A 144,179-nucleotide genomic window follows, 5' to 3' on the forward strand; every position below is an offset into this window, starting at 1 on the left:
AAAAACCATCTAGATGAAGAAGAACCCATTCTTACAGCAGATCTGGGAAAGACGAATTAATATTATAAGAAATGGCAACTGTGCCCCAATCGAAGCAAAACAGAAATTTTCTCATTTACATCGAAATACATTAACAGACACATATTGCAGTGCCTGTGTTATTCAGAAATATGATGCAAAGTTCCTTCGGACATGCCCGTATGTACAAAGAAACAGTCACTGCAGCGACTACAGCCGTTACGATATACTTTAAATGTATTCGCAGTTGCGAATATGGACAACCATCAGCTTTACAATGGAATGACGAAATGGTTCACGACATAAGGAAGTTTGGGTCTGGCCGTCAGTCGTGCTCAGATTGCTATATCGTAGGATAACCGCTCGCGATAAGGGCAAAATCCGGGATTGGGTCCCGGTCCATTATATAGCTGATGGTTGTCCATATTAGCAGCTGGGATTACATTTAATGTACAATGCTGAGTGTTCCATTTTTCAGCAACTGTACCGGCGTCACACTTGACTATTCGGTGACATATAACGCACACTTAAAGGTAACTGAACAAAACTAAAAATATGACGTAGTAAAATAACGAAAACAAAAAAGGTTTTGACTCTTTGAGACAGAAGTTGAACGGCCCTTCCCCTAACTTCTTGCTTTGTCTGAGTTTGTACGTTCTGTTCACATTTACACATCTTAGTTTGGAATAAATCTGATTTCATTTTCCTGAGAGGTTTGTGATCTCTGGTATACCCTTCTGGCTGTTTTCGCCATTTAACATAGCCTGGTCAACTTGAGAAGTTTTCATTTTTGCAACTCCATAAAGTGGTTCATCTTATGTACGTAGCAGTCACCCATTATAAAGCGGCCGGTAGCATTATGATAATTTTTATGCACTGTTCCAATTATATTTTTCCTATACGTTTCACATGTCGATTAATTTCTTTCATTCCGTTGTTTCATATCACCACATATTCAGAGAGCGAGTTACGAAGTCCTTTATTAGTCGTCTGGTAAAGCAGTTAAATCTTCACACAGTATTACCGAACTCCTTTAATCCGCCAGTATAGATGTCAAATCATATGTAGCCTCCGGAAGCGGATAGAAGCAAACACCAAGATACACACAATACTGCTCTCATGAAAGAAGCCGCTTGAAATGTCAGCCGTATTAATCATATTTTTTTTACTATGATGAAACCCTCATTCACTGAATTATTTGTAGATAACTAGAGGTGCCGAAGAGTTATTGAATGATGTTGTTGAAATCACTGCTAATACAACAGATAAAGCACTGACCACAAAATTTTTTATTCGATACTGTCACTGAACGGACATATAGTTTAATAGTTACATTGATCAGCTTGAATGTAGCCGCATTAACGCAAGCTGCAGACGGTCAAAAGCGTAAAAATACGATACAGATACATTCCACCATCAGAATGATATTATATCTCTATAGCCTCATTTAACTGGCAGCATTTGATGAGATCAAATCTCATTACTAGGTGACATCATACAAGTTTGGGATTCCATCGAGATTTGGTACTAAATTGCCTGGTCTGTGCAGCTATGTCATCCTGTTGCTTCTTGTCACAGAGCTCGGTTAACAACTATACTTTAAATTCTGTACTACTTAATATGTCATGCAAATATTTCTCCCAGACTGCCTTTTTAAAATTCAATCGTTTTTCGTGTTTTATTACGATACTGCTCTTAGTCCACCTTAAGCAGGCTCGATCAATATGGAAACGTAAGCCACGCGGGATTAGCCGAGCGGTCTGGGGCGCTTCAGTCATGGACTGTGCGGCTGGTCCCGGAGCAGGTTCGAGTCCTCCCTTGGGCATGGGTGTGTGTGTTCGTCCTTAGGATAATTTAGGTTAAGTAGTGTGTAAGCTTAGGGACTGCTGACCTTTGCAGTTAAGTCCCATAAGATTTCACATACATTTGAATTTTTTTTTTCGAAAACAGACCAGTTCCTGTACAAAATCCACGTTTTTACAGTGGAACACGCCTTAGTTTTGGTGACGGAGAAATCGACTCTGCTAGTGACCCGCACATATTTACAATAATTTCTACGGTCGCCTTGCTGTGTTTGAAGTTAACGATCTACCTATTCGATCACCTCCTGTAACAGTTCATTTTGTTCATTGGTTTTGTCGACATTCGCCAGTACGTATCTTTCGCAGATGATTGCTATCATTAACAAGCTAATCCAGTTATTGTATGCTGATCCACCATATATTACGAGGAATTGCGTAGGTCCTTACGTCTTGGAAGTATTGCATGTCCTGGTGGTGTCATTGACCGTAATCGCAGTAAAGTTTGTTTCTGAACCGTTGGGAGATCTTCATCGCGCGCAGCTTACTATTTATCACAGTGAGTATCATAATTTTGTTTTGATGACAACTTGCATTACTTATCTCTAACGGTGAATGTTTCAGTTGACCTTGGCATGTATAAGGTTGCTCTAGGCAGACTGTCTTGGGAAGTTCCAACTGCAGCTGAACAAGTCTCATCACATTAATTTATGGGTCTTTGATATTCCAAAGTGAAGTTGGTTCTGAGTAGTGCTCTGCAGCCGGCCGGAGTGGCCGTGAGGTTCTGGGCGCTACAGTCTGGAACCGAGCGACCGCTACGGTCGCAGGTTCGAATCCTGCCTCGGGCATGGATGTGTGATGTCATTAGGTTAGTTGGGTTTAATTAGTTCTAAGTTCTAGGCGACTAATGACCTCAGAAGTTAAGTCGCATAGTGCTCAGAGCCATTTAGTGCTCTGCAGTGGTCACTTCCGAGATTTCTTGGAGATTGGCACCAATCCCCTGTGTGCACATATTTGTCTCATTAGGTATCCTAGTTCCAATGACATGTTTTTCACACGGACATACATGCATTTTATCAAATTCCTCGTAGAGACCTTGATGATATCCTCTTTGAAGTGTCAGGAGCAGCTGTGTCGTTTCTAAAGTAATAGCCTCTTCATTTTTAACCAACGTAAGGTAATATTCTATATGGCTAAAATGGTTTCCTATTGTAGAAAATTTTCTATTTGCTCTGCTGTTGTTTGACATTGGTGTTTCTGCTGTGCTGCATTTCACAGGGTCTCCCTAGCAACGCTTCTCGGTGGTTGTGTTGTGGAGGGTTACCTAACTGGTGGTGCAGTGTTAGATTTATTATCAATATTTTCAGGTTTTGCAGCTTGTGTAATTGTGATCACATCTACGCCGTTGGTTACGTTATCTTTATAACTTATAGACTCATTTCCATCCGTGATGGCGCCTCTCGATACGAATTTCAATGATGAAAACACTTCTGGCAACTTGTAGTACTCTCATTGTTATCGAACGAGGTGGCGCAGTGGTTAGTACACTGGAGTCGCAGTCTGGACGACGGCTGTTCAAACCCGCGTCCAGCCATCCTGATTTAGGTTTTCCGTAATTTCCTTAAATCACTTCAGGCAAATGCCGAAATGGTTCCTTTGAAAGGGCACAGCCGATTTCCCTTCTCAGCCTTCGTAAATCCGAGCTTGCGCCTCGCCTCTAGAGGCCTCGTTCTCCACGCGACCTTAAACACTGATCTCCTTCTCTGATTATTACAAGCTTCTCTGTTTCCGTTTCGTTCTCCATGTTGTCCACTTAACACTAACAAGGATCTAACTTTCCAGTTGCTCGACTCGTGTTAAAATCTGATTTTGGAAGGACACAAAGTGATAAAACTTAAGTTGGAGATACATCCAGATAATAAATTGCATAAACATCTATAAGTTCATATCGCTAATGGTAGCTGCCACCACTAGGTATTTGTTACCTATTAGATACTATGCAAGTAACGATGGAAAGTGTTTCGGTTAATTTTTGGTTCCGAAGTTCGGCAAGCTGTGGCCACCATGCAGCATTGCAGTTTTTTACTTTAAGTCCATTGCCCCGACGAACCGTATAATGCTATCATCAACGTCCGAAGTTGTGATACACAGCTTGCCCGTGCCATAATACTCTCTAAAATAATTTTGTAGGTTATGCACACTTCATATTTCCTGTTCCAGTTTCTGTGTAGTATCTTACAAGAGATGCATGCAATTATTTTAGTCAAGTGCATTTTCACAAATAGATATAATTTTCTCGTGATAGTTACGTCTAGTAAGATGAGTGCCAACACACATCGGCCTTTACTTGATCTGATCACTCCTCGGAGCTCTCACGTTCTGTATCCCCGACGGTATCAGATTGTTCATGTTCAAAATGGTTCAAATGGCTCTAAGCACTATGGGACTCTGATGTCATCAGCCCCATAGAACTTAGAACTACTTAAACCTAACTAACCTAAGGACGTCACACACATCCGTGCCCGAGGCAGGATTCGAACCTGCGACCATAGCAGTCGCGCGGTTCCGGACTGAAGCGCCTAGAACCTCTCGTCCACCAGGGCCGGCATTGTTCATGTTCCTGGAACTTAATTTACTACTTAGATACAACTATTACAAAGGCAGAACAAATACTCTTCTGGCCTCTAAAGAATAGATCGTGATAACAATACACAGTCTGATACTTCTACATTTCCATACATTTTGCTGTGTCAGACGAGCCCTGCAAATTCCATTCAGATCCAATATGACTTTTGTCTAAGTTGTTCGGGTAACATTGTGCGATAATTTCTGCATGCATTTTTTTAAATTTCGACCCTCACTGATAACGTTCCCTGTTTAGTTTAGAAACAAACTTTTGTTTACATTACAAACACTTACGCTAGATAATCTACTTGTTAGAACATAGAAAGATTGACGTATATTACAAAAATGAGTTCTATTAGAAACAAGTCTGCTGTCCTACAAGAGACATAAATCATAAATGGAAAAGAACATTCGTTTGCAATACTCTGAAGTAAATAGTTATAAACAGTATCAGACCCTTTAAAATGGTTCAAATGGCTCTAAGTGCTATGGGACTTAGCATGTAAGGTCATCAATCCCCTAGACTTAGAACTACTTAAACCTAACTAACCTAATGACATCACACATATCCATGCCCGAGGCAGGATTCGAACCTGCGATCGTAGCAGCAGTGCGGTTGCGGACTGCAGCGCCTAGAACCGCTCGGCCACACGTGCGCGGCGTCCTTCTTTCCTCTGCAACACATCCTAAATGTAGCGTAGACTAAAATTTCTGAAATATTATGTCCTGACAGAATACAACACTTTTAAAAACATTCTCATCCGAGCATCTTCGATATTTAATCAGAGTCTTAATATGTAGTAACAGTTTCTGAGTACACGGTGAATATTCGTACTCTGCTCAAGTGTTGCGACTAGTTATCAGTCACGATAAATGAGAGCCGGCCGAAGTGGCCGCGCGGTTCTGGCGCTGCAGTCTGGAACCGCGAGACCGCTACGGTCGCAGGTTCGAATCCTGCCTCGGGCATGGGTGTGTGTGATGTCCTTAGGTTAGTTAGGTTTAACTAGTTCTAAGTTCTAGGGGACTAATGACCTCAGCAGTTGAGTCCCATAGTGCTCAGAGCCATTTGAACCATTTTGATAAATGAGAATTAATGGATGTGGAAGTGAATGATCACGACTAGATTGCTCTATGTGTGTCTCAACAAGCCGTAACTACTGCTTCGCTACATTCTGTTCCCTCTAGCTTAGCCGCTGTAACTTAAAACCTGCCTTTTATGAAATAGTATAGTTACCTTTACATCATTTTCATTTCATAATTTTATATTAAAGTTAATTCTAGTAGTGGCAGTTTTATGTGCAATACTGATCCAAAAGGTAGAAGATTCACTAAGTGTTATACTTAGCTCTTCCTATGAGGAACCCAGCAAGTCACCATTAAACGAGAGCGGAAACCGACCTCTAGTAGCGGCTCTGGTGACCCAGTTCGTCTCTTTCAAAGGCAGTTGTCATCTGCATTTGGTATTCTGTCTGATGTCTGCCGGACGACAGGATTACTGGTGTCGAGTTCTCTCGCGCTTGTTAGAAGAAAGGAAATTTTCCTCTTGAACTTCCTCTTGAACGTATGAGTCTTGTAAATGTACCACCCGTAAATGGCTGCTATAAAACTCATTTCTATGACTGCGTTACAGCAGTCAAACAAATACTGTAGAGAGCAAAAGTTTCACCATCTCATAAGCTCTCTACATAACGGGAAGATCAGCCCCTTCTCACAGAAATCTTACGATCAATGAAAACTTTCATGTCCTTTTCGTCCTCGCTTTCCTCCAGTCAAAACAGATGTCCACAAATCTGTTGTTTTATTTTTTTATTTTTCTCGAACATCGGAAATGAGAAAATGTGTCTCCTTACAACCATTCTGAGTGTCTTATACTGAAACAGCTGAAGAATTTGGTATGTAAATCCAGAAAACGTAATACCCTCTATGCTTGAAATGGTTAGGCACGCGTTTCGATAGAGTTCAGTAACAGCGATTGGGATCATTTGAAGCTGTATCAACTTCAACACAGACCTTATGGCTCTCGTTAGCTCAGCATTTTCTATCACATTTTGATGGCTTGAAGAAGTGTAATTGTGGACTTAGTCCTCAGTTGAACGAAGATATCTGTTCATCTGGACAAAATTTTGATACGAACGCCGGTCAATATATTTTTACAACATTGACATTTCCTCACCAAATGGAACAAACGACAAAACAGGTGCTTTTATTACCTCTGAGGCACCTATTGTGTAATGAGACTTCATGACTATACACGTTTCTATTTAGTGACGTTAAATGTAGCTTACTAATATCACTAAACTGATCATATAGCTGAAACTACCTTATAAGATCGCATGCATAACTGACGCCCAAAATAAATAGAGTCCTTGTTGATAGCGGAATAATGTCAAGTACTGATAGGCAGAAAATCTGAGATGATTCATTACCTTCCGAGCAATTTCGTTCAACTTCTGCGGTTGTTTCTGCCAGATCCTCTGCTTCTTGAAACAGTCTGTAAGAGAAATGAGAGGCACTAAGTATAGAAACTGAAGAAATTTTGATTTACTTCTAATTGTGTCTTATTTCCTTACAAATAACACATGTCTTCATTACGGCTATAAAATATAAATTTGTCAGTATCAAGGTTCTCCTCAGACAACTTTTACCCTGTGATGATATCTGCTACCCCATGTACAGAAATATGGCATTAGTGTGCCGGGTGCGACTAAACTTATCAGAGCTAACCTTGGAACTATGGACCAATGAATGTAACAAACATTTCTTTTTGTCCTGATGAAACTCTAAAATGGTTCGAATGGCTCTAAGCACTATGGGACTGAGGTCATCAGTCCCCTAGACTTAGAACTACTTAAACCTAACTAAGCTAAGGACATCACACACATCCATGCCCGAGGCAGGATTCGAACCTGCGACCGTAGCAGCAGCGCAGTTCCGGACTGAATCGCCTAGAACCGCTCGGCTACAACGACCGGCGATGAAACTCTGCTCCTGTGGCTTGCAGAATGTGCATCAGAAGCATATTCCATAATTTTTCTGTGAATAACGTAGTGAAAAAGATATCTAGACCAAATACAAAGCGAATTTTGTGTGACACATATCGTTACGTGGGTGGCTAATTTCACGGTAATTTATCTAAGGCTCTTATTCTGGGTGAAAAAATACTCTTTTTTATATGTAGGTCTAAGTGAAAATCAACAAAACGGATGTTTCACGCTCTTATCCTTTCCACAGATTTAATTATCATTTCGTTAACGACGTCATTTGATTCAAGGTCCACTAAAATTTTGAAGGAAAATGAATCAGTAATAATCGGCTACCATTTTTAATGGGCGCTTTCTTTCCAATTGAATTTATGTCAGAGAGCGATAGTAAAAACGGATCAGAATTTCAGCAAGATCCGTCCCTATCTGAGTGATATATTTTTGCACATAGTATGACTTTCATATTCTAATCTTTTTAATGACGAGTCAAAGACAGTAATTCCTCAGTTAAGTTCCATAAGAAGTGTAGTTACTAGTGATTCTGTGGAAGTCAGTCACGAAAAAATCCGTAAGTGAAATTCTTGTCACAAGAAATACGTTAAATGCACATACAAGAAGAATGGGCAATGTACATGTACACGTGTGACTGATATACTGAACAGCAATAAGCTAGGAAGCAGCCGTTATAACCTGTAGTACTTCATGCCATGAGGAAGAAGATGCACTCACTCATAAAGTGATCTGTCGGCATAAGTCAGGAATTAAGGAGCACACAATATTTCAGATTTTAGAGAAATGAAAGCCAAAACAGAGAGGTGGTTGAATGAACTTAAGAGCCTCACAAGTTTCTATGTACTCAAATATCTATAGAACCATGCAACAGCAAAATTAAGTCATTCTGTGATACGGAACGTATTTGCATTTCTTATATAAAGAAGAACCTCAAATTATTGGACAACACATCTGAATACATTGTATGTTCTTTGGTGTCCTACTGTATATAGAAAAACAGCAATGCAAGGTAGATAGAAACACATTGAAGACAATACACTGAAGAGCCAAACAAACAGGTATACCTGCCTAACATTGTGTAGGGCCCCCGCGAGCACGCAGAAGTGCCGCAACACGAGGTTGCATGGGCTTTACTAATATCTGAAGTAGTGCTGGAGGTAGCTGACACTATGAATTCTGTAGGACTATCCATAAATCCGTAAGAGTACGAGGGGATAGAGATCTCTTCTGAACAGACAGAGATCTCTTCTTCCAGGATCATTTTCCGGCCGCAGCGATGTCGGAGACTTGATGTTTTACCGGATTCCTGATATTTACGGTTCACTCGTGAATGTGTACAGGAAAATCCCCACTTCATCGCTGCCTCGGAGATGCTGTGTCCCATCAGTCGTACGCCGACTATGGCACCACGTTCAGCCTCACTTAAATCCTGATAAACTGTCATTATAGCTGCAGTAACCGATATAACAACTGCGCCAGACCCTCGTTGTCTTATACAGGTGTTGCCGACCGCAGCGCCGCATTCCACCTGTTTACATATTTCTGTATTCGAATACACTTGCCTATAGCAGTTTCTTTGGCCCTTCAATGTATATATCCACCTAGAGTAACATACACCCATGTTATGTAGAAACGAGAATTCTGACCGTAATGGCACCTTGTAAAAATTGCCATTGAGGCAAACTGACAACAAACTTTTGAGCTTTGGCCAGTAGCACTACGTCTGTCATCCTGAACATATGCTGAAATCATGTTGCTTGTACAGAAACACTGTCCTTCTGCGAAATTATCGTACATTGGTGTGATACTTAATGATGTTTCCAGGACATGAAAAAATGAAAATGTTGAATATACTGTAACACTGGTAATCTGGAAGGATTTTGTTAATAATACTGCTGATCACTGATCACAACTTTTAAGTAAATGAAGTGAGAAGGAAATTTATAATTATATGATACTTTTCAAATAGTGTAGATATTAGGTGATACTTGAAGTTTTCGGAATGGCTGATTGTATACATGAACATGATTTGAAAACAGAGACCTAGGTGATGTGAATCTGTTATCTCTATGGACTAGGAGCTGTGAGACACTTGTGAAACGTCATGGAAACACAGGACAACAAGTAGGTTAAGTGTCGAATATAGAAATGAGGGAAAAGCAATGAGCGTCAGTCTTATAAAACTTCGGGGAAGCAAAAGAAATATGAATTATAATGCACATAGTGAGTACTACTGATAATAATGTCGGAGGAAGACAACAAAGATATTGCTACTACTACTTACCTACCGTATTACAAAAATATTAGATTACATTCCATGTTGTCGGTATGATATTTTGCCGTAACCATTTCAGAACCTTACATATCAAGCTATAATAATCATACCTCACAACTGACTTTTATTAGCAACACTTCAAAAAATCAAATGTACAACCTGGGATGTAATAATACACTTGTGTAATGAAAATAATCTCTCGTTGGGACTCAAACCTGGTAACTAGGATATTAAGCGGAATTATTGAGACACCTGTGTAAGCTGAAACTACAAGAAATTCCCAACTAAGGTAATCTCAGATGGGGCAGTGGGAATTCTCCGGTGCTGGGTGCGAGGCGAGTTGAATAATAATCCTTCACTAGTTCCATTGATGATTTCGGAATAAACCACCAGACATCCAGTTTCCCCTTACTCACCGAGACCTCCACCCTATTACACACACACACACACACACACACACACACACACACAGCTTATATCAGATACATCAAAGAACGCTGACAACTCATGTTGTGCGGAAAGACAAGCCTGTCATTTCTCAAGAGAAAATCGCTGTCTGGAAATGTATAATTTCACCACAATGAAACTGTGAGTTTTGAAAATGATGGTATTAAATATCTTGGGATAATGTTTGGATTTAATTATGCAACCCGTTAGCCATTACGGACACACGGAATGCACAATGAGAACACATAGTATGTTGAACAGGACGAGAAACACAGTTGATAAGATGAAACACACGTCCAGGAATCTATGATACGGGCACCATAGGGCATCGAAATTAGACAACGTTTCAGACTCACTGCTGGGACTGGGTCCTATATTTCGTTAACAAACGAAACAACAGTCCCGCCTCGTACAGTACATCCCAATAGAATTTTGAATTCCTACTTGACTGCAGAGTGTATATCAGCAGTGTAGACAGGTTCACATGGCAAAATAAATGTGGTTGTGCATTCAGTGTTTCATTTTCACTGTCGGATTGTGCGTTGGGTCATTCTCTGACGTAACAGCAGTATCGTGCACCATAATCTTCCTCATATACCACAAGAAGATAGTCAATATGTGAAAGATCTTCTTCATCATGCCACTGGGAGGGCGCGAATGCGTCATCTTCCAGGAGAACAGCTCCTTGACACCTGTACTGTGGGACGGAGACAAGCTGACGACGGCTCCATTGGGCTCTGGGGAACATTCACGTGGGCATCCATGGGTCCAGTGGAGCTCGTACACGGCACCATGATGGCCAAGGAGTATCGTACACTGGTTTCTGACGACGCACACCCCTTCATGACGATCACGTTTCCGGCAGCAGTGGCATTTTTCAGTAAGATAATGCGCCACGTCGCAAGGCCAGCAATATGATGGAGTGGTTCGAGTAACGCAATGGGGAGTTCCAATTGATGTGCTGCCCCCGCCCCCCACAACCAGGCTCGCCAAATCTGAACTCGATCGAACACATGTGGGATCCGATTGAACGTAGCGTCAGAGCTCCTAACCCCCTCCTCGCAATTTGCGGGGATTAGGTGACTTGTGTGTGCAAATATGGGGTCAACTTCTCTAGCGACCTACCAAGGCCTCATTGCTTCCATGCCACGACGCGTCTCCGCTGTTATCTGTGCCAAAAGTGGACATACCAGACATTAGGTAGGTGGTCATAATGTTCTGACTGATTAGTGTATAATCACTGGGGCATGTGGATTTGCATCTTCACACTTACGAGTTTCGTGTAAGCTCAAAATACTGTGTCGAATGAGCGTGCATTCATCGTTAAATAGCAACGAAGTCGAAAAGTCGGAAACTGTGGCTGAAACAGGCATCGCTGTAGATGTCATTGTGCAGATTATTCGTCGTACGTAGCCCTCCGCTACTATTGTCTGGACTTTCTGCAGATTGTATACATGTGGCTATTGTTTGCAGACAACTCACCACATATTAGAAGGAGCTGTGCCCAGATCCCTACGCTATTTCGGGGGTGCTGGTATACGAATCCAATCTGAAGTGTTTGAAAATTTCTTCTTCAAAGGCAGTCACTCAAAGCAAGCGCCTACAGTCAGCATCCATTTTCGACACCTTATGATGGAGAAAAGTGATAAGTAATTGCTGCAGTGCGCAGAAGAACTACCTTGTGTACAATAAACTCCTAAATACCATGCAGTGCTCGCCCGCATCTCGTGGTCGTGCGGTAGCGTTCTCGCTTCCCACGCCCGGGTTCCCGGGTTCGATTCCCGGCGGGGTCAGGGATTTTCTCTGCATCGTGATGGCTGGGTGTTGTGTGATGTCCTTAGGTTAGTTAGGTTTAAGTAGTTCTAAGTTCTAGGGGACTGATGACCATAGCTGTTAAGTCCCATAGTGCTCAGAGCCATTTGAACCATTTTTGAACCATGCAGTGCTACTGTACGAGCAGGAAATGTAACAAACACAGAATATTCACTTCGCTTTTAGTCCATAAAATAACTTTGAAGATGGAATCTGCAAGTGGAAAATTCTGTATCTAACTTTTCAGTCTCTCAGTCTCTTTATTTATTTCCTCATAATTGTTATAATACTGTTAACAAATTTACTAAATTCTTAGACAATACGACTACAAAAGTATGACGATAACAAAGGTTGGAAGATCAAGTGTATGTGTAGTTGTACTATCAGATGCAGTCCGTGAATCCACCTTACACTGGTGTCTAGTTGGTTCCATAACCAATTAGGCTACCAAACAGCATCTGAGGATAAATTCACGCCACCTGTCTCAAACCTGGATGTTCCTTATCGTTCAAACTATTCATTTCTGAACTAAGATTCACGCTTTAAAAGTAATCACTTTGCCATACCGCATGACGTACTAAGTCTTGTCATGTTTTTATATACTACCGGGAAAGTAAAAGAGAGAGAAAGAGATATTTCCTTGTCACAGGCGCTACATGGTTGCTGACATGTGTGAGAAAAATGAGGATATTTACAACCAAGTGTGCATCGTATGGGGACAATAAGGTTCAGACGTTGACAAATTAAAATGATGAATGATATTTGTTCGCATTTTAATACATGTAAAATCTGTAGAAGGCGGAAAGTGGTGGGGGTGGGATTTCACGACATAGCAGTAGATAGCACTAAACTAAATTTTCTGTTGAAACGAAGTGACAGCTCTTGACCTTACTAATGCACATTAGTGAGATGGCAATTGAACCAGAATTTCTGTGGGAGGAGAAATATTATTTATCATTATTCGGCCAAAAATTTGAAGGAAGAAGGAGGATTAGAGTTGAAAGTCCCTGGACGGCGCGGTCATTAAAAAAGGAGCACAAGCTCGGATTACGAAAGGATGAGGAAACATATAGGCTGTGCTCTGTTTGAAAGTAAATGCAACGACATTTGGCTGGAAATATTTAGGGAAATTACACAACACTTAAATCTGGATGACCGGAGGGGGATTTGAACTGCCGTCCTCCAGAATGCGAGTCCTGTGTGCTAACCAGTGCGCCACATCGGTCTGTCGAAAATATGAGGAGAGGTGATGGTTCAGACTATAGTTTCTCATTGACTGACACTGTGCGAATTCTGTAAGTTATATACCAATCGTCTCAGGAGTTTCTCTAGCACTACTAACTGATGTTAGTATGAAAACAACAAATGTTGAAAAACAGCTGAATTCGTCACATGGCAACATGGCCCTTGAGTACGACTATGCCCCAGTTGGTGTGTCGAAGAAACGTTATCGGATCTACTGGGAAAGAATGACATTCCACTGGTGCTGGAGATGTAAGCGACTGTGCAAATTTTTATTTTGACAGTTTGAAAACTGTGTGCGATGTTGTCGAAAAATAAATTATTTTCAGAAGACGTAAATATATCGAATAAATTCGCCTAATTGCACTTTACTTTACATCTGTTTATTCCTTGGGAAAAACAACATTTTGCCTATGCCGGAAAGTCATTCACATGTACCATACATTTTACTTTTTCTTGTGCCTTTGCCCCTCATTCGCACATGATCAGCAAGGTTAAGAACGGATTTGAAATACTGTATTCAATATTTAATTTAAGGAGCCGCCACCCCGTTAACCCTCCCGCCTCCCTTTTCCCTGAATACACGTGCCCTTTCTTTCTGTATGTAGCATTTCTTTTGTTTTTTTCTAAATATTTGTGAAAGCTGTAGCTGAGGTGGGGCTTTGAGTACCAGCCTGGTACTGACCTGGTATGATGTGGAAAACCGCCTAAAAACCACATCCAGGCTGGATGACATACGGACCCTCGTTGTTACTTTGCAAGGTGGCTTCGATCAGGGGCCGGTGCACCGGAATCAGCGTTTAACACGCGCGGGCAGTTATTCACATGTATGATACACTTTATTTTATTTCTCTTAGACTTAACCACAGACACATGCATTGGCGCCGGCCGGGGTGGCCGAGCGGTTCTAGGCGCTACCGTCTGGAACCGCGCGACTGCTACGGTCGCAGGTTTGAATCCTGCCTCGGGCATGGATTTGTGTGATGTCCTTAGGTTCGTTAGGTTTAAGTAGTTCTAAGCCTAGGTGACTGATGACCTCAGATGTTAAGTCCCATAGTGCTCAGAGCCATTTGAACCATTTTTTTTTTTTTTTTTTGCATTGGCTACATTCAGAATCTTCAAAGGATAAAGTACAAAGGTCTCCATGAAAATTTAAAATGTTTTTGACTGTTCTACTTACAAGTAAAGTAGCGCAAAAAACAATAATACATGCCTTTTATACCCATAAGATAAAAGAGGAATAAATCGTCCACAGAATGCGGGTACAAATGATTCTTCATCTTCATTTTTTTATCTCTCTTAATGTGCTGGTGAAAAAGAAACTAAACTTCGCGATCATGCACTGAAGACCACGCGATATCGACCGACCCCCGTATCATCCTCTGTCATGTGGCAACGTGTGAATGCGATATGGAGAGGCATGGGGTCAGCACACCGCTCTCCCGACTGTTTTCCATTTCCAGGAGTTGGAGCCGCGATTTCTTATTCAAGTCGCTCCTCAGTTAGCATCACGAGGCTAAGAATACCCCGTTCGAGTCCTCCCCACTGACTGGCAGTGCAGAGAATTGAATCTATGTCCTCCGCACGGCAATCAGACACGCTGACCACTCAGCTACGGAAGCAGATAATCTGTTGTAAACTTGGTCCATTTTTTATGCCACACAAATCTACATCTTCTTCCTCTTCCTATCTTCTCTTCTTGCAGTTTATTTTTTGTTTTTTTGACGATTCTTCGCTACAATTTATTTGTTCGTAAAACACGTCCGGGGTCAAGAAATTTTCCACACTCTTCTGATGTTCGCTAGTTTTCCTTTCTCTCCTCTTCTTAGAAATAACTCTTTATTTCCCATTGCGTCAGCCGATCTCACAACCATACTTCAAAACTACTAGATTATTTTTCGTTTTTCTTTTTTTTTCGAATATCTGGAACACAGTGTCATATAAAACTCCAGCCTAGAAAATACATTTTATAAACCTCTTTCTCAGCTCTCATTTATTTTAATACGTACCACAATCTGTTCGCTTTAAGCAGTCGCTGCCCCCTACTGTATCAGTTCCTAAAAATGTAAGGACAACTATTTAAGGAGTTTAATGAATGGGAACGCAAAATCTTTCATACTGACTTCTCAGAAGTTCTTAAAAAGATTTTGTCCCACGCAAAATCAGTCAATGGCACAAATACATAAACAGATGCTCGTTGATCTTGAACAGACTGTAACGGAACATTTTTTCTTTTTTATAAAAAGGCTATATTTTAAAATTACTTCACCTAAGAAGACCAGAACGCAGCTACTACTTTCGACGGTCGCGCAGACAGTGTGTGGCGGCCTCAGAATGAACTCAAATCACTCGACATAGGAAGTCACTGAACTGACTTGGCAGAAAATCCTAAGAAATTTTGGTCTTATGTCAAAGCGGTAGGTGGATCAAAACAAAATGTCCAGGCACTCTGTGACCAAAATGGTACTGAAACAGAGGATGACAGACTAAAGGCCGAAATACTAAATGTCTTTTTCCAAAGCTGTTTCACAGAGGAGGACTGCACTGTTGTTCCTACTGTAGATGGTCGCACAGATGACAAAACGGTAGATATCGAAATAGGCGACAGAGGGATAGATAAACAATTAAAATCGCTCAAAAGAGGAAAGGCCGCTGGACCTGATGGGATACCAGTTCGATTTTACACAGAGTACGCGAAAGAACTTGCCCCCCTTCTCGCAGCGGTGTTCCGTAGGTCTCTAGAAGAGCGTAGCGTTCCAAAGGATTGGAAAAGGTCATCCTAGTTTTCAAGAAGGGACGTCGAACAGATGTGCAGAACTATAGACCTATACCTCTAACGTCGATCAGTTGCAGAATTTTGGAACACGTATTATGTTCGAGTATAATGACTTTTCTGGAGACTAGAAATCTACTCTGTAGGAATCAGCATGCGTTCGAAAAAGACGGTTGTGTGAAACCCAGCTCGCGCTATTCGTCCACGAGACTCAGAGGGCCATAGACACGGTTTCACAGGTACAGGGTGTTTCAAAAATGACCGGTATATTTGAAACGGCAATAAAAACTAAACGAGCAGCGATAGAAATACACCGTTTGTTGCAATATGCTTGGGACAACAGTACATTTTCAGGCAAACAAACTTTCGAAATTACAGTAGTTACAATTTTCAACAACAGATGGCGCTGCGGTCTGGGAAACTCTATAGTACGATATTTTCCACATATCCACCATGCGTAGCAATAATATGGCGTAGTCTCTGAATGAAATTACCCGAAACCTTTCACAACGTGTCTGGCGGAATGGCTTCACATGCAGATGAGATGTACTGCTTCAGCTGTTCAATTGTTTCTGGATTCTGGCGGTACACCTGGTCTTTTAAGTGTCCCCACAGAAAGAAGTCACAGGGGTTCATGTCTGGCGAATAGGGAGGCCAATCCACGCCGCCTCCTGTATGTTTCGGATAGCCCAAAGCAATCACACGATCATCGAAATATTCATTCAGGAAATTAAAGACGTCGGCCGTGCGATGTGGCCGGGCACCATCTTGCATAAACCACGAGGTGTTCGCAGTGTCGTCTAAGGCAGTTTGTACCGCCACAAATTCACGAAGAATGTCCAGATAGCGTGATGCAGTAATCGTTTCGGATCTGAAAAATGGGCCAATGATTCCTTTGGAAGAAATGGCGGCCCAGACCAGTACTTTTTGAGGATGCAGGGACGATGGGACTGCAACATGGGGCTTTTCGGTTCCCTATATGCGCCAGTTCTGTTTATTGACGAAGCCGTCCAGGTAAAAATAAGCTTCGTCAGTAAACCAAATGCTGCCCACATGCATATCGCCGTCATCAATCCTGTGCACTATATCGTTAGCGAATGTCTCTCGTGCAGCAATGGTAGCGGCGCTGAGGGGTGGCCGCGTTTGAATTTTGTATGGATAGAGGTGTAAACTCTGGCGCATGAGACGATACGTGGACGTTGGCGTCATTTGGACCGCAGCTGCAACACGGCGAACGGAAACCCGAGGCCGCTGTTGGATCACCTGCTGCACTAGCTCCGCGTTGCCCTCTGTGGTTGCCGTACGCGGTCGCCCTACCTTTCCAGCACGTTCATCCGTCACGTTCCCAGTCCGTTGAAATTTTGCAAACAGATCCTTTATTGTATCGCTTTTCGGTCCTTTGGTTACATTAAACCTCCGTTGAAAACTTCGTCTTGTTGCAACAACACTGTGTTCTAGGCGGTGGAATTCCAACACCAGAAAACTCCTCTGTTCTAAGTAATAAACCATGTTGTCTACAGCACACTTGCACGTTGTGAACAGCACACGCTTACAGCAGAAAGACGACGTTCAGAATGGCGCACCCACAGACTGCGTTGTCTTCTATATCTTTCACATCACTTGCAGCGCCGTCTGTTGTTGAAAATTGTAACTACTATAATTTCGAAAGTTTGTCCGCCTGAAAATGTACTGTTGTCCCAAGCATAATGCAACAAACGGTGTATTTCTATCGCTGCTCGTTTAGATTTTATTGCCGTTTCAAATATACCGGTCATTTTTGAAACACCCTGTAGATGCCGTGTTTCTTGACTTCCGCAAGGCGTTCGATACAGTTCCCCACAGTCGTTTAATGAACAAAGTAAGAGCATATGGATTATCAGACCAATTGTGTGATTGGACTGAAGAGTTCCTAGATAACAGAACGCAGCATGTCATTCTCAATGGAGAGAAGTCTTCCGAGGTAAGAGTGATTTCAGGTGTGCCGCAGGGAAGAGTCGTAGGACCGTTGCTATTCACAATATACATAAATGACCTTGTGGATGACATCGGAAGTTCACTGAGGCTTTTTGCAGATGATGATGTGGTGTATCGAGAGGTTGTAACAATGGAAAATTGTACTGAAATGCAGGAGGATCTGCAGCGAATTGTCGCATGGTGCAAGGAATGACAATTGAATCTCAATGTAGACAAGTGTAATGTGCTGCGAATACATAGAAAGATAGATCCCTTATCATTTAGCTACAAAATAGCAGGTCAGCAACTGGAAGCAGTTAATTCCATAAATTATCTGGGAGTACGCATTAGGAGTGATTTAAAATGGAATGATCATATAAAGTTGATCGTCGGTAAAGCAGATGCCAGACTGAGATTCATTGGAAGAATCCTAAGGAAATGCAATCCGAAAACAAAGGAAGTAGGTTACAGTACGCTTGTTCGCCCACTGCTTGAATACTGCTCAGCAGTGTGGGATCCGTACCTGATAGGGTTGATAGAAGAGATAGAGAAGATCCAACGGAGAGCAGCGCGTTTCGTTACAGGATCATTTAGTAATCGCGAAAGCGTTACGGAGATGATAGATAAACTCCAGTGGAAGACTCTGCAGGAGAGACGCTCAGTAGCTCGGTACGGGCTTTTGTTAAAGTTTCGAGAACATACCTTCACCGAGGAGTCAAGCAGTATATTGCTCCCCCCTACGTATATCTCGCGAAGAGACCATGAGGATAAAATCAGAGAGATTAGAGCCCACACAGAAGCATACCGACAATCCTTCTTTCCGCGAGCAATACGAGACTGGAATACACTCCTGGAAATGGAAAAAAGAACACATTGACACCGGTGTGTCAGACCCACCATACTTGCTCCGGACACTGCGAGAGGGCTGTACAAGCAATGATCACACGCACGGCACAGCGGACACACCAGGAACCGCGGTGTTGGCCGTCGAATGGCGCTAGCTGCGCAGCATTTGTGCACCGCCGCCGTCAGTGTCAGCCAGTTTGCCGTGGCATACGGAGCTCCATCGCAGTCTTTAACACTGGTAGCATGCCGCGACATCGTGGACGTGAACCGTATGTGCAGTTGACGGACTTTGAGCGAGGGCGTATAGTGGGCATGCGGGAGGCCGGGTGGACGTACCGCCGAATTGCTCAACACGTGGGGCGTGAGGTCTCCACAGTACATCGATGTTGTCGCCAGTGGTCGGCGGAAGGTGCACGTGCCCGTCGACCTGGGACCGGACCGCAGCGACGCACGGATGCACGCCAAGACCGTAGGATCCTACGCAGTGCCGTAGGGGACCGCACCGCCACTTCCCAGCAAATTAGGGACACTGTTGCTCCTGGGGTATCGGCGAGGACCATTCGCAACCGTCTCCATGAAGCTGGGTTACGGTCCCGCACACCGTTAGGCCGTCTTCCGCTCACGCCCCAACATCGTGCAGCCCGCCTCCAGTGGTGTCGCGACAGGCGTGAATGGAGGGACGAATGGAGACGTGTCGTCTTCAGCGATGAAAGTCGCTTCTGCCTTGGTGCCAATGATGGTCGTATGCGTGTTTGGCGCCGTGCAGGTGAGCGCCACAATCAGGACTGCATACGACCGAGGCACACAGGGCCAACACCCGGCATCATGGTGTGGGGAGTGATCTCCTACACTGGCCGTACACCACTGGTGATCGTCGAGGGGACACTGAATAGTGCACGGTACATCCAAACCGTCATCGAACCCATCGTTCTACCATTCCTAGACCGGCAAGGGAACTTGCTGTTCCAACAGGACAATGCACGTCCGCATGTATCCCGTGCCACCCAACGTGCTCTAGAAGGTGTAAGTCAACTACCCTGGCCAGCAAGATCTCCGGATCTGTCCACCATTGAGCATGTTTGGGACTGGATGAAGCGTCGTCTCACGCGGTCTGCACGTCCAGCACGAACGCTGGTCCAACTGAGGCGCCAGGTGGAAATGGCATGGCAAGCCGTTCCACAGGACTACATCCAGCATCTCTACGATCGTCTCCATGGGAGAATAGCAGCCTGCATTGCTGCGAAAGGTGGATATACACTGTACTAGTGCCGACATTGTGCATGCTCTGTTGCCTGTGTCTATGTGCCTGTGGTTCTGTCAGTGTGATCATGTGATGTATCTGACCCCAGGAATGTGTCAATAAAGTTTCCCCTTCCTGGGATAATGAATTCACGGTGTTCTTATTTCAATTTCCAGGAGTGTAGAAGGGAGAACCGATAGAGATACCCAGGGTACCCTCCGCCACACACCGTCAGGTGGCTTGCGGAGTATGGATGTAGATGTAGATGTAGAACTGATGGAGTGTTCGGTAGAGTCCGTAACGAATTTAATGAATTTAAGATATTGCCCCTTTTTTAGCAAAATTGTGACTTAAGTCCGTGGAACAAAGATGTTTGTCTCTTACTGGAAAAAAAGGGGACGATTTTTCCAGAATTTACTAGTAAGAAGGGTTACTGGACTAATCTGCTGAAGTATAAACGCCAATGTGTTTTAGAAGCATTTAGTTTATTTTTTTCTCGCTTATGACGACTCTCCTCGAGACCGATCAGTTCATCTGTACGAACCAGAATGTTACGTACAAGCACCGATAGGAGGAAACTCAACTTTGTCTGCTCATTTATGGGACTCAGAAGACAGTAAGTAGCGGACCTCAATTCTTGAGTTCCAGAAAGCCACATGTTTCTCTTGACACGACATCAGTAACATTTATATATATATTATTTATGAATGATAATATCCGCTACGATTGTACACATCACAATATTACTACAAGTTCTGATAGTTTCTTTAGATTTTGACAACATGTAGTGTCATCACATTTTAGTTGTAGTTTTTCAGACGCACATTAAGATGGAAATGTTGTCCTGAAACATGTTTGTGCTCTCCTTTTATTGGAAAATAAAATTTATACCATTTCAGAGAATGTTGTCAATCACGAATAACTCCAAAAAGCAAACAGTGAAGTTTCTCATCGCCTCTTAGTAAACAAAGTGCATGCAGTCGGAATATCAGAATAGATATGCGTCTGGAATAAAGACTTCGGTGGTGATAGGACCGATACTTTCTAAGCAGAGCGAGATGGAGAAGAGGTAAGACAATGGACATGCATTCAGGAGGACGGTGGTTCAAATACCCGTGTACCACGTCAGTCAAAAAAGTTTCAGGAAAAGACTGATAAATAACATAAAAACTATGGTTGTGGTTTTAATGCTTCATTTTTTTCTACATATTCTCCCCTCATTTAACTACAATGCACAACATGTTCTTGAAAATGTGGGAAACTGTCACGAAGTTCCTTCTTTGGGATGTTGTTTACCTCTTGCGTCTCATGGGCATGATTGCCGGTTATGTAGTCAAAGCACTGATTTTTCATGAGAAATTCTGCACTTTGTCTTTTTGTGGTGGGTTAGTATTGGTAACACCGCGTCTCATCACTCGAGATGATTTTATCCGATAAAAGAACTGTCCATATTTTAAACAATTCGCAGCAGACGTTCATGAGTCGTTGTTTTTGTTCGAGAGTCAAATTGCGCGGAACAAACTTTGTACACATTGTTCTGTACTTCAAAACACGCTGGGACTCTCTTAACACTTGGCTTAGAGGTATTTCTCTATTCGAGTGTGTGACACAACAACGTTGCTATGGTTGGACGTCCACAATACCTGCTTACAACTGACTGGTCGAATCCTCATCTGTTGTTTAAAGTTGCTAGTATAAGGTGCCACAGCAGTTACTGCGCTGAGATCGCTTGTACAACAGGAATAAAATCGGTCTCGGAATTTATTGGATAAAACGTTGTATGTAAACTGTGTGCAAACCAGCAAATAGATTTCAAGCAATAGTTAATCAGATCTCATCAACTATTACCATTTAATACAAGAGCTCCCCGCCATCAAAATAATATATTAATTTTACAACTAACTATGAAAGATTTAAGCAAATGTAACCTTAGCCGCTAAAATCATGGAAAATTCCCAAAACATTGAGAGGTATCTATATGCCCTAAAGGCCAAAGACCACAAAGAAGTCGCCGTCTGGCCATCTAGATTTGAGTTTCTTGAGGTTTCTATAACTTTCTACAGGGAAGTGACAGAATTGTTTCTTTGAAAAGAAAGCATTCGACTTTCTTCCCTATCCTTCCTAAGTATGAACTTATTCTCCGTCCCCACTGACTTTGAAGTCGACGGAATGTTAAGTCCTACTTCTCCTTCCTTCATATTGTTCACTATGAGACTGTTACAATGACTGGTAGAAGAGTCTCAAACTCATCTTCACCACTATCACCTACTTCACTTTCAGGCCTGTTCTGGTCCATCAGTCCCCTCTTTCTTCGTCTTTCAAACCATCTTTTGCATATCATTCGGTATCCCATCGCTTGTTTTGGTAGCCATCAGCTGTTTGAAGAATGTAACTGAGAAAATTTTGCTAGTATGTTTCTAATTTTGTGAACATCTTCAATTCTTTTCTATCGTCACTGATTATATGATCTGTTCTCCTTTAACCTTTTCTACCTCTCAGAGGCTTTATTTTTGTACATAGAATTCGAATTCCATCATTGTCCATTGGTGTCCATACTTTGCTGCCACACAGAAGGATTTCTGTTGTAGAATTTCACCTTGCTCTCTGTGTTGCAGATTAGTAGTTGGCTTCGGTCGATTGTGCTGCATATCTGTGGCTGACTGGGTGGTTTTCTCTCAATGTCACGGTCATGTTCTGGATTAGCAATGTATAAAGGAGAGAAAGTCTACATTGAAATCGTAAATTCATTGAAAGTTTTGCTATTTTTTTTGAACTGACGTAATGCAAAAATAAGAACATATAATGTTCATAAAGATTCCAAAATGTGTCATCCACAGTGTGTAACGTCATAATCAACCACAGAACAAAAACCAGGAAATTACATACACAAATGAAATGTTGTGTCACTTTGCGACTGGCGCGAAATTTGACCGACAACATCTTTCAGATGTAGAAACACTCCTACTAACATTTCGTTTATGTCGCACATGTCCTTCTTGGTGTTGCGATTATTTTTTCTGTCAATGTACATAAAATTGGATGTACATGTATGTGTATGTCTAGCATTTCCTCCTAAATGACTGAATCGATTTCATCAAAATTTGATACACATACCGCTTGCAAACAGCACTGTTGGGCTAGAACCTCCTACCTCCCATAGGAGCGGATATACATTTAAACAGTGTTTCCTAAAACTGGCATGTAGGCTCCCCTGTATGATAGGCGTGTTATTCAGGTAGTATTGGCATGCCTTGCAGCGGTTACTCATGTGGATGTGCATGGCTGACCAGGGAGACGGGGTGTATGGGATGGATAGCGAGGGAGGGGAGAGGATGACATGGACAGAGAAAGGGGGAGGAGAAAATGGACAGACAGGCAGGGGGGAGAAGCTGAAGGACAGAGAGATGGGGATGAGGGCATTGACGGGGGGGGGGGGGGAGGAGGGGGGAAGGAGGAGGATCAGGTGGATTTAAAGTCCCTTGCAGCATTTTTATGTTTGTTTATGAAAGCTAATCTCAGGAACTATCCTAAGGATTTTAATAACTTTCTCACTAATACACTCCTGGAAATGGAAAAAAGAACACATTGACACCGATGTGTCAGACCCACCATATTTGCTCCGGACACTGCGAGAGGGCTTTACAAGCAATGATCACACGCACGGCACAGCGGACACACCAGGAACCGCGGTGTTGGCCGTCGAATGGCGCTAGCTGCGCAGCATTTGTGCACCGCCGCCGTCAGTGTCAGCCAGTTTGCCGTGGCATACGGAGCTCCATCGCAGTCTTTAACACTGGTAGCATGCCGCGACAGCGTGGACGTGAACCGTATGTGCAGTTGACGGACTTTGAGCGAGGGCGTATAGTGGGCATGCGGGAGGCCGGGTGGACGTACCGCCGAATTGCTCAACACGTGGGGCGTGAGGTCTCCACAGTACATCGATGTTGTCGCCAGTGGTCGGCGGAAGGTGCACGTGCCCGTCGACCTGGGACCGGACCGCAGCGACGCACGGATGCACGCCAAGACCGTAGGATCCTACGCAGTGCCGTAGGGGACCGCACCGCCACTTCCCAGCAAATTAGGGACACTGTTGCTCCTGGGGTATCGGCGAGGACCATTCGCAACCGTCTCCATGAAGCTGGGCTACGGTCCCGCACACCGTTAGGCCGTCTTCCGCTCACGCCCCAACATCGTGCAGCCCGCCTCCAGTGGTGTCGCGACAGGCGTGAATGGAGGGACGAATGGAGACGTGTCGTCTTCAGCGATGAGAGTCGCTTCTGCCTTGGTGCCAATGATGGTCGTATGCGTGTTTGGCGCCGTGCAGGTGAGCGCCACAATCAGGACTGCATACGACCGAGGCACACAGGGCCAACACCCGGCATCATGGTGTGGGGAGTGATCTCCTACACTGGCCGTACACCACTGGTGATCGTCTAGGGGACACTGAATAGTGCACGGTACATCCAAACCGTCATCGAACCCATCGTTCTACCATTCCTAGACCGGCAAGGGAACTTGCTGTTCCAACAGGACAATGCACGTCCGCATGTATCCCGTGCCACCCAACGTGCTCTAGAAGGTGTAAGTCAACTACCCTGGCCAGCAAGATCTCCGGATCTGTCCCCCATTGAGCATGTTTGGGACTGGATGAAGCGTCGTCTCACGCGGTCTGCACGTCCAGCACGAACGCTGGTCCAACTGAGGCGCCAGGTGGAAATGGCATGGCAAGCCGTTCCACAGGACTACATCCAGCATCTCTACGATCGTCTCCATGGGAGAATAGCAGCCTGCATTGCTGCGAAAGGTGGATATACACTGTACTAGTGCCGACATTGTGCATGCTCTGTTGCCTGTGTCTATGTGCCTGTGGTTCTGTCAGTGTGATCATGTGATGTATCTGACCCCAGGAATGTGTCAATAAAGTTTCCCCTTCCTGGGACAATGAATTCACGGTGTTCTTATTTCAATTTCCAGGAGTGTACATAGACAGATTCGCGGGGAAGATTTGTGTATATAATTTATTACTGCTACGTCAGAAAATTCGTTCTGCCTTAGATACTTAGTACTACCCATGGGAAGCCGGGGTGGCTCCCTTGTTAGTTTATATTGGTGACAACTGAGAACCGCCACTTCAGCAGATACAACTGTGAGAAATTATGTTTCAGCTACCCAACACTAATCGTGGAAAGTGAAACGTCTCATCCATAATTTCACTACTCATTCAACCCAAGACCTGTCACATAATTAACAGTTTGAAAATGAACTTTTGGTTGCAAGGCGTAGAAACACAAATTTAATGTCTATAAATAAATATTAAATCAGCCGTTTGCGTTTCTAAGGCCTGAAACTGAAAACTTCCCTCAAACGTTCACATTTGTAGTTATTCACATTGGAGTTAATTACCTTAACTTTTTATCATAACTTTTCTAATGTATGTCTTACAATGGGAAGGCCTCAGACACTGTCAACCGATTCGTCTCAGAATTTGCAGGTCGCTTGTGTACAACCTAAAACGAAGAAATCTAAGATATTTTTGGTCAACACTCCCGCGTTTTTGAGAAAATCACACCTAAAGGTTATGACGAGCAACCGACTCAAAATTGGCGGGATCAATAGGTAATTGTAAATAGAGCATTTTTCAGCGTCAGGTATGGGGTCTAAAAACGCATACTTTTCGAGAAATCGAGATAAGATACTTTTACAACTGCCGCTTCTCTACCCACATGGTAAACGCTTTTCGCCGATAGCACCGATAACGCAACGGCCAAGGTAACTGGTTGGCAATCGGAGAACCCGGGTTTAAATCTCGAAGAAACCTAGCGGATGTTCTTCTTTTCGTTTGCATTTCTCCATATCTCAACTGATAGGGATAGGAGGGTTAATAAGGTAAGTAAATCAACAAGGAATAATAATAATAATAATAAGGTAGGCAAATAAATTTCTCAAACCTCTTCGGATAGTAAATAACTAAAATGTTACTCAAGGTCACCTTACAATGGCTTTTCCAGTCACTGTTACGTGTCCTCACTTTTCTTCGAACAACTAGACGGGTGGTACTTGTCATATAAACATTTGAAACAAATATGCTCAGGGCATCAAGAATATCTAGTGAATGCAACCTTTCGACAGCCACACTGTTCCTTCTGAAGAGTCGGCGGAAAACAAACTTGGTTTCCATTTAAAAATATGTCTTTTTCGGGAATTAATTTTGATGCGTACCACGCATACGATATCATTGCCTGAAAAATCGGTGCTGGAAGTTGGGTATGAATTATGCTGTGAATTGATCATACAATGTAAACTTTCACGGCCGGTATTGACTTCACTTAAAACTTGACTTCACTTAAAACTCACCACAACCTACTCTCAATTCAATAGTGACTTTTATGAACAGATTGACGGGGTGGCTATGGGCAGTCCTCTCAGTCCTGCTGTGGCTAACTTATTTATGGAGACTTTTGAACAACGGGCGTTGCAGTCGGCCAGTAAGAGACCAGCCAGATGGTATCGCTATGTCGATGACACGTTCGTAGTATGGACACACGGAGCAGAGGATTTGGATGCCTTCCTGACACATTTAAACAGCATTAATCCGAAAATCCAGTTCACTATGGAGACAGAAAGGAATGGGCAATTGAACTTCCTGGATGTGTCTGTGATTAAACGACCGGACGGAACGTTGGCCATAAGGTGTATAGAAAGCCCACACATACTGATCGTTATCTACACAAAGATTCAAACCACCACCCTAGACAAAAAAGAGGTGTAATGAAAACTTTGGTAGACAGGGCGCACAAACTTTGTGAACCTGTTTATTTAAAAGATGAGATTGAACATCTACGGTCAGCTTTCGTGAAGAATGGCTTTTCTAGCAAGGATATAGATCGAGCACTTCGCTCTAGGCAGAGAATCAGGAGTAACGACGAACAACAGTCGTCCATGGGAAAGTTTTTCTTCCGTTCATTAGCAAGGTCACAGATCGCATTGGGAAAGTTTTAGGCAAGTATGGGGTGGAAACTATTTTCAGACCTACTAGGAAAATAAAAGAATTCTTAAGGTCGGCAAAGGATGCACGGCACCCTTTGGCTACACCGGGGGTATATAAAATTCCTTGTAGTTGTGGACAGGTTTACATCGGCACCACAAAGAGAAGTGTGAACACCCGTCTTGTCGAACATAAGAGGAATTGCCGCCTAGGTCACACGGATAAATCGGCCGTAGCGGAACATGTTTACCAGGAAGGTGATCATGAAATAAAATTCAGCGAGACGAGCGTCATATCAAAAACCTCGCATTATTATGCACGCTTGTATAGAGAGGCTATCGAGATTGATAAACATCGTAATAATTTTAACAGGAAAGACGAAGGTGTTAAACTGGATAAAATTTGGATGTCAGCGTTGCACCGCAAGCGTGACGATCGATTACTTTCAATCGAGAATGTTGGCATTACCAGAGACAATCTCATAGCCGACGCCACGTGATCGACAGTGGCGCCCTCTGTACTGCCTATATAATCAACGCCTCCTCGAGTCCTCTTCGCAGTTCGCCGCTTTACCTCCGATGATGTCTCCCGTAGTCGGAGACGAAACGTTAGGAGACAGTTTTATACTTCGACCACGGCCTATCAGCCCGGAAGTTTTAAGTGAAGTATGCTGTGAATTGTTATTGCATCCGTGCGATTGTGCAATTCCCACTGGGTTTCCAGAAGCACATTGCAATTCTGAAGCCTAGAAATAAAGTTTTTAACCTGGCGATAGAAATAAACATCACACTGCTGGTACACAGGTGTGCAGTTTGGCGGTATTACTTTTACTGTGCACGTCGGCTGACCCTCGCCATCTATAAACATGTATCATATATTGTAGTATTAATTTGTCCACTCCAGGAATCCAATATTAGTCAAAACTTGTTATCAGAAACGTAACATTCTCAAGAAGTGTTCTTTAAATCGCATTCGTCAGTTTCCCGGATTTGGAGCAGGTGTTGTAAACATTTTTCATCGAGTCGGTTAAACGATTGACCTCTTCTATAACCCGAGGACCAAATGTAACATTCGTTTCTTGTAAACACAGGAAAACCTGAGGCAACACTTTTCCAGAGGCTGTGATGGCATATTGCGCCGTGTACGAATGTGTTAGTTTCTTTTTACTACTAACTGCGACAAGGGTTCGTTTTTCTCCCTTATGCGATAACATGCGTCGAACGTTCACCCAATACTCGCATCCTGTTTGATCGGTGTTGATCACGTAATCACGATTAAAACCGGTCATAAGTGACGCCGTTTGCGTACTGAAAAGGGCCGCCACTTTCTGTATATCTTCTATATTTTGTACCTCCTTATGAGAGACGTATTTAGTGACGTGACGTTGACGTATTTTATACTCCGATTTGAAATTTCTTGTACAAGATAATGATGCAGCAAACATAAAATCCTTGTTGGCCGTATACTGAAGCGCTGCACTTGCAGCCCACTCCTGAAGTATTCTCGTTGCTACATTCTCGTTACGACAACGAGATTCGACAAATCGGTCGTATGTCCACTTATTTATCGCCTGGTATTTGTCGTATCTTGTCCCTCCTTTAACGATATGACTTCCCCACAATTTACAGTCCTTCTTCCTTTTCAGGGCTGTTGTTGCTCCATTCTTTTGCAGTGTTTGCAAGTTAAAAAAAAATGGTTCAAATGGCTCTGAGCACTATGGGACTTAACTTCTTAGGTCATCAGTCCCATAGAACTGAGAACTACTTAAACCTAACTAACCTAAGTACATCACACACATCCATGCCCAAGGCAGAATTCGAATCTGCGACCGTAGCGGTCGCGCGGTTCCAGACTGTAACACCTAGAACCGCTCGGCCACTCCGGCCGGCTGTAAGTTCCAATTTGGATGATTCCTGGCTAGCGATACCGCCTTTACTTTCACTTCAAGGGGTATAGCGCCGTAGTTCAGTCGTTTAGTAACCGGTTCGTAATACTCATCGAGTACAGATGAAGCACATATTCCCAGTGATGTGGAGATTTCCAAAGTGTCATGACCATTTTGCGATTCACTAATCGGGATATTTTCCACTGGATCACCTTCTGCTTCGTCTTCATGGTATAGTACTTCAGTATCAACAAAACTCATTTCGTTCGTCAGCTCCAAAAACCCTCGACGATAGCCGCTCCTATCAATCTGGAACGCCGCGAAACACAACTGCTTCCGGTAGTGCATTGATAATGCATCTCTCTTGCAACACTTTTACAAACCAAAACACAGCTTCGGTTAAAAAAAATGTATGTGAAATCTCTTGGGACTTAACTGCTAAGGTTACAGCGTCGGTAACTTCCCGCTTGCCATCATCTGTGTCAGGCTCCTAACTATATATTACAGCGCTAGTCGAATGGTGTATATCCTCCATTATTCAGATTATGCACCTGAAAGATATGACACAACAAACAATAATTTGTTGCTACGGCATCAACAGACGTGCTAATTACTACAAACTACATACAGTATTCGTCATATGTTACTTACGGAAGAACACTGTATTCATTCACAAAACGTATTTCATTCGGCGCATTAACGATGGAAAAACCACTACATGTATCCGCGAGGTTCGCGGCAGCCTAATGACGGAAAACAACTCTTTCTGATTGACTTCTATAAGGCTCGTGCTGGACACCTTCACTCTTCCAGGTGCACAACTATGGTATGACGAAGAGGTAATCGGGACAACATAACTCTCCCCGCGTGCATTCTGCCCGTGCCTTGTTGTAAACAAGCGTCGCACGGTCGGCTATCTGTGATCCCTCGTGAGGAATACGCAGCACTCTTACTCGGAGTTGTTTTCATGTGACAAGGCTTAAAAGTTTAATCCTTTACTAAATCACGGCGTTTGGGAAATTAGTTTGCCTACCTTATTATTATCATTCCTTGTGGATTTACTTACCTTATTACCCCTCATATCTCTATCAACTGAGATATGGAAAAATAGCAACGAAAAGAATAATATCCGCTAGGCTGCTTGGAGATTTGAACCCGGGTTTTCCGATTCCCAGCCAGTTACCTAGGCCGTTGCGCTATCGGCGTTGTCGGCAAAAAGTTTTTACCATGTGGGTAGAGAAGCGGCAGTTGTTAAAGTTTCTTTCCTCGATTTCTGGAAAAGTTTGCGTTATCGGACCCCATACCTGATGATGAAAAATGCTCTATTTACAGTTATCTATCGATCCCTCCAATTTTGAGACGATTGGTCGTCATAATCTTTAGGGGTGATTTTCTCAAAATTCCGGGGGTGTTGACCCAAAATATCTTAGATTCCTTCGTTTTAGGTTGTACACAAGTGACCTGCCAAATTTGAGCCGAATTGGTTGGCCGTGTCTGAGGCCTTCCCCCTGTTAGCTTAATATCGAAAAAGTAATGCAGAGTACTAAATTGGGCCGGCCGAAGTGGCCGTGCGGTTAAAGGCGCTGCAGTCTGGAACCGCAAGACCGCTACGGTCGCAGGTTCGAATCCTGCCTCGGGCATGGATGTTTGTGATGTCCTTAGGTTAGTTAGGTTTAACTAGTTCTAAGTTCTAGGGGACTAATGACCTCAGCAGTTGAGTCCCATAGTGCTCAGAGCCATTTTACTAAATTGGGGGGTGTACTGCCTGACTATTACCGATTTCGTCGACCAAGTGCTTTATATTTAACTGGTACGTGCTTTACATTTAACTGGTACTGCAGTCATTTCGTGGAATATATAAAGTCATAGAAATGGCCTATTCGTACTACACAAAAACGGTTGGAATTTACGGTGGAAAAAAAATGTTCAAATGTGTGTGAAATCTTATGGGACTTAATTGCTAAGGTCATCAGTCCCTTAGCTTACACACTACTTAACCTAAATTATTCTAGGGACAAACACACACATCCATGCCCGAGGGAGGACTCGAACCTCCGCCGGGATCATCCGCACAGCCCATGGCTGCAGCGCGTGAGACCGCTCGGCTAATCCCGCGCGGCTATGGTGGAAAATAGGCCAACTGTATAAAATGAAAGTAACGGAATATTCGAATACGTCCTATGTAGGAAAAATGTTGAAATACTTTCAAGACGTTACTAACAGCCTATTTGGCCTATATAAGAATTGCCGGAAAATTCAAAACAAGCCAGATTCGCTAAGTTGATATGATGCTGCAGTTACTGCGAACAGGTACTTTATTTGATAAGTATCCACATATTTTCACATGTATTGACATCACCACCAGATTTCAACAAGTCTTCCATGGTAACTTCTGGCTTCTAGCGTGTTTCTATGTCTCATATCGTCACCCTATACTCTACAGGTTTGAACTTCACACTCTTCAGAAGTTTTATTGCTGTGAGGATTATTGGTCTTCCAACGAAAGCATGATTTCTGACGCACATAGTGTTGTGACAATGAAGTATTTTTGGCCTTCAATATTTACATTGAAGAGCCAAAGAAACTGGTACACCTGCCTAATATCGTGTAGGGCCCCCGATAGCATGCAGAAGTGCCGCAATACGACGTGGCATGAACTCAACTAATGTCTGAAGTAGTGCTAGAGGGAACTGAAACCATGAATCCTGCAGGGCTGTCCATAAATCCGTAAGAGTATGAGGGGATGGAGCTCTTCTGAACAGCACATTGCAAGGTATCCCACATATGCTCAACAGTGTTCATGTCTGAGGAGTATGGTGGCCAGCGGAAGTGTCTAAACTCAGAAGAGTGTTCCTTGAGCCGCTCTGTAGCAGTTCTAGACGTGTGGGGTACCTTGTTTTTATGGTAATGCTGGAATTGCCAAAATCCGTCGGAATATACTGTGGACATGAATGAATGCAGGTGATCAGACAAGATGCTTATGTACGTGTCACATGTTAGAGTCGTATCTAGACGTTTCAGGGGTCCCATATCACCCAAACTGCACAAGCCCCACACTATTACAGAGCCTCCACCAGCTGTGACTGTCCCCTGCTGACATGCAGGGTCCGCCGGCCGGAGTGGCCGAGCGGTTCTAAGCGCTACAGTCTGGAACCGCGCGACCGCTACGGTCGCAGGTTCAAATCCTGCCTCGGGCATAGATGTGTGTGATGTCCTCAGGTCAGTTAGGTTTAAGTAGTTCTAAGTTCTAGGGGACTGATGACCTCAGAAGTTAAGTTCCAAAGTGCTCAGAGCCATTGGAAGATGCAGGGTCCATGGATTCATGAGGTTGTCTCCATACTCGTACACGTCCGTCCGCTTGATACACTTTGAAGGGTCCTCCGAGGAGAGATGAAAATCTCCATCTGCGTGTTTGGAGACGTTAGTACACACAGACAAACGGGAAGGGACCTACTGAGAGAGACAGTGACAGGAAGTGAGTGTGGAATTTCCCGATCAACGGAATGCTGCCACTTGATGATTCCCTGCTTGGGGCCGCAAGACCAAAGGAGGTCGATATCCGGTCCATGGTTAGTGGTATTTAGTATCTTGATTAGTAATCATGAAATTGGGCGCCCAGACGATTGACACACACGTGGGAGACCCCAAACGGCATTGATTTAAATTCATGTTGTGACATCCATCCTTTCCAGCACTGAGTCTTTCTGGGAGGTGTGGGAAGACCGGGGTTGATGGGTAGATGGTGGGACGTCCTGTAGTGGTGGCATTGCGCACTATCTCAGTTGACCCCAGCATGTCAAGATGAAATCACACACGACAATATTCCAACAAGACAACACCTCCAGTTTGCAGCACTGTAATTACATAATTAGGACATGCAGTTGCTGGATGTGAGCTTTTCTCACCAAATAAAGAGATTCAACCCCTGAAAACTTAAATTTATAAATAAACTGTACATCCTGTTATTTAATTGACATTGACTTTAATTTTGTATCATGAGATCCTTCCTCTCCAGAAAAGACTGAGCCCTTTTCCCACCAATTTCCAGATACATAGGGAGTATGGGATTTCTCCATGAAGGATGGGTTAATTAATTGGTCAGTTTAATTAATTAGTCAATAAATTTCATATCAAAAGTGTGTTTGTATCGGCGAATGGGATAGGAGAGGCTTTGGGAATTTCCTAGAGGGCAAAGGAGAAGGAGGGGAAGGGGGAGGGGTGGAGGGTTTCTCAAAAGTACGGTTTATCCCCAGAGTGTGATAAATCAACCCACTGGGGATCATAAACCTCTTAACCGAGCAATAGCTTAAGGAGAACGGGTCATAAATCAATCAAGTTTGTCCCTGAATGTATGCTTGCCCCTGAATGTATGCAACCCACACTGACTTTCTGTGGTAGAACATAGTTTGCCCCCCTACTGACGAAGATCTATTTCTAGTCACTAGAATAAAAATATAATTTGCAGAATACAAAAAGATACAGTTATCTACAATAAAGTAAGGTCATTGATAAACCCCCATTTGAAATATAACTCCCCTAACCTCATGCACAACAAAACAAACAAGTTAAAAATTAGACTGTAGACATAATAAAAGTTATCACAGCGGCAACATCCCACACACTGGAAGCATTGTATCATAACATTCTTGGTGTCTCGTAATGTGTTAGATCGTTCAGCAACTTGTCTTGAACGATGTAGAGATGATGTACAATATCCAGCTCCTCAGATAGATTCAACTTCTCCCCTTTCTGAGCGAGGTGTTGTATTCTCATGTTTCCTAGTGTGGGAGACTGGTGCCAGCATGACTTAAGAAGTTCAGCAAACGTAGAATTCTGTTTAACCTGACCCTTCTTTGTTAGCATGTGTTCGTAGAACCTGATCTTAAACATCCTTCTGGGTGCAGCTCATAACTTCTTGGTTTTTTTGTGTAAGCCTGGTCCTATTTTCTACTCGTATTATTATTGCGGTGTCAGCTAGTGTGTTCTAGGTAACATGCGGTAGTCGATGAATTTTTCCCGTCTCCTTTTTGTACCTCCGTGATGATATACTGGCGGTTTTCTGTTCTTTTAACTACCTCCACCTTACATTTTATGTGTTTTTGTGACGAATGGAACACATATCCAGTTACTGTTGCGTCATTTTCGTATGAATATATGACAGATGGGTTTCATATCCAGCTACTTTTATGTAAGTTTCTATTACATTCGGTTCATTTTACCTGCGTAGTAGTGCTAGATAGTCCCACTCCCCTTTCTCTATCAGTTACTAATTGATTGGTTTTTTGTTATGGACAATTTGATGATGCCCCAGACGGGTGAAATGCGCTATTGACATTAAATAATTTCGCAGTTAAGACTGTTTTTGTTTAGAAATATGTCGAAACTGGTTACTGTAGCACCATGCCACAAGGGAACGGAAGAGTTTACGTTTGATAGTATCTCTTTGGTTACTTTGTGCTCGCTGATCCTAGAATGATTTAGTTTGTTCTGAAGTTTCCTGTCACGCCAACTTTATTCTATAAAAGGTTCCTATGTAACGCTCTCAAGCAAAAAACACACCTAACGTTCATCAATTTCTTAAATATGTATTTCTGAGCGTACGAATGCTGTTTGTTTTCCATGGTTTTGTGATATTTCACGCTCACAGACATTTCTGACTGCATGTTATAGTACTCCATAGAACCGTAGCAACCAACTGAGCACCATCGGAGAAATTTGCTGCAATTTTCTGAAAATCTTTCAACGATGACGGTATCCATGAGCACCCCTTTCCTATCCTTTATTACAAAATTACCACTGTCTCTACGAAGATATGCACATGTTCTGTTGATGGTATGCAATTTTCCATGGTGTTTTTGATATTTAACATGGAACTGATGGAAAATGGAGATAGCACCTAATGAGCAGTATGTTCAAATCTGCAGAGTATAAATTGGGATAGAAGATGTGTAGTTTTCTAAAACAAACAATAAAGAAATTTTGTGAGACCTGAGTTTGTCCCGGCGTATACAAAGTGCAAATAACTTACGAGAATGCCGTTGGGTGACGTCTTCGACAACCGTCGACGAAGTCATCCAGCTCCATTCCCGTAAGTTACTTCGATAACGAAATTATTGATGCCCACAGATCGTTTTAAGCTCATTTAGTAGCCAGTTACTAACCAACTATAGCTCAGAACAGAACAACTGCAGTAATGGTAAGCTGCAAATAAGGCCATACACTAGCTTTCTTACCTGAATACATAGTTTTGATATACAAGACATCCCTGTTACAGATGAGATGCTTTATTCATAAAGACTTGTAGCTAATTTAGTTTGAGAGCCACAGGGCACAGAGAATGTTACAAAAGGTAACCTCCAACTGACAATATCAACATATTCATATTCCTAATCGACATAAAATTATGTGTGTACAACTTCTAGAAGCAATAGAAGGATAACAGCACTTATCGTGTAACATGTTTGGGGAGAGAAATAAAATTATGTTTCTCCCAAGAAGGCTGACACTCCTATTTCATTTTTAGGAAGAAAGGAAGCTGAAACATTGGCACATGGGGTGAAGAGGGCACTGGCGTACTGTGATTATAGCAGCAATAAAATTCATCTTATCGTCTTTTTTCCGTTTTCCGTTGCTTCAAAATTCATGGAGGAATGTTCCATCTTTGCAACTACATGAAAGGCAGTTTGCTTTCTGCTATATGCGTTTTGCTTCTTTGTTTATGAAGCATCTTCAGTGACTTGTAATACAAGTTTGTTTTTATATATGTAATAAATGCATTCTGTAGTGGCTACTATTGTGTTTTCATGTTTTTCAGATCAGGAAGAACTTTTGTAGCACAGTCTACATGAGGTTATATTATCCGGGCATGGATGTGTGTGATGTCCTTAGGTTAGTTAGTTTTAAGTAGTTCTAAGTTCTAGGGGACTGATGACCATAGATGTTAAGTCCCATAGTGCTCAGAGCCATTTGAACCATTTTTGTTATATTATCACTTGACGTTGCGATTTCCAGTGCTATTAGTCCATGTGTGTGCTCAGAGATGTGTTTCTTCGGTCCCCATGCACCAGCTGGCCGATTTCCTCCCATCCCCCGTCCTCTCTCTCTCTCTCTCTCTCTCTCTCTCTCTATGTCAAACACACACACAAACACACCCACACACAAAACAAACAAAAAGTATCAAACCACATACACTACACAAACAAAAGGTGGAAGATAAACACACAGCAATAATTGGAAACAAACACACTGTAAACACACACATGTTGCTCACGCAGTGAAAAGTGCAGGTGATGTGCTTTAATTTGTATGGATGAAGAAACGCTGGAAATAGAAGGGACTTATCTCCATGACTACACACATGGACCAGCAAAATTGGAAATCGTAAGTAACACCTAACGATAATTTAACCTCAGAAAATTAGCGCTACAGAATTTGTTTCTCATCTGGAAACCATGAGAAAAAGTGACATACTAACACATTTCTAACCACTACATAATGCATTTATTACATATACAAAAACAAACATGTATTACAGGTCACTGAAGATGCTTCATAAATAAAAGCAGCGGAACGTGTATGACGAAAAACAAACAGCCTTCCATTTAGTTTCAAAGACGGAACATACCTCCTTAAAAACTCATTTTAGTCTGCTGATTCTGAGCTTTTCTGATCTTTTTACATATTTCCGGAATCATTAAATTCTTGAACCATTTTTACATGTAAATTAATTAGCTTATAACGTTGTTCTGGAATTTTAACTTGACGCAATCCTCATATTTAACTTAACACTTTGCTTTTCTCTTAATTTGTATATTCGTAAGCATGGTAAGTGAGTGCTTCAGCAAAGAACTGGTGAGTTCTAGACAGTAACATTTAGCCTACCGTAACACTGACATGCGTTTTATTGCACAGTGAGTGGGAGCGTGGAGCTGTAGATGTGTTCTTGGATTATTCAGCAAAGTGATTTTCTCTGAAAAGAGAAAGGAGGTCTTTAAACTAAGTAAATGTGCGCTTAAACGCAATCAAATACTTATGTACACTCAAAAGTCAAGAAAACCAAAAATATTTAATTTATAAATGACACATAATATTTTTGACTTCCTTGTCTGAGAGGAGACGGAAGTCTGAGGACGAGTTTAGACTAAGTTCAGTGTTTCCTGAATAGTAAAATAACTACTATGAATTGATGTTCATGTGAAGACGTAGAACAGATAAGCTGTTTGTCACCTCGGTTATTTCTCTAACGGTTATCAGTATCTCCATTCTCTTGGAAGATTCTGACTTCACTTTTCCTTGCGATACTACAGCTGTAGAGACATTTCTACGCTCAGAAACAAACTGAAATTTAATTAAGAATAGATGATTTTACAGCAGTGATAATATGAAGCTACTCAAAAACTTACGGAATTGTTTTTTAGAAATAGCAAAATCAAGTGAAACGTCTGTGAAACTTGTGTTCAGTTCTCTGCATTTTAGACTTGAATGAGCTTACGTTACACGTGCAACTACCGTTATGGAGACAATGCAGACCAGAAAAACTGTTTACGGTTGATTTCTATTTTTATATGCATGAGATTCTAGAAATTTTTTCCACCTACGTTACTGCACTTTACAGTTCTCTCAGTAATGGTAGGCTCACAACTTGTGTGGTTGTCTAGGTGCTCTCCTATCAACGTACCTATGATAATAACTAACAGACAAATTTATTTATTTGTGACACAGCCGATAATGGAAACGTGTGGTAAGGTCATATGGGACCAAACTGTAGAGGCCATCGGTCCCTAAGCCTACACACTAATTAATCTAACTTGAACTAAGTTACACTATGGACAACACACACACACACACACAAACACACACACACACACACACACCCATGCCCGAGGGAGGACCCGAACCTCCGACGGGGGGAGCCGCACGGACCGTGACAAGGCTCTATAGACCGCGCGGCAGCCGATAATGCTTAAAACCATACCCGTACAGGAAACTGGAGAATTGTCAGGGATATTGATGATGAATAAGCGTAATGGTAGCCTCCAAGTCATCGTTTTGAGAATGCTGATGGTAGCGGCCGTGTTATCTAAGTTTTGGAATACGCAGCCGGCCGTGCGGTTCTAGGCGCTGCAGTCTGGAACCGAGCGACCGCTACGGTCGCAGGTTCGAATCCTGCCTCGGGCATGGATGTGTGTGATGTCCTTAGGTTAGTTAAGTTTAAGTAGTTCTAAGTTCTAGGGCACTGATGACCTCAGATGTTAAGTCCCATAGTGCTCAGAGCCATATGAACCATTTTTTGGAATACGCAACAGCACCGTTATTCGAAAAGAAGAGGTCCAGTTTGAAAACTGCAAATCTATAAAATAGTGATGAGCGCCTGCTCAAATGATTTTTATAAGACGATGTGATCCTACAGAATCAAATCCACAAGTCAACGCTGATGATGAAATCGTTCAATGATAAAATTTATCTTTTTAGCCGATCAACAACGTAAGTCACAAAATGAACCTATTTTCATCCCTGAATGTTATTAATGTGTAGTCAATTAGTTATTCATATGGCTACTAATTATTTTTTATCAACAGCGAGCAACAGGTAGAAAGCAACACCAAATTTAGAAGCACAGTTGGTGTTCTTTATTGTTCGTATCTTAAATGAAACTACCGTACAGAGACAACATTCCTTTTAGCATCATGAGAAAGCTGAACACCATGCTACATTTCTTATTTTTACTCGAAAGTGTTACAGTGTTACCTCATGTAGTATTTAGTGTTTTCCTGAAAGTTACGTGGGGAGCGACTGTGGCTGTCCGAACGTCGAAGGATTTGGAAGCGATTAGGTGGAAGGTAGCAAAACATCGATACATAGACACGCTACAGTAGAACAACTACATTTTCTTAGGTTACCTCAACAAACAGAGCGCGAGTGCAGAAAATCCTTGAAATTGTCTTGCTTTCTACTTGTACGTGACTGAATGGACAATACAGACTATTATATCGGCTTTGTGGTTATGAGTAACCACTTCAGTGCTTGCTGTGTGAAACCTGGCGCTCATCACGTTACATACCTACTGAGCCAAAGAAATAGAAAAGAAATGATATACCCGACAAATACCTATTAGCCGTAATTTCTGTGTTACAGAGCTGTTACGGCTGACAACAAGTTCCGAACAACAGCATTGAAACAGACAGGAAAACTGGGTTCCGTTCACCGTCTACAAAGAGGTTAGTAGAGATGCAACACCACTGATGTGAGTGACACTGAAGATATGAATATACACGACACTGATTGTCAAGCATTAAATTTTGCTCAAGATATATACTACACAAACTATCGTTTCCACATGAAAGTAAGAGCAAGTCCTATACCTACGCATCAGAATACACCCTGGATTCGCCAACTAGACAACAAGCTCTAAAATTTATTAGTCAATGGTACTTGCCGAGTGACGCACACTGTGAAGTAACAGATGCAACTGATGCCTTAAATTTCTATTCAATAAATGCATAAAAACAGATAAATAATTATTTATGTGAAAGTGTGTGTACGAAGAAAATTGATGCGAAAGAAATTTGTTGGCTGCTTGTTTTGATAATGAGTCACGTCTTTCGTGTTTAGATGGATAAAATGCACGAAATGAAATTCCTTGGAACTTAAACTACATCTGCGATGGTGTTAATTTCTAGCATGCTGAAGCGTGAACATCTAGGAAGCTGAAACTCAAAAATTACATTCTCTGTAAGAGTAACAAATAAACTACTTGAGCTATAAAAGATAGGTTTTATAAATACGCTATTTCGGCTATAAATGATTTGCTATACAAATCGCTGTTGCAAGCACCATCTAATTGCTTCGCTGATGTTCACTGTACTGAGCAGTTTGTTGACTAACACTCGACATTAACTTTGTAATAGTGCGCATGACGAATTGAACAGGGACCCGAAACAGGCAATTCACGCTACAATACACACACAAAAATGTATTGACTCAATTGTCGTCACACTTAGCAACTATTGTCTGAGATTTGGAGGTCACATGCATTAAAACAAACAAATACATGTTCAGTAATGAGCTGCAAACTCTTTCCTAAAACAGAAGGGATCATTTAACTACGAAAAAATACCATCACAAAGACCAATGATGTCACACTTAGCGATAATTAGTCCGACATTTGTAGGTCATAGGCGTTAAAACAAACAAATACATGTCCAGTAAAGCATCTTCCTAAAATAAAGGGGATCATTAAACTACGAAAAAATACCATCACAAAAAACAACAACTAAGAGAAGGAATTTAATCCATTATTATTATTATAATAATTATAATTATTATTATTACTGAATTCGAGTTACTGGAAAGAAGTAACAGAGGAATTACCCTTGAAGCAGAAAGAACGATCCCAGTGGAAAAATAAGGAAATAGCCATGATGGACAATGGAGTGACACAGGTCAGTTGAAGAAAGTCCAAGACCTGGAAAAATCGAGAGCTAACTAAGAACGAGAAGAACTTCGAGAATATGGCAACATAATGAATGATGTTTAATAATGAATAGGAAAATAGGAATGCGGGTAAGCTACTACAAACAGCATAGTGAACGGATTATTGTGGCCAAGATAGATACGAAGCCCACACCTACTACAGTAGCACAAGTTTATTTGCCAACTAGCTCTGCAGATGACGAAGAAATTGAAGAAATGTATGATGAAATAAAAGAAATTATTCAGATAGTGAAAAGTGACGAAAATTTAGTAGTCATGGGTGACTGGAATTCGGTAGCAGGAACAGGGAGAGAAAGAAACGTAGTAGGTGACTATGGATTGGGGCTAAGAGATGAAAGAAGAAGCCGCCTGGTAGAATTTTGCACAGAGCACAACTTAATCGCCGGCCGTGTGTGGCCGAGCGGTTCTAGGCGCTACAGTCTGGAAACGCGAGACCGCTACGGTCGCAGGTACGAATCCTGCCTCGGGTATGGATGTGTGTGATGTCCTTAGGTTAGTTAGATTTAAGTAGTTCTAAGTTCTAGGGGACTGATGACCTCAGAAGTTAAGTCCCATAGTGCTCAGAGCCATTTGAATGGCATGGAAGAAGCCTGGAGATACTGACAGGTTTCAGATAGATTATATAATGGTAAGACAGACATTTAGGAACCAGGTTTTAAATTTTAAGACGTTTCCAGGGGCATATGTGGACTCTGACCACAATCCGTAGATTAAAGAAACTGCAAAAAGGTGGGAATGTAAGGAGATGGGACCTGGATATACTGAAAGAACCAGAGGTTGTACAGAGTTTCAGGGAGAGCATAAGGGAACAATTGACAGGAATGGGGGAAAGAAATACAGTAGAAGAAGAATGGGTAGCTTTGAGGGATGAAGTAGTGAAGGCAGCAGAGGATCAAGTAGGTAAAAAGACGAGGGCTAGTAGAAATCCTTGGGTAACAGAAGAAATATTGAATTTAATTGATGAAAGGAGAAAATATAAAAATGCAGTAAATGAAGCAGGCAAAAAAGAATACAAACGTCTCAAAACTGAGATCGACAGGAAGAGCAAAATTAGTAGAAGCCGACCTCGGGGAAGATCAGTTTGGATTCCGTAGAATACTGAACCTATGACTTATCTTAGAAAACAGATTAAGGAAAGGCAAACTTACGTTTCTAGCATTTGTAGACTTTGACAATGTTGACTGGAATACCCTCTTTCAAATTTTGAAGGTGGCAGGGGTAAAATACAGGGAGCGAAAGGCTATTTACAGTTTGTACAGAAACCAGATGGCAGTTATAAGAGTCGAGGGACATGAAAGGGAAGCAGTGGTTGGGAAGGGAGTGAGACAGGGTTATAGTCTCTCCCCGATGTTATTCAATCTGTATATTGAGCAAGCAGTGAAGGAAACAAAAGAAAAATTCGGAGTAGGTATTAAAATCCATGGAGAAGAAATAAAAACTTTGAGGTTCGCCGATGGCATAGTAATTTTGTCATAGACAGCAAAGGACTTGGAAGAGCAGTTGAACGGAACGGATAGTGTCTTTAAAGGAGGATATAAGATGAACATCAACAAAAGAAAAACGAGGATAATGGAATTAAGTCGAGTGATGCTGCGGGAATTAGATTAGGAAATGAGACACTTAAAGTAGTAAATGAGTTTGCCGGCCGCGGTGGTCTAGCGGTTCTGGCGCTGCAGTCCGGAACCGCGGGACTGCTACGGTCGCAGGTTCGAACCCTGCCTCGGGCATGGGTGTGTGTGATGTCCTTAGGTTAGTTAGGTTTAAGTAGTTCTAAGTTCTAGGGGACTTATGACCTAAGATGTTGAGTCGCATAGTGCTCAGAGCCATTTGAACCATTTTTTAGTAAATGAGTTTTGCTATTTGGGGAGCAAAATAACTGATGATGGTCGAAGTAGAGAGGATATAAAATGTAGACTGGCAATGGCAAAGAAAGCGTTTCTGAAGAAGAGAAATTTGTTAACATCGAGTATTGATTTAAGTGTCAGGAAGTCATTTCTGAAAGTATTTGTATGGAGTATGGCCATGTATGGAAGTGAAACATGGACGATAAATAGTTTGGACAAGAAGAGAATAGAAGCTTTCGAAATGTGGTGCTACAGAAGAATGCTGAAGATCAGATGGGTAGATCACATAACTAATAAGGAAGTATTGAATAGGATTGGGGAGAAGAGAAGTTTGTGGCACAACTTGACTAGAAGAAGGTATCGGTTGGAAGGATATGTTCTGAGGCATCAAGGGATCACCAAATTAGTATTGGAGGGCAGCGTGGAGGGTAAAAATCGTAGAGGGAGACCAAGAGATGAACACACTAAGCAGATTCTGAAGGATGTAGGTTGCAGTTGGTACTGGAAGATGAAGAAGCTTGCACAGCATGGAGTAGCATGGAAAGCTGCATCAAACCAGTCTCAGGACTGAAGACCACAACAACAACAAATGAATGAAACAAACGAAATTATGGAAAATGCTGTCCGACCTCGGTATCTGAGAGGTTGCCGGCACGGTAGCTCAGTGTGTTCGGTCAGAGAGCTGGTTGGCCTCTGTAATAAAAAAACTGAGAAGAAGGATCAACAAAAAGAAAAAAAAGGATGTATGTGACGTCCGCAACGACCAAACACAACGATCATTGTGGAAAAAAAAGTGGTCAGCGCGACAGAATGTCAATTCTAAGGGCCCGGGTTCAATTCCCGGCTGGGTCGGAGATTTTCTCCGCTCAGGGACTGGGTGTTGTGTTGTCCTCATCATCATCATTTCATCCCCATCGACACTCAAGTCGCTGAAGTGGCGTCAAATCGAGAGACTTGCACCCGGCGAACGGTCTACCCGACGGGAGGCCCTAGTCACACGAAATTATTATTATTATTATATGGGAAATGCTAAGAGAAAGTTAAAGAAAGACCAGTTAGATTTGACTGATAAGAACTTCAAATAAAAATACAGTGATAGAAAAGTTCAATAATTACAGAATTTTTTTTTTTAACGAATGAAGTATATGGCCTAGTTATGAGCAAGAGACAACTGTAACATGTTAGCCAAATATTTTGATGTTGTTGTTGTTGTAGTCTTCAGTCCTGAGACTGGTTTGATGCAGCTCTCCATGCTACTCTATCCTGTGCAAGCTTCTTCATCTCCCAGTACCTACTGCAACCTACATCCTTCTGAATCTGCTTAGTGTATTCATCTCTTGGTCTCCCTCTACGATTTTTACCCTCCACGCTGCCCTCCAATGCTAAATTTGTGATCCCTTGATGCCTCAAAACATGTCCTACCAACCGATCCCTTCTTCTAGTCAAGTTGTGCCACAAACTTCTCTTCTCCCCAATCCTATTCAATACCTCCTCATTAGTTACGTGATCTACCCACCTTATCTTCAGCATTCTTCTGTAGCACCACATTTCGAAAGCTTCTATTCTCTTCTTGTCCAAACTGGTTATCGTCCATGTTTCACTTCCATACATGGCTACACTCCATACAAACACTTTCAGAAACGACTTCCTAACACTTAAATCTATACTCGATGTTAACAAATTTCTCTTCTTCAGAAACGATTTCCTTGCCATTGCCAGTCTACATTTTATATCCTCTCTACTTCGACCATCATCAGTTATTTTACTCCCTAAATAGCAAAACTCCTTTACTACTTTAAGTGTCTCACTTCCTAATCTAATCCCCTCAGCGTCACCCGATTTAATTAGACTACATTCCATTATCCTCGTTTTGCTTTTGTTGATGTTCATCTTATATCCTCCTTTCAAGACACTGTCCATTCCGTTCAACTGCTCTTCCAAGTCCTTTGCTGTCTCTGACAGAATTACAATGTCATCGGCGAACCTCAAAGTTTTTACTTCTTCTCCATGAATTTTAATACCTACTCCGAATTTTTCTTTTGTTTCCTTTACTGCTTGCTCAATATACAGATTGAATAACATCGGGGAGAGGCTACAACCCTGTCTCACTCCTTTCCCAACCACAGCTTCCCTTTCATGCCCCTCGACTCTTATAACTGCCATCTGGTTTCTGTACAAATTGTAAATAGCCTTTCGCTCCCTGTATTTTAGCCCTGCCACCTTCAGAATTTGAAAGAGAGTATTCCAGTTAACGTTGTCAAAAGCTTTCTCTAAGTCTACAAATGCTAGAAACGTAGGTTTGCCTTTTCTTAATCTTTCTTCTAAGATAAGTCGTAAGGTTAGTATTGCCTCACGTGTTCCAACATTTCTACGGAATCCAAACTGATCTTCCCCGAGGTCCGCTTCTACTAGTTTTTCAATTCGTCTGTAAAGAATTCGCGTTAGTATTTTGCAGCTGTGACTTATTAAACTGATAGTTCGGTAATTTTCACATCTGTCAACACCTGCTTTCTTTGGTATTGGAATTATTATATTCTTCTTGAAGTCTGTGGGTATTTCCCCTGTCTCATACATCTTGCTCACCAGATGGTAGAGTTTTGTCATGACTGGCTCTCCCAAGGCCATCAGTAGTTCTAATGGAATGTTGTCTATTCCCGGGGCCTTGTTTCGACTCAGGTCTTTCAGTGCTCTGTCAAACTCTTCACGCAGTATCTTATCTCCCATTTCATCTTCATCTACATCCTCTTCCATTTCCATAATATTGTCCTCAAGTATATCGCCCTTGTATAAACCCTCTATATACTCCTTCCACCTTTCTGCCTTCCCTTCTTTGCTTAGAACTGGGTTGCCATCTGAGCTCTTGATATTCATACAAGTGGTTCTCTTCTCTCCAAAGGTCTCTTTAATTTTCCTGTAGGCAGTATCTATCTTACCCCTAGTGAGACACGCCTCTACATCCTTACATTTGTCCTCTAGCCATCCCTGCTTAGCCATTTTGCACTTTCTGTCGATCTCATTTTTGAGACGTTTGTATTCCTTTTTGCCTGCTTCATTTACTGCATTTTTATATTTTCTCCTTTCATCAATTAAATTCAATATTTCTTCTGTTACCCAAGGATTTCTATTAGCCCTCGTCTTTTTACCTACTTGATCCTCTGCTGCCTTCACTACTTCATCCCTCAGAGCTACCCATTCTTCTTCTACTGTATTTCTTTCCCCCATTCCTGTCAATTGTTCCCTTATGCTCTCCCTGAAACTCTCTACAACCTCTGGTTCTTTCAGTTTATCCAGGTCCCATCTCCTTAAATTCCCACCTTTTTGCAGTTTCTTCAGTTTCAATCTGCAGTTCATAACCAATAGATTGTGGTCAGAATCCACATCTGCCCCTGGAAATGTCTTACAATTTAAAACCTGGTTCCTAAATCTCTGTCTTACCATTATATAATCTATCTGATACCTATTAGTATCTCCAGGATTCTTCCAGGTATACAACCTTCTTTCATGATTCTTGAACCAAGTGTTAGCTATGATTAAGTTATGCTCTGTGCAAAATTCTACAAGGCGGCTTCCTCTTTCATTTCTTCCCCCCAATCCATATTCACCTACTATGTTTCCTTCTCTCCCTTTTCCTACTGACGAATTCCAGTCACCCATGACTATTAAATTTTCGTCTCCCTTCACTACCTGAATAATTTCTTTTATCTCGTCATACATTTCATCAATTTCTTCATCATCTGCAGAGCTAGTTGGCATATAAACTTGTACTACTGTAGTAGGCATGGGCTTTGTGTCTATCTTGGCCACAATAATGCGTTCACTATGCTGTTTGTAGTAGCTAACCCGCACTCCTATTTTTTTATTCATTATTAAACCTACTCCTGCATTACCCCTATTTGATTTTGTATTTATAACCCTGTAATCACCTGACCAAAAGTCTTGTTCCTCCTGCCACCGAACTTCACTAATTCCCACTATATCTAACTTTAACCTATCCATTTCCCTTTTTAAATTTTCTAACCTACCTGCCCGATTAAGGGATCTGACATTCCACGCTCCGATCCGTAGAATGCCAGTTTTCTTTCTCCTGATAACGACGTCCTCTTGAGTAGTCCCCGCCCGGAGATCCGAATGGGGGACTATTTTACCTCCGGAATATTTTACCCAAGAGGACGCCATCATCATTTAATCATACAGTAAAGCTGCATGTCCTCGGGAAAAATTACGGCTGTAGTTTCCCCTTGCTTTCAGCCGTTCGCAGTACCAGCACAGCAAGGCCGTTTTGGTTAATGTTACAAGGCCAGATCAGTCAATCATCCAGACTGTTGCCCCTGCAACTACTGAAAAGGCTGCTGCCCCTCTTCAGGAACCACATGTTTGTCTGGCCCCTCAACAGATACCCCTCCGTTGTGGTTGCACCTACGGTACGGCCATCTGTATCGCTGAGGCACGCAAGCCTCCCCACCAACGGCAAGGTCCATGGTTCATGGGGGAAGAATATTTTGATAAGGAATTAAATTCTAAGAAACCTAAAATGAGACAGGATATTACGAATCTTAAAGAAATCCAAAAATATCCCAATCTATAAACTGGAGAACAAATAAGAAGAATTGTGAATTCAATGAATAATTTTAAGGCACCAAGAGAAAATAGAACATGTGAATTCTAAAATACAGTGGGATAAAAAGACGGCTGTAACTAGTTAAACTAATGAAAAAAACGTTTTTCGAGCAGGAAACGTATCAAACGATTGACATGTACTACTGATATATCCTCTACACAAAAAATGTGACAAAACAGACAGAGGTATATCCTTATTCCGTGCATCATGTAAAATATTTTCTGCAGCACTTCTCAAAAGAATTGAAAAACATTTGTATGCAGAATTAGGAGGATATCAGTAAGGATTTAGGGGAGGTAGGTTCTGTGCAGAATAAATCAACAATCTGGAGGTACTATTGAAAGATAGAAATAAAAGACCTAAAAGGATTATGGTCATATACAGGCTAATTTTATTCAGGACCATAGTAGAATTTGGAATAGTTACGAAAAAATATTAGCTCTTAGTAGAAACATTAATAAATTAATGTGAGGAGGCTATGCGAGAGGCGTTCAATGAATTCGAAAGTAAAGTTCTATGTACTGACTTGGCAGAACATTCTAAGAAATTTTGGTCTTATGTCAAAGCGGTAGGTGGATCAAAACAAAATGTCCAGACACTCTGTGAACAAAGTGGTACTGAAACAGAGGATGACAGACTAAAGGCCGAAATACTAAATGTCTTTTCCCAAAGCTGTTTCACAGAGAATGACTGCACTGTAGTTCCCTCTCTAGATTGTCGCACAGATGACAAAATGGTAGATATTGAAATACACGACAGACGGATAGAGAAACAATTAAAATCTCTCGAAAGAGGAAAGGCCGCTGGACCTGATGGGATACCAGTTCGATTTTACACAGAATACGCGGAGGAACTTGCCCCCCTTCTTGCAGCGGCGTTCCAAAGGATTGGAAAAGGGGCACAGGTCATCCCCATTTTTAAGAAGGGACGTGTAACAGATGTGCAGAACTATAGACCTATATCTCTAACGTCGATCAGTAGCAGAATTTTTGAACACGTATTATGTTCGAGTATAATGACTTTTCTGGAGACTAGAAATCTACTCTGTAGGAATCAGCATGGGTTTCGAAAAAGACGGTCGTGTGAAACCCAGCTCATGCTATTCGTCCACGAGACTCAGAGGGCCATAGACATGGGTTCCCAGGTAGATGCCGTGTTTCTTGACTTCCGCAAAGCATTCGATACAGTTCCCCACAATCGTTTAATGAACACGGTAAGAGCAAATGGACTATCATACCAATTGTGTGATTGGATTGAAGAGTTCCTAGACAACAGAACGCAGCATGTCATTCTCAATGGAGAGATGTCTTCCGAAGTAAGAGTGATTACAAGTGTGCCACATGGGAGTGTCGTAGGGCCGTTGCTATTCACAATATACATAAATGGCCTTGTGGATAACATCGGAAGTTCACTGAGGCTTTTTGCAGATGATGTGGTGGTATATCGAGAGGTTGTAACAATGGAAAATTGTACTGAAATGCAGGAGGATCTGCAACGAATTGACGCATGGTGCAGGGAATGGCAATTGAATCTCAATGTAGACACGTGTAATGTGCTGCGAATACATAGAAAGAAAGATCCTTTATCATTTAGCTACAATATAGCCGGTCAGCAGCTGGAAGCATTTAATTCCATAAATTATCTGGGAGTAGGCATTAGGAGGGATTTAAAATGGAATGATCATATAAAGTTGATCGTTGGTAAAGCAGATGCCAAACTGAGTTTCATTGGAAGAATCCTAAGGAAATGCACTCCGAAAACAAAAGAAGTAGGTTACAGTACGCTTGCTCACCAGTGTGGGGTCCGTACCACATAGGATTGATAGAAGAGATAGAGAAGATCCAACGGAGAGCAGCGCGCTCCGTTACAGGATCATTTAGTAATCGCGAAAGTGTTACAGAGTTGATAGATAAACTCCAGTGGAAGACTTTGCAGTAGAGACGCTCAGTAGCTCGGTACGGGCTTTTGTTGATGTTTCGAGAACATACCTTCACCGAGGAGTCAAGCAGTATATTGCTCCCTCCTACGTATATCTCGCGAAGAGACCATGAGGATAAAATCAGAGAGATTAGACCCCACACAGAGGCATACCGACAATCTTTCTTTCCACGAAAAATACTAGACTGGAATAGAAGGGAGAACCGACAGAGGTACTCAAGGTACCCTCCGCCACACACCATCAGGTGGCTTGCGGAGTATTGGTGTAGATGTAGATTACTAAATCTAAAGTACAGTTAGTGGGAGAAATTTCAGACTCATTTAAGACCAAGGCAAGAGTTAGAAAAGGTGGTGGACAACATAAATAAATACTAAATCTAAAGTGGGACAAATTTCAGACCCATTTAAGACCAAGACAAGAGTCAGAAAAGGCGGTGGACAATCACCAATCTTGCTTAACTGTGTACCAGCAAAAGTGAACACAGAATGGAGGAAGGAATTGGAAAAACTAACATCGAAAGTAAAACGCCATTTGTCTGAAGTAGAGGTAACCTCAAAATTGATGGTTTAACATTTGCAGATGATTTCACAAATCTGGCAGACAGTCCGGAGGTAACACAAAACAGACTGAAATAGTTAAACAGCAGAAAGAGCTACATTGTCAATCTCCCTCGAAAATCAGAGGTCTTAAAAGAAACGAGACGTCACCAACAAAATTAAGCACAAAATATGGATGAATAAGAAATACAGACAACTAATGTAACTACGTAGAGGAATCATGTCTACTATATAACAGTGGAAAAGAAGAAGCCATCAACGCCAATAAATATTATTCTCATGACTTGCTATAGCTACAGCAATTCTAGTAAAGCGCACAATGCACCAGAAGCATTAATTTTATCTCCAGCAAAAGAAAATGAAAAACCAGGAAAAAGGAAATGAAGACTATGATGAAGATATAAGGATGCAAACCATCATTATAAATGTTCGGATGACTTACGAGTATGCAGACAGATGGCGTTATCGTCAACAGCTGATATTTCGACAGCAGAACACCCTGCTATTTTCAAGGCAAAATTGCAGCAAGTAAGCGCTCTACGAGGGAATTTAAAACCTCGGTTTTCAGATAACTACGGATAGATAACACTGACACACATTACAAACGCTAGTACCATCACAAACGAAAGATGACCGACATCAGAAGTTATCGATAGTGAAATTAACAATCAACTCTGTCCCTCTGTTTTTTGACAAGGACAAAGGAGGATTCCACGGCGAACTCAAACAAAAACCATCATCTCTATTTCTAAGGTTATTAGCGTATTTAATTTCAACAGCTTTCTTAATAACACTATCCCAAATTTCCGTATAGTCCTATTCCATAGGATGATCGATGCCAAGGCAATTCTCTGCATTGGCGGATTTGCTTGGCTGTTGTAAGCCCCTGTGCTGTTTATGCTCATGTAAGCGTGTGTGTTGCTTATTGTCAGTACACTGGTCCTCCAGAATGCTGCCAGTTGGACCAGTATACAACATGCAGAACTGCAAGGAATACCGTAGACACCCACCTTGTGCAAACCAAGATCATGCTTTACGGAACCTAAACGAACCCTGACATTAGATGGTAGTCGAGAAACACACTTCACGTCATATTTCCTCATAAAAAAACCGAACATTTCTCCTCGAAATGCTCCGTGCATAAGTCAAAAACGCTGTAGACTTTGGTGCAGTCTCGATAATATCATCACTCCCTGGAGGAGAGTTGGTCGATAGCGCGTGACTTTGAGATCAGCTAACTCAGCTGACCAACTCTCAGAGTCCGAGATGACATGGGCCGTGTGAACCAAGGTACGAAGTACCCTTCACGTTGAGCCGGATGGTGACACCTACACTAGTGATCAAAAGTATCCGGACACCTGGCTGAAAATGACTTACAACTTCGGGGCTTCCTCCATCGGTAATTCTGGAATTCAATATGGTCTTGGCCCACCTTTACCGTTGATGAGAGCTTCCACTCTCTTAGGAAGACGTTCAATCAGGTGCTGTAAGGTTTTTTGGGGAATGGCAGCCCATTCTTCACGGAATGCTGCACTGAGAAGAGGTATTGATGTCGGTCGGTGAGGCCTGGCACGAAGTTGGCTTTCCAAAACATCCCAAAGGTGTTCTGTAGGACTCAGGTCAGGATTCCGTGCAGGCCAGTCCATTACATGGATGTTACTGTCGTGTAACCACTCCGCCACAGGCCGTGCATTATGAACAGGTGCCCTATCCTGTTGAAAGATGCAAATGCCATCCCCAAATTGCTCTTCAACAGTTGGAAGTAAGAAGGTCCTTAAACCATCATTGCGGGCCTGTTCTGTGATAGTGCTACGCAAAACAATAAGGGATGAAAAACACGACCACACTATAACACCACCGCCTCCGAAATTTACTGTTGGCACTACACACGCTGGTACATGACGTTCACTGGGCATTCGCTATACCCACACGCTGCCATCAGATCGCCACTTTGTGTACCGTGATTCGTCACTCCACACAAGGTTTCTTCACTGCTCAATCGTCCAATGTTTACGCTCTTTACACCTAGCGAGGCGTCGTTTGGCATTTACCGACGTGATCTGTGGCTTATGAGCAGCTACTCGACCATGAAATCGTTTTTCTCTCCTCACGCTTAACTTTCATAGTACTTGCTGTGGATCCTGATGCAGTTTGGAATTCCTGTGTGATGGTCTGGATAGATGTCTGCCTATTACACATTACGACCCTCTTCAACTGTCGGCGGTCTCTGTCAGTCAACAGACCAGCCTATACGCTTTTGTGCTGTACGTGTCCCTTCACGTTTCCACTTCACTATCCATCGGAAACAGTGGACCTAGGGATGTTTAGGAGTGTAGAAATCTCGCCTACAGACGTATGACCCAAGTGACACCCAATCACCTGACCACGTTCAAAGTCCGCAAATTCTGCGGCGCGCACCATTCTGCTCTCTCACGATGTCTAATGACTACTGAGCTCGCTGATATGGAGTACCTGGCATCAGGCGGCAACACAATGTACTAATACAAAAAATGTATATTTTTGGGTTGTCCGGATACTTTTGATCATATAGTGTATCAGCCTGCAGGTACAAGTTAGTGTGAGGAAGCTTCCTATAAACGGCGGCTGTCTTCCCCCTGCGGTTGTCTACGACGTCATTGTCGACGCTTTAAGCAGAGAGAAACTCAAGTCTCACAACATTAGAAATATTTAAATTAAAAGTAATACAGAAGTAAACAACGGTGTAGAAAAAATTACAGACGAACGTAGGAAAATGGAACTAACGTTCTATGGGCTCATTCGAGGAATGAGTCTTAGCAGACGTACAAGAAAAACTGTACAAGATTTTTAAAAATTAAAAGGAAAACCTTACCGGCTTAGGAAAGTACATGAACATCTAGAACAAAGTGGCATAAATAAACAACAGATTGGAAACTTCTCAAAATGCAAAAACAGAATTACGAGGTGGGACGGAGTTAAAGGAAAAAATAGTTACAAAAAGATAAAGAAGAAAGTGGATAGCAGAAAAAATGAAAAGAAACAAGTGAACAGATGCAGGATTATTGTAGAAGCTGTAAAGCTAACTTAAATGTTGTCCTTATACTGTAAAAAAGGAAGATGCACTGCAATGTGGGTCTCTTCGTCTCGCCTATCTACACTGCTTGCTGGAAAAAGTGAAGCACGCAGAAGACATGGTCAACTTTCCACTTTAGTTATTTCATGTTCAGACCATCGACAGGTATGTAAATTATTTGAATTGCAATTCTCCCGCAACAGGTAGAACGGCCTCAAGAGTGCATTAGTGTTGTTCGTGTCTGGTGTTATACCAGAACTGGGGGATACATACCGGGCGTAAACATCTTCAGTAGCTGAGAGATCACTGTGAAAGACACGGATATGCTGCGTACTCATATGATACAGTATCATCAGCATCATACAGAGGTCTCCACTTGCCTCGCTGATCGAATCGTGCAACATCTAAAAGTGTGGGACATTAGGAAGTGGCTGTAGCCTGATGCTGGACTGCATGGGAACAGGAGGGCAGTGATAGTTGTCGTCAAGCTTCCAGTCGACCACGTCGGATCATCAAGCCCGAGCCCATTGTAACTTCTTCACATCTGGGCCTGCCTTCAACGAACAAGTGAAGGACTGCGTCCAACAATCTGTGTCATCTTGCACCATTGGTTGGAGATTAGCTGCATTCAGGCTAGGGAATTTCCGTCCCACGCATAGGCTGCCGTTAACACCACAACACAAAGGCTTCGTTTGGAGTGGCACCGCAACCGTAAAGGATAGATTGCTGATGAAAGGCTTCACATTGTGTCCAGCATATGAACAACGTTTCTCCTCTACCCAAGATGACCATCGTAGGCGTATATGTGGGTGACATGGGGAAAGGATCTATTCTTCCAATGTTTCGGAGAGACACAGCGATGTTACTCCTGGCTTCATAGTGTGGAAAGCCACCGGGTATGATGTCAAGTCCCAGCTTGTAGTGAACGGTGGAACTCTTGTGGGATAAGGGCACGTCATGGACGTTCTGCGTACCTCTGTCTTATCTCTAGTGCAACAGTATCGTGGTGCCATTTTGCAACTTTACAATACCCCTCATACATTGTATGTGTCTCTATGAACTGTCTGCTTGAGTTTAAGGTACTCTTATTGTCAGCAAGATAGCCGGACCTCTCCCCTCTGGAATACGTGTGGGACCAGTTGGGATGTGAACTCTGTCCCACTGCCAATATCCAGGATATCAAAGGCCAGTTACAGCAGTTGCGAGCGAGCTTGCCTCAGCAGACGATACAGCTGCTTTGACACACCTTTTCCATCTTAATCGGTGAATGCATCTACGCCAGATGGGGCACAGCGTTATACTGTAAAGTGTTCTCATACTGTCGAGTTCTTCTTAATTTTGCTGTAATTTGTAATCACTGAAATAACACCACACCCCATCTGACCCGTAAAGTTTCATTTGGTTTCCTTCGACGCTTCTCGGTGCTTCACATTTTTTGTCAGGCAGTCTATTTTCAGATTCTTATGTAGGCAGGCAGTAGCCTGATGCTGGACTACATGGGAACAGGAATGCAGTGATATTAGTCGTCAAGATTCCCGTCGACCACGTCTGATCATCAAGCCCAAGCCCATTGTAACTTCTTCACATCAGATGGGAAGGTAACGTACTGCTAGTAATAGTAATAATAATCGAAAGATTCATGGACTGTATCCAAGCAAATAAAATTTGACGCTCGTGAAGGTTGAACGAGGCTGAGTGTTAGTCAGCTATACTAATGTGTCTTGAAAATTGGATACTTGGATGAGGTTGTGATAGAGTTACTTCTCCATTCTTCTCCAATTGAGCTAATATCCAACCTCTTACATCCTGCAGCTAATAGAATGTAATTCCGCAGTCTTCCTTCTCCCTGTCTGTTTTTAAAGCTCCTCTTGTATTACGGTATATTGATAATTTTTACTTATGGACCGTCTGACAGCTACCGAATAAAACACAATTTTAGTGCCATACGCGTTTCGCCTCTATTTTCTGCAAGGCATCATCAGTGGCCTGGAATACGTACATATGTTAGCTATTTAATTTACATTTTTGTCACTGTGCCTATAAGTTATAGACAGTTCTGGTGGTTGGTATTTCCTATTAAGTAGTAATGTTTTGAACTGTACTTACAGATTGCGTGGACAATTTTTTACATATTACGCTCCTGTTGCATTTTTGGTGTTGTTCTTCTTCTTAGGAATGCCAATTTGCGGTTTTTTCCCACATTCCACAGCACCATGAACTGAACGCTTGTTTCAATGCAATGTTTTGGTTTCTGTTGCCGACTGTCAAATGTTTTTGCCAAAGATCGAATATTATTGCCAAACTTTCGAGTGTAATTATTGAAGTATCTGTGATCTGTTCGTGTATGCATTTATGTGTGCGTTTGTGTATGTGTGTGTGTGTGTGTTATGGTGTGGTATTTTTTTTGTTGGAACTGCTTATGTGTGTGTATTTTGGTGTGGTATAATTTTTTTTGTGCTCTCTCTCTCTCTCTCTCTCTCTCTCTCTCTCTCTCTCTCTGTGTGTGTGTGTGTGTGTGTGTGTGTGTGTCCAGATGGTGTGGGGAAGAGTTGTTTGTAGTTTTTGTCACTCTAACGTAACTTCCAAGACAGGCTAGCAGTAGAAAACTAAACAAGAGTACAGGAAAGAGATTTGCCTATCTCCCGCAAAATCTGTGGACCGAATCTTAGCATCCAACCGCTCTTGGAACCGAACCTTGTATTGTGATACACAGAGGTGATGCGTACCTGGCGAAGGACGGCGTGCGGCTGAGGGCGACGGTGAGCGCGTGCAGGTCCCCCGTGCAGTGGCGGCCGCTCTCCCTGCAACATCACACTTCCAACAGCCTACCACACAACCACAAATACATAATGAAGTATACATAATACAACGCTTATTTAAATAACTGTTACTTTCATTGGGTTGTATGAGACTGTTTCTCTGGAACAATTCATATTTGAGTGGTTCGCGGCAAGGACAATTTCTACAAAATGTTCATGTAAATATGAGTCTAATTTTCATTAAATATTGACTTAGTGATGACTGCTTGTCTTCCAATAATTATTAATCCCTTAAGTGGACATGTCGGGTATAGCCACCGATGGGTTGCTTCTTATCAATGGGTTCGACAAATACAACCGTTCGTAGCATACCTCTAGCCTCTCAACATTCAAGATAATGTTTTTTCAAGCGATCATTGCGGATTTCATTGTTTATGCTCTTAAGGACAGAAACTGTGGCAGTCATGATTTTGAAGAGAAATTAACTTCTGGAATTATTTTGAAGCTGGCTCGTGATTTGCTCGAAAACGGTTATTGTATTCACCTCGACAAGTTGTGCACAAGTCCAGATCTGATGGACAAACTAAAGTAAGAATACCGACGTTGTCGGTACAATCCTGCGAAACGGGTAGTAGATCCGTGAATTTATTTACGAAAGCTATTTTTTTAAGGTCCGATCGGTCACGAAATTGAAACAAGAGTGATAATCCTATGAAGCTGTGCGCAGATGTGTTGCGCAGTGTCTCTAGTATGCTTGTCGACCGCGTCGCGCCGTGCTTTTCAGTCCAGAGGACAATGAGTAAGTAAAGATATCTAAAACAACAGAGTCTTCCGCCAAGTGTGAATTTCATGCTGTAATTTCTGAGGTGTTCCGGCAGATTTAATACAGCCCGCAAAATGTAAATGTCATGCTTGACAGCAACGTGCGGCAATGGTACAGGATCTTTGAAACAGGACGTACATAAATTCATGACGCAGGCGTTCAGGAAAAGAAGCGAGTGTAACCGATGATCCTATATATATATAGGGTAGTCCATTGATCTTGACCGGGCCAAATATCTCACGAAATAAGCATCAATCGAAAAAACTACAAAGAACGAAACTCGTCTAGCATGAAGGGCGAAACCAGACGGCGCTATGGTCGGCCCGCTAGATGGCGCTGCCATAGGTCAAACGGATATCAACTGCGTTTTTTTTAATAGGAACCCGCACTATCAATGGACCACCCTATATATATATATATATATATATATATATGTGTGTGTGTGTGTGTGTGTGCGCCCGCGCGTGTGTGTCATGTTTTACCTGAGGAACGATAGACAGGTCACAGCTTTTTGCATGGATTTGGAGAATACGTTATTTTAGCAGATATAAGGCGTTTCGTTGTCACGTGGATACAATGTACTTGCACCTAACATCAAACATACAGTTTAAAGAGCCAGCACATAGATTTAATCCGCAGGGATATTTTATAGCTATGCACATTCAATTGTGAGTTTATTATGGTACTCCTTACTGCGAATGCTCTTCAGATATTACGTGTCTAACCAGAACTGCTACTACTGGGCCATTACTGGACTGCATTCAGAAACCATTCACGTGACTGTGGGTGATGCCTAGGACGGTTAAAGGTATCAAGACATTAAAATAATTTAGAGCAATGAATTTATATAATTTATAATGAATATACGTATAATTCCGCACCACACGTTTTGAATCATGCAATCTGCGTTCAATGTTCACCATACATGTATTCGTAGAACTTTGAGATACGCGTAAATTCGTCACGTGCCGGTTGATGGTACGACTACGCAGAATGAGACTAATAACCTCTTTGAGCTCCTACACATTTTATTTAACTTCTTGTTATATTAAACATTTCCAAAATACACTCCGTTTGCACTGATATGCGATATATCACTTTCTCTGTAGCTTTTATTAGTGTATTAATCATGAAAAATACAGGAACATCATACCATTTGGCTTTTTTTTTATGAATTGAGCGCAAATGATCCAGAATATTTAAGGGTTGAGAATCGGGTACATGTATCATCGTAACCGTTTGGAAATCGTCAGTCAGATTGCTCTGACATTATTCATGTTGACGGCTTCTCTGATGGCAAGCATCCTATAACTGTTAAGATTACCATCATAATATTAACCATGTGAAGCGAGAAGTGTTGTGGAGTAAATGAGAAGGGGACTGTAGATAGTATGCGACGTCACAGGGACGGTCTATGAGGTGAATGTATGTTTAGTTAGCAATATCTCTTACATGCGAAGACCTGTTGATGTGTTCATATTTGAACGTATCTTATATCTCATTTGCAGAGATGCAGGCTGCAAGTTGCTGTCAGTTGGGAGCTGCTGTGTGCTAGTCGACTGCTAACAGTAATTAGGGAAGAGACTGTTTCTAATGTTTAAGAAGAAAATGAGTGGGGTGGTTCACGTTTATCTACGTGGTAAAGTCTCCAAGCTCATATCCGTGAGATACAGTGTTCAGGTGAAATTACCACTCCTCCTACGGAAGAATGTTATTGTGACAGTAAGAGGAATATTGGAAAAATTAGAAAGGAACCACTGGAAGCCGCTTCGAGGAAATACGAGGACTGTTCATAAAGTATTCGACCTTATTTTTCATTGTTGAAGCAAACAAAGGTATTGGGGCAAGCGCTCTCTCCATGTTTGTAGACATACGTAGTCCGCATGCCCGATTTTTTTCACGACTGCGGAAACAACCAATCTCAGGCTAGCTGCAAACACGTGAATAAGTGTAAGAGTTAGTGGTCAGATTCTGTGTTGTGAACTAAATGGCAGAAAAAGTGGAACCATTTTATTGCATCAAATTTTGCTTTAAGCTTGGCAAATCTCAAGTGTAGATAATCCGTAAGATTCGAGTAGTGTTTGGGGACGAAGTAATGGTAACACATGGATAAAAAACTGGTACAACCGCTTCAAAGATAGCCGCATATCGGTGGAGAATGAAGTACGTGCTCGTAGGCCCTTAATATTCGCGATAGATCTTCTTATTGATCACATAAGAACCCTAGAGATGCAGGATAGACGAATCACGATCAGAGAACTTACTGATGTTAAAATAGTGTTGGATCCATTCATTCCATTTTAACGGAACAGTTGGACATCAGGAGGATCTCTGCAAAATATGTGCAAACGTTACTAATAACTGAGCCAAGCAACTTGTTTGGAGATCGCAAAGGACATGATGCATATTGTGAACATTACTCCAAACTTTCTTAACACAATGATCACTGGTGATGACTTCTGGGTTTACGGCTACGACCCAGAATAGAAATTCCAGCCGTCGCAATGCAAGCATTCGTCGTGCCCGAGACTCCAAAAAGCAGAGCAGGTCCGTAGCAGTGTGGAAGCCACGCTAACCGTCTTTTTCACTCTAATGGCTTAGTCTATCATTAGTATACCATATAATGTACTAATGTCACTAAGGAGTACCACCAAGAGGTTATGCGTTGTCTTCGTGAAGCAGTGAGACGCTAACGAACGGACTTGTGAGCATCGGGCAGTTCACAATAAAACACCCAGTCATTGTTCCCAATTAATTCAGAGTTTTTTGGCCATACACGATACGGTTGTGGTTTGTCAGCCTCCTTATTACCCACACCCAGCACCGAGTGATTTCTGGTTCTTCGCTCAACAGGAAAAGGCTGTGATAGGGACCAGATTTCCTAAAACGAAAGACATTATGCAGAATTCAACGTAGCAGCTGCGCACCATACCAAAAGGGGCTTTCCCGTAATGCTTCCAGCAGTGGCAGTACTACTGGGACATGTGAGTAGAAGCTGAAGGGGACTACTTTAAAGGTGACTAGTGTCAAATACCAGGTGTAGAACTATGAAACCGGAATTTCCCTGTAGATGGTGCTAGTCGTCAGTGTAGGGCCCGTGAGAACGCGTCTGCAGCGCCATTTGCTTCCTGTAGCGGCTGACGAAGAATGTCAACCCAAGTTCCCTACATCGGTATCTGTTTCAAACAGGTAAGAATGTCGAGTTTTGTGCCTACGAACTACGATTTGCGGATAGCATTGCTTTTCTGTTACCGTTTGAAGAAAACCTCTGCTGAATCGCATTGAATGCTTGTTGAAAGTTTCGGCAAACATTAACTTGGGAAAACACAGTGTTTCGAGTGGTTCAAAAAAATCAAAAGCGGTGATTTTGACGTGAGAAACGACGAGCGCGGGAAACCACCGAAAAAGTTCGAAGACAACGAATGGCAGGCTTTATTGAATGAAGATCATATTCAAACTCAACAGGAACTCGCTGAACAATTGAATGTGGTGCAGAAAGCCCTTTCTCTTGGGTTGAAAGCTGTAGGGAAGGTGCAGAAAGTGGGAATATGGGTTCCGCATGAACTGAATGCAATACAGCTAGCAAATTGAAAGATCATTTGTGAAATTCTGCCCGCCGGATAGAAAAGAAAGTCTTTTCTCCATCGAATAGTGACAGGTTATGAAATATGGATATATATTGAGAATCCTAAGCGTCGTAAATCGTGGGTGAATCGAGACAAACCATCTATATACACTGCAAGACCAAATCGCTTTGGAAAGAAGACAATGCTCTGTTTTTGGTGGGATCAGAGATTCTAGAACCCGGTGAAACCGTTAACACTGATCGCTACCAACAGCAAATGATCGATTTAAATCAAGCATTAGGTGAAAAACGACCGGAATTTGGAAAAAGCCAACACAAAGCTATATTGCTTCATGATAACGCCCCATCACACGCAGGAAAACGGATCAGGGAAACGATTAAGGCGTTCAGTTGGGAAGTACTAGGGCATGCGGCGTATTATCCAGACTTGGCTCTGTCCGATTACCATCTATTTACAACACTGGGACACGCTCTCGCTGAAGAACGCTTCAATTCATATGAAAATGTACGAGAATGGCTCGCTGGCAAGTTCGCTTCAAAAGAATAACTGTTTTTTTGGCGTGGCATTCATAACCTGCCGGAGAGGTGGGAGAAATGTATAAATAACAACGGAGATTATTTTGAATAAAATATTGTTTATCAGTTTCAAATAACAAACGTGTAATTATAGCAACCAAATTCCGGTTTCATACTTCTACACCTAGCAATTTTATCTGAATGAAGATTGATTTTGAAAATAAAAGTCGGATACTTTCTAAACAGCCCTCGTTTAGAACTCATGTAGCTATAACATACAAAGTGTTATTGGCTGACGTTGAAATGGATGTACTAATAGATGGAGTACCAGATGCACGACTATGGCCTTTGATATAATGCAAGATTTTGCTGGATTTGTTAACGAAATGGACGTGTGTGATTACTTAACTTCAAATCCCTGTTTGTGTGGGCAAGAAGACTACCAAGAACCCACCCATGTGATTGTAAACAACGATAGGACAGCTGGAATTGTCATTTTAATGGTGATCAGCTCCAGTTGCAGAATAAAGATATGCAACACATTTATATGTCATCCTATCGACTTTATAAAGTGTCCTGGTATGCATCTATGGGAAACCGTTGCATCTTCCTTGGCCAAAGAACATTATATTGCCAGATTAGAAGCTATGATTTGTAACATCACAATAGGTCGTGTGGTTGATAAGGTGAAAGACTGCCAAAGTGCATTAAACGCCAATAAACCGTATTTATAAAGTGCTCTGCTGTACTATGTGCCAATAACTTCTATGTGGCGTAAAACGTTGGACATCTTACAGAGCACCTACTATGCAGTGTTTTATAGTGTTCTGCAATTTGTCTGCTGTGGCAATAAGACTACACCAAAGTTGAGTGCCGCAAAAGTAAACCATACAGATAAATCGAACACATTTAAATCATTCCCACCGAAACGCATAACGCATCAGCCTGGAGCCATTCTGTCGTATCATTCCCTCTTTGATCGTGGAATAATTAGGTACTTTTTTTTCCTTTCCTTGATTAAGTGATATAAGATTTTATATGCATATTGGGGCACAGATGATTGCAGCGATAAAACTTCCATCCACTAATTATATTTAGAGTAGTTTGGTAACGGGATTGTATATTGTATTAGGCTGGTAAATTAGCATAGTCTGGGTGAGCTTTCACAGTATCGGGTGGACCTTTGCCTGGAAAATGCAGCCCTCTAGCGGACCAACTTTCTTGTGCTGTAAAAGCTTTGCACTGCGGAATGCAGCTTCCCACCCATAGGGGTCAGTGACGGCGGTCCGTTACCGGTCCCTTAAGCTTGGTGTTCAGGGCGCCATTTTGGCGAGAAATGGAGAGTTCTTCGCAGAAACTAGGCAGCCGTCTGGTAGGCTGTCTGCAAAAAATAGTTGCAGCAGTACAGAATAAAGGACTAGCTGGAACTGCAGCGAACTTGTGCGCTTTCTTAAGCTCTGTCACCGCGCGGGATTAGGCGAGCGGTCTGAGGCGCTTCAGTCATGGACTGTGCGGCTGGTCCCAGCGGAGGTTCGAGTCCTCCCTCGGGCATGGGAGTGTGTGTGTTTGTCCTTAGGATAATTTAGGTTAAGTAGTGCGTGACCTTAGGGACTGATGAACTTAGCAGTTAAGTCCCATAAGCTTTCGCACACATTTGAACATTTTTAAGCTCTGTCCTATTCAACCAATTGTCTTCTGTAGCCCTTGTTGGCCAAAGGCCAGACGCTAGTCATAAGATAACAGACTATGGGCAGATGACCCAGTAGGTAGCATCGCATGGGAGTATGAGACTGTGGAGTGTTCGGCCTTTTCTTTAAAAAAAAAAGTGCCGATGTGTCTTTATGATGTCATGGGATAGAGGTTGTGAAACTATCTCCTGTCAAACAGAGTGAGAGACACTGTTCTTCATCGGTGCCTAAAAAATTAGACAGAGTGCGAGTTAAGGTGCCTTCTTCCAATAAAACGAAGTAGGCACCTGCTCACGTTGGTCTGAGCTGAAAACTTTGTCGACAGTGGGAGTCTGGTACCAAACTGTCAACATTCTGTTTAGTTTACGAAATTTAAAGATTGGCTACCAAACAAATAAACTTTTCGAAGGAGTGAGGGCATGGTTTGTCTCACAGCATACAATTCTACGCTCGTCTTAACAGCTTGCAGATTGGCAGAAAGACAGTTTTTGGGGACTTCTCCACATAGAGCTCTGAGGAGCGTCATTCTTGGCGGAGCCCTTTTGTACACTCTTTGACGAACTCGGACTCGCTATTCTGCTATCTTCTGTTCTGGGAACTCTAGAGACTCCCACTAGAGAGTTGGGCATTCTTTCTCGTCTACGCCCACTGCTTCGACGGCAGCTACGATTACAGCTTCAGTCAATGCATCTCTTTGTGCAGTCCACCTGCTTGTAACGCAGCACCATGGTATGTTCAATCAGCAAGCGTGTTGGTTGGTTGAAAGTATCGAGTAAGTGTTATTCGCATTTGTTCTAAAGTTGAGGGGATCTTGTCACAAATTACATCGCTCTCGATGACTTGCCTATGATTTAGATACATGGACCAGCTACATGGATTTTCTATCGCCTCACAATGTTCGTTGCAGTCATCACATCCGATTCAAATTTACGTCTTTAATTTACTCTGATGTAGTGCGAGACTAGTACCAGACGCTTTCTCATTTCTTTTCCCGTTGACTTTGTCATTCGGTGCTGTTTCTACGTTAATTGAGTGCGTTGTATAGATATTGAGCTCTGATTTGCTCTTATATCTGTTGTGTGTAATATTTACTATTTCGTTTATAAATAACGTTTCGGCATTTCTTTTATATTGTGTAACCATAAAGCTTCATCAAAGTGAATCTAACTTTGTCTTCAGTAGTTAGATGAACCCCGTAGCTCCATTTATTATAACTGAGTTGATAAGGACCACTCCCACGATTCATCTCTCAGGGCCATTAAACTCCCAGTTGTTTGCACTGTGCACAATTTTTTACATCACATCTGAATTGGAAAAAAGCTTTCTGTACATCGAACCGATTGTGGACACAGTTTCAACTTAGCCATATGAAAAAGGAAACTTGCGGTCGAATTCAAAAATCCTAACTGGAGTATTTCGTGTAAACAACTGTCATGAGGGAAGATTATAATCTGGTATTGGAAGAGAAACAAGCCACAGTAGACGTCCAAGCAAGGCTTGAGATTACTTTAAACACATTATGTGAAAAAATCTGGATGTGATCGGGGAATACAAGAGATCATAATTTAGCCGGCCGCGGTGGCCGAGCGGTTCTAGGCGCTTCAGTCCGGAACCGCGTGACTGCTACGGTCGCAGGTTCGAATCCTGCCTCGGGCATGGATGTGTGTGATGTCCTTAGGTTAGTTAGGTTTAAGTAGTTCTAAGTTATAGGGGACTGATGACCTCAGATGTTAAGTCCCATAGTGCTCAGAGCCATTTGAACAATTTAGATCAGAATTTACTGTAATCAGCTATGCTAAGTGGCTGTCGATTAGAACACTCGCACAAAACAATGGATCCAACGACGTTTATTATATAAGAGGATATTAAAAGGAATCTGTTTATAGACCTCCTTTACAGTTTGAAACGGCTTAGAAAGTTCGGTTACTTGTACATCAATGTTATGATCTCAATGTTGTGCAACTAGCAACAGAAAGAGTGTAAAACTCAAGTAATAACTACATTTAACAACTATTTGATTGATGAAGTGGTAAACGTACAGTTGTAAGCGCATATTCCGCTAAGCTATGGGGATCAGTTGCCAACGTCCATCCAAGGTGAAATTGAATGTGTGAGCAAATTACTATACAGAAAATGGAAGGTAAAATTAAAATTTCCTAATGCTCTCACCTAGATGATTTGCAAAATTGGATGGAGATAATTATTAAGACCATGTGTGAGGTAATTTATAGGGAAAAAATAGGAATGTATTATAACTAGAGAACATGTATTCCTTGTCTTTTTTTTAAATTTATGGCTGAAGAAAGAATTAGAAAATTCTAACGTAGATTTAAATTATAAGTTAAATATTGAGCTGAATTTTACTGTGTTTACACCAAGTAGACATAAAGAAAGAGTTGCTTTCCGTGTGTAAATTTGTATGCATAAATCAGTAAGCCATATTTACTTCGAAGGTTCTGTATTTGCTATCCAGTTGGAAAAAGAACAAACTTACCTCACAAATTACTTTAAATACAGTATAAAGAAACAGCTAGATATGACTGACGAAGAGATATTGGCATTTACAGCAAATATCAATATAAAGTGGCCATACGTAGCAGCATTCGCAGAAAATGATGGATTTGCAGACCTTTATTATATTAGAGGATAAATGAAAAATCTGCTTTTAAATCTTTGTCCCAGTCTAGATGTGCTTAAAAATGTCGCTAAATGTGGTGGACTCAACATCTTGCACATAGCAACGTAAAAGCTGTTAGCAGAGCTTAAAACTGACGGAATAATTACATTGAACAACCATTCGTTCGCTACAGTGGTAGAGTTAAGGTTCAGAGATCGAACTTCCGCGTGTGGCACAGAGCTATAACTCTGTGTAGAAACTTACATTAGAGAATAAATGAAAATATGCTTGTAAATCTTTGCCCCAGTCTAGACGTGCTTAAAAATGTCGCTAAATGTGGTGGTCTCAACATCTTGCACATAGCAACGCAAAAGCTATTAGCAGAGCTTAAAACTGACGGAATAATTACATTTAACAACCATTCGTTCGCTGCAGTGGTAAACTTTAGGTTCAGAGATCGAACCTCCGCGTGTGGCACAGAGCTAGAACTCTGTAGAAACTTGTCATAAGGGAGTACTACTCCTCAAACTTGTAGCAGTGCAGCAAGCCTTTCAACTGCCGACTGCAATTGCTTCTATGTAATCGGTCTTGAAGATTACTCTGAGATTTCAAGAGTCATGAGAAAGCGAAATGCACGTATACAGTTGGCGGTAGTATCACGTACACAAAATATAAGAGGGCAGTGCATTGGTGGAATTGCCATTTGTGCTCAGGTGATTCATATGGAAAGGTTTCCGCCGTTATTATAGCCGCACGACGGAAATTAACCGTCTTTGAACAAGGAATGGTAGTTGGAGTTAGAGGCATGGTACATTCGATTTTGGAAATCGTTAGGGAATCCAATATTACGATAGCCACAGTGTCAAGAATATATGGACAGTAACAAATTTTAGGCATTACGCCTCTCCACAGACAACGAAGTGGCCGACGGGCCTTCACTTAACGACAGACAGCAGCGGCGTTTGTGTAGGGTTGTCATTGTTAGCAGACAAGCAACACTGCGTGAAATAACCTAAGCAGTCAATGTGAGTCATACGACAGGGCTCGAATATGGTGCACATGAATCCATAGAGCCAAGTCGTTAACAAGGCACTGTGCAAGCTGCTGGTGGCTCCATAATGGCTGCGTTTAAATGGATTGGACAGTATCCTCTCTGGTCCATCTCAATCGATAATTGATTGGAAATTGTTTTGTTCGGCTACTGGAGACCATTTGCATTTGCAGTCATTCATGAATTTCATGTTGTCAAACAACGATGAAATTCTTATGGATGATAATGGGTCATGTCACCGGCGCACAGTTCTTCACGATTGGTTTGAAGAACATTCTGGTCACTTCGAGTGAACTATTTGGCCCCGCAGGTCACCCGACATGAATCCCATCGAACATTCATGGGAAATAGTAGAGAGGTAAGTTCGTACACAAAATCCTGCACCGGCCACACTTTCGCAATTATGAACGGCTATAGAGTCATCACGTCTCAATATGTCTGCAAGGGACTTCCTACCACTTGTTGTGTCCATGCTATGTCTAGTTGCTGCACTACACCGGGAAAAAGGAGGTCCTACACGATATTATTAGGTATCCCATGACTTTTGTCACCTCAGTTTATGAGTAATGGTGTGTTTGTGTGTGTGCGAGACGTGTAAATAACATCGTGGTACTTCATTTGAGGGTCCATTATGCTATGCAGCAAGTGGGTACAAAGATCGAGGAACAGTTATGTTTTGGCGTCAAGTACACCTTAACTTGTACCAGTAGCGCCAATAAGTGAGCCACCTGTGTTTCGCATTATTATAGAACAATTTTTTGCGTGTTTTACAGCACAGACAACTTTTGGTTTATTTAAAGTGCAGTTTTACTTTTGGCGCAAAGATCGAGAATTCATCCACCGGTCAGGTATCGAACTTTTGTACACATTACAGAGAACGCATTTAGAGATCAAGGTGGCGGTTGTGAGGTACATACTGATTGGCTGTTTCATCTTTTATGGTGGTAAAATACCATGCTTTGATTGGGAGAATAAGTGTGTGTGTGTTGTGTGTGTGTGTGTGTGTGTGTGTATGTGTGTGTTTGTGTTTGTATGAGTGTGCGCTGACGAAACTGTGTTGCTTTTGTGAAAGCTGTGTTGGGTCTGTGAATGCTAATGAAGCTGTTTGGATTCTGCTGATGCTGATGAAGCAACCGCCACTTCCCTTGTCGCCGCATCCTTGTCTTGGCCTCTACTTATCACACTCTAAGGAATGGCCTGTGTGCAAATTGACCTAAAGTCGCTACTGCATTCCTTCTACTGCGCATAAGTGACAATTCACCTGAAGTTTCTATCTTCACTCACATAGAAGCTATAGTTTCATGTCACGATTTAAATGTCTTTGAAACATCGTTTATAACATACGAGGGTCGTTCAATAAGTAACGCCCCTCATTTTTTTTTCTGAGAACATATTTATTGTCAAGTGCCAGAATTTGGTGACATTATACATCAACATGTCTTGTCGATTTCCTACTTTTCTACGTAGTCTCCATCACGTTCTATGGCCGTACGCCAACGTTGTGGGAGAGCATGTAATCCCTGCTGGTAAAAGCTCTTGTCCTATAGGCGTAGCCATGTTTTCACTGCATGGCTGACACTCTCATCTTAAAAATGTGTCCCCGTAGAGAATCTTTAAGCAGCCCAAAGAGATGGAGGTCCCAAGGTGCCAGGTCTGGACTGAAGGGTGGATGAGGCAATGATGTCCAACCCAATTTGGCGATGTGTTCCCGGGTTCTCAGAAGTGTGTGGGCGTGCATTATCGTGTTGGAGCAAGATTTCTGCTGGATTCGTGTCCGATCGAACAGGTCGGAAACGGTTCTTGAGTTTATTCAGTCTTCACGTATGCCTCTGAATTGACGGTTGACCCTCTTGGCATCACATCCATAAGAATGTGGCCATCACAATCCCAGAAGACTGTCACCATGATTTTTCAGGCAGGGGGGGTTGTCTTGAATTTCTTCTTTTGTGGCGAATGAAGAGGGTGACACTCTATGGAGTGCCATTTTATTTCCGGCGCAAAGTGGTGCAACCAACTTTCTTTCCCCGTAACGATCCTTGACAGAAAGGGCTCTCAATCGGTCCCAAAACGCTCCAACATTTCAGATGAAATGGCTTTCTTTGAATATCCGAGAGTCTCTATCATTGCAGACGCACTTCCAATGCTGACCCACAACTGTAGAGCGAATTGTCGAGTTGTTATGCGCCGGTCGGTACGAATAACGATATTCGCACGATTCAGCATGTCTGGAGCAGTCGCTGTGACAGGCCGCCCCGAGCGTGGCTGCTCATGGAGCTCCTTTCCTGCATTTCCTGAGGCTGTAACTTTCTTTATCCATCGCCATACTGTACTCCTATCAACTGCAGCATCGCCATACACTGCCCACAAATGTTTATGGATGTTCTCCACGGTTTCTTTTTCAGCACGCAAGAATTCAATAACAGTACGCTGCTTGTAAAGTGAGTTGTATGTTGACGCCATTTTGACGCTGTACTACGGCTCTGCCATCAGCCAGAACGATTCGAGACTTCATCGGCGCGCGGAACAAACATCAAATCTGAAGCACCAACAAGGACATTTGTGTATGTATATTAATGGCTTAAAAAAGTGTGGCATTACTTATCGAACGACCCTCGTATATAATAACGATTGATGGTCGCAAGATACCAGGTACTCGGAGGAATTAGGATTCCTCACCTGAATGCAACGTAAACCACTCTAGTAACTACAGTATTACAAGAAGCTGTGAAGCTGTGACTATGCAATTTATATCTGCAAGAAGCACACACTTGGCAAAGTTGAATACCTGAGCTAGTGTTCTAGGTGAAAGTCTGCTGGTCACGCTACCATATTGAAGGGATCATAACCCCTAACAGTTCTCAATCTGTTAAAAACCGTAGTCAACTGTAATCGCAACACGTTGCGAGTGTCGAGATTCAGTGCGGCAATAAAAGAACAAATGTTGTTTTATTAAGGTTCAATATCGTCACGATATTACGGCTTATTCAGGGATGATCAATGGCATGACAGTTTAATCTTAGTGGATGAACTTTGTAATAATGATGTATATTAATCTGCATGAAGAGTCTCAAGAATAAAAGCTGAACATCAGACGAGCGTACTGGGACAAATGGAAAGATAATGTATCTACTTTTGCACTCTAACGAATGGAGGATAATATAGACTAGTGAACACATGAATTCACTGAATCACCACATAGGGCACAGCTGTATGTTATCTTTACAATATGTTCCAATCACACACATACGCCATGGACAGGTAAATTACCGAAATGGAGGAGATAAAACAGAATACTAATATGCTGTTATCAGAAATATGTGTCTGTCCAGGAAAATGGCTATATTTACAGTAATTTCGTCATCAGAAACCTATATTAAAAAAAAACCTGCTCACAATACAGTAGGAAGAATTGGCGTGTGCTTAGTGTGGGAGACAAGCCATAACCGTAGAAGCATTAAAATACCACAGGTTCTTTTGGTACTGATGCTCATCTCTGGTTTTCTAAATGCCACCGGTGAACTACCGCATCGCAAACCATGAAATCTTCTGAAATACTCTTATACAGCACCCGCAAACATGTCCCACTTAACACAACTGATTATCTCAGAAGTAGTGGAAAAGCTAAGGCGTTCTTAGAACGCCACAAATTTAAATCATGCGAATACTGTATCTATGCAGGTCTGGTTCGCTTCGCACTTAAAAGCGGTGCTGAACCTTGCAATACCACCGACGTAAAGTGAAAGTATTCGTCCGAGTTATAAACATGACTGAGGCACATGACGTCACAAGCAGTGTCCCTCGTATCTATGTATCATCATCATCACCATCATCACGTATACGCTATTCCGCCTTCAATGACATCATCATGCCCATCCCTTTCTTGCTTTTCCTCCCTCCACACACCTCTCCAAGCAATCACAACCCAGTATTATAGAGGCCATTAAAATGAGACCGCCAATCACAACGTCTGTATCGAGTTCTGTAAGATTCTCTCGAATTGTGTAAACATGGTGATGTGTTCAAAAAAATATTTCTCATACTGCAGTATTTAAAAAAGTAACCTTCATTTGAACTGCGTAAAATGGTAGCTTCTTGAAAGAATGTTGCCAATACAGTACTTTCATATCAAAAATAATGTAAACTTCATTTGAATAGGCATAATGTTAAGGAAAATACAGCTACTACTACAGTACAACTTGAATTGTATAACTGTTCCACATCTGTGTTTCATTTCTCTGTCTCTGTCTCTGTCTCTGTCTCTCTCTCTCTCTCTCTCTCACACACACACACACACACACACACACACACACACACACACACACACACACACACTATCCCTATAATGCTTACTTGCAGGCCGTGGTGGCCGAACGGTTCTAGGCGCTACTGTCCGGAACCGCGCTGCTGCTACGGTCGCAGATTCGAATCCTGCCTCGGGCATGGATGTGTGTGATGTCCTTAGGTTGGTTAGGTTTAAGTAGTTCTAAGTTCTAGGGGACTGATGACCTCAGAAGTTAAGTCCCATAGTGCTCAGAGCCATTTGAACCATTTGAATGCATACTTTAACGAGACAGCGAAATATTGTATAATACAGAGCGAATAGTAGAGGAATAACCCAACAAAAATATAATATTTTCTGCGTTTTCATACAGTAACTAAAATTTTTCCAATATACATTAAAATCATAGTTATCTTTGAATTGCAGCACAAACCGTAATTTTATGCTGTCAAACAGAGGCAACATACAAATTTAATATACCCTGTAATTCATCTTCAACACTTTCTAGAAAAATCATCTCCGGCAAACAGTAGGCAGTTACAGTTCACACAATTCAAATATGTGAGAAATCTCCAAAAGCCAACAAAGTTTGACAGCTGTGACACTGAATAACATTTTGTAAGCAAACTGTATACAATACGAGTGATATAACTATCATTAATGTAACAATGGCAAAGTATTTTATATTAAAAGAGAATTAATTCGGTGTAATAAATACATTAATTTTTTCTTGCACATCAAGAGCAATTAAGTGTTGAGAATCTGTAAATAGCTCTTTCTTGAGCTACTACGTTGTTCTCTCATTTACTCCTGAAAAAACATTTGGGTTGTAATCAGAATCAATGACATTGTATATGAGAAGTAAAATCTTGAGCAAATTAAACACAGAGCCACAACAATCTTCTACTAGAGTTCAATCTTTAATATCCCTTACAGTAACACTTATGAATTGGGACTGACACTTTTATATACACAGTTTTTCCACTATACACATATGACAAAAAATACCTTAGTTTGTAGGACAATTTCCGAAATTAAATGTGTCCATCTTGTTCACTCTAATGCAATAATCACATACACAAGATGCTGCTGTTGACAACGTCTCGTTCACCATCATCGGTAGCTGTGAATTTAGTGGTAGCTATATTTTCAATCCTTCACATAAACCAGCACTCCCACTTCAAATTTGGTGTTGACATATCTAGCTATCAAGGGATGATGTCGCTCTCTCTTCTCCAATGCCAAAAGTATTTCAGTGCACATTGGACTACCACCATACCAAGATGCTTCAAGCTCTGCCACATTTAAGCATAAGAATCTCTGCTTTTTTGAATTACTATAAGTAATTGGTAAGAAAAATACTAATTTTATTATTATTATTACTAGTAGTAGTAGTAGTAGTAGCAGCAGCAGTAGTGCATATTAGACATTTTGTTGCATTTCAATTACGTGTACCCAGAGGGCAGCAGAAGTATCAGTTATTTGCTTCTATTAGAAGTTGTCTCATATTTACACCTGTTTTCCTTCCAAGGCCGCAATTGTCGACTTTTCCAACAATTTCCGACAAGATCATACTTTTTCCAGCAAGCAGATGTGAAGAATCAGCACCTCATTACTCACTGCAGTATCAAAGCATGTCATACATGCCGACTCGTAAAAAAGAATGTGTGTTCTTTCTCTCACAATCGCGCCAGTATATACTGAAGCACTTTCCAACAAGCAAATGATTTGTCAACAAATTCAAACTTGCCAGTACCAACTAAGGTGTGTCGCATTTCGCTGAGCTCATTCAAATATATTGAAAATAAGAGTGAGCCCACATCACAAACGGACTTTACTGGATGGTGAAATTAACGGTAGTTTGGTGTATGAGTGCTTATTTCACATCAATATGCAAGTCAGCTGTTTTGGGCCCATTACATATTTTATATCAAACTCTTGATAATTGTATGCACTTTAAACAGACATTGTAAACATCTTGCAATAATCAGTGTACCCCAAAGTTCCTCTTCAGCAGATATTAGTTACAGTTTATTACAGTTTATACTGTAACATGGGCGATATGCTACCTCTCCGTTCTAGATCAGACCAGCTGAACTTAGTTTAGACTCGCTGATGCCAGCCAGACAATAGCTGTCAGAACAAACAGGATGCGTGGTCAACAAATTCAGACTTGTCGATACACGTCCAAAGGTATTAACATGAGTGTCATGTTACACCAAGCTAATTGAAAGGCATTCAGAAGAATTTTGAGCTACATATGGTCATTTTCGATACCTTTCAATGTAGCTCTTAGAAACATTAAGCATTATTTCACCAATTGTATCGTTAACCGACATCCGTAACATAAGCAGTATGTTTTCCGATTATGATAAATATTGTATTGTTATTAAAACAGCCAACAGATTATTTGGATGCTTTGAAACATGACAAAAATGTATGGAAAATTCAGATTGTTTAGCCACCACTGAACATGAGACCAATTTACACAAACTCAGATCATTTGGATACTTTAGAACATGATGCTAGTTTATGCCAAAGTCAGATCGTTTGAATACCTTCGAACATGAGCTGAAATTCAGATCGTTTGGCTACTTTTGTACAAGATGCTCGAAACACAGATCAGTCGGATATTTTTGAACATGATGCAAGATTCAGTTCGGAAATTTCGATCCATTTTGTTAAAATTTTTTTCTGTTCCATTTCATTCTGACTCCGTTCCATTCCATTCCAGTCCATTCCATTCTATTCCATTCCATTCCACTCCAATCAATTCCATTCCACTCGATTCCAATGCATTTCATTCCATTCCGATTTGTTCCCTTCCATTTCTGAGTGAAATTCGGATCTGTTCAGCTCTGATCCATCCCCGTCTCATTCTCTTGAGTGTACTCTTCAAACTTTTAGGCCACGTTCATTCCATATATCGAGCGCAAATTGTTAGGTCGCCTGTGAAACACTGGCTAATAACTTTGCTGATAACATTTTTACTTCGGTGGAAGTACAACAGTTGTATGTATTAAGTAATGTTGTAGATACATTCACTGATTTATATGTATTAAGTCACGTTTCTTTAGATTCAAACACAAATCGTCCATTATATGCGGGTGTTTCTGTATTTGCTACAGTCTTCTTGCGTTTGCTATCTTCGTACAGATATCGTCATCCCCATAAAACCTCATGGTGCTTCCGACGTTACGGATTAGGTAACTGTTGCAAGCACAATCACAAGATATTCTTCGTAAGAAAGCTATCACAGCAAATGTGCCGATTTGCATCGGTAACTACGTTTTGTAAAGACAGATTACATCTTACATATGGACAGGGAGTGTCATCATTAATAGTACAAATTGAAATAAATTAAAATATAATATAGTAAAAGCAAAAACGTTCCAGTAAACGTGGATGCCTGAGTATGGATGCAATACTGTACTTGTCTCTGTAGTAGCTTACGAAACATGACAGCTCACGCAATTTTAATGTAGTAAGGAACTCTGGTGATAACTACATTTCTTTTTTTCTTTCAGTATTGGAAATACTTTTCTTAACTATGGCGTCAGTGTGTCAGAGAGCGAGAGAGAGAGAGAGAGAGAGAGAGAGAGAGAGAGAGAGAGAGAGAGATGAATGGACCTAGTTTACACACTTGAGATGAATCTTAATCATTTGTTTAAATACTATAGTGTTGTGAGTACTTTTTTTTTCATAGCGACAATTAAGGCAAGGTTTATTTAAGTTTTATTGCGGAAATACTGTATCGGAAATATTTTACTTTTTAACATGGCGCCATTTTACCTAAATAAAGTGAAGATTATTTAATTAATTTAGTAATTACTATAGTATTGGCAATATTATTTGAAGATGGCGCCATTTCTACACAATTCAAGTGAACCTTAAGTAATTTGACAAATGCATTGTGATCAGAGTTTTCCTAGTTGTACTGGTCAGTTAAGGTTGTACCCGCATTACTTAACACAGCTTCAACGTTTCGTCGAGCTTATATAAAATATATTTCTGTTAGTTTGAAACAACGTTCGCACTTATCAATAATAACAATAATAACAGAAAACTCTTGACTTTGATCATAATGAAGAACGTTCTGTTGAGTACATTATAACAGCAATAATTATACAGGCATATTTACGTTTGTGCACATGAATTGTACTTATATCAAAAGTAATTGCTTTGCGCAGAAATTACTCGAGCAGCTCATTTCATTACTCGTAAAATGCAATTTATTCTTTGTGAGGACATAGAGTACATAATGGACTAACAATGAATGATGTAAAGCTCTAATCGTATGTGAAAGATACGAAAAAACAAACAAGAAACAGGGTGAAGTTGTCAGCTTACAGTTCCTCTTTCCCGACAGTGCTACCAATACTAGCGGTAATCCTACCATTTACTACGTCATTGGCCGGCCGTAGTGGCCGAGCGGTTCTAGGCGCTACAGTCTGGAACCGCGCGACCGCTACGGTCGCAGGTTCGAATCCTGCCTCGGGCATGGATGTGTGTGATGTCCTTAGGTTAGTTAGGTTTAAGTAGTTCTAAGTTCTAGGGGACTGATGACCTCAGAAGTGAAGTCCCATAGTGCTCAGAGCCATTTGAACCATTTTTGAACTACGTCACTTATGTACTGTACCAAAACTAGCTAACTGTAGTTTTGGTAGAGTGCAGTTATAATTGTGATTGGGTGTCTCATTTTAATGGCTGCTGGTTGTGATTGGCTATTTCATTTTTATGGCAACTAAATACTACACTGGGATTGGTTGGAGAGGTGAGGGGCATGATGACATCGTTGAAAGATAGCGTTACTTGTCATTTGATGATTACAACAAATATGGGTAGGTGGCTTGTGACATAATGTATTTGCCCGTGGCATTCTGGCAACCCGCACTAGCACTTGCGCTTGACGTGTTACCTCACGCCTCAATACAGCATATAAGTGCAAAGTTTGCTAAGATCGGGACAGACATCTCTCATTTGCACCCTGACGGATTGACCTAATAATACCGTAAATGACCCCTGTACTTGAAACATCATTCACTAGCTGTAAGACTGAGAGGTATTCCCCATTATTGAAAAAAATTCAAGGGTAGAGTACCTGGTTGTTGAGATCCCTGCGTACTAAATATGTTATGGATCTTTTTGCCACAGAGACACTTGTATCATACATATTACTGCTAGATATAATGTAGAGAGCTTCAGGGCTTAACCACCGTCAGTTTCGTTTGATAACACCTGCTATTAGGTGTTCCACACAGTAATTTACTCCGCAAAAAGGTAGCTGCAGTAATTATCGACATGGGTGCGATTTAGGAAACTTGTGATGGCTTGCACTCCATCAACCAGGATGGTGATAATATGCAACTTCCTTTTATCGTCAGTACACACTGTGATACATAGCACCTCTGCTGTTGAACGTGTTGGCTAATTTTTTGGGAAGACTATCCAGCTTGCAACAGGTCCAAAATGCGTCACTCTGAAATTCAATTACTTGCAGGATTGCGTAGATCAACACCGTCCAGGGATGTATTCTGATCTCCGAAACAGTGCGACACTATACTACAGTTTTGAGATTCAGATGGCATGTCACCTGGTAGAGGACAACGTTGGTCCTCCTAGAACGTAACCCAAAGAACGCAAGAAATTAGAATCGCCGAATATCCGGTGAAATATCTCTGAAAATTTGCCATACAAACAGCTTCGGAATCGTCGCTAACGAATCGTAAGTAGTCGCTGCTCGCCATCTGGTGTCATTTTTATGTTCTACACAGGCGCTGTATACCATAGATTTCCGTAAACCAGTCGCGCGGGGTAGCCGCGTTGACGAGGGCGAATTGCCACCGTTCGCGCTGCTCCCCCCGTCGGAGGATCGAGTCCTCCCTCGGACATGGGTATGTGTGTTGTTCTTAGTATATATTAGTTTAAGTTAGATTAAGTAGTGTGTAAGCAAATGGCTCTGAGCACTATGGGACTCAACTGCTGAGGTCATTAGTCCCCTAGAACTTAGAACTAGTTAAACCTAACTAACCTAAGGACATCACAAACATCCATGCCCGAGGCAGGATTCGAACCTGCGACCGTAGCGGTCCTGCGGTTCCAGACTGCAGCGCCTTTAACCGCACGGCCACTTCGGCCGGCAGTGTGTAAGCCTAGGAAGTGATGATCTCAGCAGTTTGGTTCTATAGGAACCTACCAAAACTTTTTTCCGTAACCTCTTCAATTGGCCACCACCACATCATCAAAAGGTCACTTTCCCAGGTGTATACCACTGCGCATCGACACTTCGTAAACTGCCAAACAGTCAATAAGAAATTCTGCGCATTTTTAGATATATTTTCGTGGTTAGTGATTATGTATGTTATTGTACTTACATTTTCCGTCCTGTTGTGTATCTCTGGTGGATATATGTTTCTATTGCTGTCGTCTACACTGTCCTCCCACAGTTTTTTCTATAATTTCACTCTAACCTTTACTTAATACATATTTTCCATAAACTGTGATTAGAGCAGGCGCTTACGTCTCCATGTTCTTTGAGAGATGTTATTATCGACGCTCACTTGTTCATTGTTTGGCGTATGTTTACTGAGGCGCTGACTTTCAGTGTTTCGTAAGAACTATCGTGGTGTGTCTGCTTATTTAATTTTCTCTTCCTCTCTCTCTCTCTCTCTCTCTCTCTCTCTCTCTCTCCCTCTCTCTCTCTCTCTCTCTCTCTCTCTGTGTGTGTGTGTGTGTGTGTGTGTGTGTGTGTGTGTGTGTGAGTGAGTGAGTGAGTGAAACAATTTTTTGTCACACAGTGCTTCATTTCCATTGAAGACTTTCTTACCTTGTGTCACTCGTTTTTGTATGTGGCAGTTCTCATCTATTATGAATTATTGATGGAGACTATTACTATCTCTGAGGATGTTAACATCAGTCTCAATGTTATTTCGGTGATGGTTATCTTGTGTGAGATGGACTGCAAAATTGGAATGTGTGCTGAGGTGATCGGAATACCTCGTTTTAAAATATCAGCGTATTGTAAACAGATTTGCACGAACTATAGGTTAACTGATTCTTTCCAGCTTTGGTGTTTAAATTTTCTCTTTACTGTGCTGCTTGTGCAGAATGGTATTTCTAGTTCTTATTTCTTCAGAACGTTCCTCGCCCTATGGACGCTTTTGTTGCAGTGTGTTGGTATGTGTCATGTCGTGTTCTTTGTATTCCTTGTTCTCTGTGGTTGGTAATGAGTCTCCAAAAGTTCCTTCAACACCTGAACTGCATATGTGAAAAAATAAAGTTTGGTATGGAGGTGTAGAAAGATGGTTTCTTCCCGTTTTTAGAGGTCTTGGTATGACATAAAAGCTATAGCACAATTGGGCATTCAGTGTTTTTAAAGGCCACTCATACTGATCTTTATTTACAACCTACTAGCTGCCGCCATTATGTACAAACGATGGGCGTTCCAAAGACCATGATACACCGAGCGCATACAGTCTCAGATGCCTTGATTTGGTGTTGGTAAGTTTCTATGGGAACAAACTGCTGAGGTCCCTAGGCTTATACACTACTTAATCTCACTTAAACTAACTTACGCTAAGGACAACACACACATCCATGCCTGAGGGAGGACTCTAACCTCCTACAGCTGCAGCCATGAGAACCGTGGCAAGGCGCCCCTGATAGCGCGGCTACCCCGCGCGGCAGCCCCGTGCGGCTCAGATGCCTATACTGCAAATGGAACTGAAGCACCTGCAAACTGTGTTCCTGAACAACGAATATGCCTCTCAACAAGTACAGAGAGCGCTGCAGACGTAAAAACGGCAGAAAAAGGAAGAGGATGAGGCCTTCAAATTGACTGCTCGTCTACCATATACTGCAAACGTTTCAACTAAAATAGGCAGACTATTAAGAAGACATAACGTTAAAGTAATCTTTTAACTCCTTCCAAAATATCAGTACTTTAGGGATCTATTAAAGACGACTTAGAGATGCGCAAAGCAGGTGTTTACAGGATTCCCTGTGAATGCGGCCAACCTTACATGGGGCAAACGACGCCACTTTGCTGGATCGCATAACAGAACATCAGCGGCATACTCACCTTCTCCCAGCAAATACATCTGCTATCGTTGAACACTGTACTTCCACTGGTCATGAAATGCAACGAAACAAAAATTGTGGCCCATACGTCAAGCTTCTGGAGCTTAATCAGCAATGAATCAATGGGAATTCGACTGTCTGAATCCCTTATAAATCAATACAGCCGTTTTCAGTTAAATCCTACAATGGACCCGAATGTAGAAAAACTTCGTGCTCTGCGTAATCGGCATCGTCCTGCGATCTTACCGTGAGAAGCCAATCGTTTTGATAACGAAGTTGACGAGCTCTCACCGCGGAGGGCGCGCAGAACAGAGCACAGAATTAACTACACTCAAGCAGCGCATGTGCAGCGCCAACTAGGACACCACGCACGTGCCGGCGGGATCGTAAGTAGGGAGCTTGGTGTATTGCTCGTCAGTATTCACCTGGAAATGGCCAGGAGACACATCGCTGAAATATCGTACCAGAAAGTCACAGATATCCGGCAGTTCTCCCGAAATTTTATAGAATAACATTAAGACTGGTCTTCAGAAACTCAGAAAAAAAACCGCCTCCCTCTTTCCAGCTCTCCCTCTCTCATTTTACACACACAAATACAAAAACACACACACAAACACACACACACACACACACACACACACACACACACACACACACACACACACACAAAACCAAGCAGACACACGACAATAGTTCGCACGAAACATTCAAAATTAGAGCCACACTAAACATGTGCCAAACGTTAAACAAGTGAGCAGCGATAGTAACAGAGCACCTCTCAATGAGTATGGGGGCATAAGTGCCTGCTCACATCACGTTTTGTGGAAAATGTGTGAACTAAACGTGACAGTGAAATGATACTAAAAAAGGCGACAAAACAGTATATATAATAGCAGTAGGAAGAGATATCCACCATACATACACAACAGGACGGAATATGTAAGTAGAATAACATACATAACCGCTACCCTTGAAAAAGTATTTCACAAATGCACAAAGTTTCTTCAAAAAAATGGTTCAAATGGCTCTGAGCACTATGGGACTCAACTGCTGTGGTCATAAGCCCCCTAGAACTTAGAACTACTTAAACCTAACTAACCTAAGGACATCACACACATCCATGCCCGAGGCAGGATTCGAACCTGCGACCGTAGCAGTCGCACGGTTCCGGACTGCGCGCCTAGAACCGTGAGACCACCGCGGCCGGCTAAAGTTTCTTCATCACGACTTTTGTGATGACATGGTGTCAAAACGACAAAAACGTCGATCTGTAAAAATTCATTTTCAAAAAATGGTTCAAATGGCTCTGAGCACTATGGGACTTAACTTCTGAGGTCATCAGTCCCCTAGAACTTAGAACTACTTAAACCTAACAAACCTAAGGACATCACACACATCCATTCCCGAGGCAGGATTCGAACCTGCAACCGTACCGGTCGCCCGGTTCCAGACTGTAGCGCCTAGAACCGCTCGGCGACTCTGGCTGGCTATTCATTTTCACTAACTATATAATTTTCAGGTGAGCAATCGCAACACAAAAAAAAAATGCTAATGTTACAAATTTTATGACTAAAATACGTAGGTAAAGGATCATGAACTTCGTGTTACATTTTACAGAAATATATTTGATTCAAAGAAGATAGCACACAGGTGTGAAAATATTTCTGGGTGGATAAAAAGAAATAAATTGTGTTTTGCGTAAGGCGAAGCTTAAAAATCAATTAACAAACCAAAATCTGTAAAGGATTTATCAGATAATAGCGAAGAAGTGGACCTTAAGTTAAATCTGTTCAAGACAAATATTATATACAAGTGTGTAACTGCAAGACAAATAACACTGAACAACAAACTCCAAAAAATTTATATAATATGTTTATTTGGGACAGTTAATTGATACCGAACAAGACTTAATAAGTGACATTTTCCACCTGAAGCTAGGCTGGAAGGGCTGTGGAAGAAATGAAACCATCTTAATATTATATACCAGCAATATTATAAAAGCTTGTATTCGAACAGCGTCTTCTTAGCGTACGAACATATGGACTCTGGAAAGGTCGCTCCTAGCTCTTGCTGAGAAAGATCGGGATAGAAGTGAAGACGTAAGAGCAGTAATAGGACTTTTTGAATGTTGTGGGTAAGCTAAAGGCTCTAGAAAGAAAATGATCAGGAATTATCGTACAAAGAAGACCACAAGGAAGGTCATCCGACTGAAGAATTTCGCAGGCTTCATCAGGCAGAGGACCGCGGGAGCCAGAGGGGCGTGGAAACAGCAATTAAAATTGCCTTTCTTAGCTTAAGATTATAATGGCTACACCTTGTAAAGTCTGAATTCGCTGAACAATAAATAAATATGATTACAGGCCCAGTACGATGCTCGTAATGTCAGACCACATTCCAGCAAGTCAGGCATATTTCTTGTGGATTTCGAATTTTCATGCTCTGTACATGGTTTAAATGCGTCCAAAGCCTGACTCTGTTAACTACTATTTTCATTGTCCTGTATAAGTGCCTATACAACTACAGAGTTTCTGTATCACGTTTTGTTCCCTTACAGACATTTTCCAATGTGTTACCATAACTTCTGAAACATATTTGCGTAAAAATACTTTTATAAAGAAATCGAATTTCGATTATTGTTTCTGTCTTACGATATACCTGTCTAAGAAAATGTTCAAATGTGTGTGAATTCCTAAAATGTTCAAATGTGTGTGAAATCTTATGGGACTTAACTGCTAAGGTCATCAGTCCCTAAGCTTACACACTACTTAACCTAAATTATCCTAAGGACAAACACATACACCCATGCCCGAGGGAGGACACGAACCTCCGCTGGGACCAGCCTCACGGTCCATGACTGCAGCGCCCTAGACCGCTCGGCTAATCCCACGCGGCGTGTGAATTCCTAAGGGACATAACTGCTGACGTCATCGGTCCATAGACTTACACACTACTTAAACTAACTTAAACTAACGCATGCTAAGAACAACACACACACGCCCGAGGGAGGACTCGAACCTCAGGTGGGAGCGGCCGCGCAATCCGTGATATGGCGCCTCAAACCGTACGGCCACCTCCCGCGGCACTATCTAAGATATTGTCACTATAAACAAAATTACCAAGTGGTTTCCGTGGAAGTTCCCTAATAAAAGAGTAGCGCCCTGCTGCTTGTCGGGTATTAGTGAAATTAACACAAGCGAACAACCCTGGCGGCGATGCTTTCAGACATCGTACGCTACATTACCTGAGCTGCTGATTGGCGACTCGGAAGTGGTTGTCCGGGTCCCGCAGCATGTGGGTGTGGACGGCGTGCACGAGGCTGTGGAGCGAGGGCGACGCGGCGGGCCTGGGGAAGATAGGCCGAAAGGCTGCGCCGGCGGCAGAGGCCACGAGGCGGCGCCAGCGTAGCAGCGCGCCGACGTCCTGCGGCGTCAGGCACAGCTCGTGCGAGATGGCGCACTCCACGCCCGACACTCCTGCCACACACAACTAAGGCTGAGCACACTTCGATCTTTTCGTGCAGTTGGCTAGCAGCCAATTTACACCCATCACTGTACGCCCGTGTAGTCCTGGAATGTGTAAATCTGTAATCTTATTCTTTTTTTTTTTAGTTCAATGAAAGAGATGAGCCAGAATAAATCCTGTATACAGGGTGATTTTTCTAAATGGGGGCAAACTGCAGGAAACAATACTTGAGAGAATAAGGAGAGCAAGAATTCTACAAGCGACATACGGCCGGAAATGCCTACCAAGCGAGATACACCAACATGAAGGTGGAGATGAAAGATCTTTGACAGAGCAGATTTCATTGATTGCAAGCACACAATAGAAAACATCAGGCAACTGGGAATGCTGTGTCTGTTCTATTGTTTAGCTCCACACTTACGGGGGCAGTTAGCTGGAGCACGTCTTCCACCAGGGGAGGGAGGCTCGCCAGTAGGAAGTGCAGGTATGCCTCGCCCGTGAAGCCTTGTGGAAGGACTGCTGGTCCCACGAGGCCGTCGCCAATAATCTTCGCCCACACATTGAGGCTAATCGGTGCTAACGGCTTTCTACCACCACACCGTGAAGATTCTCTCTAGCCCACAGGTGGGTTTTGTGAAAATTGGCGACACCGCTCGTCGTAAAGGTAGCCTCACGACTGAACAGGATGTATGACAGAGATAACGAAATCGCTGCGTAATGTGCGATAAAATAGTAGCCGTGGAGGTATATTCATAGGTAATGAGGCCTGCACGAGTTCTAAGTGACACGGAAAGTGGCAATTGTCGTGGGGGATTTTCCACTCGGTCGCCTGGCTTACTGCATGCTGGCGCGATACCTGCGTGGTGCTGATACCGAGGTCACTGTTAAAGATCTTCTGCCTGCACCTTCAAGTGGGTGTATCTATCTTGGAACGCATTTCCGGCCATAAGTCTACGTGACCTTTCGTGCTCTTTGTCCTCTCAGGGATCGTTGCCTGCAGTTGGCCCCCTTCTGTAAAATCACCCAACATAATGAAAATTATGAGAAGATGTAATAGTTACATGTAATGGGCGCACTCTCACAACCAGCATCCAGAATCACGTTACTTGACAGATAATATACATTCCGAATAAACGAGAATATTGTTGTGTAAGACTAGTTTAAAGAAAGTTGGTTGGTTGATTCGGAGGAGGGGACCAAACAGCGAGGTCATCGTTCCCATCGGATTGTGGAAGAATGGGAAAGAAAGTCGGCCGTACCATTTCAAAGGAACCGACGCGATATTTGCCTGAAGCGATTTAGCAAAATAACGGAAAACCTAAATCAGGATGGTCGACGCGTGTTTGAACCGTCGTTCTCCCGAATGTGAGTACAGTGTTTAAAGAAAGTCAAGAACTTCACACATGCGCTGCCACATGACCATGACCACTAAAATGATCCACGAAAAATGCTGTTGGAACAAAATCACTCCTATGTCGATAGGTACTCACAATAAGTAGTACGTAGATGCCGTTGATTCCAATCAGCAGATATGACTTCGGCAAACTGCCATTTCTTCTCGGCGTTGAAACCAGACCCAGTTCAGGGTAAGCAAAGTAGTGCGACGTGACGAGAGTCGGCCACAGTCTGTTATAACAGGCATAGGCGTCCTTACTTCCTACACCAGAACGCAGTGTTTCCTGCTTGCAGCAAGAGAAGACATGTGGCTGTCATCTGAAACGGCCGTTGAGCAGCAACGCCTGAATACACCATGTCAGTTAACAGCATGAAACTATTTTAAAACAGAACGCATACAACTCCGGGCCAATGAATCATTACGCTGGACATCCAATGCCAACAAAGATGAGTTCAACGTTGACATAGACGTAGCAGTGCCACTTATCAGTATGGACACATACTGATGTCTGGGCTCTCCACCATTCCATCTAGCACAGTGGTGAATGGTTTCATATTGCAAACAAACAACATCACTCAGAAGCCAAATTAGGGCGTAAGCTAAGTATAAAAGCGAATGTAGAGTATTAACTTTTCTACTAGTAGCTTCACCCACCGGCTTAACAACTAACATTTTTGGTACCGATGCTGTATTGCTGCTTTGTTTTCGAGTTAATGAGAATATAAATCTCTTATATCATAATTATCATAACATTATGTCGACAACATAAGCAATTGTTACAACCTGAGATGAGTTGTTTCCAGTTCTGTTCGCCAATGCGTCCTGGTAGAAGCAAACTGGGACAGGTTACAAGGAATGAGATTTGTTACATGTCTAGTCAATAGTACTTAAGAAACCTATGGAGTATATAGATGTTTCTGTCTGTTTCAATGGTGTCTGCTTTAATAAGATATGTTTCAAATGTTCCATTTATTTACATATCCATTACTGGCACTTACTTTTGCATTTGTGTCGGTAACAAATTGATCGATTTTCTCATTTTCTTTGCTAAATCTGTTATATTAAGGTCTTTTCCTGTGGTCTTTCAAGCGATCTTGGCTTAACCAATGAATAACGATGGCGTGGTCGCATTACTCTGGCAGGCTAGTTTTTGAAACGAGGAAGTGGCAGTTGGAGTGTAACAGGCAGTTAGAGTGTGATCATTATTTCGTTGCGAGTAGGCAGACAATGTTGGCCAGGAAGTGGTCGCTACAAGCTGTATGTGAAGATTAGACAGTTGTCTGATGTATTCCTTTCTGGCACTTTTGTGGATAGAAGGCTTGACATTGCTATGAAGTGGTAATGGGTGTCTCTACAGAAAGATGCACTGAAAGGGAGAGAGAGGTATGCATGAGTTCAGTAATGAGTTCTTGTTGGGGATATGATAATAACAAGCATATACTACTACTCCCTTTTTACCAGTTCAGTAACACTAGATAGTGTGTAATGTGTACTTTTTCTGTAGGGGAAGTGGTGGTAATATGGAACACATTTTTGTTTAAAGCAAAATACTGAATTTAAAATGCGACAGTTTCGTCAAAAATGTCACCTGTATATATATATATATATATATATATATATATATATATATATATATATATATATATATATATATATATATATATATATGTGTGTGTGTGTGTGTGTGTGTGTGTGTGTGTGTGTGTGTGCGTGTATTATAAAGGACCAATAATGATTTTGATGAAAAATAAATATATTAAATAATTAAAATAGATTCTTTTATTTTTGTAAATTCTGAGCATTTTGAGATGGTGTAGTAATGTGAAACAGATTAAAAATAAATAATAAAATAAATATTGCCAATTTACATTTTTATCAATGAATTATAAAATTGTATTTGGACTGCACATGAAAAAAAACACAAATTACAGTGTAAATTTGTATAAAAGTTGTTTTTATGAGTTTTAAATAACAATTACGATTCACAATTTAAAGTACTTCATGAACAAAAGTCACAAATTAACACTTCAGTCTCATACCCATTGCACAAAAAATGAGCCCATTCCTGACACGTGGCACGATGAATCTAAAGTTCCACAGATTTCGACTTTTTAAATGCCCCACCACAAAACAGACAGTCCGGATCATCGTATACAGGACGTTCTTCCCCAACAGATTCCCTGAGGTCTGAGCTACCAAACGATAGTTCTATTTCCTCTTCCTTGCTGGAACTTTCGTCCTCATTTCTTTTTGTTGTTGACAACAGTCTTTGTTTCCCAGTGTCAATAGTCTTCCCTCATGTACGTCTGTTTGACATTTTGCTAGTTGATCTTGGTGACCTCAGTTAGGCCTATAAGAAGGAGATACCTGACCTGATGCCTTTTTCTTCTTTAGATTCGGTTCAATTTGTTTCTTGTCTATGGGACATTTCAAGGAGTTTTTAATAGGGCGAACTGGTTAGGAAAGTAGCCAAAAAGTGCTTTCCGAACTTTGCCTGATGTCTTCTCTTTTGAACTTGGAACTGGAGATATGTGTTGTGGTTTGACATAGCCTACAGATGGTGATGGACCTGCTGTCTGCTATTCCCTTTGCCACCCATCGCCTTCCTTCAAATCACCTCCGGTATTAGTTCTAGAAGTTTGTAGTTCATCATCTTCATCATCACAAAAGCGCTTCATCACTGTCAGCTAGCTACCAAACCGTTCTGCTTCATTTTCAGATGCAGTGAAATCAGCTTCTGTTTACTGGATAATGCCGGTAGATTTGAATCCACTGACTGCCACTCTGCAGTCATGGACTGTGCGACTGATCCCGGCGGAGGTTCTAGTCCTCCCTCGGGCATGGGTGTGTGTGTTTGTCCTTAGGATAATTTGACCTTAGCAGTTAAGTCCCATAAGATTTCACACACATTTGAACATTTTTGACTGCCACTGGACCACTTTGCATTCTGAAGTATGCCTTTCCTAACTTCTCTGCAATATCATACGTGTCCATACCGCCTGTTCTTAGTGTCTCCCTAAGCTCTTCACTGAAGTATGTCTTTAGGGGGCCATGAAAGTCCTGTCGAGGGGCTGTAGTCTGCGTGTAGAATGAGGTGGCAAGCAGAGAATTGTCACATAGTTAGTTTTTGCTTTTGTTATGATAGCTATACTCCTGGTATGAGAATAATATCCACTCAATATGAGCAGGACTGTGGATCCAGCTGTAGGTTTCGTATGTTTAGTGAAGTGATAAAACCATTCAGATGAGATTGTACCCATCCTGAAGGATGACATTTCCTAATAGTTCCAGGAAGTGCACCTTTCATCAGTCTACCTGCCCAATTGGTGAGTGAAAAAATTACCATCAGAGGTACGAAGTTGTCAACTGCACTCATGCACGCGATGATCACCACCAGACTTCCCCTCGCTATAGCGGTGAGGGCTCCTCCTTGTTTTCTTCCCTTTATGCCAATTACATGTTGAATTTTTGTTTGCACTACGCTAAGACCAGAATCGTCAACATTGAAGATCCAGTCAGACGGATAACTATGTTAAATATATTCGACTTCCAGAAGATCAAAAAATTTCATGACACTCTCTCCGTTAACGCCGTTGGCTCAAACAAGTGATGTTCATGAAGTGATCGAAATATGCCCTTCCAGCCATATCGGCAATGAACGGATTGCTGGTTTCGTTTCTTACTGCCAGCTGATAAGCCATTCGCCTCACGTCATTACGAGTGAGTTCATAAAATTTCTTTTCCATCAGTAGGCAATACTCAAGAAGGTCCTATTCAATTTCTTGAGGAATAACAAGTTTTGTACCTAATTTTTCCTGTGTTAAAGTATTTAAATCTATATACTTTACAGCCACCTTTCTAAAGAGTGTAGCTTTTGTTATAATGAAACATCTTGAAGCTTCATTTAGTGTTTTAGTTTTATCCCTAAAGCCATTATTACTTGAACAGTATCTTCAGGGCGCTATTTCTGTTGCAATCTCCTTTTTTCAGGTCATAACCTGCTTCTTGCAATGGCGACACGCACTAAACAAAAGAGGGGTTGTAATATAGAACAGCATGTTTCGTATTTCCATCAACCACCGTTTTCAAAAGTAGCCAATGAAACTAGACTCTCAATAACAAGTAACTAAAATTATCAAATGGTTCAAATGGCTCTGAGCACTATGGGACTTAACATCTATGGTCATCAGTCCCCTAGAACTTAGAAATACTTAAACCTAACTAACCTAAGGACATCACACAACACCCAGTCATCACGAGGCAGAGAAAATCCCTGACCCCGCCGGGAATCGAACCCGGGAACCCTGGCGCGGGAAGCGAGAACGCTACCGCACGACCACGAGCTGCGTAGGTTTAATTTTATTACTAGATCGTAAAGTAGAAACAATATGCTAACTTGTACATAAAGATAGCAGAAAAAAGATTTGTATCTAACCTAGCAAAAACTTTTGGAGGTTGGAAAAACATGTGCGTCTAGTCATGGACATAAACAATGAGCTACTGATCTCTGCTGCCTTTCGTGGCGGAAATACCATGGTGATAATTAAAGCTGCCGTCAGGCGGTATTATTAGTCTCCAAATACTACAGTGTTTCATATTACAACCCTGTTTCATATTACCACCACTTCGCCTACTATTTGGACCGGTGTGGTTAATGAGAGCGTCTTGTCGAATGTGTAGCAGACTGACGCTAATGGCTACCGTCAATGTGTGGCGGATTCTGATCTCTTTATGTAATTAATTTTACTCGTGATCGGGTGTAGCAAAGTCGGTACTTCATTCACTAAATAGGTCTTGTATTTCTCATAATATTTTCAAACGTTTATTATGGAATCGATCTTTGTATGACTTTTCTGAGAGTAGTGGGTGACTGTGGAAGGCTTTTGCAAATTTGGCAGTACAATAATGATTATAAAGTTATAATCAATTTCAAATCTTTGGTAAATTTAATTAGCTGAAGCATCTACACTGACGGAAAAAAATCTCACAAAAAAAGAGAAGTTGTGCGACATAAACGAAAGTTCGAAGACGTCTGAAGGACTGATGATTTCGAACCAGTAGCATGAGAGTGGCGCTAGTAGCGCCACTGTGAGGATGTAAATGAGATTTGTTTTAAATACACGCAGTAACGGTCGTGAATGTTAACTACCTTTGAGACTGGACGTGGTGAGCTGATATCAGTCAAGAATACCTTTAAGGCGAGAAAGACGCCATTACCGACACTTCACTGAGTCTGAAAGTGGTCGTGTAATAGGGCTGTGAGGAGCTGGATGTTCACTGTGTGATACTGCAGAATGACTTGGCCGCAATGTAGCCGCTGTACGTGATTGCTGGCAGCGGTACCCATTAGAATGAACAGTCGCAAGAAGACCAGGCTCTGGACTGCCACATGGCAGTACTGAGAGGGAAGACAATCACGTTCGGCGTATGCCTCTCGCTTGTCGTACTGCATTTGCATCAGCAATTTGAGAAGCATTTGGCACCACAGTGACACAACGCACTGTAGCGCGCCTTCCACTGACCGCAAATCACCGCCATTTCAGACTTCAGTGCTGTCAAGCGGCAGCTCATTGGAGTGCACGTTGGAGGTCTGTTGTGTTTTCTTATGAAAGGTGATTCTCTCTCGGCGCCAGTGATGGCTGTGCGTTAGTTAAAAGGAGGCCAATTGAGGGCCTGCAACCAACCTGTTTGCTGTCCTAGGCGTACTGAACCTGCAACTGGAATTATGGTGTGGGTCCTATTTCGTATGGCAGCAGGAACACTCGTGGTTATCCCACGCACCATAACTGCAAAATTGTACGTCAGTCTTGTGATTCGACCTGTTGTGCTGCACTACATGGGGTGTTTTCCAACAGGATAGCGCTCGCCCACATACCGCTGTTGCAACATGCTCTACAGTGGGTCTACATGTAGCATTGGACTGCTCGATCACAAGATCTGCCTCCAGTCGAGCACATATGGGACATAATCGGACGACAACTCTAGAGTCATCCATAAACAGCATTAACTGTGCCAGTATTGACCAAACCAAGTGAAACATTCATGGAACCCCATCCCATAAATTGACATCCGGCACCTCTTCAACACAATACATTCACGTTTGCATGTTTGCATTCAACATTCTGGTGCTTACACTTGTTAATGTATCTCGCCATGGTTTAACTCGCGCTTACATTACCCTTTGCTCTGGCCATGTTAATTACTTAAATATCAATCTTTTTACTCTAGATTAATATTTTTTCCTGTTGCGATTTTTTCCGTCAGTGTATTTGATCAGGCGGTAGAAGGGAGCAAGCGTGACGTGTAGCCCATTGTCTACGTGGAAGTACTGAAACTAAATATTATTGTACCTAAACCATGTCGGCTTTTCGAACCAAAATCCATATCTGTTCTTAGTAGGTGCTCACAAACAACAACTTTTTGGATCAGTAAATTATTTTCAGACAAGATAAGGGAAGTCACTTCAAGAGCTTCGAGATGGTGTCTGCTCGACATTTTTATCTCCGAGTTTTGTGATGTAATGGCGTTGAGAGACCATCTCGAGGAAATATAGCAAATTTATACATAAAAGCATAAACCTGAGTTTCTGTGTTGCTAAGCTAGGAGATACTGAATAAAACAAAATGTTCCATTACTCTATATAAGTATTTGTATCTGTAGGACCACAAGTGACAATAATGAAACTAGACTGTGTTAATTTATATATATAAGAGAGCGTTGTGAAATGTAACTCTACCGAAATTTTTATGTGAAATATCATAAAATTTTTTAAATAAAACCAACGTCATTAATGTTCTACATCCCTATGCACAACGTCTACACACCTGCAGCGCTGTGCCATTAGAGAGCTCCGAACTGTAGCGTGTAACATGGTGGTGTTTAACGTAACTACACTATGTGATCAAAAGTATCCGGACACCCCCAAAACGTACGTTTTTCATATTAGGTGCATTGTGATGCCACCTGCAGCCAGGTACTCCATATCAGCAACCTCAGTGGTCATTAGACATCGTGAGAGAGGAGAATGGGGCGCCCCGCGGAACTTATGGACTTTGAACGTGGTCAGGTGATTGGGTGTCACTTGTGTCATACTTCTGTATGCGAGATTTCGACACTCCTGAACATCCCTAGGTGCACTATTTCCGATGTGATACCGAAGTGGAAACGTGAAGGGGCACGTATAGCACAAAAGCGTACAGGCCAACCTCGTATGTTTACTAACAGAGACCACTGACAAATGAAGAGGGTCGTAATGTGTAATAGGCAGACATCTATCCAGACCATCACACAAGAATTCCAAACTGCATCAGGATCCACCGCAAGTACTATGACAGTTAGGCGCGAGGTGACCTGAATCCTATAGAACACCTATGGGATGTGTTGGGACGCCGACTTCGTGCCAAGCCCCACCGACCGACATCGATACCTCTCCTCAGTGCCGCATTCCGTCTAGAATGAACTGCCATTCCCCAAGAAACCTTCCAGCACCTGATTGAAGGTATGCCTACGAGAGTGGAAGCTCTCATCAAAGCTAAGAGTGGACCAACACCATACTGAATTCCAGCACTGCCGATGGAGGGCGCCACGAACTTGTAAGTCATTTTCAGCCAGGTATCCGGATACTTTTGATGACATAGTGTATGTCGGTGCGTGAGAAACAGCGTACTCTCATAGAGTTTCTTATTCGCAGAGTTCATTCACACATGGAGCACCCTCTCCTTCAGCATGACAATGTCACACCACAGACGAGCGCTGCGACATCTGCAACAATCCTACTCCTGTGGCTCACTGCAACGATCATCCTCCATACAGTCCCAAGTTGGCCGCATCCGATTTTCATGTGTTTCCAAAACTTAAAAAATCCCTTCGAGGACTTCAGTTTGACAGCAATGAAGTGGTGCAAGCAGAGGTGATGTTTTGGCTCCGTCAATCATTTTATAGTGACGGAATTAACAAACTGGTCTCCGTTTGGGAGAAATGTGTTCGTCGTCAGGGTGACTATGTTGAGAAATAAGTACGTAAACTTGAGGAATAAAAATGTAGAATGTTAATAACGTTTGTTTTATTTAAAAGTCTTTAGGAATTTTCACATAAAGAATCCGGAGATATTATTTTCTGCACGCTTTCGTATGTATAAATCCGTACAATTTGACAGACGCCCTACAGATTTTGTACCCACCGGGAGCGCCCAGAGCAGTATTGACCTCTACCTTGTTCCAAGGCCTGATGAGGTACTGGCTAAATTAACACTGGGCTAGTATCTTTCCAAAACAGCTCAACCGGATGCATAATTACAGCTACTGCTAGATGTCGAAACCCAGAAACTTCCAGTTATAAATACGCCGTATGGGCTGTGTAGCGCAGCAAGTGGGCCGGCCGTAGTTCAAAGGTAATTGGAACAGCTTTTCCAGAGGACTGCTCAGTGTGTAAATTTCCTGGATAGCTTTATCGTTCAGGGGGCATGAGAGATCAACATCTTCAAAATCTGGATAAATTTATTTTGTCCCAGCTTAGTGTCACATATTTAGGAAATATACTAAGGAAACATTCGCTAAAAGATATGGTAAAAGTTGTGTGAAGCTATAGATAATCTGCCTGCCCCAGAAAATCTTACAGGGTTGCAACTATTCCTCGACTAAGTAACATACAACGGCAAAATCTTCATCACGCATGGCTCAGGTGGTCACCTTTTAAGCCAGCAACGCAAAAAGGATGTTACTAAGTGATCTACAGCCTGCCAGAAGGCTCTAACACAGTTAAAAATGTGCCTATACTGCTACAAGCATGGCAATCTTTATGCACAGAAAAACTCTGATGCTATCCACTGATGAATCACAGTAGAGAATCTGAGCAGTACTATTTCTTTCTCGGTCATGAATCCTGTTTGATGGGGCCCGCCACATTTCTTGTCTTGTGTCAACCTCTTCATCTTGGAGTAGCACTTACACCTTAGCCCCTCAGTTATTTGTTGGATATATCACAATGTCTGCTTCTCCTGCAGTTTTTACTATCTTCAGCTCCCTCAATTGCCGTACAAGTTATTCATTGCTATCTTAGCACATGTATTACTATCCTGTCCCTTATTCTAGTCACCGTCAGCCAGTTCGTCATTTCTATTACCTTCCCATCCCTACAGCACGACCTCACAAACACTTCTATTCTCGTCGTTTCTGGTTTCCCCAGATACCATGATTCAGTTCTACACAGTGCTGTGCTCCTGACGTATATTCTTAGAAATTTGTTCCTCAAATTAAGACCGATGTTTCATACTAGTAGAATTCTCTCTTTTCCAGTGGTAGTGTGATTTTTATGTCCTTCTTGCTTTGTACGTCATACGTTACTTTGCTCCCTAGGTGGCAGCATTCCTTCACTTTATCTACTTCGTGGTCCCCAATTTCCTATTAATCTCATTTCCGCTACTCCTAATTGCTTTTGTCTTTCTTCAGTTTACTCCTAGTCCAAATCTTTGCTCAATACCTTTTCCGTTCCATTTAGTATGCCTTTTAACGCTTCTTCGCTTTCAGAGGATAGCAATCTCATTGGAAAAACTTATCATCAGTATTATTGCACATAAATAGTGACAGCACAGAGCAACTAACTACGTACATCTCCAGAACACTGATAGCGCCATAAAAAATTGCTCCAAGGTAGAAAAGAAAGCTGTGGTAATAATATATCGTGTCAATAAGTTCCACCTGTGGCAAGAAATTTCATTTAATCACAATCAGCAGTTCACTGATTTCTCCCAAAAAGCAAAGTGCAAGGTGTGCAAACGGAGGCACACTTTCATAACAATAACCATTGTGACATTCGTTATAGGCCCAACTCTCAGCACACTAACGCATATGCGCTGTCCAACCGACCCATGGGGTCGCATAAAGAGCTTGACACACATGTGGCACTATTTTTTCAGTTCAACGGCGATATGTTGCAATTGTTAGATGATTTCCCCATTACGGCCTGTGAAGCAGCCCAACCAATACTAGGACACGCTGCTTTGCAGAGTACTCGCTGCTCTTCAACGTGGTGGCCAGAGGAGGTTCCAAAGCAACATAAACAGCATATTGCACCTAACTCCCTTCCGACACCGTCTCTATGCCAAAGACGGCGTCTTATGTTATCTACAGCGGATGCAGAAAGTGAGTTCGTCATTGCTCCCACGCTCCCGCCAATAAATATAAAGTTTCTCCCCTTGTTCCATTGGGTTATTAACAGCTTGAAATTACTATTGCAGCAACAAAGTACGGTCCGGCATTAATAACGACATTGATTCCAGGCACATGTGTGAGAAGAGTAAATCATTGTTTCAGCCAGCACTTGAGCACCGATTTACACCGTGATTGAAACCAAAGCATCCGTGAAAGAAGCGCTGCGTGGCTGTCTGTGCATTCTCAGATTTACTATACTTGGTTCGTATGTCCTTAAAGACTACCTTTGCAACACTCCAGTCCCTCGAAAACATTTTAAACAGTAGGAGCATCAATACAGTTATCTCTGACAAGGTCCCTCAATTTCAAAAACTGGCAGCCAGCAAAACCCAGTATCCCAGTCAACCAACGCTCCTTCCCACCAGCGTAAAATTCAGAAGTGGAATAGCTACTCGCGATATTTAAAACACAGATGACAGAGACAATGCAGACTTATTCCACCGCAGATGCCGCACCGAACCTCCTAGTGAGCTATCAGTCTGCCCCAGAAAACGATCGCAGTGCACCATTCACTGTTGCAACAGCTGCGTCCGCCCCAGGGAGCCCCAGGCTCGCAGTCGACACAATATAACCGCACAGGCGCTCATGCTTCGGCTCACATTTTCAGCCGCACTCTAGAGTGGACCAAATGCATCATCTTGGGCCTTAGGTGGCATCAGATATTCAGAGTCGGGTTCGGCCAGAAGCAGCTGGTCCACCGTCATAGCCAACTGTCACATGGTCTCATGGTATCAGTTGTACGTCACACAGAAAGCTCCAAGGCCACCAGTGTGATATTTGTATGGAATGACTATATTTTTTGCCTTATGGGTTCAGTCTGAAATTTAAAAAAAAATATCGATATCATTATGCAGCACCTACAAACGTTAAAAATTACTTCCGTCCATTAGAAAATACGCTACATTTTCGACAGCTCGATATTTGCTGGTTCTGTATATATATTAGGATAGACTGGTTTAGACGCTTCACCGTGCGTAATACAGGCCTCTTCCTGCATTCGGAAAATGAGAAGTACGATGCAGTGCTTACCAGTGTTGTTGGCGGACTGCTGGAGCTCCACCGCGAGCGGCTGCGCAACGCGTTGTGTGGCGGTGAGCAGCTGAGCCGCGCGCCGCAGCAGGCCGGACAGCGCCGGGCCGTGGCGAGCTGCCCAGGACGCCGGCGCCGGCGCGCCCGCCCCCGCCACCTCCACCCGCCACAGCCGCGGCCGCGCCGCGCCCCCTCCCGCCTCCGACAGCGCGTACCAAACCTCCACCCACACCAGCCGCCACCACCGTTCGCACCTGCCACACCGAGCAACAGGTGAAGGCCGTAAGTATCGGAGAGCCAACTCGTAACTGTGCCCATTTCAGCTAACATTGTCAACACCTTGTCATAGACATTGGGTGCACACTCGCTGAAGTACCTGGGCTTATTTCCTGATGTGCCTCCTTTAGATACAGGGATGTGATGAGCAGTTTAGTGAAATTGGAAGGTACAAACGTGTGTGTGTGTGTGTGTGTGTGTGTGTGTGTGTGTGTGTGTGTGTGTGCATGTGCGATTCTACGTGGCTGTGTGTATGCGCGTGTGCTGCTGACGAAGCTGGCCAACTCTGGGGTACATACCAATTGGCTGCTTCGTTTGTATGTGGTAGCTACATGCCTGCCACGGGCTAGCTTGAGTTCAGTTACCAACGCAGTATCGTTCGAAACAGACATTCCACACTATTACGAAGGTGAGTCAAATGGAAACTTTAAATATTTTTTAAAATATTATTTATTGTGCAGAAGTGGTACAAAGCTGTATCACTTTTCAACATTGTTACGTCTGCCACAGACGGACCCCGTTAGGTAGACTACACTCAAGACACCCCTGTGTACCATACAACATATACAAGCACTTGCAGGCGCAAACAAGAGGAAAACAATTAATCAAAATAAACAGAGCTTGCTAGAGTTTAATGTGAACCTTTTTCTGCAGAGGTCGCCTCACAGACACAGGGAAGTTGGAGTACTCCGCCGGCTTTATAAGGCCAGCGTAGCAGCAGTACAGGACTAGCTCCGTCGGACCTAACCGACGGTCTTGGTGAATAGTCGTCTACATGTTAATTGTTTTCTTCGTGTGTATATAGTGATTGTTCGAGAAGTGTAGTTCAGTTTCAATAAACGACATTATACTGAGTGTTCTACAATACTGAGTACCCTTCAAACATAATCTCCCCCACGCTCAATGCAAGTCCTCCAGCGCTTACAAAGTGCATAAATTCCTTAAGAAAAAAATTATTTTGGTAGTCCGCGCAACCACTCATGCAGGGCGTCGCGTACCTCTTCATCAGAACGGAAATTCTGTTCTCCCATTGCGTCTTTGAGTGGTCCAAACGTATGGATTTCACTTGGGGCAAGGTCTGGCGAGTATGGTGGATGAGTAAGACACTCAAAATGCAGGTCTGTAATTGTACCAACTGTTGTAAGTTCAGTGTGGGGCCTTACATTGTCATGTTGCAAAAGGACACCTGCTGACAGCAACGCACGTCGCTTTGATTTGATTGCAGGCCGCAGATAATTTTTAGATCTGTGTATGATGCACTGGTGACAGTGGTCCCTCTACGCATGTAATGTTCCAAAATGACGCCTATTTCGTTGCAAAGGAGAGTCAGCATAACCTTCCCCACTGATGGTTCTGTTCGAAACTTCTTTGGTTTTGGTGATGATGAATGGCTCTCCTCTCTTCGTTTTTGGTTGGTGGAAGTGAACCAAGGTTTCGTCCCCAGTAACGATTCTTGCTAGGAAGCCATCACCTTCTCGTTCAAAGCACCGAAGCAGTTCTTGAAAAGCATCAACACGCCGTTCTCTCATTTAAGGAGTCACCTGCCGTGGCACCCATCTTGCAGACACTTTGTGAAACTGGAGCACATCATGCACAATGCGGTGTGCTGACCCATGACTAATCTGTAAACATGCTGCAGTGTCATTCAGTGTCACTCGGCGGTTTTCCTTCACTATGGCTTCAACTGCCGCAATGTTCTGTGGAGTCACAACTCGTTGTGCCTGACCTGGACGAGGAGCTTTTTCCACTGAAGTCACACCATTTGCGAACTTCATACTCCATTCGTAGACTTTCTGCTGTGACAAACATGCATAACTGTACTGAACCTTCATTCGTCGATGAATTTCTATAGGTTTCACACCTTCACTACGCAAAAACCGAATAACAGAACGTTGTTCTTCCCTGGTGCAAGTCGGCAGTGGGGCGGCCATCTTTATACTGATACTGTGACGGTATGTGTGTATCTGCACTATGCTACCACCTACAGGCCATTCTGTTCATAGCATCCTTACCAACATACAGGATAACGGCGCGAAATTTCGATTTGTTATTACAAATTTAAGGTTTTCATTTGACTCACCCTCGTATTTAAATGATCTTCAGCACCAGATCGTTACTGTGACGAAAGCTTGAAAATCTTCAGGACTTCACATGCTTACATATACGTCCATGGTGACAACACTGTAGATCATGGCTGGCTACAGCTTGCCCAACTGCATGCAGACGAGCGCAGAGATTTCTCCACTCAATGTCTCCTCTACCGGCTTATTAGAGTATACAGTCCCTTATATCTTTCCTCGACCGTAAATACCTTGTCTGACAAACACATAAGTAGTATCCGCTCATGTCAGGGAGTAATTCCATCACTCACAGTTCATCACTCAGCCGCTTTCTCTAGTTCTATATCAGTGACATGAACCCCACTCTGGAATGATCTCTGTCACTCTAGCAGACAACTGAATAACATTTCCAGCTGCAAAACATAGTTAGCGACATACCTATCAGAACAACAAACATACCTTTCTTTGTCATTACATACACGTCACCCAACGTTAACTAAGCACCCTTCTTTCCAACCAGATCCTACTCGTTTCCCAAAGCCCTTACATGGTGCCGTCCGCCTAAATTCCTCTCCTTCAGAACTCGCTATGTCAGAAAATATCAGCAGAATTAGCAGCAGTAGTAGTAGTACTGTATCTACAACGGACAGTCAAACAGAAAAAAGTAAGTACATTCTTTATTTCTAAAGCAATCCTTATTCGTTCGTTTTATGAAGGACGTTCGCAGGTATAGTGGCTGTTTGCAAAAAAAGAGGCAGTCTAGCGATTTATTGTTACAAGTCTTTAAAAATGAATAGGGACGACATAAAAGAGGGATGAATTCTCAGTATCTACTATGCTATTTCTTATCTGTATAAGCGATTAGGGAGACAATCTGAGCAGCAATCTAAGGTTGTTTGCAGATGGCGCTGTCGTTCATCGGCTAGTATAGTCATCAGAAGGTCAAAACAAATTGCAAGACGATTTAGAAAACGTATATGTCTGGGGCAAAAATTGGCAACTGACCCTAAATAACAGTCATCTTCATGAGTGCTAAAAGGAATCCCTTAAACTTTGGTTACACGATAAATCAGTCAAATCTACAGGCCATAAATTCAACTAAATACCTTGTAATTACAGTTACTAATAACCTAAATGGGAAGGAACACATATAAAATGTTATGGGGAAGGTTAACCAAAGCCTGCGTTTAGTTGGCATGACAATTACAAAAATTTAACAGATCTACTAAGGAGATTGCCTGCACTACGGTTGTCCGTCCTCTTTTGAATACTGCTGCGTGCTGTGGGATCCTTATCCGATAAGACTGACGGAGTACATCGAAAGAGCTCAAAGAAGGGCAGCACGTTTTGTATTATCGCGAAATAGGGGAGAGAGTGTCACTGAAATGATACAGGATTTGGGATGGATATCATTAAAACAAAGACGTTTTTCGTTGCGGAGCAATCTTCTCACGAAATTCCAATCACAAACTTTCCTGCCCGAATGCAAAAATATTTTGTTGCAGCCGACCTACATAGGGAGAAACAATCACCGTGATAAAATGAGGGAAATCAGAGCTCGTACGGAAAGATAAAGGTCTTCGTTCTTTCCGCACGCTATACGAGATTGCAATAATAGAGAATTGTGAAAGTGGTTCGATGAACCCTCGTCCAGGCACTTAAAGTTTATTTGCAGAGTATCCATGTAGATGCAGATGTGGGCAGATGCAGTCACATAATTGACGAGTATATATTTGCTGCGAAATTACAAATATACCGGTCATTTTTTGAAACACCCTGTAAACATTTAGTTCACAATGAAAGAGCAAAAAACTATAATGCTTGACAGATGGAATTATTGTTCTGTTCATGAAGAATTAGTTCGTTCTAAATTTGCTGGCATCAAACACGTGAAGAAATTGATGCTATGAGTAGTAGGATTTCATATGTAACGTGCATCATATCGCTGTCAGTTGGAAAAATTGTCGATGGAACTGACCGAAGGATAGGTAGACTTTATATAATACTGAAAAGTAGATTCGCTACATAAACGGGCACACATGGAACAATTTTTCGATTTCAAACCAACTATTGTTGAGTTTATTATGGAAAAAAGAGTGCAGGAACGAAAATTAGAGCATCAGGAATAGGTTGCAGACCTTGCATTTTAAGTGGACTTACTGCACACTGCCCAAAGTAAAACATTACAAGGTAAGACTCAACTTACATATGATTTGATGGGAATACATTTAAAGAGAAAGTAGCATTGTAAAAGAGACAAATTCTGACAAAAACACAGTCCACTTCCCTATTCTCACTGGCGTTATATAAAACGTGATGTCTGAAGAATTCATTGTGGCCTTGAAAGAGTTACATGGATAATTTTGTAAATGTTTTTAAGACACTGACCAACTTATATCTGCTTTCGGGATGTTTTAAGATCGTATGTCATTCCAACTGAAAGTACTCCTGTGCATGTATAGTTCGAACTGACTGATCTGCAATGTTATCTCCGTTTTAAAGACAAATCCTGTTACATTAAAACTGTCTAGTATACCTACATTGTTTCCCTCAGGTTGAGTTTCTACATCTCCGTAACGAGGTTGCGAAAGTGCTATAATATTTCGGTGAACACATGTGTGGAAGAGCTTTTCTCGATTATGAAACTAAATGAGTCAAGATTACGTGGCAATTGAGTGCAAAAATCTGTGAAACTGTCCACGTCTGCCAGTATGCCGAATTTTTGTACCAGATAAAAATTGTATTATGTCTTAGCGCGCCAAAATTAATTAAATAATACTGAAAATTTATCGCATTTGTGATGTATGTCGTTCAGAAATAGGAAATATGAAACCATTTCGTATACAGTGCGACTGCATTGCCTTCTAAATACAGCATGGCGTCGTGGTGTGGGAAGTGTGGGGCCAAGTGAGAGAGCTGTGGCACTCCCGCCAGGACACGGCTTGCACATCGAATTCTAGGGCATCATCGCCGAAGAGCATAGTAACCTACGTCTGCTGCCGAAAGAGTAACCTGGCAGTAGGGGTTCTCCTCTATAATTTCGACTCTGTGCCGCATCATTAGATGATATTTCTGGGCATGGGTTCCTATCTTCGATTTTTTCCTCAAGGCACCAACTGCAGTTTATCAAAGCTTCTCAGTATCGTTTTGGTACTTCCTTAACATGTGAAGTGATGCTTAGCTCATGTTTCATAGAGCTATCAGAGTATCAGTTACGAACATTTTCTTCCTCTGGATTTCCTCCTGTCCCTGCACTGGCCATGTTTGCAGATAAAATTATTGGATATAAGGTCCACCTGTTATGCAAAACATTGTTTTTTCATATGACCTAAACATATTTCGCCACTACTGTGTCATCGTTAGTGAGCTACCTTTACTCAAATCTGTGAGGTATGAGCATATTTTCAGTGATAATTAGTTTACGAAAATGATACGTAGAGACAGTTGCTGTAAGTTGTCATCACTACCAAAAATGTTCAAATGTGTGTGAAATCTTATGGGACTTAACTGCTAAAGTCATCAGTCCCTAAGCTTACACACTACTTAACCTAAATTATCCTACGGACAAACACACACACACCCATGCCCGAGGGAGGAGTGGAGCCTCCGGCGGGGCGAGCAGCACAGTCTATGACTGCAGCGCCCTAGATCGCTCGGCTAATCAAATGGTTCAAATGGCTCTGAGAACTATGGGACTTAACATCTGTGGTTATCAGTCCCCTAGAACTTAGAACTACGTAAACCTAACTAACCTAAGGACATCACACACATCCATGCCCGAGGCAGGATTCGAACCTGCGACCGTAGCAGTCGCGCGGTTCCGGACTGAGCGCCTAGAACCGCTAGACCACCGCGACGGCGCTCGGCTAATCCCGCGCGGCTGTCATCACTACCTCAATTTTGCATTATAAGGTTATGTAGAATCCTCTGACATTGTAATGTACTGGCAACTTGTTATCTGTAACTAAATGACGTTAATATGAATGTGGTTAGTGAGTTAACACTTCACTTTATACCTGAACTTAATTTCGTTGCGAAATTTTTGGAATGATCTCCCTAACTATATCAGAGAACTGAATAACATCTCCAGCTTAAAAAGATACTTAGCGACATAGCTGCTAGCACAACAATCTTGCTTGTCTTTGCCGTTACACACATTGCCCATTTTTTCCAGCCTGATCCTACACGTTTCCCAAAGCACTTCTCTCATGCAGTCCACCTAAATTTATCTCCTCAGCACTCGCTACATCAGAAAATATTCAGAAAAAGTAGTAGTAGTAATTGTAGAAGTAGTACTAGTAGCAGTAGTGTTCGTCTATAAGAGGCAATCGAATGGAAACGGGATTACTTATGAAATAATAAACAGTTTATCTGCTTTTTTTCAATCTGTCTCTTTTTCATTTGAATGCCGAGTATAGTACTAACGCTAACAGTTTTAGTCAGTAATGCTATTCACACAATCATCAGATAAATTCATATCTTTCTTTAAACCATGTTAATTCTATTAACACAATTTATAAATATCTATCGCATTGAAACTGTTATTTCTTATGGAACTGAGATGTAAAAATTACCGCATTTGTGAAACCCTGATCTCATATCAAAGAGAGTTTGTAGCTCTTAATCTCATCAGGTTAGATAAAGAAAAAAATACATTTAGTTTAGCTGTAGTAAAAATATACTATATAAATTTTGTGGAAATAAAGTCAGTCATAAAGTACTTGAACTACACTACCACAGCTGACGTACCTTATATGTTTATTTTATTGGTTACAGACACCGCAGTTCAGCCAAGTGTTTGTAATTAATAAATGTAGTTAATGTACTTTAGCTTCTCAAGGTATCAGTGTATAAAATTTGCCTTCATTAAATCTACTTTGTGAAGCTTTTTGTGAGCTCATGGATTTTTATACTATACGGTTTGAGAAGCTGAAGACATCAGTACATAAAAATGGCCCCGGAGGAACCATGGACCTTGCCGACGGTGGGATGACTTACGTGTCTCAGCGATACAGATAGCAGTACCGTAGGTGCAACCACAACGGAGGGGTATCTCTTGAGAGATCAGACAAACGTTTCGTTCCTCAATAGGATATCAGCCATTTCAGTAGTTGCAGGGGCAACTGTCTGGCTGATTACTGATGTGGCCTTGGAATACCAGCCGAAACAGCCTTGTGTTGGTACTTCGAACGGCTCAAGGCAGGCGGTAAGTACAGCCGTAATTTTTCCCGAGGACATGCAGCTCTACTGTATGATTAAATGGTGATGGCATCCTTTTGCATAAAATAATCCGAAGGTAGAGTAGACCCACATTCAGATCTCTGGACGGGGACTACTCAGGTCAATGTCGTCATCTGGAGAAGCGGAATTGTCATTCTACGGTCGGAGCATGGCATGTTAGATCCCTTACTCTAGCAGGAAGGTTAGAAAATTTAAAAAGGGAAATGGATAGGATTAAACTGGATACAGAGGGAATTAATGAAATTCAGTGGGAGGAGGAACAGGACTCCTGCTCAGGTGAATACACGATTATAACTACAAAGTCACACAGAAGTAATGAAGGAGTAGGCTTGATAATGAATAAGAAAACGGCAGTGCGTAATCAACGCATTATCGTAGACAAGAGAGATACGAAGCCCACACCTACCACAGTAGTACAACTTTATACAGGATGGTCCATCTGAAGTCTCGGATGAGATTATCTCGAAAACTATACATCGGGTAAAAATAGTGAGTAAGACAAGTTCGTAAGATTAAAGGGGGGCATCAAATGATACTACACGTGACCCCCAGTCCCGGCCCCCTTGGGTGAGGCGGGGGAGGGGGCAACTTTTAAATCTTAAATGGAAACCCCCATTTTTTATTGCAGATTCGGATTCTCCATAAAAAATAAATCACGTTATGTCTGAAACAGTTTTTAACCCATTGACAGATGGCGCTGAAATCGAGAAAAATTAAAATTGGGGATGAACTCTGATTTATTTAGAATTGTCCGAGAAAGACGCATCAAATCGATAAAAAATGTGCACCAATTCTTTCGTTATGCCAAATTAATTAAAGACCTCGGAGGTGTTCTTTAAGTTTTAGAAATAGATGAAAATCGCATGGAGCCATGTTGGGACTGTAAGGAAAACGGTCGATGACAGTGAGCGCCAAACGTCGTATTATTGCAAATGTCGCAACGCTCGTTTGTCGTCTGACATTGTCGTGCTGAAGGGGGAGAGTGCTCCATTTGTGGACGAACTTTTTGAAATCGCAGCTTGATAATAGCACGCTGTTTCTCACGCATCGACATAGTTACGTTACACATTGCCATGTTACACGCTACAATTCAGAGCACTCTAGCGCAGAAGGTTGCAACTTGCGTCAGCGAAGTGGGAAAGTCGACCGAGTGTTATGCGTGATACGTAATACCACAGCCGATGTTGACTACAGAATAAAAATTCGGAGAAATTACTTTAAAATACTGCCTTATATTTCAAACTTTTTGTCTGTGCTGAATTTTGATGATACTTCTCCTTGATTTGATTTCACTTACTGTTTATTGGTGTGTAATAGAGTAACAATGTAACACACGGACTATTACGTATAATACTGAAAAGATTTTGTCGATTTCAACGCTTAAATTTCAATATAATGTTTGTTCCTAGGCACGTGACTATGTTTTACAGTTTTCCAAATTTGGATAAACTTTTTTTGATAATTTCAAAGACTGCTACATACATAAGCTTAATACTGCCATTTAAAAATGGAATAAGAAAATATATTAAACTTACTAAACTCCTATTACAGGGTTGGCTAGAGGCGAAAATCTGAAAGATGTTCCAAGTTACAACATACTCCACTACTTATAAATTCGATACATAGTTGTGTTTGAAAAGAAAAAAGAAAATTAAAATCCACTGCTCATTCAGTACTGGTAATTTTCCACCTATATCAGTGGCGAAACTTACTATGGAAAGGAGTAAGTTAAAGTTATATACGAAACTATGGCTCAGTGGAGTTTCCACTCCAATGTTGAGGCATTAACTTTTAACACAACAGCCTCAAATCTTTTTTCAAAAGAGTTTTTGAGGAAAAGATGAGCTGTAGAAACGCTTACCCGAGTACGTCAGTCTCGAATAATTTTAAAACATTTCGTCTGCTATCGGTAAAAATTACAATGTAACACGGATATGTCCTGATACACTTCGGTCATGCCGGCATGACTAAAATCCTCGATTTTGTTCACGATGCTTTGTGTGAACACTAGCCTAGAATGCATTTTTTTGAAATTAACAGCAAGCTCTCCTGTCTAAATACCATCTAGTGGAGTATCTTTTTGTGCTGTAGTGCTTATTAATTACGCAAGGTGGATGACGAGCGATATTTATTGTACGAGAGTAGTTACGTGTCGCAATGAAATTGAATGGTCACTGCAAGAAAAGATTGAAAGCTGCGGGTTTTGTTTTATTTTATTTTATTTTATTTTTTGTCTGGTCAGTGGTCATATCGAAATTCTTGTATCCAACAGTGATTCCGATTCATCACCAACCCGCAATGTTTACATGGAGTCTGAGAGACTGCAGCTGCCAAACACACACATTTCCTCGCCCCACGGAAGGCGCAAGCTAAGAGCGTAATGGATGCGCCCTCGGACGGAGTCCTGTGGTTAATCTCCTGCGGACTGCACGTTGGGGTTTATGCTGGATGAAGGCATTAGTGCGGTGTCACGTTTATTTGCTCAGCATCGACCACACCATTGAAAATACGGTCCTAACTGCCACGTTTGTGCCCACAATCAATCAGCTCCAGCTCAGCGTTTTAAGACCTGGTGCCGCCATGAGCACCCTCGGTAAAGATTTCACGCAGATTTCGCAGGACCGTTCCGGGGAACAATGTAGTGACCCATTGTCAATACTCTCTCTAATTTGCCTTATGAAGCATAGATGGCTACTACAAGAAATTCGCTACAATTTGTGCTTTCACTATTAACACCCAACATTATGGTCTCTGACCACAGCACTATTCCACCCAACGTCAGATTGAGATATGGAGCGGTTAATTAGACGTTCAAAACGCAGGTGCGCGAAATTATGCCATTTCAGAGGAAACACTCACCAGCTTCCTCATAACTTACCGGTACATACCCATCAACGAACGCAGCCTGTCCGAAATACTACATGGGCGTATACCGTAGGCAAAATTCGATCTGCTGCATTCGATCCACTGCTTCCGTAGCCTCCTCTCCTGTCCCGCCTAACTCACGGACACTCCTGAATGGACCATCGCCCTCGGCCAGAACCCATGGGCGTCGTCGTCGTCGTCAGTAATAGGGAAGACAGATAGTTAAAGTTGTGGTGGCTGGACGTGAACAGTTGTCCGGCATAAATCATCCCCAGCTGAGGCAGTTGGCGTGATTCCCCCCGCTCCCCCCTCTCCCCCCCCCCCCGCCACACAGCATAACCAACTACAGCCGTAACAAGCCCTATTTACCCCCCTCCCTCCATCCTTAACTCAGCCTCCCACCATCATATGACCCCTACCTCCGCCCCTGTTTACAGCGATCTAAGGGGTTGAGGTGGCTTTACAACGATCAGCAATTGGAGCCGATCGAGGTGGAACCCCATAAGCCACTTAAGGTTCCCCGACACCGTTATTTGTGACCCACACATGAACCGAACATAGTGGGAAAGTTCAATCCCCGAAGCAGTGAAGTGATCCACGAAGAGCAACGATTTCCACCCCACACACCCGATCCTCTATAGACAGTCCCAAGCAGCTCCACTGGAATTAACGATCGACCACCGCAGATATCTGCACCACTTGTTCTGGAACTGGCATATCACCTCGACAGACTGCGCCATCAGATATCGCGGCGCAGCTTGTTGGCTCAAGTATGGACAAGATAGCTACCACAACAGGGGAAGAAATAAAAGACAAACGCCACTTAAAGAGGTGGCGGTCAGACAGCTGGCAACGCGAGTGGGATAGCAGTGATAAAGACCGGAGAACGTATACCTAACTCCCCAACATCAGAGAAAGGCTACGAATGAGACATATCAATCCTAGCGGAGGTGTAGTTCACTTCCTGAATCGATATGGCCCTTGCGCAGTGCGTTTAAGCAGCAAGCATCTCAGTGAAAAGGAAGAATGTACTTGCGGCGAGGTGGGTTCACCAGGGCAAGTCGTAATACACTTAACTCTTCACATGCGGGCCAGACGAATAGAGCACACATATGAAGAATTGTGCAACGCGATTGCCGGCCGGAGTGGCCGTGCGGTTCTAGGCGCTACAGTCTCGAACCGAGCGACAGCTACGGTCGCAAGTTCGAATCCTACCTCGGGCATGGATGTGTGTGATGTCCTTAGGTTAGTTAGGTTTGATTAGTTCTAAGTTCTAGGCGACTGATGACGTCAGAAGTTAAGTCGCATAGTGCTCAGAGTCATTTGAACCATTCTGCAACGCGATTAGAGACAAAACGGCATGGAAAGAAATCATTAGTACGGCAGACACGACCTCAAAGGCCCTGCACCTTCAGTACATAAAAGAACTGCAAAATAGACCCGACATGAGATCCAGAAAACAATAAACAGTGAACATGACAGATACCTCAGAGGAACGTGGCGAAATCTACGCAAGCAACAATACAGATGGTGATGACAACTTCCTTTACCGATTCATCTAGTACATACGCTGCGACAGGTTAAACTTCCTTCAGCTTCAACAAAGTACTAACAATCTTGCTACACACCATGCGCTTCCGATAATTAATTTAATTTTTTCTTGCAGCTCATTAGTATTACTACGTTTCTTTATTGAACGTCTTATGGAAAAATTTATCTTAGCACATGAAAAATTTTAAAATATACGACCTGTTTTTAAATTTAGGTTACAGGTAATTAAATATTCAATGAATGAATGAATGAGTGAGTGAATGAACCTCCTGGGCGTACCCTCATTTGGAGATAGATTGGAAAACATAATGCACTCAGAAAATTTGTTGAACAATATAGTTTTGGTAGTCCATGAGTTATGATGTGGGGTGGCATAATGATGTATAGGGATACTGATCTCCAAATCTTTGAACACTGTACACCCACTGATCAACGTTGTTTTGACGCTGCACTCCTACCTCACGTGTGCCTTCCCAGGCGTGCATTCAGCCTTGACTTCATTTTTATGGATGGCGATGTTCTATCGCATCGAACAGTGCACATGTAAGAGCTCTTGGAAAGATAGGAGCCGCGCGGAGTGGTCGCGCGGTTAGAGGCGCCATGTCACTAATTGCGCGGCCCCTCCCGCCGGAGGTTCGAGTCCTCCCTCGGGCATGGGTGTGTGTGCTGTCTTTCGCGTAAGTTACTTTAAGAAGTGTGTAAGTGTAGGGACGGATGACCTTAGCAGTTTGGTCCCTTAGAAGTTCACACACATTTGAAAGATAGGATGTTCGTCGAATGCAAAGGCCCGTTCCATCGATTTAAATCCCGTCGACCATCTGTGGGATATGTTGGGGAGACGTATTGCAACACTTCAGTATGCACCAAGGACCATCTAGTATTTGTCAATCGCTTTGGCGGAGGAATGGAACGCCCTACCAGAAGAACTCCTAACCAACACTGTCTGCAGCATGCCGGCCGCTGGTGACCGAGCGGTTCTGGCGCTACAATCTGGAACCGCGCGACCGCTACGGTCGCAGGTTCGAATCCTGCCTCGGGCATGGATGTGTGTGTTGTTCTTAGGTTAGTTAGGTTTAAGTAGTTCTAAGTTCTAGGGGACTTATGACCTCAGCAGTTGAGCCCCATAGTGCTCAGAGCCGTTTTTTTGTCTGCAGCATGGGAGCACGTTGCAGAGCATAAAATGCTGTCCGTTGTAATTATACATCCTTAAGAAGCATGTCCTGCCGTTTGTAATGTCCAATAGACCATAATGAATGACAGCGACTTGATTGGGATTATTGTCTTTGAAAAAAAGTATTATTTCTGTTCGTCTCATTGTGTATTTGTTTCACTTACCTTCTGTAATGTAGTGTAGCAGTTCTTTCTATATGTAGTCCACGTTTCATCGATGTACGTTACTTGGCAGTGACACATCATGCGAAAGTTACTTCTTCCTTAAGTTTTGCACGCCAGTGTAAATTGCAGATGGCAATCCCTGTGATAGCTCTCACTGCTGTGGTTGAATTCTGACTTTTTTCAGAATTACTTTTCATAAATAAGAGTACTATCTGAGTTTGATCGACGACCGATTGAGATGGCCTGGAGGCTTGGCACAAGCATTTCGAAAACTGCACGACTTGGATGTTTGAGGAGTGCTATGGTAAGTATCTTCAACATGTATCGAAGCCAATGTGAAACTTCGTCCAGACGTTGTGGGGTAGGGCGGCCGTCCTCATTACAGATGTCGGATATAGTAGGCTGGGCAGGCTGGTAAAACAGAACAGGCGGTGAACTGTAACACCATGACATCGACAACTACGCCTGAACCGGGCACGTGACCATCGGAACTGGACGTTGGCGAAGTGGCAGAACGTTGCATGGTCAATCCCGATACCTTCTTCGTCATACTGATGGGAGACCACTAACCTGTCGTCTTCCAGGGGAACAGCACCTCGACGCATGTGATGCGGGACGACAGCAGTTCCATTATGATCTGGGAAATATTTTGTGGGCATCCATGGTTCCAGTGGGGCTCGTGCAAGGCACCACCGTACTCTGCTTGCAGACCATGTACACCCCTTCATGACGATCCTGTTTTTAATGGCAGTGGCATTTGCCAACAGGATAATTGGCCATGTCAGCTGGCCATGAGTGTGGTGGAGTGGTTCCTGGAACACACTGGTGTCCCAATCGATATGCCTGACTCCAACCCGCCAGATCTAAACCAGATCCAACACAGCTGGGATGTGATTGAAAGTGGAGTCAGAGTTCATCGCCACCCTTTACGGGAATTAGACGACTTTTGTGTCCATGTGTGGTGCCAACTACCTCCAGCGACTTCATTGCTTCCATGCCACGACGCGTCACCGCTGTTATCCGTGCTAAAGGTGGACATACTGGCTATTAGGCAGGTGGTCATAATGTTCTGGCTCATCAGTGTACCTTATTGATTGTCCTGTGTTAGTGGTTTTTACTGTAGTTTTCAGGTTTTTTCATATTTTGAGCAATACATTTCCCTAATTAATTTAACTCAATTTATTCAGCACATATTTTATATAGGTAAGTCTTGTAACTGCGACCGGGATGGTCGCGGGGCTGTAATGACAGAAAGCACGCGGGACCCACGGAGAGGCCCGCGAACAACAACACAACGGTAGAGGACAGACACGACCAATGAAGGACAGAACGAACAACAACAAGATCGATCAATGGAGCCAAAGCAAACCTAACAAACATGTCCACTCGTACACAGAACAAGAACGTAAGTTAGCTGTCTAACGCGAGGCTATGTGTCCACAGTCGTACGCGAGATTAGACTGGCTGGCAAATCTTTTTTTCTTTTTTCTTTATTGATTTTCAATACGCTGCTCTACAGCCTACAGACTTTTGTTTAAAAAAGGAAGAAGAAAGAAACAAGGAAAAACAGGCGATAAAACGGTGATTTAAATTGAAAAATGGCGTAAAAATGCGGAAAGTTAAAACAGAAAGCAAAAGGGGTTGGCAATGATGATAAAATACACAGGAATCAGACAAGTAACATAGTAGACACACAATTAAAAAAACATGGCGACAGTCTGGTTTCTGTTTGCAAGAGATAAAAAAAAGAAAGAAAGAAAAAAGCACACCCAGCGACTGTATGATGGCTGTTCGCTACACTTCCCAAAAGACACAACACGGAGCACGCACTGGAAAAACACACTATAAAACACTGCACGAAAAAGGCGGCACAAAGATGGCACTCCCGATCCAAGGCAGATGGGCGGGGGGGGGGGGGGGAAGACCTGGAGTAGGGGGAAAAACAAGGAGGGAGGAGAGGAAAAAAGGAAAAGGGGGGGAACCAAGGAGGAAGAGGACTAATAAAGGGGGAGAAGGGCAGATGCGAGACGGAATGAGAGGAGGCAGAGGAGGGAAATGTAAAAGGACTCAGGGGAGAGAAGGGGGCAAAGAGAGGGGAGGTGGGGAAGAAAGAGGATGGAAGGGGGGGAGAGGGAGCCCGGGAAAAGGACAGAGGAAAGGAGGGGGAGTGAGGATCAGAGTTGATAGGAGGGATAAATGGAGGGAGAGAGGGCATCATCTGGGAGGGGGCTGGCTAATCGAGAGGCAGGCGCTTAAGTAGTCTATCGGGGGCGCCGCTATTGGCCGCTGGAACCACGTGTTCCACTGTGGCGCCCTCACACAAAAAGCGGGCCAGGAGGCACGCGCCGCCAAAGCTTACGGCACGATGGTGCAGAGACCTCTAGGCGTCTTCGACGTCCATGACGTCAGGCGGGGATTCAAATTCCGCGGCGCGCGGTACCAGAGTAAGCGTTAATGTGACGTAGTGTTACTGCATTATCGTGTGTACGTAACTGTCCGTAATTACAGTACGTCTTTCGATATAGTCCAATTAAAAATTTTTATACAGTATTTTAAACACGATGTACAATTGCGGATTTCGTATTATACGTGCGCTTTGAAATTAAGCAAGTCACAGTTAATGATTGGTTTGTTGAACAGGGAGCTTATCCAACTTTGGACTGACGATCAGTTCTTTCTATTGGAGTTTACTTGTTCTTCAGTTTAGTTATGATCCTCACTATTAAGCGAAATCATTCATAGCTATAACAAAATATTTAAATACATGACGGAGACTGGTCAGCCTGACAGAAAGGTACTTACTTCCACTTTAATCTGGTTATTTAGGAACTGACATTATTTCCAAAAAATTAAGCACATCATCATACTGTCGTGTTTAAAGACATCAGACTGAGATATTGTATATACTCCCCAACAATCTGTTTGCGTACACACTTTGTTCTGTGACAGATGAGGACAGCTTCAAGTGGTGTGACGTGTTGGAATGAACAAAAAGCCTGTCATTTCGTGCAACGTCTGGCGAGAGCTGTAAACTGCAGTGTTGCTGAAAAAACGGTGCTGTGAATACGGAACTGGAGTGTTCAGAGTTGCACCTCTGTCGGTGACAATAACATGGCGAACACAAGTAGAACGGAACAGCCAGTTTTTCGGTCTGTATGTGAAAATCTTTGTCTGTTTGTGCATGCTGTTAAGTCGCAACGTGTTTAGTAGGTAACAAGGAAGTACGGAATACTAAGAAATTTAATTTAGAACGTCATTATTCTGCTTGCCACGGCAGTGGATATGAGTAATATCAAGCTGAAGAAATTGACGCAACAATACTTGAATTAAAGAAACAGTCTGATGTGGAGGACTATGAAAGTAGCGAAGCGTCTTTCCGGCAAAGAAAGTAAAGCCGTTTAATGAAGGAGACTGTCGAAGAAGTAATTGTGATGGCCACTGAAGAAATGTGTCCACATTTCGTAGAAGACTTTGAAAGAGTAAGTTTGTCTCCTAAGATTATTACGTGACTTTTTCAACAAATGGGTGCAGATGTTCAAGTGGAACTACGTGTTACGGCACATTAGTTTGTACACTATTCCTTAGCTGAGAGTGGTGATATATCAGATACTGCGCAATTAACGTTTTTTCATTAGAACGTCGATGACAAGTTGAACATCACAGATCAGTTGTTGGATTTACGAGGGTTGCCCGGAATGTAGTGCACCGCGTTTTTTTTTTTTTTTCCTCAGCCAGAACAATGCTACGAATGCGAAACGTTACGCATGTATTATTTACAGTCTCCTGAGTGAGCTCCCCAAGTTCCCGTCGCTTCCAAGAAATAGCGTAGCTGTAGGACAGTTTCAAAATAGCGTCTGTAGGTGATGTGCGTTACAATCAACGTGCTATCATTGAATTTCTCACTGCAGAGATATAAACTGTGGGGAATATTCACAAACGCTTGTGCAAAGTCTATGGAGCATCTGCTGTCGACAGAAGTACAGTTAGTCACTGGGCACGAAGGGTGAAGTCGTGCCAAATGCGGTTCGGCAGAGCTCCACGGTTTGTAGCGGTCGGGGAGACCATCCATGGCTGTCGCACCTGACACACCTGACCTTGCGCTCTTAGCCTTCCACTTGTTTGAGCAATTAAAGGATGATACTCGTGGAAGATATTTTGAAGTCTATGAGGATGTGATTCACACAGTGAAGCCCTGGCTCGGCCACCAGGGCAAGTATTGGTACCGACAGGGCATACGCGCCCTTATTTCACGTTGCAGGAAGGTCACAGAACGGGATGGAGAGTACGTGGAAAAATAGGGTGTGTAGGTAAAACACAATTCTGTCGTGCGTGTAATTGTCATTATGTTCTATATAGAATTGTTGAAGAAAAAATGTGGTGCATTACTTTCTGTGCATCCCTTGTAGTTCCTTTTAAGGGCACCAACACTGGGTTGGAAATTTTCAAAGGTGTTGAAAGATCTGCTGAAAACGTTGGCCTGAGTTGGAATAAGTTTGTTTCTGTCGAAATAGATGGTTTCCGTCTATGGTAGGAGTCAATGTTCTAATAATAACAAAGATGAAACAACATATGAAACGTGTTCTTGGTGCAACACATGATCGCAGTGCAGTCCACTGCATTCTTCCTCAAGAGAATCATTGCGCCAAGTACGTTAAAATTAAAAATTTTACTGATACCGTTGCACAAGTTACAAATTCCATCCGGTCAAGGGGCCTTAGACAGTTTATAATTTTTCTTGAAGAATGTGGTAGACAGTATGCTGATCTCCCTTATCATCCTAATGTGCACTGGTTGAGCAGGGTAAGGTGTTAGATAGACTTTTTGAGGTAATACACGAAATAGCATTACACTGAGGCAACATAACTCAATGGATAGAGATATGCACCAATACAGATGGCGGTAGCATCGCGTAAACAAGGTATAAAAGAGTAGTGTATTGGTGGAGCTGTCATTTGTACTCAGGTGATTCATCTGAAAAAGTTTCCGACATGATTCTAGCCGTAAAATGGGAATTAACAGACATTGAAGGCGGAATGGTGGTTGGAGCTGGACGCGTGGGACATTACGTTTCGGAAATCATTAGGGAATTCAATATGCCGAGATCCACAATGACAAGAGTGTGCCGAGAATACCAAATTTCACATATTACCTCACACCACGGACAAAGCAATGGCCGACAGCCTTCCCCAAAAGGCCGAGGCCAGTGGCGTTTTCGTAGGGTTGTCAGTGTTGACAGATATGTAACAATCGCAGAAATCAATGTGGGTCGTACAACGAACGTATCCGTAAGGACAGTGCGGAGAAATTTGGCTTTCATAGGCTTTTGCAGCAGACAACCGACGCCAGTGCCTTTTCTAGCAGCGTGACATCGCCTGCAGCGCCTCTACTGGGCTCGTGATCATATCGGTAGGACACTAGACGACTGGAAAACCGTAGTCTAGTCAGATGCGTCCCGAATTTAGTTGGTAAGAGCTGATGGTAGGGTTCGACGTTGGCGCGGACCCCACGAAGCCATGGACCCAGGTTATCAACAACGCCCTGTGCAAACTAATGGTAGCTCCATAATGATGCGAGCTGTGTTTACATGAAATGGACTGGGTCCTCGGTTACTTTCGGCTACTTGGAGACCATTTGCAGCAATTCATGAGCTCCATGTTCCCAAACAACAACGGAATTTTTATGGATGACAATGCGCCATGCCACCGGGAAAGCCGGACGCTTTGGCCGAGCGGTTCTAGGCGCTTCAGTGTGGAACCGGGCTACCACTACGGTCGCAGGTTCGAATCCTGCCTCGGGCATGGATGTGTGTGATGTCCTTAGGTTAGTCAGGTTTAAGTAGTTCTAAGTTCTAGGGGACTGATGACCTCAGATGTTAAGTCCCATAGTGATCCGAGCCATTTGAACCATTTGAACCACCGGGCCACAAGAACATTCTGGTAAATTCGAGCGAATGTTCTGGGCTCGCAGATCGCCCGAAATGAATCCTATCGAATATTTATGGGACATAATTGAGAGGTCAGTTCGTGCACAAATTCCTGCACGGGCACCACTCTCGCAATTATGAACGGCTATGAGGCAGTATGCCTCATTATTTGTGCAGTGGACTACCAACAAATTGAGTCTATGCCACGTCGAGTTGCTACACTACCGGAGTGGCCGAGCGGTTCTAGGCGCTACAGTCTGGATCCGGGCGGCCGCTGCGGTCGCAGGTTCGAATCCTGCCTCGGTCATGGATGTGTGTGATGTCCTCAGGTTAGTTAGGTTTAAGTAGTTCTAAGTTCTAGGGACTGATGACCTCAGAAGTTAAGTCCCATAGTGCTCAGAGCCAATTGAACCAATTGCTACACTACGTCGGGCAATAGGAGGTCCGACACGATTTTAAAGACGTCTTATGACACCTCAGTGTATCGTCAACGTCAATTACTGCTTTTGGTGGATACATTATGACACTGCATTAACATGCGATTTGAAAGCAGGTTATTAATATTATAATTATTATTAATATTGTTATTGGTGAATTCTCCCCGGAAATGGAACACGTTATCAAATAACTTGATCAATTTTTCTTTGAGTTCATCTTGTTCTTCCAATAGGCTTTCATTCTTTCCGAAAAGATTTGTTTACGCTTATTATTATTTTTGTTGTTGCTATTATTATTAATAACAGTAAATACAACAAGTAAGTTCACAATACTACATTCCGCATTTTATCCATAGTTGTATACTTTCCAAGCGTCTAAGACTGCGTGATGTATCGGTGGATAATTCGTGAGCTCCCGTTAAACTGGTTTTTTATAGTTGGCAAATGGGTGTTTTATAACAATAAAAATAATGTGATTCTTGAGTTTCTCCCGGCGTATTTGATAATCAAAATATCCACGGGTGTGCTGCCGGTCTATAGTGTCCAACGAGCACGATAGACCGGCAGCACTCCCGTGGATATTTTGATTAATAAAAATAATAACTATAGTTACAGTTATAATTATAATTATTATTATTACTACTACTACGTTTTATGAAACATTTACGTATCATTCGAATATGGCACAGTTTGAGAAATAATTCAGTCATATGGAATGTTAGTAGTATTACTGACTAGATTCATGGCATGCAAAATTAATATTTGTTGAAGAACTTTCAACGTAACTGGCTTTAGAATGAGCCTGTAAATATGCGAATGAAACAGAATTCTAGACAATTTCACTAAATCAATGTCATCGGTACACGCTGTGCCTTGTCATAATTCATTACTTGGACAGATATCTCAATTAGATTTCTAATTATGAGTAGATGTTCAGTCATTTTACAAACAAACTCAGAAATACTAAAATGAGATTCTGGCTGCGCGTCGCTTCCCATAACTCCGCCCAGTCTTAGCAAGACTTAGAAAGGACTGAAGTACACAGTCACAAAAAGACAGGAATTAAATGCACGCCTCAATCAACGTGATCCTATACCACTTTGTTTCTATCCTTGCACACTACTAGTCACTATTCAAGTTTGTTTCACTGACTCTCGCTTTCTGATCTAGAAATGTATGCGGACATTTAGCCTTGCAGTACCCAACATTTCATTCCTTGTTTCTGTAAGTCAAGGCTCCATTGCGCAAATTCTTATTTCCTACATCATCAAAAATTCTCAGGAGCTGCCTCCACAGCCCTCCCACAAGGACCGCGTGACATGTAAACTCTCCCTCCGCAAAACAATCCATCGCCACAGACATATAATTTAAGATAAGCTTTTCATTCATCAGCATCTTCCAACTTCGTTTCTTCAAATAGATCTCTATCAGCAGCATCACCTTCTGCATACGTTCATCCATTTCCCTTTCGTATTAATCAACTAGGTTCACATGCTGGCCGCGGTGGTCTCGCGGTTCTAGGCGCGCAGTCCGGAACCGCGCGACTGCTACGGTCGCAGGTTCGAATCCTGCCTCGGGCATGGATGTGTGTGATGTCCTTAGGTTAGTTAGGTTTAAGTAGTTCTAAGTTCTAGGGGACTGATGACCACAGCTGTTAAGTCCCATAGTGCTCAGAGCCATTTGAACCATTTGAACTAGGTTCACGTAACGACTCCAATTTCTCTTCTTTCCTTGTTGTTTTCTGTTTCTCCAGTATTCTTTCATCTTCTCCCCATGTAGTTTTTTCCTTTCGTCTGTCCATGTTGTTCCCAATTTCTTATTTCTTATTCACTGAAAGCCTCCTAAATTTAATAATTTATTCTCAACAGATTTCTGTTTGTTATTTCCGATTCTTTATGGTATTTCCTTCTAGACTTTTTCTTATTTCTGTAATCCATACTGTTGTCGATCTCTTCTTCCAGAAATACAGCAACATTTTTTCGTGCGCCTGTTCTTATTCATTCGGTAGAGGTTTCCAAAAAGGATTAATCTTCTTTTAATCCTTACTTCTGAAATTTACTACTCTATATTTCTGTAGATATCCTCATTACTTCTCATTTTCCAGCCATCTGTAGTTTGTATTGCACCTATCACTTTTCTAACTATCACGTCTTTCAAGTACTTGTTTTCTCTCCAGCTTACAGTTCACTTTTAGGCATTGACATCCATATAAACAATCTGGTCCTACCGGTGTTGTATAGTGATTTAATTATGTTTTTCTAGGTATGCATTTCTTGTTGTAAACATTCTTTGTCAAAGCATATTCTCTCTCCATTTTCTTAACTCTTAAATCTGTTGCAAATTTTTATAGTCCGTTCCGGCGTATAGTTTCTCCAAGACATTTGAATTTACTTACTCGCTCTGTTTTAGCTAATTGTGTTTCTATGAATTTGGTTCATTTTTTATGCTTGTCATACATTTTGTTTTTTCAGCTGAAATTTCGAGAGCATTCCAATTTGCTATTCCTTTTATCAATTTATCTCTTTTAGTTATGCAAGTAATTTTTTAAATGAACGACTGTTCACGTAGCACAGCGTCAATACTGCTGCTGATGGTCCGCATTTACGTGGCGTAATAAACCGATTAACGTTAAAAATAAAATTGTTCTTGTTCTTCCGAAATCGCTTTTATTTCCCCCATTGCTACTCAGTCGTTTAGTGACAAATCATATTAAAATCAAAACAGCTGCAAAATCTTTGAGAAGAATCTACTTCACCATAACAGTTATGGTGTAGGAACTGTTTTTTACACAAACTAATGAAACAGCGTAACATACACTTCACGTATTTTGTCACACTTTTTTCTTTACACCATCATTTAGAGGGTGTTTGCTAGCGCGGAGATCAACAGCGGGGAGCCGCTTTTATGAGCAATAAATACCCATTCCCAGTGGGGTCAGGTAACTCGTTAGCGTGCCTTGTTAGCTCAAGAGGCATCATCGCTACATGACACTCCAGGTCCACAGCAGCGTCAAATTAAGCAGTCGCTTGACTTCCAGGTATCCATATTTTTGCGGTTAAAGTGGTTTTACGTTGAAAGCACATATACCTGCCCTGCAATGCCTTTGAGATACGACCTGCCAGAATTACTCTGCGCTCTTGCAAAAGCTGTGTAAAGAGACAAGCGGAACGACGAGAACCGTGCTTCTACACCTGTTTCATTTGCGGAGAGTGCACTGTAATTTTTTAGTCAAGTTACTCTAGAGTAACTTCATCTCTCTTTCGTTACTACTCATATCAGCAAACTGTAAGGGTTACCGAATGTATGGAACAAACCACTTCGTAACGTTTGCAGTCGTAATGATTAATACGTGGTGGCAGCTGTTCTTTAGGAAATGTGAAAACTGTGTGTGAAGTCTTTCTATGCATCTCCACAAAATTTTGTAGCGGCACGCTATACTTCCTTGTCTAGAAGATCTATAAGCACAGCTGAAAGATTTATTTTTTTCCCCTGGAAGAATCATCTGGACCTAGACGAGCATGTGAACAGTTATCATGGGTGATGGATGCCGGTCTTTAAGGTAATTAGTAGATGCGACTTCTCGGGGCTGCCATTTACACGTTACATGTTTTTTGCAGTGCATCAGATGAATTTGAATGTAAAGTTAGCATTCAAATTTTGTTTTACGTGTCCGACGGTTTTCACATATTTTCATTAACTTCTTTCCTCGATGTTGCATTCTACGTCTACATCTACTTCCACATGCCTACTCTGTAATTCACACTTAAGCGCCTGGCAGAGGATTCATCTACCCACTTTCATACCATTTCTCTACCGTTCCACTCTCTAACAGCGCGCAGGATAAACGAACGCTTAAATCTTTCCGCACTAGCTCTGACTTCTATTTTATTACAATGATCACTTCTCCCTATGCTGTTGGGTGACATTAAAATATTTCCGCACCCGGAGGAAACTTTGCAGATTGAAATTTCTTGAAAAGGTCTCGAAGCAGTGAAAAACCATTTATTTTAAGGATTGCAACTCCAGTTCATGTGACACTCTCTCCACTATTACGCGATAATACAAAACTGGCTAATCTTCTCTGAACTTTTTCGATGTCCCGCAGCAGTCCTATTTGGTAAGTAATTTCTTAATTTATTCCACGACCGATTTCTTCATATTCAGATACCGCCAACTGCGAACAGGAGGAAAGGCTACTAGTGCAAGAGTACTACGGGGATGAGATACCAAAAAGAGAGCTACAGTTGTGGAAGGTGGTGTACTCACACAATTTTGTGGCTGCCGGGCCAGTCAGTCATGGGTAACACATCCACCACAAACGCATGGGACTAGAACAAAAACGCGTACTTTATGGAGGGTTCCGGACAAAACTTAAATCGCGTTGACTGTTAAGACTTTCCCCCGAACACTTATGTTTATGTATTATTATATTTAGTATCTTAAAGATGACGCTCCTTTGTATCTAATGTAGTTTACGTTATTTCATTTCAGCTACTCTGTCATTGTATTAATCCTATTTTACCCCAACTAGAGAGATCCCATCCACTATACGTAGGCTTAACTTTTTTACTTGCTTTCCCTGATCCTAGTTTATAGTCGCTTTTCCTCCCCGCTTATTTTTGTTCCATCTGGCACTGTGTGGAGGGAAAATGCTTTCTTAAGCGCATGTGTACATTGTTATTCCGTTGTATTTATCATTTTAATCCTAAATGAGATTTTTATACTAAGATGTTTTTGCTTTTAAAAAGCCGGCCGCGGTGGTCTAGCGGTTCTAGGCGCTCCGTCCGGAACCGCGCGACTGCTACGGTCGCAGGTTCGAATCCTGCCTCGGGCATGGATGTATGTGATGTCCTTAGGTTAGTTAGGTTTAAGTAGTTCTAAGTTCTAGGGGACTGATGACCACAGCTCTCAGACCCATTTGAACCATTTTTTTGCTTTTTAAAATGGGTATATACATGATAGCCAATCCTAACAGTTGGCATCATCCACACCCCACCTTTCGTAGTTTTATTGGTCAATTTTTAGATATATTCCTATATATCATCCGTATCCATTATTTTAGTTGTTAGTTGTATTTTTATCGGTTCTGGCGCTGCAGTCCGGAACCGCGGGACTGCTACGGTCGCAGGTTCGAATCCTGCCTCGGGCATGGGTGTTTGATGTCCTTAGGTTAGTTAGGTTTAAGTAGTTCTAAGTTCTAGGGGACTTATGACCTAAGATGTTGAGTCCCATAGTGCTCAGAGCCATTTGAACCTTTTTTTTTTTGTATTTTTATCTTACATCTCTTTAATCTGGTGTACTCCGTCACATTGGCTGTTGGGCATTTCTGCCGATTGCTCATGTTTGTACACTGATCAGCCAAAACATTATGACCACTGCCCACCGCTAGGCTGAGTGCCTCTTGATGGTGTTGCAATCACGTGACGCAGTAAGGAAAGAATGTAAGCGGAAGAGAGACGAATGGCAGTCATTAAATCGAAGATACGGGCCACAAATGTGTAAATCCACCGATATAAACGGTTCTGACAGAAGTAACATTGTTGTGGCACTGTGGCTGGCAATGAGAATCTTTGAAACAGCGAATCTGGTCGCCTATTCGCCCATTGCTGTCTTGGGCATCTATGGATAGTGGCTGAAGGATGATGAAATAACGAGTAGGCCCTGTGGTATTGGATGACCACGTCTCATCACGAAACGTATAGGTCGGAGGATCCCACACTTCATAATTTAGAGTAGGTAGAGATCTGTGGCTCATCTTACGACATAGTACAATGGTGGTACAGGCACAAGTGTTTGGGAGCACATCGTTCAGAGGCCATTGTTGGACATGGAGCTCTACAGCACACGACCCGTATGTGTTCCTCTGTTGAACAAGCGACACTGTCAGTTATGATTGCAGTGGGCACAGCATCACTAAGTTTTCATGGTGGATCAATAGAAACGTGTCGCCTGTTGAACGAGTAGCGTTTCTTGTTACACCAGGTCGGTGGTTGGCTCCCTATACCCCGTCGTCCAGGCGAGTGGTTGCACGAAACGTACACCGCGACACAGATGCAGATTGGTGAGGGCAGAATTTTGCTATGGGGTGTATTTAGTTGGGCTTCCATGGAAACTGTGGTGGCAATCGAAGGCATCACGACAGCAGTGAAATACGTGAACATTACTGAGGACCACCAGCATTGCTTCATGCTGGAAACCTCTCCCTATGTTGATGACTTTTCCAGCAGGATAATTGTCAGTGTTGAAAGGTCAGCCTCATGCTGCAGCGGTTTGAGAGGCATTATAGTGAACATGCACTGATGTCTTTGCCATCAAAGATGCCCGACCTGTGCTCATTGGAACACATATTGGGCGCCAGCTTTGAGTCCATAAACCACTATCCCGTAATTTGCGGGAATTGCTTGATCTGTGTGTAGACACCTGGTGCCACACACTTCTGGAATCCTGTCAAGGGGTTGTAGAATCCATGCCAAGCAGAAACTCTATTGTACTGTGTTTGAAAAGCGGAACAAGACGCTATGAAAAACAGGTCGTCATAGCGTTTTGGCTCATCAGTGTGTGTAATTATATTTATTCTTGCTGTTGTAGTTTTATTTTGTATCGATCTTGTGAACCATACTTATGTAACCGGATGGACCAGATAGCCCCAATTTCCCGCTCTTTTGCTGCTATCTAATTTGGCTCCCCACCTCATTGGCTCAGCTGGCTTCGTGGTCGTTTGCACTAGTCACTTCCATGCAGTGTAGTTCAGTAGGTGCTAGGGTTGCTGATCCTACATGTGAGTTCAGTTACTGACTCATTATTGAGTTCATTTCTGTCTGGAAGCTTCCAGAAATTTAGTGTGTTTGTTCCGGTTCCATGCGTTTGTTTGACGTAGGTGTGCCCCCATTATTGACAGACACGATCGCCACACATTTACGTTCGTACAGTTAGGTGAGTACACCGCTTTTCACAACTGTAGCTTTCTTTTTGGTATGTCACCCACATAGTTCTTGTACGCTAGTAGCCCCTCCTCTCAGTTGACGGCATGTGAAGATGACGTTTTGCGCTTCAAAACCGGTTGTGGAATAAATTAATGGGTTTCTGTCAACTGAAACGGATTTCTGTGCTCTGCGGCAGGTTCATGTAAAGAAGCGAAGAGTTATCGAAGGCAGACTTAAAGCTAATCCATAACTTCATTTGCTAATTAACACTTTATCTACCTCCTTTGACTGACGTTCGAGTTATTATCATCACAGACACCAGAAAACTCTCAGCTTGACCCCAAATCCCATATCATTTTCAATCTGATTGTGTGATTTAAAGAAAGTGTGTAGCGACCCAAATGGAGTCACAACACAGTGATGGTGATCGCCATCAACTAGGATCACCGGACACTGCAAAGAATATATAAGATGCAATGTAACCAGAAAACAGAATGTCAACGAAGTGTTAGGCAGTATTCCCGTGTACGGTCCTAAAATGATTGTGGGTATTTCTATTATCACTGCCTGGCGTGGGACTTGACATGTGCAGAAAGAAAAGAGAACGTACTTGTAAACTGAATCTGTTAAGAAAATTTGTGTAGTGAATAATGTCATCGCGCAAGGGTATGCATCACTGAGAAAAGTCTGCGGTTGGCGTAATCATAGCATCAGTCCGACTGGATTGTGCCGTCATCATGCTCATAATTATCTGGACAACCTGAGCTGTGCTCTGACTGATTAGTGTGCCACCCACATAACCTAACTGTATTGCAGGTCCTATTCTCTCCTTTCTGGACCGTCTTTTGACTGTAAAAAACGTGTTACTGCAGGAGACCTTAGAGTTACCTGCCCACTATGGCTATCGGTCCCGATGCAAATTAATACCGTAATAACATAAATATCCGAAAACACGTTATTAGAGATGACACATTTCTTAACGCTTGTAAACTAAAATTTATTACAATAAACGACATTTCAAAATCCAAGTTTTAACTTTAATTCACATACTGAAAATTTTTGTTCTGGACTGTGTCCCAGGACTCCAATACAGCAACAGTTGTCCCTTTTAACTGACCATGAAAGATCTTAAATATGTTTTTTAATCACAAATAACAAAGTTTGTGGATGTTTAAGCCTGAAATACAGTGGCGTAATGTTTTTGTGTTGAACGGGTTTGTAACCCAACACCAAATCGAATTTTTAACTAAGCACAGTCAAATGTTACATATCCAAATTTGTCATCAGTAGTGAAATAACTGAAACTGAAATGACGAGAGGAAAGAGTTTTGTATTACCGGGATTCGAATATAACGACAATCGACGTTGTTTTCTAACCGTAAATAGACTTTAAATATCGGTTTATTTCACCAGTAGCGAGACGTGTACATGCCTGAGTTGGAAATAACGAGCTAAAATCTTTGTCCTGTTTGGGAGTCGAATACTGCAATGGATGCGTGGACATGGTAAGTGATGTTTACTATCGAACTCTTTTGTCACCATTAACTAGGAGTGACACGTTTAGACTGAAATAATATGATGAAAAGCTCTGCATCTGACTGAGAGACGAAACCGGCAACAATCGCTATTGTTGACAGTGCAAGAGACGTTGAAAATAAATTATTTTTCACCTGTATTTTGGTGTGTACGTGCTACAGCTTCTGATGATGAAAATTTTTGTGCCCAACCTGGATTCGAACCCAGATTGGCGCCTTTTGCTGGAGACCTTGAGACTTTTGAATCTTCGGGGAACAATTAAACTGCGATACTGTATAGTCCCATAGGGTTCAAATCCGCCGAAATAGAGATTTGAGTTAGAATCCGCGTTCAGCATCAATATCCTCATCATCTTTCGTTCAGCTACAATAAGGATTAAGTGCCCTTCGATATTCCATAACGACTGGCTCAGTGATAAAATACCATTTCTGGTGTGAGGTATCTTACTAGTGACAAAGTTTCTACTTGTTGTGATTTCCGCCGCTGTCAGGAGCCAACCTACACCGACTATCCTCCGGTAGCGACGGGACATCATTGTTAATGTCGATTTGGAACCACCGTGCAACCATATATTGTTCAACAGGCGTTACCAGACGTGAAGAGGGTCGATTCGTTCTTGTTGTAAATGGTTGCCCTGTGTGTGAATCTAACTCAAACCTTAAGCATACAAACAAAGAATCATTGCAACAGTCCATCAAACTAAATAGTGAGATGATGCATGAATTTGTCGTGATGAAGGACGTATCTCTGTGGACACGAATTCTGATTCTCTCGAGGTTGATTACAGTCTATTCAAAACTTTCATTTCCCTGTTTGTCCATGTCAAAAGTTACCATCTGCCTCTGCTACCCAATGTACATTTGAATATTGAGTAGTTGAGGCAGCTAGTGAATATCAGCGTGGATGAAGAAGGAAAGCATTCTGAACAGGCTGTAATCAACCTCCAGAAGACTTTCTCATCAGGTATGGATCATTATTTGTTACGACAAGAGCAGGAACCAGCCCTAGGTGTAGTCTGGTGGTCTGATGGAATGATTCTGGTTTCGTATGCTTAATATAGGAGTTCGATCCACACATCAGGAAACCATTTTTAACAAGCATGAACAAACCCTCTTCATCTGTCCTAACACAACTGAAACTTCCAGGGTTGTACCATGGTTCTAAATCCACATTAACCATAATGTCTCTTCGATTCCTGCCGGAGGACAGAGGCGGATACAGTGGCGAGTTGAAATTCCAGGAATTTTATTTTATTTGATTAATGAGCAAATCATGCGTAAGGTTAAAAGCCATTTATTTCTTATTTTATTTCAATTAGAGGTGTTGAAGATATTGGTGTTGAATTGGGATTCTAACTCAGCTCTCTTCTGCCACCCGATTGGACATCTTTGTTACGATGCAGTTCCATCGTTTCCTTGTTTCCCCAAGACATCAAACTCCACGAGATCTCCACGAAAGGCGCATATATACACTCCTGGAAATGGAAAAAAGAACACATTGACACCGGTGTGTCAGACCCACCATACTTGCTCCGGACACTGCGAGAGGGCTGTACAAGCAATGATCACACGCACGGCACAGCGGACACACCAGGAACCGCGATGTTGGCCGTCGAATGGCGCTAGCTGCGCAGCATTTGTGCACCGCCGCCGTCAGTGTCAGCCAGTTTGCCGTGGCATACGGAGCTCCATCGCAGTCCTTAACACTGGTAGCATGCCGCGACAGCGTGGACGTGAACCGTATGTGCAGTTGACGGACTTTGAGCGAGGGCGTATAGTGGGCATGCGGGAGGCCGGGTGGACGTACCGCCGAATTGCTCAACACGTGGGGCGTGAGGTCCCCACAGTACATCGATGTTGTCGCCAGTGGTCGGCGGAAGGTGCACGTGCCCGTCGACCTGGGACCGGACCGCAGCGACGCACGGATGCACGCCAAGACCGTAGGATCGTACGCAGTGCCGTAGGGGACCGCACCGCCACTTCCCAGCAAATTAGGGACACTGTTGCTCCTGGGGTATCGGCGAGGACCATTCTCAACCGTCTCCATGAAGCTGGGCTACGGTCCCGCACACCGTTAGGCCGTCTTCCGCTCACGCCCCAACATCGTGCAGCCCGCCTCCAGTGGTGTCGCGACAGGCGTGAATGGAGGGACGAATGGAGACGTGTCGTCTTCAGCGATGAGAGTCGCTTCTGCCTTGGTGCCAATGATGGTCGTATGCGTGTTTGGCGCCGTGCAGGTGAGCGCCACAATCAGGACTGCATACGACCGAGGCACACAGGGCCAACACCCGGCATCATGGTGTGGGGAGCGATCTCCTACACTGGCCGTACACCACTGGTGATCGTCGAGGGGACACTGAATAGTGCACGGTACATCCAAACCGTCATCGAACCCATCGTTCTACCATTCCTAGACCGGCAAGGGAACTTGCTGTTCCAACAGGACAATGCACGTCCGCATGTATCCCGTGCCACCCAACGTGCTCTAGAAGGTGTAAGTCAACTACCCTGGCCAGCAAGATCTCCGGGTCTGTCCCCCATTCAGCATGTTTGGGACTGGATGAAGCGTCGTCTCACGCGGTCTGCATGTCCAGCACGAACGCTGGTCCAACTGAGGCGCTAGGTGGAAATGGCATGGCAAGCCGTTCCACAGGACTACATCCAGCATCTGTACGATCGTCTCCATGGGAGAATAGCAGCCTGCATTGCTGCGAAAGGTGGATATACACTGTACTAGTGCCGACATTGTGCATGCTCTGTTGCCTGTGTCTATGTGCCTGTGGTTCTGTCAGTGTGATCATGTGATGTATGTGACCCCAGGAATGTGTCAATAAAGTTTCCCCTTCCTGGGACAATGAATTCACGGTGTTCTTATTTCAATTTCCAGGAGTGTAGTTCGCATCACGGCCGGGCGCAAAGTCTTCATCGTGTTATTGCAAGCAGCAAACAGCAGGTAAAAACTAATTGATAAAAACTAATTACGATTTTGAACGTCCCATCATGCGTTGCGAACAATAACGAATGGTGCCGGTCTCGACTCCCAGTCATACACAGAGCATTACGCAATATCATTTCAGGTTCAAAAATGCCACTATTACACAGCAGAAATGTATTATAGACATATGTAAAAATTATCTCAAAGGCCTCTGCAGTCAGCACCAAGCCGGGGTAAGCCACGCAAATGTTCCATGTCACTATCAAAATGACAAATTCACACACAACAGACAGTGTGGAAAAAGGTCACAAGAACATTTAACATTCTGCTGATATGGCAGGTCTGAATCTCTGAAAGCTATTCTTGCGAAATAGAGAGTGGTAAAGGTCGCTGATGAGCCCAGAAAAGTAGACCACTTTCGCTCATGGCCAACGTGACGTAATATCGCTGTCTCAAACCAGTAAAAATAAATACTCAGGCTTCCGAGCTTTTGTGCTCAGTCTTTATGTTGCAGTACAGCAGCTATGATGCCAAGCCTTTGATGCATTTTTATCATCGGCCAAGACAAAGTCCACCTGCGATACTGTCTGGTCTACCAGACTCTGTCGGTGTGAGCTGCCGACTTGACAGGCAGTGATGAGAAGACTTCAAGACTTCTACCTTCAGAGTTGCTGAGCTGAACTGATGGTGCTTGATGTGCCGTACGCCTTTTCGCAATAACGGGGGGGGGGGGGGGGGCAGCTAACCGCTGTTACCTCCGCCTAGTACCTGTAGGTAGGTATTGACATCCCCTGTCTTCTTTGGTACAAAAGCTATGCTGTGGACCATCTCCACATCGTGTAGAGTAGCTGAGAAATTACCCGAGCACAACTTCTTCACCGTCAACAAGAGTGCTCATTTATTTCGTAATCTTAATCCTGGTCAGCCTCGCCTGTCTTACGAGCTACACCGTGCATCTGCCTGCCACCTGCACGACACAGTGATTACGTAAGCCGCACGCCAAGGGTGATGCCCATCGGAGCTCTCTGAGACAGCATCAGCAACATCCAAAGCCAAGATGCTGCACCACCACTAGCCTGGGCGCCATCATAGAAGAGAATATAAGATTGTAAACTTTAATGAATAAATTCTTTTTCTGCTAGTGTTGTGTCATTAGTGTCTAGTGCTCCGACTGGCCTGCTCCACCGCTATCCACAGTCCATCATCCTGACTACAGTTCAGGTCTCAACCCAGGCAACTATACCACATCTAGTTATCGATGAAGAAGAATTTGATAGTTAGCGTCTCATTGTGTGTAGTCACCAACGATGCCATTTTCAGGGTTCGACTCCCCTTCATCACAGAACCTTTAGTCATGTTACTTCCAATCCAGACATGTGCACATCTCACTACTCGTGAAATAACCGATATTTAATGTCTATTTGTGGCTAGTAAACCGGGACAGTAGCTACCGTTTTTGAATCACAGTAAGGCACAACTTCCTCGTCCCGTCATTTCAGTTTCAGTCATCTCGCTACTGGTGAAAAATTTCAACATATAACATTTGACTGTTCTTAGTTAACAATCCAATTAGGTGCTTGATTCGAATCCTGTCTAGCAAATAAATATATGCCACGTTAATTCAAGATAAACATGTGCAAACTTTGTTACTTGTGATTGAAATCATAGTTAATATTTTTCCTGGTTAGTTCACAGGGAAAATTGTAGCCTGATTATAGTCAAGGGTTCTAGTCCATTACATTTTTTTTTCTTTTCTTGTGTCTTCGCACCGTGTCGGTGCAGGGTCGGTATGGTTACTAACGGATTTGGCATAGTTAATTAAAGTGGCGGCCAGATGCCCATCCTGTTGCTGCCCCTTTACGCCCCACCATTAAATGCAATAAGCGTACCCCATCTGTCTACATGTAGCAAAAGAATTCTAAACGATTGCAAATCGTGTAACTGAAGTGAGACTTGTGTACCAGCTCAGTATTCACCCAGTGGTATGTAGGAAATCGCCTAAAAACCATATCCAGGTTGGCAAGCTCGCCGACCCACGTCGTTAATCCACAGGGCAGATTCGAGCCGGGGCCGGCGTATCCCGGAAGCAGCGCTTTAACATGTATGGCTATTTAGGTTAGAGTCATCCCTCGGGCATGGGTGGCCGTGTTGTTGGTAGCATAAGTTAGTTTAAGTAGAAAGTCTAGGGACCGATGAGCTCAACAGTTTGGTCCGTTAGGAATTAACACATACACACAATACAAAAGTGTCACCTCTAAAACCGTGTTCTCTGATATATGCATTACCCTGGTATTAATTTCCACCTGAACTGATCACGGTACAGAGCAAGTACCTGGGCTGTTTTATTTTTTCAACCTCCGATCGGTTGCGAAATTAAAACCGGAGAATATCCCGTGAAGCTCCATGCTGATGTGTTTTCCAGTGTCTCTACTATGCATGCCTATAGCAACATGTCACCATTTTCAGTTCTGAGCACACAGTGTTCCCGTAAATATATCTAGAAAATAGTCCTCCCGTCAAGTGTTAAGTCCTGCTGACAAGTTTCACCTGATTTCATGCAGCCTACATAACGTAACTGACAAGCATTTCCTTCTTTATGACAATTCGGCCGCAGGCTCTAGGGGCAATGAAGACGCTCTTGAAGCGTTTCCGATGGCAAATGTTTTCATCACCTATCACACAACCCGGAGTTGCATCCTCCTGAGTTTACATCTCTGTTCACACGAACCGCTGGCTATGAAGGCAATATTTGGCATAGACATCGAGCTGCAGACCAGCGTAGAGGACTGGCGAAAGGCACAGGTGGCTACCTTGTATGACAAGAGTTCTGGAACGCTGATACAACTATACGACAATTATCTAAGTCGGAGCGGTGGATATGTAGAGAAGTAGCTGGACGATGTACCTAAATGTTACAAATAAAACTTTTTTTTTAAATTTTCATTGTGGTTTCCCTTTGGCGACCGATCAGGGGTTGAATAAACGATAGGCCTCGTAGCTGAGGAACTGGACGACACTACAGTAAGTTGCTCGATTCTCACTATGGTTCAAATGGCTCTGAGCACTTTGGGACTTAACTTCTAAGGTCATCAGTCCCCTAACTAACCTAAGGACACCACACACATCCATGCCCGAGGCAGGATTCGAACCTGAGACCGTAGCAGTCGCGCGGTTCCAGACGGTAGCGCCTTTAACCGCTTGGCCACTACGGCCGGCGATTCTCACTATGGTTTCTGTCAATGCCGTTAAAAGCTTCATATCGCAACACCATTGGTAAAATGTAAAAAAATGAGTTCCAAAGCCATAATGAACGTATAATGCCAAAGCTCTAAAGAAATGCACACAGATGCCTTAGAGCAGGGCCGGCCATAGCGTGCCACACCTCCCATGAGCCGTCTGTGTGGACTGTATGCGGATAATGCTCAGCTTGTCTCGGCTTTGCTCCGTCATTTTAGGAAGTACCGGTACTGAGCGACATTTCATTTAGTATTGTGGTGCGGCATTTTTCGGTCAAGAGAACTCTCTTAGTTCGCAGCTCGTGGTCGTGCGGTAGCGTTTCTCGCTTCCCGCGCCCGAGTTCCCGGGTTCGATTCCCGGCGGGGTCAGGGATTTTCTCTGCCTCGTGATGACTGGGTGTTGTGTGATGTCCTTAGGTTAGTTAGGTTTAAGTAGTTCTAAGTTCTAGGGGACTGATGACCATAGATGCTAAGTCCCATAGTGCTCAGAGCCATTTGAACCATTTGAAGAACTCTCTTCAGTCCCGCAGAATCGTAGATTCAGCGCTATTTACAATTCCATATTTGCTCGTAGTATGAAGGACGTTCACAGGTCTAGTGGGTGTTTGCACAGAAGGAGGCGGTCTAACGATCTATCGCCACAGGCCTCCAAAACTGAATGGGAATGACGGAAGAGAGGGGTGAGAATTCTCAATATGTGTTATACAGCCTCATAATCTTTGGGTGCTGCAAATTTGCTATGAAACGACGTTCTAGTACCACGCACAGAAAATTTAAGGATTTGACGATGAAATATTTGACAATGATAGAGCAAAAAATCACAACGATCTCTTAACGGGATTCGTCATTCTGTATATCGAGAAGCACTTTGCACTAAATTTGCAGGGATGGAGCACGCGAAGAAACTCGTGGTACGAATAGTAAAATTTCTGAAGTCGTACGCATTATTCAACTGTCAGTTGCTACATTTTTATATTAAATTGGACGAACAGTGTGTACATCGTGATTCTTTCCATCGTGCACAAACTCTTGGGATTGATCGATGAGAGGATACGGAAAAAAAAGGTCCACTGAAATTATGTCCGTAAATGCATCGTTTCCATTCTAGAACCCATTTATTCAGTCATACTATGTTACAGATACTGCGGTCTAATACACGCTGAACCATGCAGCCTCAGTTACAGACAGCATGGAGCCGGCCGGTGTGGCCTAGCGGTTTTAGCCGGCACGGTAACTCAGCGTGTTCGGTCAGAGGATTAGCTGCCCTCTGTAATAAAAAAAAAAACTGAGTTAATGGATCAACCACGAACTGAATCGTGTGTCATCCGACGTCCGCCCCGAGCAGATACAACGAACGAAAGCGAACAAAACGAGATTAAAAAAAAAAGAAAGAAAAAGAAAGCGGTTCTAGGCGCTTCAGTCCGGAACCGCGTGACCGCTACGGTCGCAGGTTCGAATCCTGCCTCGGGCATGGATGTGTGTGATGTTCTTATGTTAGTTAGGTGGAAGTAGTTCTCAGTTCTAGGGGACTGATGACCTCAGATGTTGAGTCCCATAGTGATCGAAGCCATTTGAACCATTTTTAGACTGCATGGTTTCCTCCGAGAGAGTGGTACTGTTCCTCATACGTCATGATCTTAGCGCCCGCTCCTGCCTTCGTAATTGGTAACGTTGTGTCCGATTCACTTCTCTTGCTGCCTCAACTTGTAGTGGATGTGATACAGCTTTGTACACAATGGTTCCGCATTCGAAACGAGAGCTTGTCGACGTGGTGTTTACTTACGGAAAGGCAAATGGCAACAGGCGGCAGGCAGCAAGGTTGTATCAGGAGAAGGGTCAAATGGCTCTGAGCACTATGGGACTTAACATCTATGGTCATCAGCCCCCTATAACTTAGAACTACTTAAACCTAACTAACCTAAGGACAGCACACAACACCCAGTCATCACGAGGCAGAGAAAATCCCTGACCCCGCCGGGAATCGAACCCGGGAACCCGGGCGTGGGAAGCGAGATGTATCAGGAGAAAACAACCACCACATTCAATGTTTGCAACAATGTTTCGCCGTTTGTCTGAGGCAGGGTCGTTTCAGGAAATCATGAAGGACGCACCCGAAAAGTTCGGACACCATACTTGGAAGGAAATGTGATTAACACTGTGGAAGGCGACCACCGTGTCGGTACAGGCATTTGGCCCGCCAGTATAGGGTAAGACAGACGACCGTGTGGAACATTCTTCATGACATTTGTTACTATCATTATCGCTTAAAGTGTGTGCAGGGCTTACTAGCGAAGGATTTCCACATCGGAGCAAGCACGATTCCGGCATTTGTGTCATCCATCCTCTTCACAGATGAGACCACCTTTACGTGGAGCGAAATCTTCAACTTTCATGGCAGTCATCTGTCGGTTAGTATGGAGCACCTCCATGGTATGGTGACAGCGAATAATCAACATTAGCATTAGTGCAGCCGGACTGTGTGGGCCAGGATAATTGGCAACCGTATTTTGGCACTTGATTTCCTTCCACGTCGCCTAACAGGTCGAAACTATCGGTGTTTCTTGCGGTTGACTTTGACTCCCCTGCTGGAAGAAGTCCAATTCATGACTCTAAGGGTTATGTGGCTGCTACATGATGGTGCTCTAGCCCATTTCGCCGTTAACGTTTGGACGCATCTCAGTCGTGTCTTCCTAGGTCGATGGATAGGACGAGGGGGTTCAGTTTCATGGCCTGATAATTCACCGGATCTCAACCCGTGCGATTTCTGGTTATGGGGCCATCTCTTATCGTTTATGCAGAGCCAGTTCCATATGTGGAGACACTGGAGCAACGTATGCATACAGCCGTTGACACTGTTCGGATGTAGCCTGTCCGATGTGAACATATGGGACAGAACATACTATGGCGCGTACATGCATGCGTTGAGCCACCAGGAAACGATTTACAACACATATTGTAACTGTGGCTGCATGGTACAGAGCGTATTAGACTGAATTCTCTGTAACAATGTATGATTGAATAAACTGTTTCTACCACGGAAACCATGCGTTTCCGGACATAACTTCGTTAGAACTTTTTTGTTCCGTATCCTCTCATCGATCAATCCCTACAGTTAGTACACGGTGGAAAAATTCAGCCTGTATACAACTGCAAAGTACTGGTTAATTCAAGAGGCAAGCCTGGAATTAATTTTCGGTTTAAAATCTGCTACTGTTGAATTTATGAAGGCAAAAGGAGTACAGGGCCGAAAATTAGAACACCCGTTATGAACTGCAGACCTCGAATTTTAAGTGTGATTGCACACTGCCCACAATAATATACTGCAAGGTGTGAAACGACTTATATCTGACTTGATGGAGATGCATTTAAAAAGAAAATCGCTTTGTAGAAGAGAGAAATTCTGACAAACACAGTCCAGTCTCCTAAGTTCACTGGAGTTAAAGAAATGTGATGTCTGAAGAATTCATTGTGGCCTTGAAAGAATTGAAAGGATAGTTTTTCTAGACGTTTTGGGGATAGAACAAATCTTCCGTTTGTTTCGAGCTTTTTCGTGACGGTTTGCCTTTTCAGTTGAAAACGCCCTGTGCATATGCAGATGAAATTTATTGAACTTCAATGTAGTTCCCGTTTAACAGACAAAAACTTTTACATCAAAACTGTCCAGGAGGTCTACGCAGTTTTCCTCAGGAAGGGATTCCACGTCTCCATAATGATGCTGCATACGCGATAAAATATTTCTGTCAACAAAACTGTGTGAAAGGCTTTTTTTCGATTATGAAACTAATAAATTAGTCACGATTGTGTGGCAACCCAGTGTGAAAATATGTGCAGTTGTCCTCATATGTCCGTATTCCGACAGTTTTTAGAAAATGAAAATTATATTACGTCTTCAGGTCGTCAAAAATAACTAAACGATAGTGAAAATTTGTTTTGATTGTGATCTATGTTGTTGATAAATAGGAACTATGGAACCAAGTCATATGTAGTGTGAATGTATTTCCATCTAAATACCCTGAGTTAGCTGTTTCCTGCTTATACTGCTCAGACAGTGTGGCGTGGTGGTGGAGGAAGTGTGGAGACAGGCTGAGCACTATGGTGCTCGTCCCAGAGTACAGCTTGTGAACAGAATTCTTGTCCGCCGCTGCTTTTGGATTATACAAGAAAGTTAAGCTACAGAAAAATATATTCTCTCTTACGAAAGCGTGATATCTAAAAGACAAGGGAATTTGGAAGGAAATGTGAGGATGAGTGAAGGACATATCTCCGTCTGCAAGAAAACAGATCCCAATCACGGCAAGAGAATTACTCATTTTACTAAGAGGGGTTGGACTATACAGCGCTATAACTGGGCAAGGTGGCGCAGTGGGCGAGTCATCAGGGCCACATCCAGGAAGAGTGAGGTTTGAACGACTGTTGGACCTTGCTGGTTAAGGTCTTCTGTTATTTCCCTAAAGCATAAGCTAGGATAAATTTTTGTATCGATAAGAGGTAACATACAACTGCTCTGTCTTTTCTCCAACCACCATTTCTGCCATAAATGTGTGGGAATACTTTTTGAAAGTCGATGCATAGTGAAATCAGCGGGATAGAAATGGCTGTTCTTTCTCCCATAGCATCCGGAAACGGTTAAAAATACGTCATCCTGCACTGAAAGCATAGCTTGCTGTGGAGCCATGAGAAGAGTAGATTTTGGTTCTCACGTTCGCACTGCTGACGCTGGCTATTGGGCCGAACCAGCCGTGTATTTGCCTATCGCTGCGTGCAATACGTTACACAAACTCTCTACGGATCTGAACAAGTACTATTAAATATGAATCGATCTTTGCATACTTAGAATACCAAATTCTATGGATAACACAACCATACTCTTAAAATTTCTACTCAATAACTTCTGTGCTGTCGGAGATATAAATTTTTACCTAAAACATATAATAACCGTGCTGGCATTGAGAAACTAAATTAGGGACTGTAATGAATTCATCTATATTATCAATTTAAACTACGACCAAGAAAATGGGTTCATATAATCTAATTTTCTGGAATTTTCTTTAGTTTCATTACTACAGATTTCTGACGTAATTAAAAGTACGTCGGAAAATTATTATTTCATCGCGTGTTTGTTGTGTGAGTGTTCCGGGGAGACTGAAAGAGTGAATGGAGGACATACGTAAAGAGGAAGTATGATATTTTATTGGAAATATGTAAATGCACGCATGAGAAAGTTATTGTACAATGGGGGAATTTATGACGTATGACTGAGTGAGTTCGATTTTGTAAAAGGCAGCCAGAACAGGCGTTAAGTATGAAATTTTCAGTAATTTATTTTGTAGAAAGTAATCGTATACTATTTTCATTACATTTTATTTAGTTTCGGAATTACGAGATTTCTAGTCTGAATTACTTGTGGTAATCTGATTGGCTGACATTAGAAAAAACGCGAATGTAGAACTGCGCGATATTATCTCATTGGCTGCTTAAAATACTAGCCAATAGGAATACAGCATTTCTCGCGCGTTTGAGTAGTAGTTCTTGCCTCAGCTCTATGGGTCTGGAGACTTCTGGAAACACGAATGTTAAACCGCGCTGATCAAATTTGCAACAAAATGAAGAAATTCTAGCATTTGGACGGTTTCCGTGTCATTGACGGAGCACGACTGCAGTAATGAGCATTTTGTGAATGTTTGAGCTTTGTGAGTGGTTTATTTTAGGAGATATTCGAGTGTCTTATATCGACTCCGCGGGGCGTGTTTCTTGCAGATTACGAGACATTATAGCGAGCATTTCTTTATAAGAAGCCTCTTGAATGACTGAAAGTGTTAACTCGCAAGTATTCGTGCGTCAGTGACTATGTAGGACGTTCAAAATATTGGGTCGGATTAAATACCTTCTGGCTGCTTTCGTGTGTGAACTTGTAACAGAGACAGTCAGTGACATTGCATAATTGACGCTGGATATTAAGTACAGACTTGACAGCCATTTTCCGTGTTTTAAAGGCAATCAGCCAACTCAAAGGAAATTTTACACATTTTTTTTAAAAACGAGTCATGTAAGAATCCAGAACGCTGGATTGTTTACTAACTTTTAGCTACTGTCCATGGACCGGAGTTACGTGGCCTTTGCGTAGTTTGTATTAGCTGAATTTTGGTCACGCTGCTTTTTTAGGCTACCATCGCAGAGCAAAGGGACAGGCAACCTGAAACCTATCCAGGTAGGTGATCTGATTGTTTAAAGGATACTGAGAGATCCAACCCACCACAACGCAATGCCTTTCACTGTCTGTGCATGATGCTTTTTTTGACAGACGATGGTTCCTTATTCATGTACGTCTATAAGAGCAAAGGATCCTGCAAACATGGAAAAAATGGGTCATGATAACATGTGACACGTTAATGCAATCAGTCGGGCAGTGTCTATCATGTGCTGCCACCCATAACTGCCGCGCAGGATAGCCACGTGGTCTGAGGCGCCTGGCCACGGTTCGCATAGCTCCCTTTATCGGAGATTCGAATGCTCCCTCGGTCATAGGCGTGTGTGTTGTCCTTAGCGAAAGTTATTTTAAGCTAGGTTAACTAGCGTGTAAGCCTAGGGACCGATGACCTCAGCAGTTTGGTCCCATAGGAAATTACTACCACCACCATCCCCCACAACTGGCGTTCATTTGGCATTGAGAGACACGCGGAATAAAATCAAAATGCTAGAGTGGCAGGCAGGTGTCCTGTAGGGCGTCATTGGAATGTAGTGAATGTCTCTGCAAGCTGACCACTAAGGCCATAACAAAATTATGTTATGGAATAGGTAATAACAAAGTGTTTGACAAGGGATAGATTCTGGAAAAAGATGCATCTGGATAAACTGATACGTGTTAGGTTGGATGAATGCGAGTGACCACCATGCTTTGACAGCAGGCAGCCATCATAGCACGTTATAACTTCCCTCAATTAATCACCGGTATCACAACAACAGTGACCGTCAGCCCAGACCAACCAACGGCAGACTATTTGCCGATACTGACAGCTCATTTAGCCAATTAAACCTACATAATATTTTACGTAAAAACTCTAATACTGATTATAAATGCAAGTAACCCGTAAATGTTTTCATTAGCTCTAGATAGAATCATCAGGAAACGAACACATATTTCCTTTGCAAAATGGTAAGAAACTAGTCCTTCAGCATTTGAAACTCAGAAGTTGGGCCGAGCCTGTAGGACACTTTAGCTGGATATTTGCTTGGACTATGTCATAGGTGACATGTCGTCAAATTACAAGATACAAAGTACATCCTATGCTGTATCTGTACGGTTCTTACAGTGGGATGTTAATTCAGTGCTTTCAACTATACTTCCTTCTGTTTTCTTCGACTCTCATAATTCCACTATTTCGTTTGACATTGACGTTAGAAGTAATTACGTCTACTATTTATGCACAGATTTTTAAACACAAGTTTACTATTCTGTTACATTTTAAGCTTAAAAGTAATTACAACTACAGCTCATGCATAGATTTTTAACAAGAAGTTGTTGTACATAACTATGCGACGTTTGTCTTAGTTATATTAACTACAATACAGTGCATCTCCGTTAAATCATTAACCTACCAAATTATCTCTGTTTACAAAGGATGTCCGATTTTACTTTATGGAGCCACTACCTGCTTTAGCCACTGGATGATAAATCACAAGTAAATATTACTAAATCAAATACAAAAATATAAAATAAATACAAGTTAAAATCTTTTCAACGCATTTAAGTTTGTTGTTGGAATGGTTTCTTTGAAAGGGTCACGTCAGATTCCTTTCACCATCTTGTAGTCTCCGAGTCCAATTCGGTTGTTGATATTTATCATTCTGTTGTCACTATGTGGAACTGATAGGTACACTGATATATGGTCTACAGATTCGTGTCAGTGTCGTGTCGTTCCATACAGCAAATAATGTTTTGAAAACACGTCTCGCGTCACAGTTAAGACGTTAGCTCTTAATTGCAATAAAACGCAGTAGATCCTGTTCCTGGAGTATAATTTTGTTGTAGGTGATGATAGCCGTGTCAGGAGTTGTATGAGGACAGCAGATTTATGGTAATGAGACTAATGAAGAATCTCTTACTGAATACAGAGGCTAAATAAAAGCACTTCTTTTGTTACGTCATTGGCCACAGTACTCACATATGTACACATCAGTTGCCATATTTGGCACGCTCCTATTCCTTACTTTCAAATATTTTTGTGTATGTGCTTGCAGGCTCGAGGAAATTTTTCAGTTTAAAAAGGACCCTCCAGTGACCTTAACTCACAGGCAACAGTACCGTCTCTATACCACAAACCGTGGATCCTTATGCTTACCTGGAAGTGCATGTACCGTCACAGTAAATTATTGTCGAGTGCATATACTAGGTTAACTATCACTGCTACATTCATTGAGTGAATACGACACGAAAATTTGTGTTTGGGGCGAACATTCTCAAGCGTTTATTCCACTCCTCAACATACATATTGAGCTCACACTTATCTTGAATAAATGTTTTTAAAAAATTATTACAGGTACAAAATTATTACAGTTTTCAGTCATAGTTCAGATCCATTTAGGTCAGTTAAATAAATGCTGAGAAAAATAAAAGTACTTGACTCATAACGAAGATATGTTTTATAATCTGCCAGTACTGACACTGGTCTATCTAAAATATTTCAGGGGATAGTCAGCATAGTTCTGTGTGATAGACCTTGGCGAATATATTCTTGTTAAGCTTTACAAGTTTCCAAGAAATATTGTTCTTCTAATGAGGATAAAGCTATATAAACTGATCTATACATACTGGTTTCACCCCTATTAGGGAGGAGTATGTTTCAAACCCGGATGTAGGTTTTATGTGATTCGATTGCCTTATATCACTTGATATGAATGCTGAGGTGGTTACTGAAACAAGCCACTTGCTTTCTCCAGCTCTCTTCAGCTGCCTCCTGTGTCTCTGTCTCTTTCTCTCTCTCTCTCTCTCTCTCTCTCTCTCTCTCTCTCTCTCTCTCACACACACACACACACACACACACACACATACACACAAACAAACACGTGCATTCAGACACGAACAAACGGGCAGACACACATGCACATTTGTAATGTGCTTATGAATGACAAGAAAGTATAAAACGAATGACAAAGAGTATAATAAACGTTTAAAGTGTGCAAGAAACGGTTCAGCGCTCTTGAAGCGTCAAATTATCCAATCAGAACACAAAAACACCTGAAAATTATCCGAACTAATAATCGCAACAATCTCCTAAAGTCTCCGCAAGACAACAGGATATCCAAAAAGCAATAGCAAAATACAGTCAACTATTAGTCTGTCAAAGGGCATAAAATAATCTCATTGACAGAGTTAGTGGCATAGAATAATCATTATACGCATACAAGCACACACCTTCACCACCACCATCATTAAAACACTACAATTACAAGCATGGAGATAAAAAAATGTTCAAATGTATGTGAAATCCTATGGGACTTAGCAGCTAAGGTCATTAGTCCCTAATCTTACATACTACTTAACCTAAATCATCCTAAGGACAAACACACACACCCATTCCCGAGGGAGGACTCGAACCTCCGCTGGGACCAGCATGGAGAGAAATAAATAAATAAAAATAAAGCTAAAGTTGAGTGGGACGGAAGGTACTTGTCCCAGACCTATCACTATAGACACATGAACATCATTGACTAAATCCAGCCTTAGTTTTTTTGTATCACCAATAGTTTTTGAGCAATATGCTTTTTATTATATAGAGTAAAAATCCTATGCTATACAGTAAAAGGGGAAGTTAATGAAACGCTTTGTTACAACATAAACATGGTTTGTATTTACAGTAAGTTACTTAAACAAAGATATGGGTTAAAATAGGTTTTACTTGTCAGCTGGAATTGGTGTTTTTTTTAAGCTTCTTGTGTAGCTTTTTCTACGATGAATCGCTTGCTGAGCTTCTCGGTGAAGTGACCAACAGTAGTCCCCCATTATGCCCCCATTATGTTGGTGTTCCAGCGCCCTTGGTAATGTTTTTCCATCACTTTAATGTCATGGTGACAACGCTCCCCTTGCTCCTCACTAACATCTCCCATATTGTCTGGGAAGTAATCAAGGCGACTGTTCGAAAGTGAACTTTCAGGCTCATTGAACATCATTCCCGGCGGGGTCAGGGATTTTCTCTGCCTCGTGATGGCTGGGTGTTGTGTGCTGTCCTTAGGTTAGTTAGGTTTAAGTAGTTCTAAGTTCTAGGGGACTGATGACCATAGATGTTAAGTCCCATAGTGCTCAGAGCCATTTGAACCATTTTTTTTGAACATCCTAAAGTTTTAAACTTCTTTAACATTGCAGCTATAATAGAAATATTCTGGGCCTTTTTCATGTCCTAAGAACTTTGTAACGACTTGCTTGAAAGCTGCCCATGCTTCTTTCAAATTTAAGGTTATTGTGGATTCAAATTTAACATCAAAGATCAATTTTGTAATTTCAGGTCTGACAAAAACGCCTTTGTATGTTTAGCTTCTGAAAGGTGTGGAAACTTTTGGCGGAGATACTTAAAACATCTTTTAGTAAAGCCATTACAAATTGTCTCGTTATGCCTAACTTTATATGTAGAGATGGTAATAGTACGTTTTTAGGCTCTACAAAGTTTTTGCGTAAAACGTTCTTCTCACCAAGTGTTATAGACTCCCTCACAGGCCAGTTCTTTCTGCGCCAGTGTTGATCCCTAGCCCTACTGTCCCATTCACACAAGAAACACGGAAATTTGGCAAAGCCATATTTCTGACCAAGGAGCATGCATGTTACTTTTAGGTCGCCACATATCATCCAACCATGAGCAGAATAGCCTATTTTATTTAGCACTATTTCTAGGTTTTATAGCTTTCTTTCATATGTACAGAATGTCCAGCAGGTATAGATGCATACATGTTACCACTATGTAATAAAACCGCCTTTAAACTAGTTTTGGATGAATCAATAAAAAGCCTCCAGTCTTCCTTTTTGAATTCAATAGCAAACTCATTGGTCGGCTGGAGTGGCCGAGCGGTTCTAGGTGCTTCAGTCTGGAACCGCGTGACCGCTGCGGTCGCAGGTTCGAATCCTGACTCGGGCATGGATGTGTGTGATGTTCTTAGGTTAGGTAGGTTTAAGTCGTTCTAAGTTCTAGGGGACTGATGACCTCAGATGTTACGTCCCATAGTGCTCAGAGCCATTTGAACCATTTGCACCAAACTCATTCATCAGACCAGGAATGTCTGAGCAGTACACTAAATCACCATCTTGTTGAAAAAACTAGGAAAATTGCTGCTTTCTCTTTCTATACATGTATATGCGAGCTCCAACTCCCAATAAGTTCTTTTCTTTTAATATGGAGCCAAGCAATTCAGCTTTTTCTTTCATTAAGCCCAGATCCCTAAAAAAATCGTTAAGATCGGACTGAATAAACAATTTGGGCTCTAGACTGTCTGTATTATGATGTAATTCATCACCATCTCGTTCATCTAAATCAGATCGTACATCAGAAAATACTTCTGTTGGAATAGAACTTAAATCATCTGGTGGTTCAGGACCTGTGCAAATCTACACCACGGCCTACTGGTCGGATGGCGGACGGAAAGTTAGGGTAGCTTATTACCTTCTTGTCTTTCGAGTTATGACCAGTAATATCAACACTGCAAAAGTAGCAATCATTGGAATGATTTCTTGGCTCCCTCCATATCATAGGAATAGCAAATCTAAAGACTTTTTTCTCCTTTTTGGTACATTTTCTCAGATCTTCAACACACTCACAACACACCTTATGCAGCGTCCAAGATTTATCTTGATCACCAAGTTTAGATACAAAGTATGATAGATAAACCTTTTTCACAAAACCTGTAATGTTTCTTTGGTGGTTTTAATCACAAATTCACCACAAATATAACAAAAACTGTCAGCAGAGTCTTTACAACCACGATTAGACATTGTGCTGAGCACATGTACAGGAAACACGGAAGTGAGGTTAGATTGACAGTAAACAAAACACCATCTGTTAACACAAAAATAGAATCGCCAGTAAATGTTTTTCTGCTGTGCTATCAATGTCATCTACATTCATTATACCTCCTTTTTAAATTATTTTAACTATATAAAACCTGTTAAATTATTTAAAAATCGCTTAATTTAATATATTTAATTGTAAAATGTGAAGAAATTGTGGGTGATATAGGTTTTTGAGTATCATATTTGGATTTTCCTCCCTAAAAAACATAAGAACAAGTTATTATCAGCAGAAAAGTTTTTCCATCGTTGTCCTGTGTTACTGGCTATCCAAGTACTTTATTATAAAGTCGTGATACTTCAGACACTTTAGTACTACGTCGTTTCCTTTCTGTCATTCTTCGATTGCTTCATATAATGTAGCTACATTAAATAAGCTTCCTGTACCAAACCTTAGGTTGTTCAAGAAATAATCATCGCGGGTTTGGGATACTTTACTGTCTTCAGTAACTTCCTTACACTCACATTTCAGTTGAGTGGAAGCTGAAGCCAGATGATTTCGCATTGTTGTTTCTATTGCAACCCAAATTCTTTTGGGTTTCCTTTGAGAGTCATAGATACTCCTCGCTAAACTTATACTAGGGTATATAACAACTTTTTTTGTAATAACGCACATAATTTTCCTTAATGAGCTACTGCTGGTGATTCCCATCTGTGGTGATACTGTGGTACAATGCTTTCTTCGTTTCTAACAGCAAAATAGTTCCATAGTTAACGCTGGTACTAGAACGTACCATACTCCAAATCCTAGTAGTGAGTTGTACAACATCAACTTAGATGTAACATTTTACGAGTACCGTCGTGTATCAAATCTCTAATACCCGCCGGGGGCTTATGCAATAAAAATGGCTCAATTCTTGCCCTATTTGGCAACTACACTGCTAGACGTTAAAAGTACAACACCATGGAGGAGTCATGCGAGTAATACCAAATGGCATGAAGTATCCTGCGTGTCTGAATACAAAGACGATTAACTTCACAGTGAAACTGGACTAAATAGGCAGTAGTAACGCCATCTGCATTCTGTACACCGTGTGTAACGGGTATACGTGCAGATATTATAATTGGCGACTGAGACGGTGTACTGAACAACATTGCATCAGTGTTACATCATTTTCAGACTAATAAGTATGGTTATTGCAAATCGTATATTTGTACATTGGTTTGTACCTCCAAGTAAGTACATGTGACAGTCTCTATTCTCCCCTGGGCTGCATGTCAGGTGTTGAAGTGTTGATGCATGGACGCAAAACGGTTAGTCTTCATGCTGTTAGTGGTGCAGTACGACCCTGCAGAAAACATCAGGTCGTAAAGTTTGTGACGTGTTTGTGTGAAGACTGTTCGATGCAGAGAAAAATAACCATCTCACTGACATGAGTATATATGAAAATATCTCGACTTATAGTGGTTACACCCTGCTTAAGGAAAGATTATGTAGCGAATTGTCATTAATAAATCCATTTTAACTTGTTGATTTTTGAGAATATTGTGTTACTCTTCCTGTGAAAAGGAGAAATGTATACCAGACTATGTCAGAATTCCACAGCGGCAGGGAAGTGGTCCATCTAGATTGTGGTTTATAATTCCACGATATTGCTAATCGCTAACTGCTACACGCGACTAGCGCCTGAAAGGACAGAGGAATTGTTCGTTTGTACGTGCAGGATCCGACACCAATGTCACATTTCTTGAGTCAGGAAATGGGCTTTTCTGCAACAAGAGAAGTATGCCCATGGGCAGTAGTGCTATGACGCCATGAGCAACACAGACTGTTAGTGAGGCGACTATTGTTGTGGCTTCTCTTAACGAGGCAGCAGAGACAGGCACGCCGGTAGAGGCACGGCGAGCGACGACAGTGAACACAGGATTGCCACTACATTATCTTTTGAGACCAGTCCCGCTTCAGCATCAGGATCAGTGTACCCATGTGTGGAAGCTCCGTCAATAATGAGCATTGTCAAATTGCATTTATCAGCGTCATAGGGACCTAACGTCTAGCACGGTGGTATGAGATGCCATTCGATCACTACTGCTTCGTCCGCCCCGGTAGCTGAGTGGTTAGCGCGACAGAAGGTCAATCATAAGGGCCTGGATTCGAATCCCGGTTGGGTCGGAGATTTTCTCCGCTCAGGGACTGGGTGTTGTGTTGTCCTAATCATCATAATTTCATCCTCATCGACGCGCAAGTCGCCGAAGTGGCGTCAACTCGAAAGACTTGCACCAGGCGAACGGTCTACCCGACGGGAGGCCTTAGTCACACGACCACTGCTTCGAAGAGCTAGTAATTACGGCGTGTCAAGGTGGGTCGTTGTGTACTATCTTAGAGATATCCTTGTGTCATTACAGTTCTCTTGGTTTCTTGACATACTTACGGCGCTCGACTGTTTTCATGGCCAACACGTTCCCTAGATCTCTCACCCACTGAAAACATTTCTTCATGGTTGCCAAAAACCTGGCACTCCGCTGCTCGCCAGCCACTACGAACTCTGGCATAATCTTGAAGCAGCGTGGAATGATTTACATGTATCTGTCTTCCAAGCCTAGTTCGATTCGAAGCCTGGCCGAGATAGAGCCGTTGTTGCTTCCATAGGTGGCGGCTCTGTCTGCTAAATTTCATATCATCTACACTCTCAAACCATCTAAATATTTTGTCATTAATTTTTGCTGCTATACTGTATAAGCACAATATGTTGTCATGCCTCCTGATGTTACTGTTTTAATGGCTAGCAGTGTATTGCAAGTGCTAAATAACTTACGTTATCGTGGAAACCAACAGTGACACATGGTGTTGGGTGGGGTGAGAGTACGTACCTGTGCGTAACAGCTAGCAGGAAAGGCTCGAGGGCGACGAAGAGAGAGGCGAGCAGCTGGTCGGTGGGCCGCGCGCCGCCCACCAGGCGCCACAGCCGGCCGCCAGGCCACCACTCGCCGCCCTGCACACACCATTCCTAGCCTTCAGTATGACAATTATCGAAGTATCTGCTCAGCGGCGAGCATGATATGGAAATCGAACCCAGTACTGCGACCATTTTGCCTCTAGTCTACGAAAAAGCTATTGAGACAGTTCATAAGTTACCTTTTGTGACTTAGCTAAGCTGTGCTCCACCTCCACATCTGTTGCAGAATGCTTAGTTATTGCTGAAACTTGACCAGTGCGAAGAAAGTGTGTGGTGGCCTGGGGCTACCAGTTACTAGACTAAAACTGCTTTAACCATGCTTTACTAACACCGCTGAAAGAATGGCTATTTCGCTGATGTTTATACATCCCAACAGAAAAACCTCTGAGAAGTCTGGAAAAGTAAAAGAGAGGTAATGGTAAAGACAAAAAACAGCTGTAGTTGATGCCGTGAGGTGTTCTCATAAAGCACATTAACCAGCGAAATGCAACGACCAGGTTTCGATTCCAAGCGAACAATCAGCTTAAATAATTTCCATGATGAAGGTACAGTAACAGTAAAGTAAGTGAATCGTAATCACAACACTGTTGCTGGCTGAGGATAAAAAAATTATATTTTATCCTTAACTAATAGGACTATATGAATAAAACTGCAAAAGTCTTCGATAGGAATAAATAGTTGAAGTCCGAAAAGATAACACTCCAAGAGTGTACTCAATCAGTGTGTATTATGAATGACTTACGAAATGTGTGTGTAAAAAGGTAGCCGATCCAATTCCCAGGTCGATTAAAGGAAATAGAAGTCGTGGATTCTTTCACCTATCTCGGGCAAAATATCTGTTACACTGGAAGTTGTGAAGATGAGACATGACGACGCGTCAAGCCATGGCGAGTTGTTTTCAAGAAGCTCGTGAAGATCTGGCGGAACAAAACGATAACGAGCAGCACGAAGATCCGGCTTGTTGAAACAGCCGTGTTCTCCGGCTTCTTTTATTGTTGCGAGACGTGGGAACTTAAGGCAAGAGAAC

The 144,179-nt window shown here is 42.4% G+C and overlaps 1 long non-coding RNA gene across 1 annotated transcript; it reads right to left on the minus strand.

Annotated features, from left to right (window-relative positions):
- Positions 1–6,868: 6,868 nt before the first annotated feature.
- On the minus strand, positions 6,869–81,120 carry LOC126249710 (uncharacterized). The gene is made up of 3 exons (XR_007545646.1): positions 81,036–81,120; positions 55,123–55,197; positions 6,869–6,933 (listed from the first exon to the last, which is right to left on the minus strand). It is a non-coding gene; the product is annotated as an uncharacterized LOC126249710 (long non-coding RNA).
- Between the last annotated feature and the right edge of the window lie 63,059 nt (positions 81,121–144,179).

This window comes from Schistocerca nitens, chromosome 3, assembly GCF_023898315.1.
Source record: "Schistocerca nitens isolate TAMUIC-IGC-003100 chromosome 3, iqSchNite1.1, whole genome shotgun sequence".
Classification (NCBI taxonomy): Eukaryota; Metazoa; Arthropoda; class Insecta; order Orthoptera; family Acrididae; genus Schistocerca; species Schistocerca nitens.